A 144,179-nucleotide genomic window follows, 5' to 3' on the forward strand; every position below is an offset into this window, starting at 1 on the left:
TGAAGAAGTAGATGGGAAGAGGGTTGTTGATGATGGTGGTTCAGACAAGAATGAAGGAAGTAAGGGAAACAGAGATAGTATTTTAGAGGAGCAGATGCTTGAAAATAGAAAAACTTGGGACCTCGCGTTGGAATCAGGTGCAATTTCAGACAATGAAGAAGATGATATTATGTCTATTCTCCAAGAACAGAATGAAAAAATTGCTCAAAAAAGAAGATTGGCAAAACAGAAAGAGAAAGCAAGGTGCTGCAGCCCAAAAATAAAAATAAAAAAAGGTGTGTAATAATTTTTAAAATAATTTTGTTCTTGGATGTTAGGGGGTTGATGGGTGATGAAAATTTGAGCATGGTCAAAATCTCAAGAAACAAATTTAAATTGAATATGTTAGGCTTGTTTGAGACTAAGTTCAGGTAGTGACGAAGTTTGATGTAATAAGAATTTGGGGGAGTGATGCTGCAAAATGAGAATATGTTGAGTTGGAGGGGCCTCAAGTGGTTTACTATTAGTTTGAGAAGAAATAATGTTTAAAATGAGTCGCTGTCATAAAGGGGAGCTTTGGTTGTGTGTTGAAGGGATCTTATTAAAAATAATTTCAATTGTGCTTTTTTTGGTGTATAGGGCTCATATAAGAGAAGAGAAATTTGTTGTGTGAGAAGAACTGAGTTATATCGCAGGGTTATATCAGTCTCTATGAGAGACTTCAATGAGATTGTGCAGGTGGAGGGGATAAAAGATGCTGTCATAGAATTGGATACAAGAAGATGTGCAACTGGTGGACTTACGCTTAGCGGTCTTGCAATCGGAATGATAGAATTTTAGTAAGATTGGAATAGTTGGAGATGTTTCCACGAGTACACAATTAGGAGTATAAAATTAGAAGTACACTATAAGAAGAGAGAGCACAAAAATAGTTGATGAATTTTTTTTTTGCAATTTTTTTAACTTCTTTATTTACTTGTGGTTGTTCTTGCTCCACATATTGTCTTGAGCTCTCTTGTTAAAAAAAATAAATGACTATTACTCATATTCTCTCCATACACAAACATGAACAAATGAGTTTTATCCAAAGCAGTTTTAAAATTCGATTAATCATCGAAATGTCCCACCAAAATGTGATAGACCGAACTGAGAAAAGATAGTGTTCATACCTTGGCCCAACGCTAAGGCCCAAGTCCAAATGATAGGCCCAACTCACAAGGTTGAGCCTCACAGTATACCAACATTCCTTTAAGAAGTCGGTGCTCCCCACGACATGCCCCTATGAAGTCGGAAGTAGAGATTAGCTGGCAGATAATAAGTGCCCCTAAAATCTCTTAATCCACTTCCAGGAGCCATATCGTAACCTCCCTAAGATAAAGGGACGGTTATCCACCCTAAAAGTTGGAACTACTCCAACGGTGGTTATTAGTTCACTACTATAAATACACTAACACCCCTCAAGTATCTCTAAGTCCCAATACTCTCTAGACCTGCTCACACCCTTGCTGACTTAGGCATCGGAGTGTCTTTGCAGGTACCACCCCCTATTCTCTCACACTCACGAGTCGGACGGAGGCCACAAAGGTGTGAACCCGCTCGAAGGCTTCCTTCCTCAGACGATTGGGCCAACCTACCGAGTCCAGCCCATTAATCTCTGGTTAACCAACGTAACGTTGGCGCCGTTGCTGGGGACCCGAGAGATCAACTAGTAATGGCAGACAACTCACCGGAAGATGGTCATACGGCGTCTGATTCCGAACAAGAAAATCCAGATACCAGAAACAATGATGCGGACCTGACCCTTCACCCAAGGAACCAACGACCAGCACAGAGAAGGCACATCTGGGTTTAAGAACCCAAAGGTAAATTCCTCGGAAGGACAAGAGTCCGGAAAGGAAGGGACACCCCCATGGAATCGAGCTAATGGGGCTGGTCCAGGGCCACCAAGGTCGTTTGGAACAACTGGAACAAGAATTAGAACGACAACGAGAGGCAGAGCGAAATCTCAGGGAAGAGATAGAGCGACGAAAAGAGTTGGAAGAAAAACTCTTGAAGCTTGAATCTTCCCTTAGAAGTCGGAACTCTCGTGGCGACAGAGAAGAGTCGCCCCTGGAGGGAGAAGACCGGTTCAGTGAGGATATAATGAGGGTAAAAGTTCCAAGGAACTTTAAAAGCCCTGATATGAACCTCTTTGACGGAACCATAGATCCGAAGCATCAGTTAAGCAATTTCAAAAGTCGGATGTATCTGGCTGATGCTTCTGATGCGACTCGCTGCAAAGCTTTCCCGACCACCCTGTCGAAAGCAGCGATGAAATGGTTCTATAGCCTCCCCCAAGTTCGGTTACCAGCTTTGAGAACCTCTCGAGAATGTTCTTAATGAGGTTCTCCATCCAGAAGGATAAAGTAAAGCACGCACCGAGTCTCCTAGGAGTCAAACAGGAGGTCCGAGAACCTCTACGAGACTACATGGAAAGGTTCAACAAAGCATGCTTAGAGATTCAAGACCTGCCCACCGAGGCAGGTATCATGGGGCTAGTAAATGGACTTAGACAGGGACCCTTCTCTCAGTCCATATCAAAAGGCACCCCACCTCTTTGAGTGATGTACAAGAGAGAGCAGAAAAATACATCAATATGGAGGAAAATGCCAGATTACGGGAGCCAAGCTAGCGACAGGGCCCCCTCACTCAGCAAAAGAGAAAGAAAGGGAGCCCAAGAAAAAAGAGGAGGTCGGTCCCGACAGGCCGAGGAGATATCACTCCTATACTCCTCTAAAAGTCTCCCTAGTAGGCGTATACAGAGAAATCTATAATACCGAGAGATTGCCGCCCCCTAGACCCATCAAAAACAAAAAGGGAGGAAGCCGCGGTGACTACTGTGAGTACCATAAGATGTATGGCCACTCAACAAACGATTGCTACGACCTTAAAAATGTGATAGAAAGGTTGGCCATGGAAAGCCGACTTGATAGGTATCTCATGAAAAGATCGGACAATCATGGAAAAAGGAAGAGAGATGATGAGGACAGAAGAGACCCACCACCACAAATCCCCAAGAGACACATACATACGATCTCTGGATTCGCGGGAGGGGGCTCACTAATTCATCTCGCAAAAGACACCTAAAGCGAGTTCATCAAGTTGGAAACGAGTCTCCCGACCTCCCGACCATCTCGTTCACCAAAGAGGATGGACAGGGGATCATGCCCGGGCATGACGATTCGGTGGTGATAACAATGATCTTGGCGAATGCCAACCTCCACAGAACCTTGGTAGACCAAGGGAGTTCGGCGGACATCCTCTTTAAGCCCGCATTCGACAAATTAGGGTTGGATGTAAGGGAGCTAAAAGCTTACTCGGACACCCTATATGGGCTAGGAGACATGCCAATTAAGCCACTGGGATACATACCCCTCCACACAACCTTCGGAAAGGGGGAAATTCCAAAACTCTGAGCATCGACGTTATCGTCATCGATGTCGGGTCGGCGTATAATGCCTTAATCGGCAGGACTACGCTAAATCGGCTCGGAGCGGTGGTGTCAACCCCTCACCTTTGCATGAAATTCCCAACACCTAGGGGAATAGCGACGGTACGAGGAGACTAGAAATTGGCAAGAAAATGCTACAATGAAAGCTTAAACCTTCGAGGAAAGAGCAAGGAAGTTCACACCATAGAGCTCGAGGGAATAAAAGCTAAGGAATAGCTGCGGCCGCAACCGGGTGGAAGAACCGAAGAGGTTCAATCAGAAAAGAGGAAGGAAAAAATATCAACATAGGGGCCAGCCTAGACGGAGATTTGAAACAAAGGCTGATAAAGCTCCTGCGAGATAATTCCGACCTCTTTGCTTGGAAAGTTTCCGACATGCCAGGGATAGACCCTCAGCTCATGTCCCATAAGCTTTCAGTACACCCCAGATCACGACCCGTACAATAGCGCAGGCGCAAGCTCGGAACAGAACGAGCTCAGGTGGTGGAGGAGCAAGTGCAAGCCCTCTTGGAGGCCGACTTCATCCGAGAGGTCAAGTACCCGACATGGCTAGCAAATGTAGTGTTAGTCAAAAAGCAAAACGGCAAGTGGAGGATGTGCATCGACTACACCGACTTGAACAAAGCATGCCCCAAAGACCCATATCCACTTCCCAGTATTGACACCCTATTAGATGCAAGCTCAGGGTATCAGTACTTGTCGTTTATGGATGCTTACTCGGGATACAACCAAATCCCGATGTACAAGCCGGATGAGGAAAAAACTTCATTCATCACACCTAGAGCAAACTACTGCTATGTGGTTATGCCATTTGGATTAAAAAATGTCGGGGCCACATATCAAAGGTTGATGAATAAAGTGTTCGCTCCCCACCTTCGGAACTTAATGGAGGTCTACGTAGATGACATGCTGGTGAAAACTAAGGAGAAAACTGGTGCACGAAATTGTGATCTCTAATAATAGCATTCAACTTGGTATGCGCGCTTATAATTCAACACTTTCTTCACAACTCCGCACAACTAACCAGCAAGTGCACTGGGTCGTCCAAGTAATAAACCTTACGTGAGTAAGGATCGATCCCACGGAGATTGTTGGTACGAAGGAAGCTATGGTCATCTTGTAAATCCCAGTTAGGCGGATAATAAATGATTATGGAGTTTTCAAATAATAATAATAAATAAACAGAAAATAAAGATAGAAATACTTATGTAAATCATTGGTGGGAATTTGAGATAGGCGTATGAAGATGCTGTACTCCTTTTGAATCTCTGCTTTCCTACTGCCTTCATCCAATCCTTTTTACTCCTTTCCATGGCAAGCTGTATGTAGGGCATCACTGTTGTCAATGGCTACATCTCATCCTCTCAGTGAAAAAGGTCCAAATGCTCTGTCACAGCACGACTAATCATCTGTCGGTTTTCGATCATGTCGGAATAGAATCCATTGATTCTTTTGCGTTTGTCATCACGCCCAACAATCGCGAGTTTGAAGCTCGTCACAGTCATTCAATCCCTGAATCCTACTCGGAATACCACAGACAAGGTTTAGACTTTCCGGACTCTCATGAATGTCGCCATCAATTCTAGCTTATACCACAAAGATTCTGATTAAGGAATCCAAGAGATATGCGCCCGGTCTAAGGTAGAACAGAAGTGGTTGTCAGTCACGCATTTATAGGTGAGAATGATGATGAGTGTCAGGAATCATCACATTCGTCATGGCTAAGTGCAACGAATATCTTATAATAGGAATAAACTGAATTGAATAGAAAATAGTAGTAATTGCATTAAAACTCGAGGTACAGCAGAGCTCCACACCCTTAATCTATGGTATGCAGAAACTCCACCGTTGAAAATACATAAGTGATGAAGGTCCAGGCATGGCCAAATGGCCAGCCCCCAAAATGTGATATGAATTTCGAATATAGGGAAAAAACTGAATGGTCAAGAGACTATATTGTCAAAAGACGTCTAATACAATAGTAAAATGTCCTATTTATACTAGACTAGCTACTAGGGTTTACAAAAATAAGTAATTGATGCAGAAATCCACTTCCGGGGCCCACTTGGTGTGTGCTTGGGCTGAGCTTGAGCTTTACACGAGAAGAGGCTTCTTTTGGAGTTGAACGCCAAGTTGTAACGTGTTTCTGGCATTCAACTCTGGTTCGTGACGTGTTTCTGGCGTTTGACTCCAGAATGTAGCATGGAACTGGCGTTGAGCGCTAGTTTATGTCGTCTAATCTCGAATAAAGTATGAATTATTATATATTACTGGAAAGCTCTGGATGTCTACTTTCCAACTCTACTGAGAGCGCGCCATTTGGAGTTCTGTAGCTCCAGAAAATTCATTTCGAGTGCATAGAGGTCAGAATTCAACAGCATCAGCAGTCCTTTGTCAGCCTTTTATCAGAGTTTTACTCAGATCCCTCAATTTCAGCCAGAAAATACCTGAAATCACAAAAAAACACACAAACTCATAATAAAGTTCAGAAATGTGAATTTAGCATAAAACTAATGAAAACATCCCTAAAAGTAGCTAGATCCTACTAAAACTACCTAAAAACAATGCCAAAAAGCGTATAAATTATCCGCTCATCAGAAACCGACCTCTTGACAGATCTCTTGCAAGTTTTCAACACCGTAAGGTTACATGGGATGAGACTAAATCCCACAAAATGTACCTTCGTGGTAGAGGCGGAAAAGTTTCTAGGGTTCATGCTAACACAAAGGGGAATCAAAGCAAACCCTGATAAGTGCAAAGCTATCCTGGAAATGAAAAGTCCGACTTGTCTAAAGGAGGTCCAACAATAAAATGGAAGGCTTGCCACCCTTTCTAGATTCCTGGCGGGATCGGCACTAAGGTTCCTTCCACTATTCTCCCTACTAAGAAAAGGATGCCAGTTCGAATGGACTCCGGAATGCGAAGAAACTTTCCGGGAGTTAAAAAAGTTCTTGAGCCAGCCTCCAATCCTGACCCGACCCGTGGTCGGGAAAGAGCTTGTCCTATACATGTCAATAGAAGACAGAGCTATAGCATCAGCCCTAATACGGGAAGATGAGGTCGGGCAAAATCCTGTGTACTTCACCAGCAAAGTTCTACAAGGCCCAGAACTAAAGTATCAAAAACTTAAAAAGTTTGCATACTCCTTAGTAATAGCCTCACGCCGGTTACGGCCGTATTTCCAAGCACACACAATAAAAGTCTAAACGAACCAGCCCATGAAGCAGGTCCTCCAGAAGACAGACATTGCGGACAGAATGGTTCAGTGGGCAATAGAGCTCTCCGAGTTTGACTTGAAATAAGAAGCCCGAACGGCAATAAAAACTCAATGCCTCACCGACTTCCTAGCGGAATACGCGGGAGATCAAGAGGAGAAATCCACTACATGGGAGTTATATGTAGACGGGTCCTCCAATAAAGTTGGAAGCGGGGCAAGCATAATATTGGTCAGCGAAGGGGGAACGCAAATTGAAGTTTCCCTCAAGTTCGAGTTCCCAGCTTCCAACAATCAAGCAGAATATGAAGCCTTGATTGCAGGGTTAAAGCTGGTGGAAGAAGTCGGTGCAACCAAAGTAATGATATTCAGCGACTCTCAAGTGGTGACTTCCCAAATAAATGGAGAGTATCAGGCCAAAGATCCCAACATGAAAAAGTACTTGGATAAAACCTTGGAGCACCTTAGACGCTTTGAGGAGATCGAGGTAAAGCATATAACTCGGGACCTCAACAGCAGGGCAGATGCCCTCTCCAAGCTAGCAAGTACCAAACCAGGAGGGAACAACATAAGTCTGATCCAAGAAACTCTCCCTGAACCCTCTGTAGCCAAAACGGAGGCTGTTCAAAACATCTTTGAAGTCACCGGGTTAGACCTCGGATGGATGAAGCCCTTAATCGAATACCTGAAATTCAACATCCTCCCCAAAGAAGAAAAAGAGGCCAAGAAAATCCGGAGAGAAGCACAAAACTACACGCTGGTGAAAAATATCCTCTATAAAAGAGTGATATCAACACCACTACTAAAGTGCGTCCCGACCTCAAAGACAACTGAGGTGCTAGAGGAGGTGCACAATGGAATCTGCGGGAACCATCTTGGAGTAAGGTCGTTAGCTAGAAAGGTAATCCGAGATGGATTCTACTGGCCGACCTTATAAAAAGATTCCACGGAATTTGTGAAAAAGTGCCAACCATGCCAAATGCATGCAAACTTCCACGTAGCCCCTCCCGAGGAACTCATTAGTATAACTTCACCATGGCCTTTCGCAAAGTGGGGATTGGACTTGCTAGGACCATTCCCACAAACGCTGGGACAAGTAAAATATCTAATAGTGGAAGTGGATTACTTCACAAAGTGGATAGAAGCAGAACCATTGGCCACCATCACCGCTTAGAGAAGTCGGAGGTTTCTCTACAAGAACATTATCACCAGGTATGGGGTACCCCACTCCATCACCACTGATAATGGCACTCAGTTCACCGACTCAACTTTCAAAAACCTGGTAGCCAGCATGAAAATCAAACATCAGTTTACATCGGTGGAACATCCACAAGCAAATGGACAAGCCGAGGCAGCAAACAAGGTCATACTGGCAGGGTTGAAAAAAAGGTTACAGGATGCAAAAGGATCCTGAGCCGAGGAACTCCCACAAGTACTTTGGGCTTATCGGACCACACCTCAGTCTGCTACAGAAGAAACACCCTTCCGACTTGCTTATGGCATAGAAGCCATGATACCGGTTAAAATCAACGAGCAAAGCCCAAGGGTGAACTTCTACGACGAGGTTGAAAACATAAAGGGACACAAAGAAGAACTTGAACTACTCCCTGAATTCCGAGAACGAGCCCATATTAGAGAAGCAGCATTGAAACAAAGGATGACGAACAGATACAACCAAAAAGTCATTCGAAGGAGTTTTGCCCCAGACGACTTAGTTTTAATCAGGAACGACATAGGAGTCAACATGTCTGGAGAAGGAAAACTCGCTGCTAATTGGAAGGGACCCTACAAGATTAGTGAGGTCTTAGGAAAATGTTATTACAAGGTGACCGACTTAAACGGCACCGAGCTACCTAGGTCGTGGCATGCATGTAATATGAAAAGGTACTACAGTTAAAAGCAAACTCTACTCCCTGATGTACTCTTTTCCCAACTTCATGATTTTTTCCCAAAATAAAAGAGTTTTTTCTAAAGAAGGGTTTCTAACGAGGCATCACAGTAGAGACTAAGGGGGTCATAGATAGCCCAAAACCCTCAGTAGCGATAAAGTACCTTTGTAAATAAATAAAGATCTTTTACAAATAGCTCTTATAAATTCCTTCTCGCATTTCTTTCTTTCTATGAAACGCGCCGACTTAAGCTCGACAAAGCGTGAAAATCCCATGAACCGACCTAGATGGTCGTCAAGATAAAACGACGAGGTACAAGTCGGCGTAAAGAGGTTATAAAAGTCGATCGTGAATAAACTCAGAAATTAGCTGACTAACAAGTCAGAAATTCCGAGAAACAAAGAAACGCATCACAAAAATAACTTAAGTTATAAAAACTCAATATATCAAAAAATTGAGTATAAGGAATACTGAAAAGAGATTAGAAAACCTATAGAAAGCACTAAAGACTGTCCCAAGCCTTCAAGAAAAATTCGAGAAAAACCTAGAAGAAGGGACAGCCAGCCAAGAAAAGGTTTTACAAAACAAAAGATCAAAAAAGGGGAGTTTTTCGAAACCTAAAGCAGAAAAAGCATGCACACAACCAATAAAAATAACTTAAACCCTTGTCTAAAAAAGGGTATTTTTAAATATTTTGTTTACGGCCATAAAAGGCCAAGAAAGTGTCAGCAACATATCACCACAACATGAAAATAAATAGTTTAAAAAAGAGGGGACCCACAGGCCGGGCCCCCATATAGCCAAAGATAATTGATTCAAATTAGAAGGGCGTCACCACCAGAACCTGGAAGAGTAGTCAGAGCACCACCAGAGTCAAGGAGAGAAACATCCATAGGAGATGGAGGGGAAGTCTCAGGAGCCTTGGAAGAACTCGGAGCATCATCTGGTCGGGGAGGAGACTCTATGATTCTCTGGCCCCGAGTCTTCAACTCAGATTCAGACACAGGTTGGGGAGGAGATACAATGGTCCCATCAATTACAACCTTATCAGGATCCAAAGGGGAGAGATCCAGGTCAGGAGCAATAACCCCGACCTGCTCCCTAAAAACCCTCCACGCCTCCTTGGATCCCTCAGCAATGGAGTCCTCCAGCTCCGCATAAGCGTCCCGAGCTCTTACCAGATCTTTTTTGACCTCCACAAGGTCCTGGAACAAGTTTGAATAACTCTGCTCCGCCTTCTCCCGCAGACCCTCTGCCATAAAGCACCGGCCCATCAACTTCTCCCCCTCCTTCCGGAGATTATCCCTCTCCTCCCTCAGCTTGGCGACCTCCTCCTTCAGGCTCTTCTTAGCCTCCTGATACAAAAGAATCTTCTCCTCTAACTCTTCAACCCTTAGGGATAAACCCAAAGAGCTGAGAGGAGTCTTCTCAAAAATATCAAGAAACTTGGTGCACACTTCCGCCGCCCTGATACTCTCTTGAGCTAGAATAGTAAGGTGGTTTCAAAGAGAAGCATCATCCATACTTATACGAGTATAAAGATAGATATGCTCCCGGATAAATTGAGGCGCATCCACCTTGGCCTCACCTTCAAAAGGAGAGCCAGACTCTAAAGCCTTGCACTTCTTCTTTTCTGGCTCAGGAGAAGGTCGGAAAGAAGGGGGCGACAAAGAAGAGGCCGAGGAAGAAATAACAATAGGTCAAGCAGGGGTCCCCAAGTTGTGAGAAGAAGGGGGAGGGGAAGGACCAGCTACCCTGGCACTACCGACTCTGGCGCGGAATCTCGCTTTGGCCTCCTGAACCCTCTGGTAAGACTCCCTCGAATTCTTCTTCGCCATCTCTGCAAAAGCCATTAGGTAAAAAAGTCAATAAAACAAATCGGAAAAAACAACTCGGAAAGTCGAAAAACCCAACAAATCAATATGACACTACCTAATTGGGCCTGCACAAAGGTCGGAGACCCCTGGAGGAACTTCTTGGTATCCAGATAAGGGGCTCTCCCCCAAACTTCTCGGAGGAACCCAACGATGGCCGCCTCCACATCATCCAAATCATCCAAACTATATTTCTCACAAGGAGAGGCCTCTAACCAGTATAGAAAAAAGCGAGGAGAAGAATTTTGATCCAAGAAAAAGGGGTGGTGACCCTCTACAGCTTGCACTTTGAAAAAGAAGTTTTTAAAGTCATAAAAGGATTCATCAAAAAGGGTAAAAACTCTCCGACCTTGTATGGCCCGGAAAGAAACCCATTGCTGTTTGTTATTTTGCCCACTAAAGGGTTTGGTTATGTGAAAAAGAAAAAAAAATCCTCAAAGAAGTCAGAAAATCCAGGGCATGGCTGATAAATTGATAAATTTTCAAAAAACCCCAAGAGTTGGGGTGAAGCTGGGTAGGGGCTATCCGGCAATGAGATAAAACGGCTATCTCAAAAACAGAAAAAAGAAGAACGCCCAAACGGGTGAAAAAAGTCTCATACATAAAAATAAAATGAGGGTCTTCCTCAGAAGCTCTTCCAAAACAAACCCGGTCTTCCGGACCCGGGGCTATCAGTTCATATCTCGACTCATCCCCATTAGAAGCACAAATCCTATGGTGCATACGAAGATCGGTAACATAGTCAGTATCCACAAGGGTTTCTTCCCCAAAAACAGTAACATCTACCCATCGAGCGAGGGATTTTACAGAAGACATCTTTTTTCTAAAAAAGAAAAGGATCCCGAAACCTACAAAGGGAAAAAGAAAAAAGGATCAAAAATAGGGTCTCTAAGGGGCCTGGGTTTAGATCCTTGACAAAACAGAATCACTAAAGTCTACAACCAACACTCCTCTCAAATAAAAAAACATACAAATAAAAGCAGTCATAAAAGAGAAGAAGAAGAAAGAAAAACTGACCTTTACTTTCGAAGGGTCGAAGGTGCTACAGCAGTTGATCGAAGAAAAAGGAAGCTTTCTTTTCGGAACAGAGTGTGTAAGTGAGAAAGTTTTCAGAAACGAAACAAGGAAAGAGAGGGAAAAGTATTTATAAGTACGTTAGGGGTATAAAGGTAAAACGACGCAACCATTTAAGAAGTTGCACCATTACCAAGGTAACTGCCCCCGCGTATGAATACTCAAACCTCTAAGAGACATGACGTTTGATTAGACGCGACTGTTGAAAGCTTTCAAAAATACGTCGGTTCTGAAAAATCACGTCGGTTCCCCATCAGGTCGGCTACGGTCCCGAGTTATAATACTCGACCCCAACTCTTAAGAGAAATTGGGCTCGAGTAGGGGCACTGTTCATACCTTGGCCCAACGCTAAGGCCCAGGTCCAAACGACAGGCCCAACCCACAAGGTTGAGCCTCACAGTATACCGACCTTCCTCTAAGAAGTCGGTACTCCCCACGACTTGCCCCTACGAAGTCGGAAGCAGAGATTAGCTGGTAAATAATAACTGCCCCTAAAATCTCTCAATCCACTTCCAGGAGCCATATCGTAACCTTCCTAAGATAAAGGGACGGTTATCCACCCTAAAAGGTAGAACTACTCCAACGGTGGTTATTGGTTCACCACTATAAACACCCTTCAAGTATCTCTAAGTCCCAATACTCTCTAGACCTGCTCACATCCTTGCTGACTTAGGCATCGGAGTGTCTTTGCAGGTATCACCCCTCCATTCTCTCACACTCGCGAGTCGGACGGAGGCCACAAAGGTTCGAACCCGCTCGAAGGCTTCCTTCCTCAAACGATTGGGCCAACCTACCAAGTCCAGCCCATTAATCTCCGATTACCCAACGTAACAGATAGGTTGGTGCAACTTACCATCTTTAAATTAGATTTTGAGAATTATTTTGATTTCAATTTGTTTTGGGGATTGATTAATTTAATTATTTTATTTCAAGAAAAAAAAAAACCGAGATGTCAATACACTTGTAATCAATCTTCGCTGTCACCAATTAATAACGCTGTCACCAATTAATAACAAAAAGTCAGTCACATTCACATACCGATCTGCTGCTGCTCTCTCGTGCATTTCTTCTCTTTCCCAACTACCATGTCTATGAGCATTTTTTAGGGGGAGGTCCACCTAAGACCTTTCTTCTCTTAAAGCCCAATCTTTCCACCGTCTATATTAGCTGCGTAACATCTATTGCGTGGCGTCTATCTCGGCAAAAAGCCAAAAACCCCCAAATGTGTTAGTCGCACTTACTCCTATAGTCCTATCTTCTAAATCGAACTAATACACACCGTCACACCGCTACCTTATTCAAGATAAATTCCAATCCCAATCCAAAGAGTGACTAATGTATACCTCGGTGTATGAAACTGAATAAATATACAAACCATTTCTCATGCAACAACAAAAAACAATAACAGCAACAGCATCGAACCCCTGGAAGCTTGTCCCACTAGATAAAATTAGCTACATGGAAGTAAACCACGTCCAACTATTGCTCGTGACAAAGTGTGAATTATCAAAATGTACAAGTCCTAACCGTAAATACAGGAGGCGGGGGTTTTGGCAGGACAATGAACTAAAAAAGAAGAAACTAGCAATGCATTAAAGAACATTTTAAACAAATCTATAAATCTCGTTAGCAAGTTGTGGCCCTGAACAAGCAGATAGAAAATACAATGCGAGCAGTGCTAACAATCTCTGATTTGATTCCAGTTAACGAAGAGCATGCGAATAATGAATAATGTGGTTGTTGCAACGTTGCTATCCATGTTGTGTTCCCAGAGTAAGCATGTGCATAACCTTATTAGCATCTTCCTATAAATGAAAATCACCTACTAACAACCCTATTGCAATAGATCATAATTAACTCTGGTATTAATTAATGACATCTCAAAAATCTTGCTATCCCTTTACTATTACCAAATACTAACAAGCAGGGTTGTACGAGGCAAAGGCATTAAATCATCATTAAAACATTGGCATGACAATGATTTTAAGAGGTCCATTTAGCGACCAATCCCTTTCCCAACCTACGTATAAGTTTGTATCTCTAATCCCCCACTCTGTCCTTTTCGTCTCTAACTGTCACTTTCTAATACCTTTTTTTTTAAATCATCATCATATCAAGATTAAAGGAAATGACAAACAATGAAAAGCAAAGACAGATTAAAGGAAATGAATCAAGTACATCAACAAGAAAATTATATCAGGATCACTTGAACCTTTAAATCACGAACGATATAAGGATCAAGAAATTAATTAACTTGGTACGAAACTACAAACCCAGAATGATAAATAAAAGAAATCTTGGATAGCCATTCATCATGTTTGCCTCCAGATTACTGAAATGAAAAAACCTGGGTTCAACAGCATGGTTAATATCTTCAATGTACATTGACTTAAAGTGTCAAGAGCTAACCCCTATCATCCTATCTCTGTCAGTGAACAGAACTATCATGAACATGAAAGCTCAGTCTTTTTCAAGTGTTTGTTCAATAACTTTCGATGAAAGAGCCCAACAATTTTATGTTTTAGACGATGAAGTGAAATTTTTAGTACTAACAAAGAAGAATCAAATTCTCTTCTGAGATAAAACTAAGATTACAGTATCCAACTATTCATATCTATATGTATCTATATGGGGGTAAAGGAGATTTATCCAACAAAGTTTCGATGACTTAAGGGAATTAATTCATTTTCAATTGAAATTGTTACATGGGAATAAATTTGGAACACAATCATCTCTATTGGCTGGGGTTTTAAAGGAAAAACAACTCTGAAGATGAAAATTGTAAACAGGTTAAAGGGAGGACAAGAATGTTACAGAAAAAATATATGGTTTTCCTATCAGGTAATTACCACCATTGATGAACAAGAACTCCACTTTGTCTGAGAGAATTGAAGAGCTGCAAGCATTGATCATATGTTTTCTCATACTTCGCACTCCTCTGCCCAGGGCAACATCTCTGCCATCTATTATAATGACATTCTAGGAAAATCTCGTCTACCAAACATATAGCACCAGTTTCAAACAGCCTTGGAATCAAATCAAATTCAGTGCCCTCCACATCCATCTTCATCACCACAAAATCATTCTTTGAAACAGTATTTTTCAACCAAGCAGCAAAATCAAAACCTTTTATCTTCTCCACTTCGCCATCAAAGTCCTCTGAACTAGAACCTTGTAGAGGCTGAATCCTACCCATCCCCCTACCTTTAACCTCAACCTGCTCGCCAGGGTCACGATGAATCTCGAAAGTCAAGGTCTCATTCTTCACCCACGCAGCATAAGGAACTAAAGTAACCGCTTTCTTCAACGCATATTCCGGATGAAAAGTCCTATCAGCCTCAATCGCATACACATGAAAGGTCTTGTTCTGCTTCGGGTATTGTTTCCTAAACCAAGATCCTATACTAGAACCGTAGCTTCTGGCTCCAACATCAACATACACATACCTTCTCTTAAAGCTTATATCCACCATTGAAGAAAGGTACTTTATGTTCTTCAAATTCCTCTTCAAAGTTATCCACGGTTTCAGTGGCTCCATAGAAATCAGAGGCTCAGCATTTTTAACTAAATCATGCTTATACTCTGGAACAGAACACTTGTCACTTGAATCATCTTCACCACCCCCAAAATAATCAACTTTTACTAACTTATGAACAGCATCAACATCATCACACTCTTTCTTCAAAACAATTTCCCGTATTTGAGGCATTGAAGAATCAAACCCTTTGATATAACGCGATTTTACTAATACGAAGCAAGAATCAAACAAATCAAGGAACGAATTGAAGCTGTAAGTGTCATTAGGGTTTACCAAATGGAACACCGCGAACCCTTCTGGTTTTAGCGTGCGGCTGACCTCCGCCGCGAACTCCGCTGGAAACGGCGACCTCTCCAGCGAGCCCTCACCTGAGAAAATGAAGTCAAAGCTTCTGGTGGGGAATGGAATCCGGTGACCGCGGCCGGACTTCACCAGCGGTTTCACCGCCTTCCTAGAGATTCCGACGGTGCTCTTGACGCCAATCTCTCTCATCGTGAAAACGTCGCGTCCCGTTGGAGTTTCAACGCACAGTGACTTCGACGCCGGTGAGAGGTAGCCGCCGGCAATCAGATGCTTTAACACTGACGAGTAGAATCGAACGGCATTGGTCCATTCCTTGCTGGTGTAAATCTCCGGCCGTGCGGGGGAGGCGGCGCCGCCAGCTGTGGTGGACTCAACTGCGAGGGGTTTGACAGCAGCTCCGGCGCCAGCGATGACAAGGCTGAGAGTCTCGTGAAACGAGGAGAAGCAGAAATCGGCAACGGTGCAGGATTCTCCGGCGATAACGATGACGTAAGCAAATCGAACTCCGATGATGAAAACGCCTAAGAGAAGCAACCGTATCAAGAGGCTTCGGAAGGAGTTTGATTTGCCTGCGGTATGTTCCAGTGTAGCCATTGGGCACTTTTTTCTTCGTTTTTTTCCTCGGAAAAATAAAATATTAAACAAAAAATGTGAAAAAAAATGGGTTTTGTATTTATTTCATTTGAATTTTATTACCGTGAGCAGAATCGAGCTGAAGTGTGGTTGCCTCCGACTAAAGGTTTTGGTGTGATGGCATATATCAAGGAATAGAGACTGCGGAGAGGGGCAAAACGGGAAATCATGGTTCTGTAATGAGAAAAAAAGGGCTATTCTTCTTTTGTTATGTGTAACATATTGCGGGAGAGTAAGTTCATGACCCCGGGGAATGTGACTCAGTGATGAGTGGGTGGTGATGTAGGTTGCAGAGAAAGAACACATGAAAAATACAGGAAGATAGATAAGGAGATTATGAGAACAAGGGTCGAGACTAGAGAGTTGGTAGGTTTACCGGAATGGCCGGTTACAATGTGGAAAACACAGTGTAAAGTGCAAACTGAAAAGTGGAGTGAAGCCGCCGACTTAGGGGATTTAGAGTGCTCAGTTGTGGCAGCCAGTAGAGTGTTTATAATTGGTGGAAATTGGGGCCCAATAGAGACGGAGTTTTTCCAGATTTTTTATTTTAATAAATAAATTAATTATAATAATTATTAAAATAAATAATTTAAAAATATTTATTAAAAAAATATTTTTTATCTCATTTATATTATTAAAAAAATATTTTTTTATTTTATTTACAGTATAAATAAAATAAAAAATATTTATTTTAATAAATAAATTTTAAATTATTTATTTTAATAATTATTATAATTAATTTATTTATTAAAATAAAAAATCCGGATTTTTCCTCCATTACAATTACAATTACAAGGCGTCATCAATCAACCTTGCAAACTTTATAAATTGGAAAAGTATATAGAACCAAAAGCTTACCAGCCAAAAATTAAATAAAACCACATTAATTTATATTAATAATTAATTAATTTTAAATTTTTTAAATTCAAAATTTAGAAAATTTAAAATTGATTAGGTAAACCTAATTAAAACTTATAAAAATCTTCATCTCCTCTCTCACATTAACCTACTTACCTCCAACAATCACACAGACTCCCTCTCTCTCAACCCTCTCCGCCTTGCGTCATGGCTTCCACTGCTGAAGCTGCCAGAGAGTTCTTCAAAATCCACGAAACCTCCTTCTCCGACTCCCCCAACACACAAACCGTAGCCGCGGAGAGCCTATCCTATGGATTCAAGGACTTCGTGTTCGCCCTGTACGGATCCTATTAGAAGTTCAGGAAGAAGGTGTGCATGTTGGAGCTCCTGGGCGGCAAAATGCTCCACCAGCTCCTCCACGTGAGGCATTCCTGTGGTTCATGAAGGGTGTTGATATTCCTCAGATCTTCTTGATGATGAGTAGAGGGAATGCGCATTTCGTTCTTCTATAATTTGGTGGATATTTAGGTGCCGTTTTGATGATTAAAGAGACTGTAAACTACACACTTGATCTTAGCTAAAATTGAACAATTACAGAAATATAAAAAAACATTCATTTAGTATGAAAAAAAAAACATCCTAATACTTAACAAAAGAAACATCTAATTATATTTTAGCAAAAATAATTAAATATCTATAAAATTTAAAAAAAATATGAAATTCTTAAAGAAATAGAAACAATCACATTTGCAATACAAAAAAATTCGAAAAATATATAAAAGAACATCCATTTAGTATGAAAAAGAAACATTCTGATACTTAGCAGAAGAAACATCCATATATATTAATTCGTAGAAATTTTGGATTCACCCAAAGGTATTTGGCTTATTTTTTACTAATACCCTTTTGATTTCCTAGCATTGCTCTTATAAATTTCCCTGCGGTTCTTAAAATATTTTTAGGTGGATATTTCGTGTTTACTAAATTTTAATTATTTAAACAATTTTAAATTTTTATTTTATTACATAAATCAATTTTTACATGAGATTTTTGGAGTCTTTGGAGAAATTTATTTAAAAAATTTTAATTCTTATTATTCTATTCGTAATAGTCCTGCTGATCTATAACAACTTTTAGCGTCAAAAAGTTGTTTATATTGAAAAGGTTATATGTCAATTTGATTTAAATATTGTGGGTGAAATATCGACAAAAGATATTACAACACTTAAGTTAATAATAAATCTTATTTATAAAGATAAGATGAGCAAAGTAAATAAAGAGTGTATGCCTTAGTTCTACTGCAAATGATGAAATTGTTGTTTCTTATATAAAGTGAGAGTCTGTTGTGTCAGTTTTAAGTTTTGTCGAGATCTTTGGTTGGTCCGAATATTTTGCTACGTAAATTCTGAAATTATACTATTTTATTGATCCTGTTTTAACTTTCATCTCATGTGTTCGAATTTTTTGAGTTTGGTTGTCGAGATATTAGGTACTGTTGGTGGATCCCCAACTAAATAGGATCCACAAGTTAAAACCAAAAAAGTAATAATAAATAAATAAAGAAGTGGCTAAAGCCACCAGAGAGAAGTTTCTTTAAAGTTTTGAAAGAAAGCAAAGGAAGCATAGGCTTTGACAGAAGAAAAAGAAAATATGGAAAAAAGGGCATGCCGTTTTTATCCGATTAAAGCGGTGGTTTAATTTCTTATGAAATTTTCTTATGTTATTTCTGGTGTAAAGATGAATATTAGGATATAACTTGCTAGTTGTATTGCCTTTTTTTTGGATAATTTGAGATACCCACTTTTGTGAAGAGTTTATGTTGATTCCATCAATTTTGATGATATATTTTGTTGATTGTTGATATGCTCTAGTGCCACTAAGAAGACTGATTGTGTACCTATTATTATGATAGTGGAACATTTTATTGGACTAAGTCTCGTGGATTTTTTGTCCCTCTTTTGGAGATTTTCTCACGATAAAATTCTGGTGTTTGATTATTTAATTTTTGCCATTCTATTTATTACTTGGAGTATCTTTAGTATTGCCTATTTAATCACACAAGTTGTGGAAAAATTATTGTTTGGTGCTTCTACTGTTAGACAGGTTCTTATTGAACCTCAATTTTTCCAACAAAGTGGTATCTAGAGCGAGGTGTTGTTTATCTCTGTGCTGATTAAATGGAGGAAAATACTCATGGACCAAATATGGTGAAATTGAATTCCCAAAATTATTCGATTTAGAAGACCCTCATGGAAGATATATTGTATATCAAGGACTTGTATGATCCTGTGGAGAGGAATAAATCCAAAGGTACCAAATCCGATGCTGAATGGAAGAAACAGAATCAGAAAGCAGTTGCTTTGATTAAGTAATGGTTTGATCTTAATGTGTATCCACATGTTGACACCGAAACGAATGTCAAGAAGATGTGGAAGAAATTGAAAGAGTTATATGAGAGAAAGAATGTGCAAAACAAGGCATTCTTGATTAGGAAACTTGTCAATATGAAGTATATTGAAGGTAAATCAATGTCGGAGCACATGAGCATTTTTCAGGAGACGGTAAACCAACTGACAAATAATGAAATCACTTTAAATGATGAGTTGTAAGCCTTGTTGTTGAGCTTTTGCTTGATAGTTGGAAAGTTCTGGTTGTGACACTGACTAACTCAGCTCCAAATGAAAAGTTGACGTTAGCAATAGTTAGAGAGAGCATGTTGAATGAAGAAAGCAGAAAAAGAGAATGATGTTTGATTAATGTCTCCTCCCAATCAGAAGCACTTGTTTTAGAGTCACGGGGGAGAAGTCAAAATAAAAAATCTCACAATTCTGATAAGTCAGAAAGTCGAAGCAAGTCAAGAAAAAAGTACAAACCAAGAGAAGAGTTTATTTATCACCATTGTCACTACGCCAGATGCGGGGGTTTGCGGCGGTTAAATAGCAGCGGGTCAAAAAGACAGCTGCTAAATGGCAAGGTTGTGGCGGTTGCCCATCTGGATGGTGGTGTGTAGCGAAATTACACCTTTATCAATTGAAACCCACCTTTCTTAATAGAGATCTCTGAATTTAAAACCCTTTGGCGTAACTCTCTTCTCTGAATCCCTATTGCACTGCAAGCTCATCCGTTGCAACCTCATTGCGCCCTTCTTGATCCTCTATCACCCTTCATTCCTCCCACCCACTCACACCTCTGCCATCGTGCCCTAGTTCATCTCTGCCTCTCCATTTTCTTGCAGTCGGTGCCTCCTTCCCTCTGCCCTATTGTGCATTGTGAGCTCTTCAGCCCCCTGCACCTTCTGTCCTCCTTTCTTCTCTCTTGCCCTTTCTTGCAAACATTGATCCATTGTCGTCTTGTGTGCTGCAGATCTCACTTCACGTAGTTATGGTCTTCCGCGCAGTCACAGTCGCAATCGCCCTCCATACAGTTTGCAGCTGCCATCATCCTCCCGCAGTTCCCACCCACTCACGGTACCATCCTTGACTCTTTCCTATTCCCATAATCTTAGATATAGCATTAACTTATTATCTTGTGTATTTTGGTGTTTTTATGGAATATGCACACAAATTGTTTGCTAGTTTTCCTCAGTGAAAAGAGAAAGAGCTCAACCTTTTATTTTCATGGATTTAATAAGCAGTTTTGTGATTCTTTCTCTTTCAAAGTTTTAGTTTGATTGTTCTGTTTTATTTTGAAATTAGTATATGTTGAATGGTACCAAAAGATTGATTATGCTTGGTTCATCCACTATAATGCTTAATGCAATATTTTTTCCTAACTTTGTTAATGTTGAAGTGATGCATTCCAGTGTTACTAGTTACTGCTGTGTTTTTGTAATAATTTGAGAAAGAAGTCATTTTGGATTCATAAAGGTGAGAACTATTTGTGTACGCAATTAGTGCAATTAACATAATTATGTTTGGTTAGCTGTCCCTGATTCTATTTGGTTAGTAAATTCAATTCAATGGTTGATTGACAATTTCTTATCAATTGTTGTTTGCATTCTTTCTTTATCTTTAAAGCATGGCGATGAGATTGTCAGGTGGGAGTATAGATAACAAAATACTAAGTAGGACTATGCTCAAGCTTGCAATACTTGATGTTCAACTGTTCCCCTAGATAATTTACTTTATCTAATTTACATGCCCCAGGGAGGTTTTGAATCCCGGTCTCTTTAAGATACAAATATAGCTGGATCCCTAGAAGTTATGTGCAGTTACAAATAATTTTAAAAACACTTTTCTACTTCCCTCTGTTTTCTATTTCTCCTGTGAGTTATTGAAAGTTTTAAAACCCCTTTAATCTTCATTTATTTGTTTCTTATTTTTACTCACGTACTTTATATCTTAAAAGTATTAACAAAACAAAGTGTTTTAAAGTGCCATGCATGTGAATGTTTGTGTAGACATTTATGCTTGTAAAATTATTGGAACCATGACCACCTGAACCGCTAGTCATTTTTTGTGAATGAGTGTTAAGTTCTTAGGTATACCTTTCCTCTTCATGATCAAAGTGTTTTCTTATCTAAGTTTTTATACATGTGATGGTTTTTCTGCCCAATAAACAAAAGTGGGATATGGAGTTGAGACAAATAGTTTTGTTAAAGTTGTGCCCTTTTTTTCTCTTCATATTGAGACAGAATGGATGAAATGATGCGCAGACAGTGAGGGTAGAGAGAATTGGCAGTCTTGGGAGATAAAATAGAAAAGTTGTCTGGAATGCTAGAAGGGTTTATATGGTCTCCCAGGAGTGGTGAAATAAATGACCATTTTGATGATTGGCCTTTTGAGGAAGTAGTGGAATATGAACCCATTTTTCTTTCTTGTTCTGCCTCAGCTTGTTATTCTTACTTTGCTCTTTTCTTTATAAATAAAATAAAAGCTATGCTGCATGTATGTTGGAATCTTTTGATATGTGGAATATAAGCTTGGGAATTTAACTGAAGGTCCTTTTTCAATAAATGACTGCAAGTTACATATAAAAATTATTAGGTCTGATGTTGGGCATACAAACTTTGAATCCTTACTATATTAAATGTGTTTTTTTAAACTGAAGAAGTTATGCTACCGATGAGCGGATAATTTATACGCTTTTTGGCATTATTTTTAGTATGTTTTTAGTATGTTTTAGTTAGTTTTTATTATATTTTTATTATTTTTTAGTTAAAATTCACTTTTCTGGACTTTACTATGAGTTTGTGTATTTTTCTGTGATTTCAGGTATTTTCTGGCTGAAATTGAGGGACTTGAGCAAAAATCTGATTCAGAGACTGAAAAGGACTGCAGATGCTGTTGGATTCTGACCTCCCTTCACTCAACGTGGATTTTCTAGAGCTACAGAAGCCCAATTGGCGCGCTCTCAACTGCGTTGGAAAGTAGACATCCTAGACTTTCCAGCAATGTATAATAGTCCATACTTTACCCGAGATTTGATGGCCCAAACAGGCGTTCCAAGTCAGCTCAAGAATTCTGGCGTAAAACGCCGGAACTGGCACAAGAATGGGAGTTAAACGCCCAAACTGGCACAAGAGTTGGCGTTTAACTCCAAGAAGAGTCTCTACACGAAAATGCTTCAATTCTCAGTCCAAGCACACACCAAGTGGGCCCGGAATTGAATTTTTATGTCATTTACTCATTTTTGTAAACCCTAGCTACTAGTTCTCTATAAGTAGGACCTTTTGCTATTGTATTTATATCTTTGGATCACTTGAATCTTTTGATCAATTTAGATCTTAGGATCATCTTTGGACGTCTAGTTCTTAGATTATGGGAGGCTAGCCATTCGGCCATGCCTAGACCTTGTTCTTATGTATTTTCAACGGTGGAGTTTCTACACATCATAGATTAAGGTGTGGAGCTCTGCTGTACCTCGAGTATTAATGCAATTACTATTGTTCTTCTATTCAATTCAGCTTATTCTTGTTCTAAGATATTCATTCGCACCCAAGAACATGATGAATGTGATGATTATGTGACGCTCATCATCATTCTCACTTATGAACGCGTGCCTGACAACCACTCCCGTTCTACAAGCAAACAAGGCTTGAATGTTTATCTCTTGGATTCCTTAATCGGAATCTTCGTGGTATAAGCTAGAATTGATGGTGGCATTCAAGAAAATCCGGAAGGTCTAAACCTTGTCTGTGGTATTCTGAGTAGGATTCAAGGATTGAATGACTGTGACGAGTTTCAAACTCGCGATTGTGGGGCGTTTGTGACAGGCGCAAAAGAATCATTAGATTCTATTCCGACATGATCGAGAACCGACAGCTGAATAGCCGTGCTGTAACAGAGCGCGTTGAACATTTTCACTGAGAGGATGGGAGGTAGCCACTGACAACAGTGAAACCCTACATACAGCTTCCCATGGAAAGGAGTAAGAAGGATTGGATAAAGACAGTAGGAAAGCAGAGAGACGGAAGGGACAAAGCATCTCATTACGCTTATCTGAAATTCTCACCAATGAATTGCATAAGTATCTCTATCTTTATTTTATGCTTTATTCATAAATCATACATAACCATTTGAATCTGTCTGACTGAGATTTACAAGATGACCATAGCTTGCTTTATACCAACAATCTCCGTGGGATCGACCCTTACTCGCGTAAGGTTTATTACTTGGACGACCCAGTGCACTTGCTGGTTAGTTATGCGAAGTTGTGATAAAGAGTTGAAACTGCAATTGAGCGTACCATGTTGATGGCGCCATTGATGATCACAATTTCGTGCACCAAGTTTTTGGCGCCGTTGCCGGGGATTGTTTGAGTTTGGACAACTGACGGTTCATCTTGTTGCTTAGATTAGGTATTTTTCAGAATTTTTAAGAATGAATTCTAGTGTTTCAAGGTGATGTTCTTATCATCACCAAAGCTGATTGATCTTCATCAATTTAGCTCTTGAATGCAATGTCCTGCTGAAGCTTGGCTAGCCATGTCTAATTCCTTTAGACTAAAGCTTTAGACTAACATTGCATGATTCCTGGAATTCTTATTAAAAGTTTTGATCCTCTTTATCTTCTTTTTCCACATAATTTTTGAAAAAACCAAAAAAATTAAAAATCATAAAAACAAAAAATATTTCCTGTTTGAGTCTAGTGTCTCATTTTAAGTTTGGTGTCAATTGCATGTTTCTGTTCTTCTTGCATTCATGTGTCTTCAGTGATCTTCAAGTTGTTCTTGATGATTTACTTACTCTGATCTTGAAATTCTCTTGTTTTGTGTGTTTTGTTGTTTCTCATATGCATTCTTAACTTGTTAGTGTCAGTAGTATACAAACTTCTAAGTTTGGTGTCTTGCATGCATTGTTTACTTGATTTTAGTTGCATTTTGATTATTCCTCATTATTAACAATCCAAAAAAATTTTTAATTTGTGTCTTTTCAAGTCAATAATACAGAAAATTGAAGATTCAGAAGATACAGCAGAGGAATTACACAGAAAAAGCTGGGCGTTCAAAACGCCCAGTGAGAAAGGAAAACTGGCGTTTAAACGCCAGTCAAGACACCTGGCTGGGCGTTTAACGCCCAAAAGGGTAGCATTTTGGGCGTTAAATGCCAGAATGTATACCATTCTGGGCGTTTAACACCAGGATGGCACAAGAGGGAAGGTTTTATTTTTAATTCAAAAATTTTTTTCAAGTTTTCATAATTTTTCAAAATCAAATCTTTTTCAAATCATATCTTTTCAATCATATATTTTCAAAATCAATTTCTTTCCACTTTTCAAAAATACTTGCTAACAATTAATGATTTGATTCAACATTTCAAGTATGTTGCCTTTTCTGTTGAGAAAGGTTTAATGTTTGAATCATATCTTTTCTTGTTAGCCAAGTCATTGATTTTAAAAATCAAATCTTTTTAAATTGTTTTTCCAAATCATATCTTCTCAATCATATCTTTTTAAAACTATATCTTTTCAATCATATCTTCTTAATCACATCTTTTTCAAAAATAGCTTTCAATCATATCTTTTTGATTTCTAATTTCAAAATCTTTTTCAAAAATCACTTTACTTCTTTCCCACTCTTAGTTTTCGAAAATCATCAATCAATTTTCAAAATTCTTTTTCAAAATCTTTTAACTTATTTTCGAAAATTCTTCCCTTCTTCTCACATCCTAATTCTTCTACCTCATCCTTCTATTCCTCTGACACCTCAAGGAATCTCTATACTGTGACATAGAGGATTCCATATTTTCTTGTTCTCTTCTCTTTCATATGAGCAGGAGCAAAGACAAAAGCATCCTTGTTGAGGTTGACCCTGAACTTGAAAGGACCCTGAAGCGAAAGCTAAGAGAAGCTAAAGCACAACTCTCTATAGAGGACCTAATAGAAATCTTCAAAGAGGAAGACATGGCATCCGAAAACAACAACAATGCCAACAATGCAAGGAAGGTGCTGGGTGACTTTACTGCACCTACTCCCGACTTCTATGGGAGAAGCATCTCTATCCCTGCCATTGGAGCAAACAACTTTGAGCTTAAGCCTTAATTAGTTTCTCTAATGCAACAGAAATGCAAGTTCCATGGACTTCCATTGGAAGATCCTCATCAGTTTTTATCTGAGTTCTTGCAAATCTGTGACACTGTCAAGACTAATGGGGTTGACCCTGAGGTCTACAGACTTATGCTATTCCCTTTTGCTGTAAGAGACAGAGCTAAGATATAGTTGGACTCACAACCTAAAGAAAGCCTGAACTCTTGGAAAAAGCTAGTCAATGCCTTCTTGGCAAAGTTCTTTCCACCTTAAAAATTGAGTAAGCTTAGAGTGGAAGTCCAAACCTTCAAACAGAAGGAAGGTGAATCCCTCTATGAAGCTTGGGAAAGATACAAACAATTGATCAGAAAGTGTCCTTCTGACATGCTTTCTGAGTGGAGCATCATAGGTATCTTCTATGATGGTCTGTCTGAACTGTCCAAGATGTCATTGGATAGCTCTGCTGGAGGATCTCTTCATCTGAAGAAGATGCCTGCAGAAGCTCAAGAACTGATTGAAATGGTTGCAAATAACCAATTCATGTACACTTCTGAAAGGAATCCTGTGAACAATGGGACGAATCAGAAGAAAGGAGTTCTTGAGATTGATACTCTGAATGCCATATTGGCTCAGAACAAAATATTGACTCAGCAAGTCAATATGATTTCTCAAAGTCTGTCTGGAATGTAAGCTGCACCAGGCAGTACTAAGGAAGCTTCATCTGAAGAAGAAGCTTATAATCCTGAGAACCCTTCAATGGAAGAGGTGAATTACATGGGAGAACCCTATGAAAACACCTATAATCCTTCATGGAGAAATCATCCAAATCTCTCATGGAAGGATCAACAGAGACCTCAACAAGGTTTCAACAACAATAATGGTGGAAGAAACAGGTTTAGCAATGGCAAGCCTTTTCCATCATCTTCTCAGCAACAGACAGAAAATTCTAAGCAGAGCCACTCTGACTTAGCAACTATGGTCTCTGATCTAATCAAAACCACTCAAAGTTTCATGACTGAAACAAGGTCTTCCATTAGAAACTTGGAGGCACAAGTGGGTCAGTTGAGTAAGAAAGTTATTGAACTCCCTCCTAGTACTCTTCCAAGCAATACAGAAGAGAATCCAAAAGGAGAGTGCAAGGCCATCAACATGGCCGAATTTGGAGAGGAGACAGAGGCAGTGAACGCCACTGAGGAAGACCTCAGTGGACGTCCACTGGCCTCCAATGAGCTCCCTAATGAGGAACCATGGGAATCTGAGGCTCACACTGAGACCATAGAGATTCCATCGGATTTACTTCTGCCATTCATGAGCTCTGATGAGTATCCTTCCTCTGAAGAAGATGAAGATGTCACTGAAGAGCAAGTTGCTAAGTACCTTGGAGCAATCATGAAGCTAAATGACAAGTTATTTAGTAATGAGACTTAGGAGGATGAACCCCCTTTGCTCACTAAAGAGCTGGATGACTTGTCTAGGCAGAAATTACCTCAAAAGAGACAAGACCCTGGAAAGTTCTCAATACCTTGTACAATAGGCACCATGACCTTCAAGAAGGCTCTGTGTGACCTAGGGTCAAGCATAAACCTCATGCCTCTCTCTGTAATGGAGAAGCTAGGGATCTTTGAGGTACAAGCTGCAAGAATCTCACTAGAGATGGCAGACAATTCAAGAAAACAAGCTTATGGACTTGTAGAGGATGTTCTGGTAAAAGTTGAAGACCATTACATCCCTGCTGATTTCATTGTCCTAGAGACTGGGAAGTGCATGGATGAATCCATCATCCTTGGCAGACCCTTCCTAGCCACAGCAAAGGCTGTGATTGATGTTGACAGAGGAGAAATGATCATTCAAGTGAATGAAGAACCCATTGTGTTTAAAGCTCAAGGATATCCCTCTGTAACCATGGAGAGGAAGCATGAAGAGCTTCTCTCAAAACAGAGTCAAACAGAGCCCCCACAGTCAAACTATAAGTTTGGTGTTGGGAGGCCACAACCAAATTCTAAGTTTGGTGTTGAACCCCCACATTCAAACTCTAAGTTTGGTGTTGGGAGGTTCCAAAATTGCTCTGAGTATATGTGAGGCTCCATGAGAGCCCACTGTCAAGCTACTGACATTAAAGAAGCGCTTGTTGGGAGGCAACCCAATGTTATATTTATCTATTTTCCTTTTTTTATGTTTTCTACAGGTTGATGATCATGGGAAGTCACAAAATCAATTGAAAAAGCAAAAACAGAATGAAGAACAGAAAGAAAAATAGCACACCCTGGAGGATAACTTGCTGGCGTTTAAACGCCAGTAAGGGCAGCAAATGGGCGTTTAACGCCCAGTCTGGCACCATTCTGGGCGTTTAACGCCAGAAAGGGGCACCAGACTGGTGTTAAACGCCAGGAAAGGGCAAGGAGCTGGCGTTAAACGCCAGAAATGGGCACCAGCCCGGTGTTTAACGCCAGAATTAGCATAAAGAGCATTTTTGCTCGCCACTTGGTGTAGGGATGAATTTTTCTTGACACCTCAGGATCTGTGGACCCCACAGGATCCCCACCTACCCCACCACTCTCTCTCTTCTTCACCCATTCACCAATCACCTCAATACCTCTTCCCCAAAAACCCCTCACCTATCAAATCCCACTATTCTCTTCACCACTCACATCCATCCTTCATAAAATCCCACCTACCTCACCATTCAAATTCAAACCACTTTCCCTCCCAAACTCACCCATTATGGCCGAACCATACACCCCCTTTCCATTCCTATATAAACCCATCTTCACTCCTTCATTTTCACATAACCTAAACACTACTTCTCCCCTTTGGCCGAACCACAAAGCCTCCTCCATCTCCTTTATTTCTTCTTCTTCTACTCTCTTCTTTCTTCTTTTGCTTGAGGACGAGCAAACCTTCTAAGTTTGGTGTGGTAAAAGCATTGCTTTTTGTTTTTCCATAACCATTTATGGCATCTAAGGCCGGAGAAACCTCTAGAAAGAGGAAAGGGAAGGCAAAAGCTTCCTCCTCCGAGTCATGGGAGATGGAGAGATTCATCTCAAGGGTGCATCAAGACCACTTCTATAAAGTTGTGGCCATGAAGAAGGTGATCCCCGAGGTCCCTTTCAAACTCAAAAAGAGTGAATATCCGGAGATCCGACATGAGATCCGAAGAAGAGGTTGGGAAGTTCTTACCAACCTCATTCAACAAGTCAGAATCTTAATGGTTCAAGAGTTCTATGCCAATGCATGGATCACCAAGAACCATGATCAAAGTGTGAACCCGAACCCAAAGAATTGGCTTACAATGGTTCGGGGGAAATGCTTAGATTTTAGTCCGGAAAATGTAAGGTTGGCATTCAACTTGCCCATGATGCAAGGAGATGAACACCCTTACACTAGAAGGGTCAACTTTGATCAAAGGTTGGACCAAGTCCTCATAGACATTTGTGAAAAGGCCACTCAATGGAAGAGAGATTCAAGAGGAAAGTCGGTTCAACTGAGAAGGCATGACCTCAAGCCCGTGGCTAGAGGATGGTTGAAGTTTATCCAACGCTCAATCATTCCCACTAGCAACCGGTCCGAAGTTACTATAGACCGGGCTATCATGATTCATAGCATCATGATTGGAGAGGAAGTAAAAGTTCATGAGGTTATATCCCAAGAACTTTATAAAGTGGCAGACAAGTCCTCTACCTTGGCAAGACAAGCCCATCACTAAGAAGAGGATGGAGCAAACAAGAGATCCCACTCACCATGAAATCCCTGAGATACCTCAAGGGATGCACTTTCCTCCGTAAAACTATTGGGAGCAAATCAACACCTCCCTAGGAGAATTGAGTTCCAACATGGGACAACTAAGGGTGGAGCATCAAGAACATTCCATCCTCCTCCATGAAATTAGAGAAGATCAAAGAATCATGAGAGAAGAGCAACAAAGGCAAGGAAGAGACATTGAGGAGCTCAAGCACTCCATAAGATCTTCAAGAGGAAGAACAAGCCGCCATCACTAAGGTGGACCCGTTCTTTAACTTCCTTGTTCCTTATTTTCCTGTTTTTCGAAAATTATGCTTATGTTTATCTATGTTTGTGTCTTATGATCATTAGTGTCTTAGTGTCTATGCCTTAAAGTTATGAATGTCCTATGAATCCATCACCTTTCTTAAATGAAAAATGTTCTTAATTGAAAAAGAGAAGAATTGCATGAATTCTGAATTTTATAACAGATTAATTATTTTGATGTGGTGGCAATACTTTGACTTCTGAATGTATGCTTGAACAGTGCATATGTCTTTTGAATTTGTTGTTCATGAATGTTGGCTCTTGAAAGAATGATGAAAAAGGAGACATGTTACTGAGGATCTGAAAAATCATAAAAATGATTCTTGAAGCAAGAAAAAGCATTGAATTAAAAAAAACGAAAAAAGGGGAAAAGAAAAAGAAAAAAAATTAAGCTGTGATCCAAGGTAAAAAGAGTGTGGTTAAGAACCCTGGACACCTCTAATTGGGGACTCTAGCAAAGCTGAGTCACAATCTGAAAAGGTTCACCCAGTTATGTGTCTGTGGCATGTATGTATCCGGTGGTAATACTGGAAGACAGAGTGCTTTGGGCCACGGCCAAGACTCATAAAGAAGCTATGTTCAAGGATCATCATACTTAACTAGGAGAATCAATAACACTATCTGGATTCTGAGTTCCTAGAGAAGCCAATCATTCTGAATTTCAAAGGATAAAGTGAGATGCCAAAACTGTTCAGAGGCAAAAAGCTAAAGCCCCGCTCATCTAATTAATACTGATCTTCATAGATGTTTTTGGAGTTCATTACATATTCTCTTCTTTTTATCTTATTTGATTTTCAGTTTCTTGGGGACAAGCAACAATTTAAGTTTGGTGTTGTGATGAGCGGATAATTTATACGCTTTTTTGCATTGTTTTTAGTATGTTTTTAGTATGTTTTAGTTAGTTTTTATTATATTTTTATTAGTTTTTAGTTAAAATTCACTTTTCTGGACTTTACTATGAGTTTGTGTGTTTTTCTGTGATTTCAGGTATTTTCTGGCTGAAATTGAGGGACTTGAGCAAAAATCTGATTCAGAGACTGAAAAGGACTGCATATGCTGTTGGATTCTGACCTCCTTGCACTCAAAGTGGATTTTCTAGAGCTACAAAAGCTCAATTGGCGCGCTCTCAACTGCGTTGGAAAGTAGACATCCTGGGCTTTCCAACAATGTATAATAGTTCATACTTTACCCGAGATTTGATGGCCTAAACAGGCGTTCCAAGTCAGCTCAAGAATTCTAGCGTAAAATGCCGGAACTGGCACAAGAGCTGGCGTTTAACTCCAAGAAGAGTCTCTACACGAAAATGCTTCAATGCTCAGCCCAAGCACACACCAAGTGGGCCCGGAAGTGGATTTTTATGTCATTTACTCATTTCTGTAAACCCTAACTACTAGTTCTCTATAAGTAGGACCTTTTGCTATTGTATTTATATCTTTGGATCACTTGAATCTTTTGATCAATTTAGATCTTAGGATCATCTTTGGATGTCTAGTTCTTAGATTATGGGAGGCTGGCCATTCGGCCATGCCTAGACCTTGTTCTTATGTATTTTCAACGGTGGAGTTTCTACACACCATAGATTAAGGTGTGGAGCTCTGCTGTACCTCGAGTATTAATGCAATTACTATTGTTCTTCTATTCAATTCAGCTTATTCTTGTTCTAAGATATTCATTCTCACCCAAGAACATGATGAATGTGATGATTATGTGACGCTCATCATCATTCTCACTTATGAACGCGTGCCTGACAACCACTCCCGTTCTACAAGCAAACAAGGCTTGAATGTTTATCTCTTGGATTCATTAATCGGAATCTTCGTGGTATAAGCTAGAATTGATGGCGGCATTCAAGAAAATCCAGAAGGTCTAAACCTTGTCTGTAGTATTCTGAGTAGGATTCAAGGATTGAATGACTGTGACGAGCTTCAAACTCGCAATTGTGGGGCGTTAGTGACAGACGCAAAAGAATCACTGGATTCTATTCCGACATAATCGAGAACCGACAGCTGAATAGCCGTGCTGTGACAGAGCGCGTTGAACATTTTCACTGAGAGGATGGGAGGTAGCCACTGACAACTGTGAAACCCTACATACAGCTTGCCATGGAAAGGAGTAAGAATGATTGGATGAAGACAGTAGGAAAGCAGAGAGACGGAAGGGACAAAGCATCTCCATACGCTTATCTAAAATTCTCACCAATGAATTGCATAAGTATCTCTATCTTTATTTTATGCTTTATTCATAAATCATACATAACCATTTGAATCTGCCTGACTGAGATTTACAAGATGACCATAGCTTGCTTCATACCAACAATCTCCGTGGGATCGACCCTTACTCGCATAAGGTTTATTACTTGGACGACCCAGTGCACTTGCTGGTTAGTTGTGCGAAGTTGTGATAAAGAGTTGAGATTGCAATTGAGCGTACCATGTTGATGGCGCCATTGATGATCACAATTTCGTGCACCAGCTACAAATAGGGACCACATTCTGATTTCACTGGACCAAACTCTGGAAGTACAGCTTGTGTGGCTATCATTCGAGGAAACAAACTTGTTGTCGCCAATGCTGGTGATTTTAGATATGTATTATCAAGGAAGGGCTAGGTACTTCCACCTCATTTTGTGGTTTTTTAATTGTCTCGAATTTACTAGGCATATGCACTATAGGGTATTGGAATATGGTTGATGAGAGTTTTGGTGGTAAAGATTGCTAATTCAGAGTTCACCTTTTGTATTCTGATATAGATATTTTAGTATGGATAAGCTTGCACTTATATAATGTAGCATATTTTATTTTCTTTTGCTTTGAAGGGTTTGTGATTGAGGTTGAACCGGCATAGCTTGCTACTTAGCATGATCTATATTCTTGATTTTTTAATGAAGTAGTATTTTCCTGGCAGGTTGGGCTTCTCGAGCATATTTTTCTAGCAATGGATCCATTGCAATTGAAATTTCACTCAAGATGGCCTTCCTTAAATTTTCCGTTGATCATGTGGACTTGTTTATAATGACCTTGAGGACACCACTGATGAGAGATCTTCTACTGAGCTGATGATAGGTATCTTCTGTCTTTTAATTAATCTATTGTAGTTTTTGCATAATTATATTGAGTTGATGGTTCATTGCTCTCTGATGGTTGCTCTCTTATTATGTTCAATTTCTGGTTCTCTTTCTTCTTCCCTTTTCACTTCATTTATTTGTTTTTCATTCACATATTGTGAATGCTTTGCTATTTGATATAACAACGTTCAATGAGTTTTAGTTCTCTTAATTGAATTGTTTCAAATTCTCAAGCACTCTAGGTATTTGATGAAATGCTTATTTATTTTTCTTCTCACTAAATGCAATAATTGATGTTAATTTAAGAATAGATTATTAATTTGTGAGAGAGGACCAAACTATGGGTGAGGATGATGACAATGATTCCTCAAATACGGTGGTTCTACCTTTTTAGATTTTGAAATTAGCATATTTTTAGGGATTTTTATGAACTTGGGATTTTAACTTATGTAGCTTAGTAACTAAGTTTAATAACCATGTTGCTTCAAGGAACAAATATCTGATTGAATTAGCAGTTGTTGAATTTTCTATTCAGCACTTGAAGTTATTGATTAATAATGAATTTGTTAACAGGTGGTTTTTGTTGCAATTGAAGAAAGCATAAGTGTAAGTGTAGCAGTAGTCCTAGGACAATTTTGTCGGTACGGCAGAGATTTGGTCATATAAAGAAGTTGTAGAAGTTGCTGGTGTAAGAATCCCATTTTTCTTATCATCTTTAAGTATTCTTTTTAAGTTGTTTCTTTTTTAAAATACTTTTTCTCTTTTTATGATTTTGTAAAAAACAATGCTGTTTGAAGTGAACTTGAATATGAAGAACTTCATTTTTGATGTAGGATTTGATCCTTAATTAGCCACTTATGAATTCAGCATCATTGACGCCATTTACATTTGCTTTGTATGTGTTGGCAACTATATCTCAACATTTAATTGATTAAGTATTTTTATTTACAAAGGAAAAATGGCTCTTGAAAAGTTTTTGCAATTAGAATGTACACCCTTTTTAAATAATGCCACTTATAATTAGTCAGGCTTTTTTTAAAGCAGATGTATGAAATTGTGGCAGTTCAAACCTGTCGCATTTTTTTAAAAAAAACCTCATAGATTTGCGACGGTTTTAAAACTGCCGCAATTTTTTTAAAAAATCCACTGACCAAATAGCGGAGGTTTTGAGACCGCCACAAAATCAGTTATTTGATTTGCGGCAGTTGTGCCAGCGGTTCCTTAGAGCCGCCGCAAAATCAAATCTCCACCCCCTAACTTGCAACGCTTGTCAAACCGCTGCCGCAAATCCCTATAAAAACCGCCACTATTTGGCGTGTCTCATGTGGCAAGTCGGGACATATCAGGAGATATTGTAGGTTCTTGAAAAGAGAACAATCAAGGAGAAGAAACAAAGACAAAGGTAAACATAGTGATAAAAAAATTGCTGCTATTGTTTATGAAGATATTCTTATCACATATGATGAAAATTATGTGAATCTTGTTCGTCATGATTCCACTTAGATTATAGACTCTGGTGCTTCATGTCATGTCACTCCGAGGCATAAATTTTTCACTTTCTATACTGCTGAAAATTTTGGCAACATCAAATTGGGAGATAAAGGAGTGTGTGATATCATTGGTATGGTGATATGTGACTTGAAACCAATATGAGATACAAGTTATAGTTGAAGAATGTTAGGCATGCGCCAGATATGCAGTTCAATCTTATTTCAGTGAAGGCATTGAATCAAGAGGGGTATTGTACTTCCTTTGGTAGTGGAAAATACAAGATTACCAAAGGGGCTCTCATTATTACTAAAGAAGACAATAGTCTCACTACTCTTTATCGGTTGCAAGCAAAGTTGTGCAAAAAATAGGTGAATATAGCTGATGATCCCTCTTCTGATTTGTGGCATATACATCTTGGTCACTTGAGTGAGAAAGGACTAAGCGTCTTAGCTAAGAAGCACTCACTTTCTGTGAAGGTACAACTTTAAATACTTGTACTCATTGTTTTGTTGAAAAGCATGTTAGAGTATCATTTCATAGTTCTGGACCTAATAGGAGATCACATGTTCTAGATTTAGTTCACACTGATGTTTGCACTATGGATGCTAAGACACTAGGCGGTGCATCATATTTTGTTACTTTTATTGATGATTATTCTCAAAAAGTGTGGACTTTTATTTTGAAATCTAAAGACCAGGAGCTTGATATCTTCAAACACTTTCATACAAGTGTTGAAAGAGAAATAGAAAGGAAATTGAAATGTGTTCGAACAGATAATGGTGGTGAATATAGGGGTCTATTTGTAGAATATTATAAAGAACATGGGATCAAACTTGAGAAGATGTTTCCTAAGACTCCTCAACTTAATGTAGTTGTAGAGAGAATGAATCACACCATCAATGATAGAGTTAGGTGTATGCTCTCTCATGCAAAGTTGCCTAAATCTTTTTAGGGTGAAGCGATGAGGACTGTAGTAGATCTGATCAATGTTTCTCCTTCAGTTTCACTAAATAGTGATGTTCCAGAGAAAGTTTGGAGAGGGAAAGATGTCTCCTATAGTCACTTGCGAGTGTTCAACTGTAAGGTTGTTCACATTCCAAGAGATGAAAGGTTCAAACTTGATGAAAAGTCAAAGCAGTGTATCTTTATGGGTTATAGTCACGAAGACTTAGGTTATAGATTATGAGATCTGGTGAGCAAGAAAATAATTAAAAGTCGAGATGTGATTTTTCTTGAGACCAAGCTATTGAAGACCTTGAGAAGACAGATAAGCCAACAATAACTGTTAGATGTTTCATCCACTTGAGAAGATTTTTCTGCTGATGATGAACTTGGTCCTTTCACTAGACCTCCTATTAATGGGGGAGATGCGCAAGTTGATAATGCTGGTGATGATTTGGATGATGAACCTACACCTCAACTTGAGGTGCCAGATGTAGAAGTTAAAGTTCCACCTGAACCACCAATTGAGCCTGAATTGAGAAGATCTACTAGAGAGTGTCATCCCTCTCAGAAATACTCTCCTCATGAGTATGTGATAAACATTGAGACTCGGGAGCCAGAGAGCTACCAGAAAGCTATGTCTGATGAGTATAAGAAAGATTGGTTGAAGGCCATGCAAGAAGAAATGAAATCCTTGCATGAGAATCATACGTTTGAATTGGTGATGCTACCAAAGGGTAAGAGAGCATTCAAGAATAAATAGGTGTTTAAATTGAAAGCGGATGAAAATGTCTCACGGCCAAGGTACAAAGCTCGATTGGTTGTGAAAGGTTTTGAGCAAAAGAAAGGTATTGATTTTGAGGAGATTTTCTCTCCAGTTGTGAAGACGTCCTCTATTCGAGTTGTGCTTGGATTGGCAACTAGCTTGAATTTAGAGGTTGAACAGTTTGATGTAAAGACTGCATTCCTTCACGGTGATATAAATAAAGAAGTTTATATGGAGCAATTAGAGGGTTTCGAGGTTAAATGAAATGAGCATCTTGTATGCAAGTTGAAGAAGAGCTTATATGTGCTAAAACAAGCACCAAGGCAATAGTGCACGAAGCTTGATTCCTTCATAGAAGGTCATGGGTATAGTAAGACTTCTTCTAATAATTGTGTGTATGTTAAGAAATTCTCTGATAGTGATTTTATAATTCTCTTGCTTTATGTTGATGACATGTTGATTGTTGGTCATGACACTGAGAAGATTGAAAGTCTTAAGAAAGACTTGAATAGATACTTTGCTATGAAGGATTTGGATCTTGCAAAGAAAATTCTTGGCATGATTATCACTCATGATAGGAAGAATGGGAAACTGTGGTTGTCGCAGCAGAAGTATATTGAGAAGTTTTAGAGAGGTTTAGCATGAATAATTCCAAACCTGTTAGTACTCCACTTGTTAGTTATTTCAAGCTGAGCTCGCGGCAATGTCTTCAAGTAAGAAAGAGAAAGCAGAAATGAAGAATATTTCATATGCATCTGCAGTTAGAAATTTGATGTATGCTATAGTTTGTACCAGGTCAGATATTGCTCATGCCGTTGGAGTTGTTAGTCGGTTTCTCTCTAATCCTGGCAAGAAACATTGGCAAGAAGTGAAGCGGATTCTCATATACCTTAATGGTACTTCCAGATTTTGTTTATACTTTGGGAGTGGCCAACTTGTGTTGGATGGTTGCAAAGATGCGGATACGGTTGGGGATCTTGATTCAAGAAAGTCTACTTCTAGTTATATGATGGCTTTTGCAAGGGGAGTTGTGTCGTAGCAATCTCGACTTCAGAAATGTATCGTTTTGTCCACTACAGAAGTAGAATACATTGCTGTTATTGAAGCTTCTAAGAAACTTTTGTGGATGAAAAAATTTCTACAATAGTTAGGCATCAATCAAAAGAAGTTTGTGTTATTTTGTGACAGTCAGAGTGCTATTCATTTCAGCAAAAATCTGACATTTCATTCCAAATCGAAGCACATAGAGATGAGGTATCATTGGATAGGTCAAGCACTTGAGATGAAGTCATATGCACTTGAGAAGATCCATACTGATGATAATGATTCAGATATGATGACTAAGAGTTTACCTGTATTGAAGTTTGATTCCTGCAAAGAGAAGGCGGGCTTGATAGAGCAGCCTATCTCTACTTGAGTTGGTGAGGGAAAGATTTGTTGGTGGGTTTCCAACTAAGTGGAGTCCACAAGTTAAAATAATAATAATAATAAATACAGAAAGAAGTGGCTAAAGTAGAGAGAGAGAGAGAGAGAGAAAGAGAGAGAGAGAGAGAGAGAGAGAGAGAGAGAGAGAGAGGGGTTTCTTTCAAGTTTTGAAAGAAAGCAAAGAAAGCAAAGGGCTTCGACGGGAAAAGAAGAAAAATTGAAAAAAAAAAGGCATGTCATTTTTTATCCGATTAAACCGGTAAACTCGTTCCATTTTTTATGAAATTTTAGTATGTTATTCCTGGTGTAGAGATGAACATTAGAATATAACTTACTAGTTGTATTGCCTTCTCTTTTGGCTAATTTGATATACCTACTTTTGTGGAGGATTTATGTTGATTCTATCGATTTTGATTATGTATTTTGTTGATTGTTGAGATGCCCCAGTGCCACTAAAAAGACTGATTGTGTACCCATTATTTTGATAATGAAAAATTTTACTGGACTAGGTCATGTGGATTTTTTGTCCCTCTTTTGAGAGTTTTCCTATAATAAAATTCTGGTGTTTAATTATTTAATTTCTGCAATTATATTTGTTGTTTGAAGTATCTTTGGAACAGATTATAAAAAAATTATTTTTTGGTACTTCTACTATTAAACACGTTTTTATTGAATCTCAATTTTTTCAACAGGTACGCATCACTTACAAAATGTTATTTTTTTTATTAAATAACAACGAAAACTAATTTTACCTAATTGTTATCAAATTTTTTGACGTAAAAATTAATATGTTTAACAAAATAAAAAGTTAAAGACGGATTAATAATTAAAATTTATTAAAAATTAAATTATTTAACAAAATATTTTAGAGACTAATTTTAAATATTACTCTAATTTTATTTAGAAGAGTGGAGACAATTGAAAAAGTAAAAAATAGTAATATTATATAATTAAATTATTTTAATAATTAAATTGATCCAATAACTTAAGAATTAATAATAAAATAAATAAATAAATAAATCTTTCACTTTTTATCATAAAAACAAATTAACTCTTGACAAAAAAAACAAAAAAGCGTTTTTAAATACTTAATGCACGAATATTTGTATTTTTACATCTATTTTTTTAAAGTAGTTATTAAAATCGAATCGGACTGATCGGTTCGACCGAAAAATTGATAAATCAAAATCTATATCGATCCGGTTCAAAGTTAGGACTGTTCAAGGCAGAAAATCGGAACGAACCGGTTGAATCCAGAACAAACCAGTCGAAACCGGTCAAATCCGATGAAAACCAGATCGAACCGATCCGCTTGGTTCAAATTGAAGGCGGAGCTACAATACATCTGGGTTCTTACTCCAAGGTTGCAAGATAGACAATCATACCACCAAGCTACATTACTTCTTACTAACATACATCCAAATTATAATACATATAGCAATTTTTTATTTTACTTATATTTAATTAATTTTAATTTTAAAGTTACTCATTTTTAAATCAATTTATTTTATTTAACTATAAATTTTATTTTATATATATATATATATATATATTAGAAAGATAAACAAAAAATTATTAATCATAATTTATTTTTTCTTTTCATGATTATATGATATCTATTAATATTATTTTTTCAATAAATACTTGTAATATATAATAATAGAGAAAGACTCACATGCAGTTGTCTTCATATGAAGTTGATAGTTAAAAATCATTAGATGATATTTAGTTAAACTTGTCAAATTATTTAACTGTATTTAAATATCAACTTCACATGAAAATTAACTGTATGTAAATTTTTACTTATAATAATATAATAATACAATAAATATAAATTAATCAATAAAGTATTAAAATTTAAAAATGATAATTATTTCTATAAAAACAAAAAAAGTACTTATAATAAAGAAAAATAATTAAATTTTATATAATTATTTAATTATACCGGGTTAATCAGTTCGATCAGTGATCCACCGATTGAACCAATAATCCAGTGACCCAGTATTTTTATTGGTTCGAACATCGGTTCAATTCTGATAACTATAGCATAATGGGCTAACCTGACGTGGCCATTAGAATAGCTACATGTTTATAACAATAATGCATATGTGAAAAGAGACTAGAAGATCTGATCAACTAAATATTTTTAAATTTTTTTTATTCAAATTTTTATTATATTAATTTAAAAAATTGAAACAAACATTCAAATAAATTTAATATTTTTAAAATTTAAATACAAATCTAAAAAATAATTTAAATAAAACTAAAATTTAAAATTTTCAAATTAGTTTTAAACTTTCTAAATACTAATACATCTTAAATAAAATCTTACGTATTTTAAATTAGGTTTTAACTAGCAAAATCTGTAAAATTTAGAGCTGCACAACATACTTCTATTCCGTCACCATGCTCCTCCTCCATCGCGACGCTCCTCCTCCTTGTCTCTTCCTCCAGATTCTTGTCACTAAAGCAACAACATTTAACCAAATTACAGAGACTAACCTTATGGCGACGCTCTCTAGAACGAGGAAGACGGCGACGCGCTCTGAAACGAGGAAGACAAAGAACAAAGTAATTTTTTTAGTATTTTTTAGATTTGTTTAATTTTTTGGTATGAATGATTGATTAGGGTTTATGGAAAGATAAATAATTTTGTTAAATGTGTTTTTTTTTGTTTCTAGATTATTTAAATTTTAAAACAGTAAAATTAAACAATTTGATTAATTTAAAAGAGTAATTTTTGTCTAACATATAAAAAGAAGGATATTTAAGTCTTTTAAAAAATTAAATAAAAGAATATTTTTTTATTAAATTATAAAGATATTTTAGTAAAAATAGTGATATAATATATATATTTTCTAAAAAAATTAAATTCTGATGTGAAAAATAAATTTTACATTTCTTGTTGTTATTTGTCCATATTTTAAATGTATCAGTACGTATGAATTTATCATCATATCAAAATAAATACCTACTAATTATTGTTGTAATTTAACTATATGATATATACATTAGTATTGAAATGAATAAAATTAGAAGTTCAAATAAATAATGAAAAAGCGAAATGAATAAATGTTAGTGCTCAAATAAGTAATAAAAAAATATCGGCGAATAATAAAATGATATATGAGATTTTAATTTTTAATTTTATTTGTATAATTTTAGATGGTAATTTTTTGTGTGTCATTTTATAATTTTAGATGTGTTCAAATAAATCTTATTTTATTATATTATATTGAGCTGAAATATTTGGTGTGCGTAGTTATGGGCTCCAAGAGGAGATTATTGTTGAATGTAAAACACCTAATCCCATGAACAACGAAAAAAATTATATTATCAGTGCATTAAATGACAAGTAAATACATATACTAATTATTGTTGTTACAATTTAATTATACAATATATATTAGTATTGAATCTGTGGTAATGTAAAACTTTTTAGATTGAATATTCATTTTTTATTTATAATATAACATCAAAATGTTTAGATACCAGTTGTGCATTTTAGACTCTATAAAAGTGTGAAGAATGTGAATGACAACAAGATTGATCAAACAATGCCATTTTTTTCGTTTGAAATACTCTAAAATGATGCTGATGAGTGCAATAAATTTTTTTTTAAAAATCACATCTGACAATAATAAGACTGTTAACATATATACTGATATGATAATTATATATTGCCGTGACATATCAGTGTAATATTATTATCATATGTTGATTCACACAAGAATATAATTAAAATATATTAAAATTAGGAACAAAATAAAAATTAAATATCAAGGCTAAAGTGAAATAAAATGTTAACGTTGAGAATAAAAATATATCATTTTTATTAAGATTCGTTAATAAATTGCATAAAAATATTTTTTGAAGGATATAACTTTAATTATATAAGAATAACTTGAAGGCTTTTAAGAATATTTTTATACCATTTATTAATAAAAATATTAGTAATGATATATGACCAAATAATATTAATAACTAAATTTAACTAAGTTGATTTGATAGTTTAAAGATCGATAATAAAACATTTTAGTTGAGAAAGAAAGAAAAAAAATTAATTGAGCTTAATTATAAAAGTAACTTATTTATTTAGTATTTTTTTAAAATTATATGATATTTAGTTATTTACCTATTTGTATAAATTATATAAAAAAATTAAAGGCAACAAAATAAGTAAAAACAAAAAAAAGTTGAGTTCAATTTCAATATAGTAAGAGATAAAATATTTTATATAATTATTTAATTATATTTATTTTTTTATGAGGAATGTTAGAAGATTGGTAGAATATATTGTTTTTGGCAAGTCAAAAAAATATTGTTTTTGTAATTAGTCATCAATATTTAAAAGTGTGAGTTATTAATATGTTATTAAATTACTATATTAAAAGAATTGAATTGATATCTAAAAATAATAGTAAAAAATAATGAATTCTGCTAACCTTAAGCATTTCTCTCTTTTTATTACTATTCATGTAGTTAATAAAAAATATAATTGTTTTTAGTAATATAGTAATATGTAATTAGATGCATGAATAAAATTATAAAAAATTTTTAGGACAACAATTTTTAGTATTTTTAATCATTATCGACCAGTACAAGTAATAAATTATTTTTAATAAATAAATTTTATTAATTCATGTATGTAAATTTAAAAAAAATATAGATGTAAACTATATTAATTTATGTGTGTAAATTTTGATAAATATAAATTTAAACTATATATTTTTTATATAAATTTTTTATAAATATAAGTACAAATTATCACCAGTTAAATATTAATAAAAATGATAATGACATAATGTTTACTGCCATATAACAAGTAAAGAGTCAAATTAGTCATTCAAAAATTACGCAATCTCCAATTTTATCCTCGAAAGATTTTTTTAATCAAATTCATCCTCAAAAGATTTTAGTTTAGTCACGTTAGTCTTTCCGTCACTTTTTACGTTAACGGAAAGTGACATAGCACGTCACATTCTTGTACATCCTTGGTAGCCAACACAATATTTTTATGAAATTTGGTCAAATCAGTCCCTAAATGACAAACCCTAATCCCCAAATGTTGCATATATATCCCTTTCCTATTCAGTGTGTTGCAGCGGTTCAGATGGCAAAATTTGAGGTCGCCGGCATGATGGTTCGTGAAGATGGAGGTCATGGTGGTGGAATTAATCAACTTTTAGTTATTGAAAATGTTTAAGCTACTAGAACGAAACCTTAATCCTTAAAACGATTTTCAATTTTAGCCAAGAAACACCAACAAGAAATATAATTTAACAATGGCCATGGACGGATCCAGAAATATTATCATGGGGGCTAATAACATATATAATATTAAAAAATTATGCAAAAAATTATATAATGTAAAATGTATTACAAAAATATACCGATAGAGTATATATTTTAAAATACAAAAAATATGTATGTATTTTTTATTAACAAAGTGGTCGATTTTTCGTATCATAAAATTTATCGATAATGGAATCTGTGTCAAAATTTTCAGCAATTTTCTTTTTAATATAATTAAAAGACAATTAGTAAGAAATTCATCTTTCATTTTGTTTCTAAATTATTCTTCACAACATTCATAGTTGAAAAAGATCTCTCAGTTGTAGTAGTTGAAACATAGAGAACTAATAGCAAATGAATCAAGAAGAACGCTCACAAGAAGAAAAAAAATCCACTTTATGAGATTTGAAAAATTTTATTTAATTTAAAAATATTAGTAATAATATCTTTTCAAATTTTTTAATATTATTGCTTACTTTTTAGATATTAGAAATCATTAATATTTAAGTTAGATTAGACTTTTATTTATAATAAACTAAATACTAAATAAATTTTTTTAAAAATTAAATCATACTTAATAACTTATTACTATTAATCTTTTTTTTAAAAAGTTGGGGGCCGATGCCTCCACTCGCCCCCCGTATGTCCGTCCCTGACAATGGCATAATCTTAAAAAGAAGTTTAGTAACAGACAAAATAAATGAAAAAACATCTCTTCCACAAAATTGAATTCCGCAAAAAAAAAAAAAATGCGATCCCAAAACCAATCAACAAAACAAACACTAAACATAAATAATTATCAGTGAAATTGATAACTAGTGCTCTTTTAATATTCAGAAGAACAGAACTCTTAATCAATTTTCATGAATCAACAAAGAGCAAAACTCTAACCCCACAATTGATTTTTAATTTCAACAAAAAGCATTAACAAGAAATAAAATTTCTCAACAGCACAATCCTAAAAACAAGTTTAGTAACCAAAACAAAATAAAACCTTAAATAACAACAAAAATGACCGTCGATCACGTCTTCAATAACTGCAAAATCACTCCTCAATGGTGAACTTGCAAACACGCTGCGCCGGATACTTCAATCGACGACAATGATGAAAGCTTCTTCATCTTCTCCTCAAGGACGTCAAAAAGAAAGTGAAAAGGAGAATCTTGTGAGAAAAACAGGATGCTGCACCGGATGCTTCAATCGGCGACAAGAATGAAGACTTCTTCATCTTCTCAGCAACGCAGAAAAGGAAGAAAAGAGAGACTCTTCATCTTGTGTGTTATTGTGACTTGTGAGTGAATGGAAATGAGAGAGATCAAAGCGACGTAGTTTTTTAATTTCAATCTCTCACTCTTAAAAATGATAGCGTTTCAATATTTATATGTCTCTTAATGTGTCATGTTACTTTGTTAATGTAAAAAGTGACGGAAATACTATCGTGACTAAACTAAAATTTTTTAAGAATGAATTGGACTAAAATTTTTTTTTCAAAAACTAAATTAAAGATTATCTGATCACCAATTTAACTATTTACTCTCATGTATCATTACTCTCTATTTTAGAGTGCATCAAAATTAAAGTAAAAAAGGTAACGAATTCTATCATCCTCTTGGTGCTGTTCATCCACCAACAGCTACTCTTCTTCTGGATTGTTTAAACCACCAACACACACCCCATTCTTTATTCACCCGAATCCCTAATCTTCTCCCAAAGTCTTTCGCTCTGTCTTACACGCACTCACTCCCTCTCCCCATTCGAACCTCTCTCTCATCTCTTCTCTGCTGCTTCTGTGCTCTCTTCTCACCCAGTCTCGGTAGCTGTGATCTTCATTTCTGATTAATTGATTATTGAATATTCATGACTTGATCTATTAACAATATGGACTAGTTCGATTTTCTATATTTCTTTCTTCATCGTTCTATTTTATTAGATTTTTCAGATGAAAAGATTAAACTAATTAAATTCAATTGTACTTCTTTAATCTTTGTGCTCTGTTCCGCCCAAATAGAACTTTAATTTGCTTGTTGGTTAGTATAACGAAATAATAATTAACCTAATTCATAGGCTTGGTTAATTATATTAGATATATATGTCACTGCCTTAATATGTAGTATTTTCTCTTGGAGTTTCATGTGATGAATAATGCTGGTTGGCATCATTTTCTGGTGCAGGGATAAGCATAGTTGGGCTTTCAACTGCAGAGATGACTAGTTGTCTCACTGAGTATTTCACTAATCACTCCCCATAGGTAACAACAATACTATCTTTGGAAAACTTTTGCTTTGGTGTTACGGCTCTAGCAATATTTCTTAGGAATATTTAGTTACTTGATATTTGGAATTAGAAGACCTTAGCAATAATCTCTTATCAGCAAATGCTACTGCTCACTCTCTTCTCTTCTACCGAAAATGTTTCTCGTTTTTACAGATTATATATACTTTGATGCTTTAATAGGGTTAATTAATTAATTAGTATACTAGAGTAAATTTCAGTCATTAATTTGGTTACTATTTATTTTATGCTATTATTGTTTCATTTTTTTTCTTCCCCTTTCCTTTTACCCGTTGAGGTTGGAGCTTTGGCTAATTTAATTTAAAGTGAGAAGCCCTTAATTGGCATTACTGTTAGGCAATAGTAATATTCTTGTATGTTTGATCCGTTTGTAAGTACTAAGTACCAAGGACATGTGATGACATTTACGAATTTATGAAACCTCAAACCAATTCCACTCCACTCCCTCATTGCTCTTCACTCATTCAGTTTCTTTTTTACCCGTCCTGGTGCACACGCTGATATGCATTTTGCACTTTCTCTGCCTCACTTGAAGGTGAAAAATTAAAAAGGAAGAGAAAGTTTTGTAGCCAACAGGTTGTTCTGCTACAGAGATATAGGTTAAGGAAGAAAGAATCACAACTTTTCCACAATCTAAGAGTGCAGACAAAGACTGTATAGTTTTGGTTTTAGTATTGCTTCTTGCATTAGTTGTTTCTTTCTATAAACCTTTTTCTTTTTGTTGGTATTCTAGGATCTCCAAATCTAGCCAACACTTGTTCACATTCTCCTCTTAAGTACAGCATTTCTTGTATCAAAAATCACACTTGGATTGTTTCTTCACAAATACCATTATTATTATTATTCTCTTTAAGTTTGAGTACTTTTTTCTTTAACTCTCTCAGCTACTTATCCTTAGTTTTGTCCTTCTATATTATCCTTTACAGTTTAGAAAAAAGTGTCCAACAGAGATTTCATTTTCTATACTATTCTGTTAATTAAGTGCAAGTAGATTTGGCATGGATGAAAGAATTTCTGGCTCCTATGCTCAGAGTTCATCATCATCAATAATGTGGTGATGCTGGTTTTGTAGTATTGAATTTTGGTCAATTAGTCTTTGGTCATAAGACTCATAATAAAGTGTTATGTGTTGCTTAAGGTGGGAATGGGGATTTATGATCTCTATATTTCTCTCAAACAGGGCTTAAAGGGATAGGAAGAGAAGAATAGTTCTGATTTTTGTTCAGTTGGTGTATAATTTTGTGTTGAATTACATTTTGTATATCTTGCAATTTAGTGAAGAATAACACATGTCATTAAGATTGAAGACTAAGCAATTCCTTTTTTTTTTTAAAAAATTCTTTTACAAAACATGCAGCGTTGCTCTAGATTTCAGTTGAGTTGGTTATTTGTTCTTGTTTGTTAGTTAATGGGATTTGAGGTCTTTTAAGGGGAATAAGTATAATGCGAAGAAGGATTTGGAAGCATAATATGGTGGGGACAAGTAAGGTGAAATATGATGGTGACTGAGGGATCAAGATTCTGTATGAGAAAAGTTTTATGGTGTATGACATTTTAGTGATGGGGATGCCTGGAAACAAAGAAACAAACATAAGGTATACGTAAGAGAATAATAAAGAAAGAAAGAAAAAAAGAAAGAAGGAAAGAAAGAGAGACAGTAGTTTGGGATTTGTTTTTGTTCTGGCTACTTCCAATGAATTCGTGCTCATGATTTGTCAAAAATGTAATGGCCTGTTTGTTATTTTAATAATGTGGCTTCTACATTTTTTGTTAGTTGCTTTTACGTTATTTCTATGAATTTATTTTTTATGCTTTGTCAATGTAAGGCAGTTTTACACATGCATCCAATTACGTAATGTCATGTTAGCAAAAATAACTACCTTTTACATTGACCACATGAGTGGTCATCTAAAAGAACGGATGAGATTGGACGACTGTATAAAATATTTTACACTGTCAGTCCATCAAAATTAAACTCTATTTCTATAGTCAATAATAGATGTAATAAAACAAAGCTATATACATTTTAATTTCAGGGTTAAAGTGAATGGGAATTATTATTCGTTTTTGTGAGTCAAGTTACTTCTGTAAACATATTCTTCTTAAGGGAATTTCTATATGATATAATTGATACATCTATCTATATAATGTAACTAACCGAATTCAATGATGCATGCATGACAGAAAATGAATCAGCTTTTGATCTTCTATATTATAAAACATTCAAGCTTTGCAATTGTGTGAAAGAGTGTTCAACAAGTCAAGTTACTTTATTTTTATTTCCTTTTGCAAAAAGATGGCATAATTATTTGCAATAATTGTTTCAGTTGATGTTTTGTGGTAGTTCTTGTAATGTGATTTGTTTGTTCATTTAATTAAGATGCACTATTACTAATAGACAGGTTATGAATATGCGTCAGTGTCGCAGTTGGATGTACGATAGACTTAAACCAGGTCGAAAGGGTTTAACCAGTGAATTTACAAAAGGGGTGGAAGGATTTATTTCCTTGGCTGAGAGATCAGCAGACTTTTCAAATGGACATATTAGATGTCCTTGTTCTAGGTGTAAAAACAAGGTCTATATGCACCCTGAAGATGTAAGAGTCCATCTTTATAGAAAAGGATTTGGTCCTGATATTGGTATTGGACAAGTCACGGAGAAAATAACTCAACCTTATGTGAAACCCCTAGCATGGAAGTAAGGAGTAGTGCACACCTCAATAGGATGGAGGACCTAGTTTATGAAGCTTCTACTGGATTCAAGTCTGAAGGACATCGTGATTCCGAGGACGAGGAGTCTCCAAATGTTGATGCTAAAAGTTTCTATGACTTGTTGCGTGCATCAAAAAACCCTTTATGGCCGGGATGCGACAATCACATTGAACTTTCCTTAGCTGTTAGATTAATGAAAATTAAGTCTGAAGGAAATATTACTCAGCGATCTATTGTAATCCCAAAAAACTCCAAAACTGCACAAGGCAACTTAAATCAAGCATCTGATTGTGGCGGGTTTGGAGTGTCTCTTCACACTAGTGGCTCAGTTACCGTTCCAAAACACAAAGCTAAACTGGTAAAGTTATAGAAAAACTTACATCCTATTGCTTTTTATCTTTTATATTTATAATTTTATACATAACACTTGCTGGAATTGCTGCTACAAAATTTGAAATATAGTATCTTGTTCATAAAGCACTGAATTATTGAATTCTCTAATGTTATTTTCGCATCTTAATTAACCTTGTGATTCAAGTTCAATATTCTTTATGCCTAATATATAGTTTCTTTATTTTGCTTTATTATTTTTTGGTTTGGTAGTCAAAGTCGTTAAAAAGGCCTTCAACCCCGTTAGAGTTGTTTGAGTGCACCCACAAAATGTTATTGATGTGAGTCTATCTTTTTCATTGATTCACTTGTCTTTTTGTTGGCTGTTTGTGTTTTTTTTTTTTTTTTTTTTTTGGGGTTCAACTGCTAATCTTAATTGATTTAATTTTGATATTGACATGCTGAATTTAAGCACGGTATAGAAGACGCTATCCAAACGCCTTCTGAAGAAGGAAGTAATGCACCAAATGAGGTGGATGTGTGGTGTGATACAACTGGAATTAAAAAGAGAAGAATTTATGAATTTGGAATAGAGTCTACTGCAAGTGATAAAATACCTAGTTGTCATGGCTCTAGTTCTCAATCATCTAAATGGTTACGAAGGTCGGAACTTGAAGAAATATTTAAGAAATTCCAAGAGGAGAACAAAGTCTTGAGAACTAGGTTGGAAAAAATAGAAAAAGGACTTGAACTCAATAACCAGTTGCTGCAACATATGATAAAAATAACTGAATTTTGAAATTCCAAACCTTCAACTGAAGGGTGAAGAAACAAATGCAATACAGGATGATGGTGGTGAACAATCTCCCTAAGAGATGATGATTTTGTATTTCATAACTAGTAATTAGTTATGTAAACATTATTCTTGCTTATTCATTACGTAGATATTATGAATATTATTTGGTATTTATATGAAAAATGGACATATCTTTGATTAATTCAACATTCAAATGGTTGACTTGTTGAGTATGCTCATTAATGTTTTGAAGCCAAAACTTCCCATTTTTGCATGAATTCTCTCTTCGGAGGTCCTTTATGCGGGTGACTTCCAATTCCAAAATGATGGAATCATGACTTGTAAGTTTTGAGGTAAGCTTGGTTTTGGTAGCTTAAAATCACGTTCTGAGGTTACAAACTATATTGCTTATCCCATATCATAGAGATATCAAGTTTCCTTTTTATAGCTTGGATTAAAGTTATCTAGTTCTCACAAAATAATTAAAATTTTGAAATAAAATTTATTTGCTAATTATTAAAATTTAGTTTGAGATACATAGCAAGTGGGGAAGCCCTCTCTGCCCCGCCAGAAGCCCTCCCTTTGGCGGGATGGGCCGCCCCGCCTAAATGCGAGTGGCGGGCTAAGCCCGTCAAAGCTTCTTTTTTTTATTTACTATTAACTACTAAATAATATATATAATTTCACAACCATATTAATAAATTTATAATTTCTAAAGACATAAAAAAATTATATTTTTTATATTCATAAATATTAAAGTCTTTGTAATTATAAATATTGTCTCCAAAACAACATAAATATAATTCAAAACACTTAATTTTCGTCTTCATACTCTTGAAAGTTTGGTTGGAGGAAGTTGGATTTTGGCAAAAAAATTACAAAAATACTCTCTTGTAAAAAAAAAAAAACTAAGCCCGGCGGGAAAGTCTGCCCCGTCCTGCGAAAGCCCGCGATTTAAGCGGTGCGGGTAGGGGTGGCAAGCGGGGAAGCCCGCCCCGCCCCGCCATGTCTAACGGCGGGCTGGCGGGCCGGCGGGCCAAGCTCGCCAAATATCTTTTTTTTTTTTACTTTTAACTATTAAATAATATATATAAAGGCATAAAAAAATCCCTTCTGTTTTTTACTTTTAACTATTATAATTTCTAAAAGTATAAATAAATTATAATTTTTATATTCACAAATATTAAAGTCTTTGTAATTATAAATATCTAATAAACATAATTATAAACCAAGTTTTCATCCAAAACATAATTATAAATATTGTTCCCAAAGCAAAATAAACATAATCCAAAACATAATTATAAATATTGTCTCTAAAACAAAATAAACATAATCTAAAACACTCAATTTTCATCTTCGTTCTCTTGTAAGTTGGGTTGGGAGAAGTTGGATTTTGGTAAAAAAAAATTGTATAAATACCCCTTGCTAAAAAATACTAAACCCGGCGGGAAAGCCCGCCCCGCCCCGCCGAAGCCCGCCAAAGCCCGTGGTTTAAGCGATGCGGGTTAAGCGGTCCCAATTTTCCAGCCCAGCCCACCTTTTTTAGAGGGTTACGCGGGCCAGCTCGACAGGTTTAGACCCGTTTGCCACCCCTAGGTGCGGGTTAGGCAAACTTTTACTCTTTGGCGGTTTCAATTTTTCAACCCAGTCCGCCTTTTTTAGCGGATTACACGGGTCGGTTCGACGAATTTAAGCCTGTTTGCTATCCCAGTATAAACCTAACAAGTAACAACACATAATAGCACATTCCCAAGTTAAATCAAGGTAAAAGTTTCTAATTTAAGATAAGTTTAATTTTGATGCATTCAGCGTGTAAAGTGTTTTTTTTTTTTTTTTATAGTTGTGCAATCACATCAGTTTTTTTAGATTATCATTTACGTGATCTAATTATTTTTATTGATGTGATATTATGTAATTAGATGTACATATAAAATTATTTTATATTAAACAATGTATCAAAATTAAATTTATTTAATATATAAAAAGTTACAGAAAATTGTGTCAAGTATCTTTTCTAGTTTAAAAAAAAATATACTCTTTCTGTTTTAAAATAAGAATCGCTTTTTGTTTTTGTTTTTTTTTTTAATTTATCTTCGGACGTGTTAGCATAACAATGTTTTGGTCCTTACTCTGCATTAAGCAAAAGCAAACCAAAAAAAAAAAATAACAAAGAATAAGGAGCAAGGATTAAACCATTCATAAACAAAGGAACATTTAAAATTCAGCTATATGAATCATGACGAACAAGTGAACCATGCGAAAGTGCATATTTCAAAAATTAAATGACGGAGAGAACAATAAAAAGGCTTCAATTCCAATGATCCAAAATAAAACATAAGAGCCAACGAGTTATAACTCAAATGATACACTCTTTTCATATTCATTTAGAGATTGCGAATTCGAGTCTTATTCTTAATTTTCTGAATTTTTGATATAGATTCAAAGAGTAAAAAAATACAGAAAGAAGAGAAAAATAACATATTTGTATCTCTTTAATTTTTATTTTTTTAATGATATTACAAAAAGTTTATGTATCCTATATATCATATGAATATGTATGGCAGCATCTATCTTATTTAAAAGAAGGTCGTCATGTTTTGTCCAAAAATGTTATTTTATCCCCTTTTTTAAGCATTGAAGTATAATATATAGGCACACAATACTTTGGTTTAGTGGTTTGTGATTATTATATATGTCTTACAACAAGTGTATCTGGGGTTAGACTTGGTTAAGCCAAGCAGTAGATAAATTCATTAAGTATTGTGTGTGTAAATGTGATGCAGGTGAATTTATAATGTTTAAAATTATAGTGTCTAATTTATTTGACACAAAAAATATAGCATATATAATAAAAAATATAAAAATTTGTCTTTTAATATTGATATGTCCGTTATAAATTGGTTACACAAATATAAACTTAACATATATGTTATAAATCGACTACTAATATCGTAAACATATCAAAACGTTATGGTATATCTTTATACATTACTAGTATAAGTCGGTAACCGCAAAACAACTTCTAAACGCTTATCCCTGTTATAAAAGAGAGGATAAGCAAAAACAAAAGATAAGACATTGATCTAAGAATTACTTGAGTACAGAATTTATTATTCATTCACTGACTTGAGCGTCAAAGTACTTTTTTGCAGGTGTTCACCTCTTTGTTCTTTTGGTGCCGAGGTACAACTCATTCCGACGAAAAGCTTGGAGATAATTGCTGGAGAACGAGCTATACCACAGCCAAACCTCACAAGAATAATTGGCGCCCAGCGTGGGACCGTGAATTAGGAAAAAAAAACTTTTTTCTTTAGGCTTCAGAACTTTTAGATTTGTTTATAGCTGACCAACCTCCTCCAACACCATCCGAGCTTCTTCAGATGGTAATAGAATTACAACAAACTAATCAACTCATGGCATAAGAAAATCAAAGAATGATGAATCAAATAGTTAAGCTAACCAATGCTCGAATAACTCATAACGATGATCACAACAAACAATCGAATGATGAGGAAGCAAATTCCGATTCAACACATGTTTCTAAAACTCAACAACCAGAGGAGGATCAACCAGACAATGAAGACGACGAATTGGACAACGCAGTTGGACCATTCACAGTAGATGTCATGAATTTCCAATTGTCGAAAAACTTTGCATTACCAATGACACTAACTCCTTATGATTGCTTGAATGATTTGAAAAAATACGTAAAAAAATTTTGTTCCATAATGATAGTAAACGGTGCTTTTGACCCTATTTTATGTCACTGTTTTCCTACTTTTTTAGACGGTCATGCACTTGATTAATTTTTCTCTTTGCCTGAAGATTCTATTTCATGCTTTCAGGAACTAGCCAAGTTATTTGGAGATCAGTTCGCTGCATCTTCCATTTATTTGCATGACTCCGATGATTTAAACACAATCAAGTAGGGACAACATGAAAGCCTTAGAGAATATGTTACTCGATTCACTAAGGTAGTAATGAGCATTCCAAATCTCCACCCAAAGGTACACCTACATGCTATTAAAAGTGGACATCGCCCAGAAAAGTTTCAAGAATCCATAACCGTGGCCAAGCCAAGAACCTTAGCCGAGTTTCGAGAGAAAGCTAAAGGTCAAATGGAGATTGAAGAGCTCTACCAAGCTCGAAGGTCAAAGAAAAGTCACAACAATAAGAACGATGATAAAGCTCAAGACAACAAGACACCATTCTGATTAACCCATTATGATTCTTACACACGATTCAACACCAAGAGGGAGGAGATAATTAAAGAGATCCTGAATGCAAAACTCATTAAACCTCCTCGGAAGGCTGGGAATTATCAAGATTTGAAGAATGTGGATAAGTCGAAATATTGTGCTTTTCATAAAAGACACAGACACACTACTAATGAGTGTGTTGTAGCCAAAGACCTGTTAGAGCGATTAGCTCGACAGGGACATTTGGATAAATACATCGGCGGCTACATTCAAAAGTGCACAACACATTCTGCCGACCGCTCTTCTACCGAAAAATTTTCCCGTGACAAGGAGAAAACAACTCGTGGTCAACCTGATCAACCTCAAGGTGTCATTAATTGTATATCTGAGTGCTTTTCTAGTGGTAGAATTACAAGCTCTGCTCGTAACCGCACCTATCGAGCTATGCTACCGTGGAAGGTGCAATTAACAATCCTCAACCTCTTCCTAACTTTTCGGAAATGACGTTCAAATCATCCGACTTCAATACAAATAAAATCAATTTAGATGACCCAGTTGTTATTTCTATTCAATTGGGAGGGGGGATCTAATAGTCCGCAAGGTGTTGCTAGATCTCGGAATCAGCGCTGATGTCCTCTTCTACTCTACATTTTAGAAAATAAAGTTGAACAATCACATACTGCAACCATCCATTGAAGACATAGTGGAATTTTTAAGTAAATGTGTACCGCTTTTAGGACCTGTGTGATTAGAAACCACACTGGATGAGAATCCTTTAACCAAAACTTTAGATACTCAATACGTTGTGGTTGATTGTTTCAATCCTTATAACTTAATACTTAGTCATCCTTTTCTGAATAAGTTTGATGCTATAGTATCTACAATTCATCTGTGTATTAAGTTTCATGTGCAGGATAATTTTATTGCAACTATTCACAGTGATCACTGTGAAGGTCAGCATTGCTACAATATCAATTTGAAAACGCCTACTTCAAACCAAGCTATAGGTGCACAGATAAATGTTGTTCACAATTCGCTTGATCTTCCACTATTAGCCGAGTTAGATCCACTAGTGAGCTACAAGACCGACATACCCCAACGGAGGAATTACAAAATATCTCTTTAACTAACGATCCAAACAAGTTCGTCTATGTAGGTAAAACTTTGAAGGGACACAAAAAGGATACACTCCAACCATTTTTACAACAAAATGCATATTTATTTGCATGGACTCCTGCAGATATACCCAGCATCAACCTCTCTGTTATTTCTCACAAACTGACATTAAATTCATCCATCCGACCTATAGCACAGAAAAAGCGCAATCTTGGTATGGATAAAAGACAAGCATCCTTGGAAGAGGCTAAAAAGCTCATTGATGCTAGCTTCATATGTGAAATCAGGTTTACAACTTGGTTAGCTAACGTTGTCATGGTAAAAAAATATAATGGTAAATGACGAATGTGTGTCGACTTTACTTATTTAAACAAAGCATGCCCAAAAGATGCATATCCTTTACTATCTATTGATTCTTTAGTTGATAATGCCTCTGGTTTTGGAACTTTACGCTTTATGGATGCATATTCTAGTTATAACTAGATCTTGATGCATCCTTCACATCAAGATAAAAATGTTTTTATAATTGAATATGGTAATTTTTGCTATAAAGTTATGCCTTTTAGCTTTAAGAATGCAGAGACTACTTATCAAAGACTTATGGATAAGGTGTTTGTCAAGCAAATTGGTCAGAACATGGAGATCTATGTTGATAACATGGTGGCAAAAACCAAGATCGGCAAGCCTCACGTTGACGACCTTATTGAAATTTTTGTTCAAATAAAAAAGTACAACATGCGACTAAACCCTGAAAAACGTGCCTTGGTATTCAAGGAGGTAGATTTCTCGATTTTCTACTTACAAGCTGAGATATATAGGCCAACCCTGACAAATGTTGAGCTGTGTTAGAGATGAAGAGTCCTCAAATAATAAAGGAGGTCCAATGATTAAAAGGGAGACTTGTTGCTTTATCAAGATTTTTACCTTGCTTAACTTCTAAATCCTTTTATTTTTTCCAATCACTGAAAAAGAAAATAAATTTTAATTGAGATGATGAATGTGAAAATGCTTTTTCAAATCTTAAAACTATTTTTTTAAAACCTCCAATTTTACAAAAGCCTGAATATGGGGAAGAACTGGATCTTTATTTATCCATCACTGATTAGGCTGTTAGTTATGTTCTTGTCACAGAAAAGAATAAAATCCAAAAGCTTGTTTACTTTGTTAGCAAATCATTACAACATGCTGAACTTCGTTATCCGAAGATAGAAAAGTTTGCCCTAGCTTTGGTATTCTCAGCTAGGCGCCTTCGACCTTACTTTCAAAATCATATCATTAATGTTCGGACTGAGCAACCATTAGACAAGTACTGACTAAAACAGAGTTAGTCAGCCGACTTATGAAGTGGTCTGTCAAGCTCTCTAAGTTTGACATTTGATATTGAAGCCGATGATCCATTAAATCACAATACCTAGCAGACTTGGTCACCGAGTTTATAGCTCATAATTCCGAGGATCATTCTATTGGATTGACCCTTTATGTTGATGGTGCTTCTAACCCACAAGGATGTGGAGTTGGAATTCTCCTTGAAGATGGTAATGGAATTGTCTTGGAACACTCTCTACATTTTTCATTCAAGGCAAGCAACAATCAAGTTGAATATGAGGCACTCGTTACTGGCTTAAGGTTAGCAATAGACCCACATATTTCCGAATTAAAGGTACATTGTGATTCTTTATTAGTAATTTCAGGTAAATCAATTATTCCAAGTCAAAGGCCCTCTTTTAGTAAAATATATTCCCTTATTTCTCAATTTTACAAATTTAAAATTTGGAATAAAATTATAGAGTTGATATTTTATCTAATCTAGCAAGCACACAATCACATACTTCTACCTTATTACAATCTACTTTAGTTACACCAAGTATGTATCTCACCAATGTTTTAAGTGTTGCTCAGATTTATGATTGGTGATGACCTTATATCCAGTATTTAAAAACTAAAACTATACCACCAGGAGTTTGATGATTTGAAACGGTTTCAACGGCAATCTTCTTTTTTTACCATGTTAAATAACACCTTGTATAGACAAGGCTATACTCGCCCACTTTTAAAATGTTTGGATAGAAACCGATCTTACTTTAGCAGAAGCCCATAAAAACATCTGTGGTACATATGTAGGAGTCTGAAATTTATCTTTTAAAATACTTTGCGCAAAATTCTTCTAGCGGAGCTTGCAAAAAGATTATTTCGAAAAAGTGAAGACTTGCACAAACTGCCAATAGCATGCTCCAATAATATATGAATGAACTCATCCCGACGATATATCTTAAACGTATCAAAATAGTATAACTTAGTAACCGCAAAACGACTTCTAAATGCTTATCCCTGTTATAAAAGAGAGGTTAAACAGAAACAAAAGATAAGACATTGATTTAAGAATTACTTGAGTACAGAACTTATAATTCACTCATTGACTTGAGCGTTGGAGTATCTTTTTGTAAGTGACTATCTCTTTGTTCTCTTCGTGCCGAGGTATAACTCATTATGACGAAAAACTTGGAGATAATTACCGGAAAACGAGCTATACCAAAGCCAAACCTCAAAAAAACAAATACTAATTAAAAAAAGTAAATACAAATAATATTTGTTTGTATTCCCCTTCCTCAGCCAAATGGTTATCTATAAGCTGCATTTACCACTTTTATAAGTGTTCCGGCCAAAGCGTAAAAGAAGAAAACTAAAAAAAATAAATACTAAAAGAGTAGAATAATATTCTATTTGGTCAATCACAAGAGGTAAGTAGGGTAAGCAATTCATAATTTCATATGTGTATTTTCAGAGGACCCTTTCTCTCTGACGTAACTACCTGAAGGCGATACTAACTAAGCACTTCCCTTTGGCCTCAAAAAGTTTCGAAGGAGTTTTCTAGACCAGGTAGGCTTCTATATCGAACTATCGATTCTTGTTTATTTTTGGGTCCCTCTTGGAATTTTATGTTTGAATTTAATAAATTTTGGGGTAGATCTACGATTGCATATAGTGAAGGTTTCTAATTTCTATTGTATTTGCTTGTAAAGTTGTAAAATTACGATGAATTAATTCATGAAAGCTCTTGATACATAAAACAGTTCATGTTTATTCGGAGAGAATGGGTGGTAACTTACTAGCTTAGTATTAGAAAGGTACATGCAATTTTCAAAATATTTTAATTTATATTTGGTAAATCAAGAAATTATGTATTAGTATTTTTTTTTAATTTTTAAGAAGGTAAGAGTATTTTCGAAAGTATATATATGAAGATACTTTTAAAAAATAACTCATGTTTTTCAAAATTAAAAAATTTAATATAATTTTATATATTAATAAATATCTAAATTTATTTTTATTTCTTATTTTAATTTTCTCTATTAAAGTTAGTTTAAACTTTTATCACGTACAATTGTTATAACTTGTATCTACTGAAAACCAATTGTATTGTAATTTACTAAATATAGCTATTATAACTTTATTACAAAACTATCTTTAAAAAGACATCTTAATAAGCTATTCTTAAAAAACACAAGTTGTACCAAATTTACTCTCAAAGATAAAGCTTAAAACCATATAAACTAGTTTGATAAAACTTTCGCCCATCAAAAATAGCTTGTTAAAAAAAGTAACTTTTAAAGATGACTTTTTGAAAAGTATAACAGTCATATTTGGCAAATCAAAATACACAGAATAAATAAACTCATGATATGCTTAAGAACAAAACAAACATGACTTTTTTTTATAGAAAATAAATTGGTAAACGATATTGTAGAATTAACAATATAATCCATTTAGTAATTAAGCTATTGGTAGAGTGGGTTAATTTATAAAAATTTCTAATTAAGATTACCCAATATCCTAATTGTGTTACTAGTTTAACACATTTTATTTTAAAATAATTGAATTTTAAATTAAAATATATTTTCATATGTAGCTAAAGTTCTATAAAATTCATAAAACTAAATAATATACTAAATTTTGCACTAAATCATCAAAACTTTGGAATATAATTATATGATTTCTACCAAAAGCAAGTATGAATTTGTTAATAATTATTACTTATAAGAAAAGAATTCATATTTTCTAAATTATAAGTTTGAATACCAGACTAACTGTGCCAGATTTTATTTAATTCTGCATTCATATTTGTGCAACATAGCTTCAAATTGATAGTAGTTTTTCCACCCTCATGATGTAAACACAGGCACAAACACACTCAAAGATTTGGCATGAAAATGGAACCTCAATTGAATATAATTTTTCTTCCATATCCAACTCCTGGCCACATGATCCCAATGGTAGATTCAGCAAGACTATTTGCAAGGCATGGAGCAAGTTCCACCATCATCACTACACAAGCCAATGCTTCAACATTCCAAAAGGCCATAGACAGCGACTTCGAAGCCGGATACTCAATCAGAATCCATGTGATTCCATTCCCTGCATCTCAAGTTGGTCTCCCTGAAGGTGTTGAAAACATGAAAGATGGCAATTCACTAGAAATCATGGGCAAAATCGGCCGCGGAATACACATGCTCAGAGATCAAATTGAGCTCCTCTTTCATGATCTTAATGCTGATTGTTTAGTCACAGATATGTTATATCCTTGGACAGTGGATTCTGCTGAGAAATTAGGAATTCCAAGGCTTTACTTTTACAGCTCGAGCTACTTCTCGAATTGCGCTAGCTATTCTGTTAGGACTCATAGGCCTCATGATGGACTTGAATCTGATACAAGCAAGTTTTTGATTCCGGATTTGCCACATAAAACAGAGATGACTGCTCTGCAGCTTGCAGAGTGGATAAGGACTAAGAATAACAGCACCGCGCAATTTTTCGATGCAGTGTTTGAATCTGAGAAAAGAAGCTATGGTGCAGTGTACAATAGCTTTCATGATCTTGAAAATGAGTATGAGGAACATTACAAGAACATAATGGGGATCAAAGTTTGGAGTATAGGACCAGTTGCAGCATGGATCAATAGTACTAATAAGGGACAAAAACACGATCATGTAGAAGAATTAGAGCCCAAATGGTTAAAGTGGCTTAATTCCAAGAAAATTGGTTCAGTTTTGTATGTTTCTTTTGGTAGCCTAACTAGGCTTCCTAATGCTCAAGTTGCTGAAATTGCTCATGGACTTGAAAATTCTGGTCATGATTTCATTTGGGTAATTAGGAAAAGGGAAAATAATGATGATGACAATGATGGAGATAGTTTCTTGCATGATTTTGAGGTTAGGATGAGAGAAAGCAATCAGGGCTATATTATATGGAATTGGGCTCCACAGTTGCTAATATTGGAACACTCTTCTATTGGAGGAATTGTGACACATTGTGGATGGAATTCAATTCTTGAAAGCTTGAGTTTTGGGTTGCCAATGATCACTTGGCCAATGTTTGCTGAGCAATTCTACAATGAGAAGTTGTTGGTTGATATGTTGAAGATCAGCGTCGCGATCGGGGTGAAGGAGAACAAATTGTGGGTGAGTTTGGGTGAGGAAGATGTGGTGAAAAGGGATATGATCACAAATGCTGTGAAAGTTTTGATGGGAAGTGGTGAAGAGAGCATGGAAATGAGGAAGAGAGCAAAGAAGCTTGGGGATGTTGGCAAGAGGGCTATAGAGGAAGGGGGAACATCTTACAACAACTTGATTCGGTTGATACAAGAGCTAAAATCATTGAAGGTATCAAGGGAACTTAGCAAAAGAAAATTGGAAAATTAAAAGTTTCAAACGGTTGGTGGAGTGGATTTATACATTGATGTAATATCTTTACTATCAAAATGTCATGCTTCCGATTCTGATAATAAGAAGTATTACGACGACTTCATATATTTAATAATAAAATGCCTTTGACTCATAATTGTATCGCTAATTTCTTAAAAAAAAAATAGAAATACTTTTTATATGAAAACGGACAAGCATATACATATATATAACTTCTTACTCAGGCAACTTACGAATATTATATACATACATGTTATTACAGTTACGACTCATATCCCTCTTATAAAAATATAATAATAAAGGTGAGGAAAATCTATAATATATGTATACAAACAGAAGCAACATATCTAAAAACTTTAACAAAAATTCTATAAGCTTTCTCATCCGTTTTGAAAAGAGAAGTCTGTAGGAGGTGAGAACATCGTTCTCATTGATTTTCAGTAGAAAATTTTTAAGAAATCAACGATATGATTACGAGTCAAATGCTCTTATTTTATTATTAAATACACGAAGTCGTCGTAATATTTTTCACTATTAAAATAGTATAGTCAGAAGCGTAACATTCTGATAGTAAGGGTTATAATTGAAATGGAAGGATGATTGAAATCTTGTTGCTTTAATTTGATGGTGTAGCTTCTGATTTTCAAAACTTTTAAATAGTGAAAAATTTATTATCCAAATAATGTGTGCCAAAAGAATGATATGGCATAATTGATAATCTTTTGATAAGAAAATAGATTCTATCAGACTCAGTATATTTAACTAAATCATCACCATGTATTATTGTATTTTGTCAAGTCATGAGTTAATTTATTTTGATGAGTAAACTACCATTTCTACCCACGAAAGTTGAAAACGCTAATATATTTATCTATAGAAAATGAAAATTACCATTTGTACCCATAAAGATTGACTTTTGCAAGCAAAATTACCCAAATCCTAAATAATTACGTAAAATTCCCAAATTATCCCCTTCTTATCTCTCAAGTACCCACCCTCACTCATTATCTGCAGCACCTAAACCACAATTACTGTAGCATTATCTTCTTTCCTACTGTCTTTCTCTCTCTCTCTCTCTATCACTCACTTACTCACTTTTTCTCTCTCACCTCTTGAACATCAACATAATCTAATCACTGTCCTCTTCAAAATCACAAAAAAGAACAAACTCAAATCAAATTGAAGAATAGAACATGGACAGATTCAAAATAAAACCCTAATTTCTTAGAACCTTCCCAAAAAATTGACAATTTCTCAGATTTTAGATCACCATATTTTCGTTGCAAATAACACAGAACACGAATCTGATTTTGCCAAGAGAAGGAGAAGACGAAGTGTTCTTCCTCCTCTTCGGACTCCCTCAACAACGGCGACAATGATGCGATAGCGGCGGCAAGTCTCCACATTGCCAGTGCGGTCTCCCTCCCCCTCATCTTCTCTTCTTCTTCCTCGGGTGGGAGTGTGTGTAATGTCTCCGTGTGTGAATTTTGGAGAAAAAGGAGGTGGTGGCTGGGTGAAGAGGGTTAGGGTTAGAAAGGTGGTTAGGTGAAGGGGGTAGTGGTGAAATTTGAGATTAGAAAAGAAAAGGGAGTGGTGGCTGGGTGAAGAGGGTTAGAGTTAGAAAGATGATTGGGTGAAGAGGATTAGGGTTAGAAAGGTGGTTGGGTGAAGAGGGTGAAGGGGGTGGTGGTGGAATTTGAAATTAAAAAGGGAAAGGGGGTGGTGGTGGAATTTGAAATTAGAAAAGAAAAGGGGGGTGGTGGCTGGGTGAAGAGGGTGAAGGGGGTGGTGGTGGAATTTGATATTAGAAAGGGAAAGGGAGTGGTGGCTGGGTAAAGAGGGTGAAAGAGGTGGTGGTGGGATTGGAAATTAGAAAAGTAATGGTGAAGATAAGGGTAATTTAGGAATTTTAAGTAATTTTTTAGTGTTTGGATAATTTTGTTATGCGAAACCCATATTTCATGGGTACAAATTATAATTTTCTTTTTCTATGGATAGATATGTCAGCATTTTTAATTTTTATGGGTAAAAATGATAGTTTATTCTATTTTGATAATAAAGTTAAACAGAGACGGATAATTTTAAAAGAAAGATGATATTGAAAAGTTTTAAAAATGTTAGAAATAATTTTGAAAAATAAAAACGGTTAAAGACCATTTTGGTTTTCTATTCAAATGTTAGAAATCAAATTAATTTTTATCTTCAGCCAGCAAAGATCAACAGTATTTTAAAACATATATAGAGTTCACACTAGCTAGCCAATAAATAAAAATTAATATTGTAAAAAAAAATTATATATGATTTTGTTATTCCAGGTCATGTTAAAAGCATATAAAGATTATTTTGATAATCATTATACTAAAGCATAGGTTATTCGGTTTAGTTGCCTCACTGCACCCAGTCACCCATGATTCTGGGACAGCAAGAAAAAGAAGAGAACAAGCATATTGAACAATCTATTACAGGACAATTGTGAAAGCTATGAAACACGGACACTTTGTTTAATTGCCGTGTCGGCGTGTCGAACACATTTCGGACACGACGTATGGAGACACTCGTCCGATACGCGCGTCTCCCGTGTCCAAACGTGTCCTGTCCAAAAAAATAAAAAAACAAGCCGGACACGGCCCAGACACGGCCGGACACGGCCCAATGCCATTTTGGAACATCAATTTCACTTTCAGTCTTTCACCCTTCACTTTAACAAAAAGTTAAAAACCTAACCTTTCACCTCCACCCCCAAACCCGTCTCTGGCTCTGTGGCTCCAACCCACTCACCCTCTTCTCACCGCCAGTCTACCGTCACCTCCAGCTATCGCCGCCACCTCCGGTCGTCACCGCCGTGGATGTTCATCATCTCTCTCCACACCCACTCACTCTTAATCTCAGCATCTCCTCTTCACTGCCGTCACTTCTTCTGCGGTGCTTGTCATCGCCGTTCGCTGCCATTCACTCCCCGGTTCGCCACCTCTTCGTTGCCGTGTTCACCACCTCTCTGGTCGCCACTTCTACCGTGACCGTTGCCCTGCTCTCGTGCTCTTCTGCATCCTCCATTTCAAGTAAGGGAGAATATTTATTTTTCCATCAATCAATTTTCTGGTTCTGTATTTCTATTTTTCTCTGGCCTCTGTGCTTCTCTTTGGTTCTGATTTGTTTTGTCATTTTTGTACTTCCATTTGATTTTGGATTTCTATTTTGTTATGTGCATCTCCTTGGTTTGGTTTTGTTTTGTTTTGTTTTGTTTTGTGCTTCTTGAATTAGATATTGTTAGAGACTTCTTTCATAATTTTTTACTGCTGCTATGAGAAGATTAGAAACTAGAAAATAATAGAAAGATACAGAACTGATAGAAAAAAGACAAGAAAAAAAAACTGGATTGATCGTTAATTTGTTTTTTAGCATACATAATATGGCAGTATTCAACACTTGTGTATATGAAGTGGAATATGGCAGTGACTTGTAAGATTCCTAGAAATCAATTTATTTTGAGTTTTAGTGTAAATGTCTAGACTCTAGATAGCAATTTGTCTGTACTATAATTTGTTCTATATGCATTTATGTATATGCCGTTATTATATATATCATGGTTCTAATGCTAATCCTGATTCATAGCTTTGGGTTATGTTTCTCTTCTTAGTAATCATGTTCATATTGAAGGATTATTTGTTAAGGTTATATTGTGGTCCTTGGTAATTAGCACCTTTTATAATATTATAATATGTTTTTATCTGTTTCTTTTGTAGTAAACATTAAACAATAATAGTTGAGAATGAACTCAGCTTACTTACACAAATGTTTAGTATTATATAATAATTTTCTTTGGTTTTGTTTTCTCTTAATGCTTTTTTTGGTTCTGTTTTGCTCAAAAAATTGAATTATAAAAAAATAATTTTGTTTCTTAAATTATTGTAGGATTATGAGAGATGAGTTCAGAGAGTGTTCAAAATAATTTTGAAGAAAGTGTTGATAAGCCTTTATGGAAATTTGTAACAAAGAAAGATAAAATTGAAGGGGGCGGAAATCTTGAATTTCAATGTAAATTTTGCAAAGTTTTATTCAGTGGTTCTTATACTAGAGTAAGAGCACATTTATTGAAGATTTCAGGAAAAGGAATTAGATTTTGTGTAAAAGTTACATCAACAAAGCTTGAAGAACTTAAGAAACTTGATAGTGAAAGTACATTGTTGCATGAAAGTAAAAAGGCTAAGTCAATTCCTCTTCCACCCTTATCTAATGCAAGTGAAATTGATTCAAGAAAAAGAAGAGCTACTGGACCTTTAGAGAAAGCTTTTAATGTGAATGCAAGGGAGACTCTAGATTTACATATTGCTAGAATGTTTTTTTCATCTGGATTACCTTTTCATCTAGCAAAAAATCCGTATTTTGTCAAAGCTTTTTCTTATGCTGCCAATAATTATATTGATGGTTATATTCCTCCTGGATATAATAAATTGAGGACAACTTTGCTTGAGAAAGAGAAGCAACATGTGGAGAGAATGTTAGAACCTACTAAGAATTCACGGAGTGGAAAGGGAGTGAGCATTGTAAGTGATGGATGGAGTGATCCCCAAAGGAGGCCTCTTCTTAATTTTATGGCTGTAACTGAAAGTGGGCCTATGTTTTTGAAAGCTGTAGATTGTTCAGATGAGATCAAAGAGAAGGATTATGTTGCAAAGCAAATAAGAGATGTCATAAGAGAAGTCGGTCTCTCAAATGTAGTGCAGATTGTGACTGATAATGCGCCGGTTTGTAAAGCGGCTGGTTTATTGATTGAAGCTGAATTTCCATCTGTTTTTTGGACTCCTTGTGTTGTTCATACTCTCAACCTTGCTTTAAAAGACATTTGTGCAGCTAAGAATACAAAGAAGAATAATTTTGTCTATCAAGAATGCTCATGGATTACTCAAATTGCTGACGATGTTTCTTTTATAAAAATTTTTATTGTTAATCATCATATGAGGTTATCTATTTTCAATAAATTTAATACATTGAAGTTGCTTAATGTTGCTCCTACTCGATTTGCTTCTACTATTGTGATGCTCAAAAGATTTAGGTTGTTAAAGTAAGGCCTCAAAGAGATGGTTATAAGTGAGAAGTGGTCTTCATACAAGGAAGATAATATTGGCAGAGTTGAGGTTGTTACAGAAAAGATTTTGAGTGAAAATTGATGGCAAAAAATTGATTATATTCTTGCTTTCACAAATCCTATTTATGATGTTTTAAGAAGTACAGACACATATGCACCTACTCTTCATTTGGTCCATGATATGTGGGATTCAATAATCAAGAAAGTAAAAAGTGCTATATATCTCTATGAAAGAAAAGATGAACAAGAGTCATCGTCCTTCTACGATGTTGTGCACTCAATATTAGTTTAAAGATGGACAAAAAGTAGCACACCTCTTCATTGTTTAGCACATTCATTGAATCCAAGGTAACTTTTTACATTTATTGTTTATAAATTTTATTTATAAGTGAAGATAATTGAATCATTATTAATTTATGCTTAAACACTAATTATATAGGTATTATAGCCACCAATGGTTGAGAGAAGATCTTACACGAGTTTCTCCTCATCAAGATATTGAGAACACTAATGAGAGAGTTAAATGCTTGAAGAGGTATTTTACAAATGAAGAAGAGAGGAGAAAGGTAAACATTGAATTTGCAAGCTTTTCTGATGGTAGAGGTGTCTTTGATGATTATGACTCTTTGAATGATAGAGGCATAGTTGATGCAAAGTCTTGGTGGCTAATTCATGGTAGTAAAGCAAAATTTTTTCAACCAATTGCTCTTAGGCTACTAGGGCAACCATCTTCATCTTCTTGTTGTGAAAGGAATTGGAGCACATATTCTTTTATCCATTCCCTAAAAAGAAACAAGTTGAAGTCTAAACGTGCAGAAAATTTAGTATTTGTCCACACTAATCTTCGTCTTCTTTCAAGAAAAACTCCACAATATAATAAAGGAGAAACTATGATGTGGGATATTGCTGGAGATGCTTTTTCACCAATTGATGAAGAAAATTGTGTTTTTGAAGTTGCTCACCTTTCTCTTGATGAACCGGAGTTGGAAAGAGTAACTTTTTCTAATGATGAAGATATCAACCATATATGATGGAGAAAGAATGACTTTAGATAACTTTTTTTTTGTGTGCATGTGATGTACATAATTCTTACTATCTTTATTAAGACATAGGAATTTAGAATCTTTTGAATACCTATACACTTTAGAAAAAATGCATATCATATGGTTGTTTTTGAAAATATCTCTATTAAGACATATCTCTATTTAAATATATTATATTATTAATATATGCGTGTCTCCGTGTCCGACAACTTTTTAAAATTCGCGTGTCGCCGTGTCGCGTGTCGTGTCGTGTCCCGTGTCCGTGTCCGTGTCCGTGCTTCATAGTGTGAAAGAAAAAATATATTTTTGTTTATATTTGATGTGAAATATTGGTTAAAGAACATAAATCTAATTTTAAATTGGCTTTACATTCTATTTATTTTATATGTATATAATATAACCCAGCAACATTTTAACAAAGCCAATTAGTATTGTTTCTTTTAAAAAAATAAAAAATAAATTAATCTTCATTATAAATTATCTCATGATAAACTTAATTGTCCATACATTTAACATATGATTTTTTTATAGCTAATTTTTTGTGCATACGTAATATAATTATTTATTTTAAAATGAAGTACTGTATTTAAATTAAACTCCAAATAATTAACTTAGAAAATCATTTCAAATCTTATGGAAATGTAAAACTTTAGAAATACTTATATAATTTTAGAGTACATTTAAGACATACTTCAAAACATTTTCTAATTCAAATTTTAACTGTGTTAAATTGATTAAAGTTATGATTGTTTTATGTGTTAAAAGTGTGTATATAAAAACTTATTATACGATAATGTATGATAAAGAGTAATTTAACTTATTATACAATAGAATATTATTAATGCGTATTTTAAAATATTCATATACTTTCGTTAATTTTAATATAATTTCTAAATATTATAAACAAAAATCATTAATTATAAAAAAGTCAAGTAGTCAACTACTAAGTATCAAGTACAACGTTGAGAACAAGAACCGGCTTAATGAACAATGAGCAAATAAAAAACCATCAAAAGACAAACACAAAATGACACTTAATAATAAGCCAAAATGATCATTAAAAAAATAAATAAATAAATAAAAGATGAATGAAAGTGACCATATCTGAATTAACGTAAGCATACCTATTGTTTGTTCTTGGAAAGTCAATTTAAAAGAGTTAGCTTGTTCATAATCCAAATAACTTGCTAACCAAGTTTGAATAACACTGAAAAATCACCATAGTTATGGGAACAGAAAACCATCTTCAACTCAATGTAATTTTCCTTCCATATCTAACACCAGGTCACATGAACCCTATGGTGGACACAGCAAGATTATTTGCCAAACATGGTGCTAATGTTACCATAATCACAACACAAACCAATGCCTTAACAATCCAAAAAGCCATAGATAGTGACTTCAATTCTGGATACTCCATCAAAACCTATGTGATTCAATTCCCTTCATCACTTGGTCTACCTGATGGAGTTGAAAACATCAAAGATTGCACCACTCCTCAAATGCTAGAGAAGATTTTCCATGGAATAATGATGCTGCAGCCTCAAATTGAGTCTGTGTTTCAAGAACTTCAACCTGATTGTATTGTCTCTGATATGTTCTATCCTTGGACAGTCGAATCGGCCGCGAAACTAAGGATTCCGAGGCTGTACTACTACAGTGCCAGCTCTTTCTCAAGTTGTGTATATCATTTTATTCAGAAGCATAAGCCTCATAAAGGGTTAGAATCTGATTCACAAAAGGTTCAAATTCCAGGACTTCTGGATAAAATTGAGATTGCGCCGACCGAGATGGATGAATTTCAGAGGAAAGAAAATGACATGACAATTCTTATGAATGTAGTATATGCATCAGAGAGAAGAAGCTATGGAACATTGTGTAATAGCTTTTATGAACTTGAAGGTGGTTATGAGGAACTTTACAAGAACACAATTGGGATCAAATCTTGGAGTGTAGGACCGGTTTCGGCTTGGATTAACAAGACTGATGAAGAGAAGGCGAATCGCGGAAACAAAGTTGATCTTATAGAAGAGCCTTATTGGTTGAATTGGCTTAACTCAAAGCAGAGTGACTCTGTTTTGTATGTGAGTTTTGGAAGCTTAACTAGGCTTAGTTATGCTCAAATTGTTGAAATAGCTCATGGACTTGAAAATTCAGGCCATAATTTCATCTGGGTTGTTAGGAAAAAGGGCGAAGGCGACGGCGAAGGCGAAGAAGAATGTTTCTTGCAAGATTTTGAGGCTAGGATGAAGGAAAGTGACAAGGGGTGCATTATTTGGAACTGGGCGCCACAATTGCTTATATTAGACCACCCTGCAACTGGTGGAATTGTGACTCATTGTGGTTGGAACTCAATACTCGAAAGCGTGAGTTCCGGCTTGCCAATGATCACGTGGCCTTTGTTCGCCGAGCAATTCTACAATGAGAAATTTCTTGTTCAAGTGTTGAAGATCGGAGTTTCGGTTGGAGCTAAGGTGAATAAGTTCTGGTCAACTGTTGGTGAGGATGGAATTGTGGGAAGGGAAGAGTTAGTGAAGGCTGTGAAAACTTTGATGGGAAGTGAAGAGAGCAGGGAAATGAGGAAGAGAGCAAAGAAACTTGGTGATGCTGCAAAGAGGACTATAGAAGAAGGTGGAACCTCTTACAACAACCTAATGCAGTTGATGGACGAGCTCAAATCTCTTAAGATGTCACGAAATTAGGTAATTGAAATGGAGGAATAAATTAATAATCATGGTTTTGCTTCTTGAGGTGTTGCTCATGAAGGTTTTATATATCTATTTGTTTGAATTACTGTGGTGTTTTTCAGTTGATATTAGCTGAGATGTTACTTGTGCTTTGTTCTGAAACTTTATACAGAAATACATTTAGTTTTTGCCAAGCCTTTGCTTTTTTGAATAGTTTGAAGTTTCAGATTTTCAGTGTCATGATGCATGCCAATTGTTGGAATTCATCAAAATATGTAAAAAACCATAATAACTAACAAGAGTATTGAGTATCGAGTATTGACAATTGATGAAGATAAAAAAGCCAAAGTATTCATCTAATCCAAGATTACATTAGTAACATGAATCTGATACTTGAACCAAATGAGAATGGATCTAATTGGATTATACCCGATTATCCGACAAATACTCGAATCCTAAACCAATTAACTCGAGTTAGATCGATATTTAATCTAGTAATCTGGTTTTGTCGGCTTAACAATTTAGGAAGAGTTTTAAGTGTATTAAGAATACCGATATTTCAGTTATTTTAATTGCTGATTTGAATTATAAAATTTTTTATATATATTAATTAAAATCAATTCCAACAATTTAATCTCTTTTTTCACACAAACTATATGGCCGTGGACATGACCACAGGAGCTCGCATATTCCACACTCTTCCAATCAATCCTTTTATGCCACGTCATCCCATTGAACCTTGTTAGTTAACTTCCATAACGATTTCACCGAGGTGGGGCCCCTGAATATAAACCAAAATACACCATTCTTTTTTTCTTTTTAATAAACAAAGAAATAACCAAGAAACTGTTTTCTTCTTCTTGTTCATCTGTCACATCTATTTCTTTTTTTTTTTTCTTCTTTTTTACATATAATTAATTTCGTTGATATTCTGAGAATCCGAAGCCTTCGAATTCGAAGAGCAAGAGAACAGCACCACATACAGAAAAATGTCAAATTTTAAAGAAAACAATTCAGCACCGAAGATACATGTTGAGGCTCCGCCAATTACTGATCCAGCAAACAGCGGGAACCACCGGACTCCGCCACCGGCGGCCTCCTCAAACGACGGAGTGGTTGCCGGAATCCTGAGACGGTGGAAGAGGGAAGAATTGGTGAAGAAAGGGGCGTTGCCACTAAGAGTTGCCGCTCTGATTTTTTCTCTGATTTCGTTTCTTGTAATGGCGTTCAACAAGCATGGTGATTGGAGAGACTTTGATAAATATGATGAGTATAGGTAAGAATTTTGATTCCCTTTTTGATGAACAATATTGGGTTTCAATAAAGAAATGATTTTGTTTTCTCAATGTTTATTTGGGTTTGTGATGGTTGATGAGTTTAATAGCTTATTGTTAAGTTAAGGACAGTTTATAACTGAAAGTTCACTTAGGAAATTATCTAAAGAAAATGCTTTTATCATGTCTCTTAATTCTCAACATTGATTATTGGAACTCAACAATGGCTCAGATATTTGCTGGCTATTGCAATTTTGTCAAGTCTTTATAATGGAGGCATATTGTTTCTCAAAGTAAAAGGAAAACAATTGCTTCAGCCCAGAATGGCTGCTATCATTTACTTTGCAGGAGACCAGGTTTGTTTGCCATTAATTCTTTTTTCTTTGATCTTCATCATAACATTGATTACTTTGTGGGGTTTTTTTTTTTTAACACAAAATTTGAATCTGTGACTAGTGAGGGATGGGGAATCAAATTCAGGGCCATTAACTAGATTTGAATTGTCAAATGGTTTCATTTTCATTCTTAAAGACTAGTATTTTCTTTCTCTTTTTATTTCTTGGTATTTTTTTAAATTAATTAGCATTCCATTTAATTAATTTTCTGTCCCTTAATAGTTAAGAAAGACTTAAGTTTTTCCTGTGTTGTTGAGCTATAACTATAAGCAATGCTGAAGAGGTTTGGGTAGAAACTTTTGAAAACTTCCCTTAATGAGAGTTTACATTACTTCAAGCAGTCTATAATATTATAGTGTTTCTCTAAGGACTATAATCTGCAGGATAATCACATCAGCAAAAGTTTGTTATATTCTTTTCATCTAATTCTCAAATCAAATTAATGGCATATGAATATTTTCCTGAGGAGAGTGTAGACTTTGAACTTATAAGCTAAGGATTAGATGAAAGAGATGTAAAAATATTAATATAAGTTTTTCACTTTAATTAGTCAAGAGAAGTTAATGAGTCCTAGTCCTTCATATGAGTCCACAAGATTAATGAGTCTGATATTAAAGTAAGTCTTTCACTTGTGGAAGTTGGTAGAGTCTTCATTTTGAATTATTCAAATCTTTTACACAACTCTTCATTCAAAACCCTGTTTTTACCTTCCAATCATCATATTCATGTTTATGTATTTTGCCAACTGCCATTGAGGAACAATGAATAGTTAATTAGCAACTTGACCCATTGGCAAATGTTGTTACTGTTTTTGGTTGCAGATCATGGCATATCTGTTGTTATCATCAGCGTCTTCAGCAATTCCAATAACAAACAGAATGAGAGAAAACTCAGACAATATATTCACTGATTCTTCAAGTACAGCCATTTGCATGTCCATTTTTGCATTCATTTGTTTAGCAGTGTCAGCACTCATCTCTGGCTTCAAACTATCAACTCAACCTTATATATAAAACTTTCATTGATTTTTTTATTTTTTTGCCCGATAAAAATGTTTCATACTTTCATTTAATTGTGTATACCAATCACATATGTTACAGTGAGATATGGAAAGTTACTGATTTTTTACCTGTACACCAAAATAAATGAATTTTGCTCTATTCTTGAGACTATGTTATTGGTGTTAATTCTTACTAACCAATTTGGCAGAACAAAAACCAAAGGTAATGGCACAAGCAGTTCTAGATTTTCCATTTTATTTACAGAATATAATTATTAATTATACCCCAAATAGAAAATGAAATTATTGACTTTATATTTTTGGATCTTAGTGGTTTGAACATTCCAACTTTGACCAAGTGAGTTTTTGACTAGTCTCTTTCCAGCGTAATGTTGCCTAAGAGGACTATGAAATGAAATTTTATTGAAGTCCCAATGATGATGTCACTACAAATTATTAATCGAAGTTCCACTCTTCAATCTCAACTAATCTATATTGAAACTTGAAAGCTAAGATTAGAAATAGAATACTAAAAACTGCAAGCACTGCACAAATTTTACAAAGTAATCGACTATTAGAATCTTATAAAAGAAACCTTTTTTGCTTTCTTTCTGTGAAACAAATACAACAAAAGAATAAAAGTATTCATCAGCCAACAAAGCCGATTAAAGAACCTTCTTCTGGTCAAACTTTCCTATCACTATGTCTCTAATCTAATACATGTAAACATTCTTGCTTCTTTCTCTGTTTCTGTCTTTTGCTATGAGTAACTAAGATCCTATATGCTATACAAAAACATGTCCATGATAGCATCTGCAAAGTGGTGTATTCCAAACTTAGTTCTTTGAAAGAAATGACTCAAGGAATGAGTCATCCTTCCTTTCATCCTTGGCCTTGATGTATACACCATCCGAGAGTTGCGAATTGTTTCCATATGAACCCATTGATCTTCCAAGAGACGTGTAGCCGAAAAGTCCAGAGCCTTGCAGCATGTCTAGGGAAGATGATTCTTGAGTTCCGGTGGCCGGAAGCCTAGGATTGTAAAGTGAATTTGTGAAATTTGGCGCGCTAGAATAACCATTCACGGCCGCAGGCCTTATTGGTGCCGCCGGTGCATTGCTATTGTTTCTATTTAGAGAGTTTCTGTTCATGTTGTAACCTGCGCTGCCGCGTGCTGCAGGCACATCATGGTTGTGTTTCCCTTCATAAGTTGTGATCACTGATTTTATATCAGTCGCGGCTCGCTCAACATGTTTCCTCACTGAACAACCAGGGGCTGTGCATTTGTAATAACTCCTGCAAAAAGAAAAATAATTGAACAATATCAGTTACTAATGTTGTTAACAATTTAAAAGATTTGTGACACTTCTAAGAACTATTAACTAAGAGGGCTTTGTTTCAATCAGTTAATTACCTTGCATTTGGATTTCCTTTAACTACTTTCTGTCCATATTTCCTCCATCTGTAGCCATCATCAAGAATATCGATTTCGCTTGTAGTTTGAACTACAACTCTAGGTTCCCTAACAGTTCTACTTCCATAGGCTGAATGACCATCATGTTCATTCTCCCCCTTCCTGCAACAAGAACCAGAATTAGTTATAAACAAATTACTCTTCAAATCTTTGTAGATCATTTGTATAATAAGATTATGAAAAAACAGCATCACAAATATAGAAGAGTAAATTTTCTTCCATTTTTAAAGTATTAGATAAGAGTTGCTTCTAAAATAAAAAACAATAGCTAAACCTTATCCTAGTATTGAAAAATTAATATATGTAGATATTGAATTTTCAAATGCACCCTATGAAGTTTCATTCTAAGATTTCATGTTCTTACCATCTTTTGGCATCTGGTCCAAGTTCATCTGCATCTCCACCAGAGTAACTTGTTGGAGAAGTTTGTTCAAATTCTTCCTCTCCCATAGAAGCTGAAGAATCTTCTTGCATCGACACACGATCAAGTTGAGGATTGCCTAGTGTCACCACTGACTGATCCGAGATTCCTGAGTTAGTGCAGGATGAAGAAGGCTGCTGATGAATAATTTGTTGAGAGCTTGAACTTCTTCTAGTACTCTGTGGCTTAGGATGATTATGAGTTCCCTTATACACTATCTCAGTAATTTGTCCCTCCAAAGACCTCTCAACTTTCTTCTTCATTGCGCAATTCGGATGCGTGCACTTGTAATAGCTCCTTGGATTCTCACTCCCTTTCACTTGTTTCTGTCCATATTTCCTCCAATTGTAACCATCTTCTGATCTCCTTTGTTCTTTAATGGACTGAGACGTGTTAGCATAGTTGAAAGAACCGGACTCAGGCACCGAATTGCTTTGTAATTCGGGTTTTGTTGCTACCATTTCTGAGGAGAAGCTCTGTGTTGATGGATATTCAGATTTTGTTGCTTCCCTCTGAGATGAAAATTCAGCTTGGTTTATAGGTTCTGTGAATTTCCACATGTCTTGTGTCTTAAGTGGTTCCTATTATTACAAACAAGCATTAGAAGTTAGAACAAAATAAAATTATATAAATTTATTTTAAACCTTGTTTTACTTCAACTATGCACTATGTGATGATCATTATCACCAAGTTCTATTTTCTTTTCATTTTATTTTATTTTTTTTTTTGTCAAAATGGACACAAACATAGACATACTTTCAAGTTTGAAATTTTCAACTTAATTAGAATATGCTAGTTAATTTTTTTAAACCCCAAAAAAAAAAAAAAAAAAACAAAAAGACAACAAAGAAAAAGACAATTTAAAGTGCCAGTTAAAACTTACAGAAACGTCACCCCATAAAACCAAGTACAAGGTAATGGATGAAACAAAATATGACCATTTCAAGAAGAACAGAGAGAACAAAAAAATATCTCCAATTCAGCTGAATGATTGAACGCCCTAAAAGATGATATTTGTTCTTAAAGTCAAATGGTCAAACAAACAAAAATTACTTACTGCTTGAGAGGGAGAAGATGTCTTAGTCTGTGTTTGGAAAGAGAATTCAGAGAAGTTCTTCTCATCTTCCTTGTTGTTGAAGCTGTGGCCAGCAAAAGCCTCAATAGTAGGAGATGCAAAAATCTGAAAGAAACCATATTATAACAAAACAATACCATCAGTAATGACACTAAACATGAAATTAATTAGAAAAAGACTTGTTTTTTAAGTAAAAGAAGCATTTGGGGTGTTTGTAATTGTGAACTTACATTAGGAGAAGAAAGGAACAAAGATGAGTTCAAAAACTCAGTTGGGCTAAAAGTTGATGATGTAAAAGGAAAGTAAGAAGAAGTTTGTGAGTTCTCAAGTGGTAGTGAAGGTGGTGTAACAGACTTGAATTTTGGAACAGATTCTTGGTTTTGAATAACATTAGCATCACCAAAATCATCCATGTTCATGTTTATGTTACTATAGTTGTTTGAAAGGAGGTCAGTGAATGATGATGTCTTCATAAATTGTTGTTTGTTAAGTAGAAATGGTTGGATTGTGGTTTGAATTTATATTGGTTGAGAGAAGAATGAAAAGGAGGGAACTTGATTGATGCATGGTGTGTTGTGGCAAAAGCTTTAAGAAGTAGGAAGCCAAAAAGTCATGGAAGATGGTTCTGAGAAGGTACCATAGGCAGAGAGGGGGGTAAAGTTTGACCGTTGAAAATTATAAGCTTGGTCAAGAGTTGTGGGTTTGACTGGACTTGCATAAGTTGTATTATATTATAGCCTTCCAACTATTATCATGCCAACAAATCAAATCAAACATATCAATATCCATATCATCATATTATGACTTTAAAGCTACATGAAAATACTTTTAAAATTTTAGTATAGGTTGAAAATATTTTTCGTTCACAACCTTATTACAGACAAAATGGCCTTTAAAATTTAATTTAATTTTAAGTTTTTAGCGATAGAAAGAGAGTTGTGGATTTCTTCTTTTTTTTTTCTTGTTCTTTTTTTTTGTAGGAGCAAAAATATCTTTTTTTTTAATTTTATATTTTTTTTGTTATGGATAATTTTGTCCAAAATTATAAGATTTAAGTAAAAAATGACAATTTTAAAATTTAATTTTAAACTTTACGAATAATTTTGTATAAAAAGAGGTTTGAGACAAAAAAATTTTCGATCTATACTTTAAAAGACCAAAATCATACTTAACCATTTTAATTATATCAATTACGTTTTTAAAATTAATAAAGATATATTATATTAATCTCTCCGTTTTTTTCATTAAATAATTAAGTATACTGTTAAAATTAATGTAATACATTTTTATTAATTTTAAAAATATTATTTATATAATTAACATTTTAAAGACCGTTTTAAAAGTTAATTTTATTATTATTTAATTTTTAAAATATCATAAATATTTTTAGAAATAGAAGAGAATCAAATTGAATTTCCAAAAAATGTAAGAAAAATGATTGTATATGAAAAGTACTATTTGATATAAATTTTAAAACAAATTATAAAGATAATCACTTTTTTTGTAAAAATTAATATAAAAATAAATGAGTAAGAAAATTTTATCAGTAAAGTAATCAGAATATTTATTTACTAGCACAAAAAAGTGTTTAACATTTTTGGAAAGATAGATTCATGGATAATTTTAAGTTTAACTAAAAGATTTTAAGTTATTTATATATGGTGCATGATTATGTAAATTTCAAAATTGGAGTGCACATAAATTGAATGCCAATAAGTGTAATTGATTGCACTTACTAGAAGGAAGAGAAGGGCGGCTGCAAAAATAGATGTGTTGAGTGTCCGGTTATGTGGCATCATCATATAGAATCTAATGATTTTAAAAAGCATGTAATTTTCTTTCAACAAAATCAATGATTTATTCATTGCACCGTTTCGTGAGTTTGGATATCTATATATATATATATCAGGCCTCCTACTTATACAAATCTTTTTAGCTTATAAATTATATAAGTTGGTCCAAGTCCAAAAAAAATACACATATTACACTTTTTTACAATTGAGTATAAATGCACGCGCTTTAATCAACTGTTATGTTTTTTTAAAACACACTTAATATAACAGACTTTTCCTCTTCTTTCTCAATTAAAACACAAACAGTCAAGATTCAAACCACATTCGAAATAAACTACAATTTTAAAAAAAACATTCTACCTCCTCGCGAAGAGTGGAAGAAAAAATACAAATCTCCATAAAAAATCACCAGAAAAAACAAAGAAATATTATTTAAGGTACTGTTTTACTGTTCTTCTAGATTTTTCACATTTCTATTATATGAAATCGAAGCACTATATCGTCAGTATTTTTCTCTCTATTTCACTGTTCTTGGTTTAGATCTCATATTACTGTTCTGATGACACTGTTCTTCATTTACGCTATTTCACGTACTTCTAGTGAATGCTTTAACGTGTGTTTTGATCTATTTTGGTACATGTTTTGTGCATGTTTACATGTTTTTTAAGTAGGTTTGTGTATGCTTATATGAAAGACTCTTCCTCTTCTAAATGATTTTTGGGTGTATATGACAGATTTTTGAAGTGAGATATCGGACTTGGCATGAGACTGTTGCTTCTAGTGGTATTTTGAACTTAAATATCTTTCTGAACTCATATAATGTCATATAATCCAAAAAATGTAGAAATGTATGGGACTGATATATATTAGGTGGGATTGATATATATATTAGGAGTTTTGAAGTCTAACTGGTATTGTTCTAATTGTACTTGACCTTGTAGTGTCATTTTATACATGTTTGGTTGAATTGAATATGATTTTGAACTGATTTAATTTCGTTTAGTTGAAAAAACAAAATGTTTATGGGACTAATTTTGGGTGTATGTGGCTGATATTTAGGTGTATCTCACTGATATTTGGGTGTATGTCTCTGATTTTTTGGTGTATTTTTTATTTATTGATAACATCTCTTTTTCATTGTAGTAAAAAATGGCAAGCAAGAACTAAGGTGAAAAAAATACAATATAAGCACAAATATATGTTTTAGAACAAGTCAATTTTTCATAATACAAATATATCTTATTTTAATGACTCTAATTTTGTTTTTTTACAGCAAACCAAAGACTTGAAGTGTGCCACCAGATTGTTGAGTGAAAAATTTGAAAATATGAGCGAGACAAAGAAAGTGATTATTCGGGAATCAGGTTTTGGTGGACTGATACACATCTCGCCAATGAGGGTGCATCACAAACTATTAAAGGAGTTGGCTAACTTCTTTAATTTGGATAAAAACACACTCGAAACAAGCTATGGTTCCTTTAAAGTTAAACCTAGCACAATAGGGGCTGCTCTTGGCCTCAATGCATCAGGTAACTGATTACAAAAAATCTCTATACTTCTATTCTTCGTAATATCTTATTCTGCTATCATGTAATCAAGAAATAAATATAGGTGTATATGAGTGATATTTGGGGGTATATGAGTGATATTTGGGGGTATTTTAAGTGATTTGCAGTCTAAATATCACTCATATACCCCCAAATATCACTTATATACACCCAAATATCACTCATATACACCTATATTTGTTTCTTGATTACATGATAGCAGAACAAGATATTACGAAGAATAGAAGTACAAAAATTTTCTGTAATCAGTTACCTAATGCATTGAGGCTAATGGCAATCTCTATTATGTTGGGTTTAACTCTAAAGGAACCATAGCTTGTTTCGAGTGTGTTTTTGTCCAAATTAAAGGAGTTAGCCTCACTGGGGGATGTGTATCAGTCCACTAAAACCTAATTCCCGAATAATCACTTTTTTTGCCTCGCTCATATTTTCAAATTTTTCACTCAACAATCTGGTGGCACACTTCAAGTATTTGGTTTGCTTTAAAAGAAAAACAAAATTAGAGTCATTAAAATAAGATATATTTGTATTAGGAAAAATTGACTTATTCTAAGACATATATTTGTACTTATATTATATTTTTTTCACTTTGGTTCTTATTTGCCATTTTTTACTGCAATGAAAAAGAGATGTTGTCAATAGATAAAAAATACACCAAAAAATCAGAGACATACACCGAAATATCAGTTAGATACACCTAAATATCAGCCACATAAACCCAAAATCAGTCCTATAAACATTTTGTTTTTTCAATTAAACGAAATTAAATCAGTTCAAAATCATATTCAATTCAACCAAACATGCATAAAATGACACTACAAGTTCAAGCACAATTAGAACAGTACCAATTAGACTTCAAAAAGATATTTAAGTTCAAAATGCCACTAGAAGCAACAGTCGCATGCCAAGTCTGACATATACACCCCAAAAATCTGCCATATATACCCAAAAATCATTTAGAAGAGAAAGAGTTTCATGTAAGCATGCACAAACCTACTTAAAAAACATGTAAACATACACAAAATATGTACCAAAACAGATCAAAACACATGTTAAAGCATTCACTAGAAGTACATGAAATAGCGTAAACGAAGAACAGTGTCATCAGAACAGTAATATGAGATCTAAACCAAGAACAATGAAACGAAGAGAGAAATACTGACGATATAGTGCTTCGATTTCATATAATAGAAATGTGAAGAACCTAGAAGAATAGTAAAACAGTACCTTGAATAATGTTTCTTCGTTCTTTCTGGTGATTTTTTATGGAGATTTGTATCTTTTCTTTTACTCTTCGCGAGGAGTTGGAATGTTTTTTCAGAATTGTAGTTTGTTTTGAATGTGGTTTGAATCTTGACAGTTTGGGTTTTGATTGAGGAAGAAGAGGAAGAATATGTCATAATAAACGTGTTTTAGAAAAACGCAACAGTTGATTAAGGCGCGTGCGTTTACGCTCAATTATAAAAAAGTGTAGTGCGCATACTTTTTCTTAGATTTGAAACAACTTGTATAGTTTATAAGCCAAAAAACTTTGTATATGTAGCAGGTCTGAAAAAAAAAACAAGTTTGTTAATTTTCAAATGTGCAACTGCCATCATTAATTGTATTATTTAATTATGTCTTCTTTTTATTAACACAAAATTTTATTTTTTATTAGACAAAGGAAACTTTAAAATTCATTTTATATGTATATGCATGCATAAAATTCTTTTCTTAGTAGTTGCGAGTATATAAATATTTTATGCAATTTCTATGTAAAAATTGTTTTATTATCGGAAGTTAAAGTTAGGTCCTTAGCTTAGAGAGTGAAGATAACTACAATGCCTATCAATTAATATTTTAAAGAAACGTTTCATTATATGATATCTTAAGATGTAAGTTACATCTCTTGAATGACTACATAGAATGTAAGATAAATATATAAATACAATAGGATATGTCTTACACTCTTACGTGCACTTTGCTAAATTGCATTGAACACTTCAATTTAGCTCTACAGTGTCCTCAGAAATCACAATCCAATAATCAATTATTCAATCAACAATGACTTTACGAACATATTTGCAGATAACTATTGATTAAACATTCTTTGTTTACCCAAAATATAGGAACAGCAATATAAAAATATTTTGTTAGGGTAAGAGCAAAATGGTTCTATGGTGTAGTGGTTAGCACTCTGGACTTTGAATCCAGCGACCTGGGTTCGACTCCCAGTAGGACCTGTGTTTTCTGGTTGTATAAGGGTTGTATGTTTCTTTTATCAGAAAATATTTAAAAAAAGCTTTATTCTCATATAAATTAACTAGAATCAGAAGAATCTGGAAAAGTATAAAATAAGTGAAGTAAAAAAGAGAATATAATCAAATTATTTGTCAACTTTGTTATTCTATGATTAAAACGAAATAAAATTCCTTTCAACTCACTTTTAAATAAGATGAGCGGATATTTATATAGAACAAAATTTAAACTAATACATTATTTTCAAGAGTTCATACATAACTTTTTTTTGTCAAAATTTCTACATATTGAGCAAAAGAAAAGAAGGAAAAAATGTTCATCTCTGTAAACAATCTGGCAATCGTTTTATGCAATTACTGAGTATTGACTATATGGGCATGCAATCAAACATTTTGCTATAGTGATTTATTAAATTAAGCTTACTTGATGTTTCCTGTTGGTGATTGAATTATGTAAGGTAATAGCCGTTGAAATTGTTGTTCCAATGTGTTCGTACCTGAACTGAGGTTATGAACTTATGAGATTTGGAGATTTTATTTGGTGCAGCGTTGTCTTGTCTTCGAATCGGATGGATTATTTATAAAGACACTCCGATGATTAAGTTAACAGTATTTTTTTTTTGAGTATCGAAATGATCAGATCTCTACTTGCTAGGTTCTCTTCCCCTTTTATTCCGTTTTCGATATAACGCTTTTAGGCATTTATTGTCTTCAATATACGTTTTAAATGCCATGGTGTGGTGGTTTATTCCGTAACGTATTATTGTTGGATTAATATGAATTAAAATCTTGATTCTTGTCCAGAACACAATGATTATAATGCTAAGCTATTGGATTCCTAGTGATTAGAGTAATCAAAAGCGGATTATGTGCTCAAGTTGAAACAAAGATTGATAATTAGTGCTAATAAGTTTTATGACATTTTAGTTTATTAGGATTAAAAATCCAGAACCAAATCTAGCTAATTTGTTAGAGTTCTATGTGTTACAAATAAAATCTTGTATCATTTCTTAACATCGATGTCATTTGAAAATTTAACTGTAACAATTGATGCTGCAGCGTTCTGTGCTTTTCGCCTTCTTAGTACTTTGTTCTAGCGACTCCGACAAGTTATAGATTGCGTAATTCGGATCTCTTTTAGTACCTTATGATGACAATTTTAGTATAACACGTTGTATAAACTTTATGGAGGCTACGATATTAATAAGATGTACAATTACTAAAACCTTGATACTAGGTGACTAATTATTCTCGTACCTTAGTAAAAGTCTTGGAATATGTTTACATTGATAATCATGGAGAAATTAATGGAAATGTCTTTATGTACGAGGCTTAGCATTTTGGCCTTAAGGTTGATTGAAAGATTAAGGTATGCCACGAAGACTTAAAGAATGTCAAGCACGCTGAAGAAATAATTCTTGATATTTAAAAGGAATTGAATGTGGTTATACTTAAAGGAAGAGCTTTAACCTTTGCACTTTTTGGAAATAGGGTTATTAATTGGCTAATTCGGTCAATTTAGAGTTTAGACTCTGTCCGCCTAAACTAGCAAGTTAAACTAGTGAATCCTATCGTATGTCAAGTAGTTTCAGATTTTTAATTGTATGCCTTACCTATTGATTCGTTTGTTTATTTTTTTAAAAAAGAATTTGGCAAAAGGCCAATTTTATTTTTTTTTAAAAATACCCTTAAACAGACACGTTTGTTTTGAAACCTTTAACTAAAGGCCTGTTTTTTTTGTCAAGGTTAAATATGTGTATTAGTTGGATTGGATACTTGGGTTGGATCTTGGATTGAAATTGAGCTAATACAAAATTACCAAAACCAAATAGATGGACTTCTAGTTTAGATTTCGAATTGATCCATTTAACCATAGTTATCTAACCATTTTAATACAAAAAAAACCCCATAGCCGTAGTTATTTAAACTAACTGACAATCATCCCAGTCAAATTATTGGGTTATTTAATTAATGGTTTAGGTGAATTATTAGTTGAATCATTTAACTAGATAATAATTTAATAAAAATATAAAGTTATAATAATACAACAACAACAACAAACTTTGTCCTATTAGGTGAGATTGGCTACATGGATCAAACGATATCATTGAACTCTATCATGTATTATGTCTACAGAGAGACCTATCTTTAGCCAATAACATCTTTAATTCATGTCATAAAAATTCGACTAAAATTTTATGTTGGTTGTCGATGGCCTAACACAACTCTCTTTCTTTATCCGTAGGTGTAGAATAGATGGAGTTAAATATATAAAGTTATAATAAAATAAAAAATATGAATATTAAAAATAAAATATAACATTATTATTAAATGATAAAAATAATATTTTATATTATTTAAATTTGTTTTAGTTAAATAAATTATGATATAATCTATACTTTTATATAATACATATAATAATGAGCAAATATAATTATTCCGTCCCGACCCAGCTGGCACAATGCCCCGGCCTGGATGGCCGACCCGACAGACATGTTGAGCCCAAGCCAAAAGTCTGACCCGACCCGATCCTTTCGCCGCTCCAGCAAGGCACCTGATAGATGGGGGAAAGGAAACTTCCTGGAAGACGGGTCTACTCCTGTGAGACCCACCCTAGGTGCAGAGTATATAAGGGGAGGGCCCTACCCCTCTCCGAAGTACGTCACGATTCCCTCACCTCACTTTTATTACCATCTGTACGGATTCTAACTTGAGCGTCGGAATCCTTTTTGTAGGTGGCTCTCCCTCTCCAACATCACAACTCAGAAGGCCACGAGACCCCAACCGTCCATCCTTTGATGCGAGCTCGGGAAATCCATTCCTTCACCAGCGACCCAGGTCCAAATTCCCAGTCTTTCACACCCATCCCGTTCAACCGGCCCGTTCGATAACTGACAAACGAACAATAATAAAAAATTTTCTAGTTACACTCAATTCTTTAATATGTTACATATATAATTACAAGCAATACATATAACAGAGATTCACTTAGCACGGTGGCACAGGTGGCTCTTATCCACCCCCAAATTTAAGGATCGAGCTGTTTTTTGTTCTTCTTTTTTTTACTTTATTTTTGTAGGTTAATTAAGTTATTTTTGCAGGTTAATTAAGTTGAACTTATTTAATGTTTCTGTTTAAAAATATAAAAAATATTAGAGAACCAGTAGAATTTATTATTTTTGGCTAGGAATTAGTCATCAATATTTAAAAATAAGAAAAGTATAAGTAGACAATGAAAATATTAAACAATGTGAATAATGAATATATTGAATGTTCAATTTACTAGGTGTGCGAATGATTATTCTAATATTAAGATTTAGGTGAATAATTTTGGGATGTAATGTGTTTTATATTGTTTATATTGTTCAAAAAATTTATTGGTTACCTAACATAACCCTTAAAAATATGAACTAAAAATATGTTATTAGATTACTAACATAAACCATCAGATTTTCATAATATTCCTTAACTGTATTCGATTATTTCTTAATTGAGTCTGGCAAGTCATCATAGAAACTGAAAATGATGGTAAATGAAAATAGCATTGCAAGAAAAAAATATAGAATATAAAAAAATATGAGAGAATTAGAGAAGAATCAAGAAAGAGATAATTCTATACCAAAAAAAAATTTAAGAAAAAAATTATATCAATTTACTCCTATCTTGTTTGATTGATTATATTATTACCATTTCTATTTACATCATTTTTTGTTATATTAATTAAAATTTAATTTAGATATATAATTAATTAGTAATAAGTAAAAGTAGTTAGAATCGCGAGCCAACTCGTGAAATCGCACGAGTTTGTGATTTTACTCTCTCAATTCGTCTTGTTTATGTTTTTTGAGTAAGACTAGGAATGGCGTTCGTGCAGAAATACCGAGAAAACACTCAAAATCGCTGAAATCGCGTTTTTGATAAAAGTGCTCAGAATTTGTCTTGTTTCATTTTCATCGTCTCGATAGTCTCTGTTGTTGAAGTCGTTGTGTTGTCTTTAGTTCTCGGCTAAATCTCTCTTCTTTCTTCACCATCACCTCTGTCACTCGGCCTCTCCCCTCTTTTTTTTCTTTTAATATTGACCATTATCTTTGTTCTTCTGCTTCTCCCATTTTTTCTCCTCAACCCTTTTAACATTGGTGCTCTATTTTACTCTCTTTTTTTTTCTTTTTCATTCTGATCTATTAATTGATTTGGTATATAGATAAACTAGATTAATGAGGTAAAGATATTGTTAATTTATTGTTAAGAAAAAGACAATAAAGTTAAAATTAACGTTGAATTTGTTTTATTATATTTTAAATAGTAGTTTTTACTCCTCTCTATTCTTTCTGCAATTTTCTCTTTTTCTTTAGTTTATTTCCATTGCTACTCTACTCATTTGTCTTGAGTTTGGGAGACCTCTTTTTTTGTTTCTGCCAATAGTCCTATCTATAGACACTTGTAATTTTATTCACATCTAATAAAGTCATCTTTCTTTGGAACAAAAGGATTATATTGTACTAATTATTGATGTATATTAATATACTGTACAAATAATTAAAACAAAAAACTGATAATTGATAGATATATAAAAATTTGAATTTATTTTTATATTTTTAAACCTTTATATGTTTATATTTTTTTTAATTTATGAGTCACATATATATTTCGTTTTACAATTTTATAAATTACAATACTGCAACAGTCTTACGAAACTACGGGTTTATTATTTTAGTAATAACTATATTTTTATACGGTTATTAAGAGTATTTAGTATATGAATAATATTTTTTTTGTTTATTGTAAATCATACTAACTAATAAACTATCCTAATAATTTATTCATTATATATAGGGTTAAGTACGATTTTGGTCCCTATAATAGAAGTCGAAAATTTATTTCGTCCCCTACCTTTTTTTCATTACAAAATGGTTCTCAAGATTTCAGTTTGTTTTAAAATCATCCTTCGAACAAAAATACCTTTCTCCCCTTTTTTCCCAAAATCAACCAAATGCAGAAGCTAAACCAAGTTGAAGCAGAATAGAAGCAGATGCAGAACAGAAGCAACACCAATGACCAGAAGCAAAGAACAACAATGGAATCAAAAGAACAATAACAACAAAAGCAACTACAAATACAAGAACAATAATAACAAAAGAACAACAAGAACCGAGAACTCAGAAAATCATCATCATCATCAAAACTCAGAACCTCAGAACCCAAAACTCAAAAAAATAACCAGAACTCAGAACTCAGAAAAAACAATGGATAATGGAATAAAAAGAACAACAACAAAAGAACAGAAACCAGAAGAATTGATAATCAGAAGCAGAAGCAATAGAACCAGAAGAAACCATAAGAAACCAGAAAAAACCAAAAACCAGCGAAGAGCAGCGACAACCGACGACGAGTTAGGAGGAGGAGCAGAAACGGCGAGCGGCGCGCGACGTCCACTCTCACGGATTTGCTGTCGTCGACGTCGAGCCAGGAAGAGAAGCAGCGGCGAGATCTGGCAGTAAGATCCAGCGGAGACGACGAGGACCGAACGATGAGGATCAGCGGCGGCGGTGGCGAGAACCCTTCCCCTTCCCTTCCCCCTCTTCTTCCCGAACACCCCCACCCCCACCCTTCTCCCTATGCATTTTCCCTTCTCCCTTTTTCCTTTACACGTTTTTTTCTTTTTATATTTTTTTATTAAGGGTAATTTGGTAATAAAAATAAAAAATTTGGTAAAAAAAAACGATTTTAAAACAAATTAAAACTTTCGGAATCATTTTATTGATAAAAAAGACCAAAAACAAAATAAATTTTCGGCCTCTATATTAGAGAGCAAAATCGTACTTAATCTTTATAAATAGAGGTGACAATGAATAAGATTATAGAATTTAAGTTCTATTTTAATTTTATTTGGAGTGTAAAATCTCTCCAAAACTGCAAAATCTACCATATCTTACCTCTGGATTTAAAACCTTTCAACTGAAACTTTACCCGTACTTTAAATCTCTCCGATGAATCTTATCTATAATGAACAAATTTATTTCAATTACACATAAGGCCGGGTTTAGTCCTTTCACATTTTGTAACATATTAGTATTATAAAAAGGAAAAAGCTCTACATCCATGTAAAAATTACATGGATGGTATCCATGTAACTTTCATTCCATGTCCCACACCTCCGCTTGTTTTACACGCGCCTCTTATAACGTATATAACGAATCCTTATTTTGCGTTATCAATGTTTTTCAACGTAAACTTTTTCATACAACGTAAACGTCTTTTACCTTCTTCTTCTTCAACCTAATTAAATTCATCTCCTCTTTCGCGTTTTTCTTCTTTGCATTATGGATCTGGATTGATTCAACGCAATTATCTTCATCATTCATCTTCTTATTCATTTTCTTCTTTGATTTGTACTTTTGAATTGAAACAGTGAATGAATCAACTTCAAATCAGTTGAATGAGTGCAATTTTAATTATTCTTCTCAAACGTATCAATTTGATGAGGTTTGGATTATTGAATTCTGAATCGAATTTAATGGAATGAAATTTCTAATTTTATTTGAAGTGAATTGAATGCTGAGCTGATCTACATCTGAATTGAATTCAATTGAATTGATAATATGTAACTGTGAGTAATTGTAAGTGTCAGTAATTATGAGTAACTCTGAGTAAATGTGAGTAACTTTTCGGTTCGGTAAGTACTAAAGCGGTGGTTCATCACTTTCATGTTTTCGGTTCGGTCCGCAGAAATGAGTCTAACAAAAATTAGATCAATATGTTTTGTTTCTTCCCTAAGCACTATATAATCTTTTCACCATAATTAAGATTTCGGTTCACCATAACTAAGATTTCGGTTCACTATGAGTACTATATTCGGTTCATTCTACACTATTCAAAACTCTTCTTCCTCGCATTCTACTGCTTCTTCACCAAAGAGAGAAGGAGGAAAAGACAAAAAATACAGTAGCAACAACAACAAAAGAATGACGATAATGTTTCATGGTTTAGGGTTTTAGGGTTTAGGGTTTATGGGTTCAGGGTTCAGTGTACAGGGGTTCAGTGTGTTTCAAACTTTTGGTTCACCTCGTGTATTAATTTCGGTTCACCGTGTTCATGGTTGAGGGTTTAGGGTTTAGGAGTCTAGGGTTTAGGGTTCAAAGTTCAGGGTTTTAGGGGTTTAGGGTTTACGGTAGGGTTAAGGGTTTAGCATTTAGGGTTCAGAGTTCAGTGTTCAAGGTTTGTTCAGGGTTTAGCGTTCAGGGTTCAGAGTTTAGAGTTCAGGATTTGGGTTCAAGGTTTAGGGTTTAGGGTTTACGGTGTAGGATTTACGGTTTAGGTTTTAGGGTTTTAGGGATTTAGGGTTTATTGGTTCAGGGTTCAGTGTTCAAGATTTTGGTTTTAGTGTTTAGGATTTTGGGTTTGGGGTTCAGTGTTTAGGGGTAAACAGGAGAGCGATTTGGATTACTCTTCTGAAACGAATCAAACTAACAAAGTTTAGATTATTCAATTTTGAATCGAATTGAATGGAATGCAACTGCTAATTTGAATTGAATTAAATAGATGGAGGTGTACTGAATTGAATTGAATTGAATTCATAATATGTAAATTGTTGGCAGAGTTATTTGAATTTGATTTTATATAATGGATTATGTTTCGTTCACTCAGTACTATACAATTGTATTATTTTCGGTTCACCATGAGTATTGTGTTCGGTTCACCATGAGTACTGTGTTCGGTTCATTCTGCACTATTCAAAACTCTTCTTCCTCACCTTTTACTGCTTCTTCACTAGAGAGAAGGAGAAAAAGACAAAAAAATACAGCAACAATAACAACAAAAGAATGATGATAAGGAGAAAACACATGAAGAAGAAGGAAGGCGAAAAAGGAGGAGAAGGAGGAACGCAAAGAAGAAGGCGAAGAAAAAGTGTGGGGGAGAAGAAACGTTGAGCGATTTCGTGTGTATTAGGCGCGTGTATTTCACGTTTCATTTAATGGTATTGAATTTTTTTTGTGTTGAGCCAACTTAGTTACGTAGTTATATGGATGTGTAACATCTCCATTATAAAAATTATAAAATTAAGTCCATATTAAAATTAAAAACAGCACATCAAATTTAGATAGGAGTGAATTGGATATTTGCATATGCATGTATGTATAGTGCTGCCAAACCTAATTTCGAGACTAATTAGCACTAATATAATAAAAGAGTTTTGAGACTAATATGTTTTACTAAATTTTTTGCAAATTTGTCTATGATAATGATCGACTTTTCAAACGTTGTACGTTACGAAATCAATGAGTATTGAAATATAAAATTTAAAGAAAAGAAAGAAAAAGAACTAGTATTGAAATATAGATAAGTATATTAACTTTATAGAGTTCTGAAGTTAATTAAATGTTACAATAGAAGTAGAAAAAAGAAAATAGTAAATGAAAATAAAAGGAAGATGAAAGAAAAAATGGAAAGAACACTTGATTTTCCTCAATAACGAATCTGTTTGCGTCTGTGTAATATTAAGATGTTATAAGTACTTGACAAATGGTTCCCATCCTAAGACTCTTATTTACAGAGAAGACTAGACTAATTAAGAAATTACAATTAAATCCTAATAAAAGTTATTTTCTTCTAACAACAAAACAGAACTACCTAACTCCTTGTTGAAAATAACCATCCTTTGCCAATTATAACTTCTGCATGAGAATATGTAAGTTATAACTTCGCACGAGAGTACATAAGTTGTAACAATAGGTAGCTATTATTCAACGAGCCTTCATGATTTTTTCGACCATCATGTTTCGATTATCAAACTTATATCTGACACATACCAACTTGCTATCTATTGTCACAGCTAATTTTACATATATGTCAAAAAATATTTATTTTCAACCTAACAAAATAACAGATAAATTTAGAATAGAATTAATATTTTTTAAAAAGTATCTCAAATTTGTATAAAATTATTGTGTACTTTGAGGCAAAACACAAATAGATTTTAGTTTTTTTCTAAATCTGTTACTAATTTATTTGAAAATTTTGGTGCCCCCAGAAAAAAAAAATTAACACCAAATTTTGGGACAAAATTTAAAACAAAATATATTTTTTTCATAATCTTGCAAAAAAATAGTCAAAATCTATTTTAAATTTATCGGAAGTTAAAACTCATTCTAACATAATAAATTTTGTCCCACATTTTTGTTTGAAAAAGTCAATTTCTGGTAGAAATTTTTTTAATGGAGAATAATATTAGATTTAGAAGTCATTAAAATTTATTATTTTTTACTATCAATTAACTATTAATATTTAAAAATATGAAATAAAATAAAAAAATAATAAATTCTGATAACTTCTTAATATCTTTCTTTTTTAATTACTAAAATAATATTAATAATTTAGACAAATAAGATTAAAAAAAAAGTGACACTAGCTAGCTATCACTTACGTATTTTCTCGGATTAAACTGAAATGACGAAATTAGTAGGGGCCCATGCATTAGTTGAGAAGCTATCACTCCACTACATTATGCAAGTAACATTGTAGTTCACGCATCATATATATAGTTTAGGTATGTAGATGAATCTATATACATCCAGAGGACAGCAATAACTACTAATAATAAATATCCAGAAAATAGGTAAGAGAGAGAGATGGGATACTCAAAGAGAAGAATAAAAATAAAAAAAAGGCCCCGTTATATCCGCACCATGCACATTATTTGTTTAAAAGTTTCAGTGATACCCTATCACATGCAATTGAGGATTGAGGAGGACAATCTCTCTTTTGAATCATTGATATCCCTCCTAGGCATCTGTACCAGTACCACTTCATGATGGTTGATAATTACAATGATAATGTTGTAGTGGAGAGACGACATTGAAATGTAATCGCGGAAACATCACAAATAATATTCTATTTTAATTTTTCTTTAAATACAAATTTTGAGAATATTTAAAACAATGCAAAATAAAGTCAACAAATTAACAGTTCTAGTCTTCTTTTGACCAGCATATACAGCGCATATAGGAAAAGGAGCAGTAAAAGATGTTGGAGAATTATAAGCAAAGCGCTGAAAATTTGCCATATCTATAAATTAAGATTACAATTTCGGAAAGTGAAGTAAATAATTACAACTGGCTGTTTTCTTTTTTGTCCGTTAGTAATTATAAGTATCGTTTCAAATTGCAGATTGCAACATCGATTGCAGTTGCAGTTAGTGCTTCAATGACATCATATACTTCAAGTGTAATTTTATCCAATGTAACTGTATCAAATCTGTGGTATATAAGGCTACCTTATTAAGATTATAACAAATTCAAATTTAAGTTGCAGGAACTAATTCTTTTAAAGTTACATGATCACTTTAGAAAAAAAAGTACACTATTAATCATCTTTAGATTATGATAATGAAATTTACAAATAATAAATATTATAAATTTAAAAATAATTAAAGTATCATTTTATTACTTTACTAACATTATCATTTTAAAAGATCTTTTTTTTTTCTCTAACGTTTTTATTTTTTTTAAGATTATCCTAACATTTAATTTAATTAAATTCTATCCTTAACATTTAAAATAGTTTTAATTATACTTTTACGGTTAATTTTTTAAATAATCAACTGTTAATCAATTTTTCTTTTTCTAATTTTAATCTTAACTTAATTTTATCTTCCAATCACATTCTAAGTCTCCACCACTCCGTCATAACCACCCATCCATTCACAATGGCAGCAATCACACCTTAATTTTGGAGTTCATTCTTTTTTCCATCCTTGTGGCAGCAATCACTCTAGAAGAGATCAAGAGCGAGATCGTTGATTTGGTATATATGTATATTCACTACTTCTCCTGCAATTTCAATGTTATTTTCGCCGTTTTTACTGCAAAAAATTCGTTAAGTACTAGTAAATTTATTGACGGAATTACGAAAAAAATCTACTAATAAATTTGTTATCGTCGAATTCAATCATGGTAAATTTCTTGCTAGAAACTAGTTATTGTCGGATTTAGTAATTTGAGGGTAATTTATAGTGGAATTAGCAGCAGATTCTATATTAAATAATTGGCAAAATTATGGAGGTGGTTACTATTGGATAATTTTCGATGATAACTTTGGAGCCATGTATTCTTGTTTCGCGCCTTATTCCGATAAATTCGACAGTAATATATTATTTTATATTTATTAAATTAAATTTTATCAACAAATTAACCAATAGTAATCATCGTAATTTTTTTAAACTGTTAAAACTCGATATACCATTATGAATATGTCAACAACTAATAGTGAAATTCAAATTAGTAAAAATCAAGTAGTATTTTTAATAAAAAAGTCAACTATATATAATGTTAAATAACAAATGTATAAAATAAAAAGCCAAAGAAGTAAAATCATGTCAAACAAAGAAAAACAAAATCCTAATCACTATGGGTCCTGATAATCGTCGTTATCGTCATTCCCCTGGTTTTGTAATGTAATTATATAACAATCTAATTAAGGTTTAAACGTATAACAATCTAATTAAACTATACTAAAGTTACCTTTATTCGGATTCATCATTTTCAATTCTTTCTCCGGTTCATCCTCCTCTTCTAAGATAACTTCTTGATCATTGATGAACTCATCTTCTTCTTCTTCGTCTCCATCCCCCTCTTCCGAGGTTGTTACTATAGCATGTCATGTGATGGACAGAACTCATCAATGCATACAATCTTTTTAGCCTAGGGGCAAGTAGTATATCCTTTAGTTTGGAACTCTTTTTAACCTCCGTTTACCAATCTATTCTCTCTCTACTTGATACCTCGGTTCATCATAAAATTTACAAGCAATGAGGCCTACATCACCTTTGTAATATAGCATACAACTATTCAAGCAACAATCAATATTCTCCGAATTTAGACCTAATTTTAAAGCTATCTTTTTTCCTTATAATGGCTCTAGGGGATGCCAATAGTCCCATGTGATACTAATTCATTACAAAAAATAGTCCACTTATCAAAAGACTTTTGAGTATGATTTGACTGACACTTAATACTCATCATTCTAACACAAACAGATATTTCAAGTGAATTCACCCCTCAAACAACGGTTGTGCAGCATATTCTAACATATCATAAAATTTCTTTGCCTCTGGGTTAAGTTCTTCTTCAACATTTTCCATATCATTAACACTGATTGCATCAAATACATCTCGTTATGTCTCTCTTGGTTACCCTCTCAATTCACCTATTCTGTGTTCACTTCTCTAACCATCCGAACCCTCCTTGATCGACGCTTAGATCTATTGGAGTTTGGTGCAGACCGGTTGATTCTATACTCATCAACTTCTCTGTGTTCAATCTACACCTAATATCCATTCTTAAACCATTATGGTAAAGATGGAGGGTTATATCCGAAGGCCCTAACTACTTAGTCAGCCGACACTTATAGCACGGACACCTAGATACACCTTAAGACCTAAACAGTTTCATATTGAAGACATACGCAATAAACTAATCAATTTCTCCAAAGAACTCAGGTTTTAACCTCCTGGTTGATTGTTATCCCTATCGATCATACATCTACAAACACTAATTTGGAATTATTTTGCAACAAACAATCTAGAATTTAACCAATAAAACAATTTATTAAAGTTTTTAGAAATTTTGACAGAATTTTGTCTATAATTAAAATTTTCTACCAAATGTAATTTTTTTCACAAACCAAACATGTTTTTAAATTATTTTAACAAAAATTTGACAGAGTTTTCCCTTAATTTATAGAACACCATAAAATTTTTTATCAATTTTCATAGAGAAAACAGTTGCAGGCATAAATTAAAACGAACATAAATTCAATAAAATATCAAATCCTAGCCGTTCTAGTGCACATTCCCTTATTACTTCACAATTTTTCAGCAAAGAATTTCGAGAAGGTGCCACTAGGAAACTTTCTCCCACTTTCATTCTAAAACTCTATCCTAGAAAAAGTAAATCCAACATAAAACCTAAAATAATTTAACATATTTAGAGATAGAAAACTAACCTGAGTATTGCACGAACAACCCAAGTATATATCAATGTGAATAACCCACGATTAAAATTTTTTTAAACAAAAAAGGATGATAGAAGAGGAAAAGAGAGGAGGAAAACCTACATACCTAGAGGAGGGAGGAGAGAGACAGTTCTGGTGACACAAGAATTCACGTGATGTAAGAAGTTCCAGCTGAGTCCATGCAGTCGTTGGAGGGTATTGGTGGTGGCCAGTGCTGGCGGAGGTTAGCCAGAAGGGTTGTCGAAGTTAATGCACGGGAGAGGGAAAGAGAAAGGAGAAAGGAGAAAGGAATAGAGAAGGAAGCTGTTTCAAAAATTGAGGGGGTGCAAGTTTTGAATTTAGGGCAAGTTTACTGTCAGATTACTAGCAGATAAATCCGATGATAACATATTGCGCATTACCAAAACGCAGCATTCCACTAATTAGGCTTACCCCAGTAAATTTAACGTTACTTTTCATGCCTATTTTTTTGTTCCCTCCAATTATTACCAACAAATTTACCGTCGAAAACAAAAATTCCTCTACAAGAAAAATGTTGAGTACTATCGGATTTACCGTCAGATACTTCAAATATATCCGACGGTAATCAATTTACCGTCAGATTTACCATCGGACAATTAGACAGTATAAATCTCGCTGGCAAATTTTTACTGTCGCATTCATTTCATCTGACGGTAATTACCATCGAATTTTATGACGGATTACTAGCTCAGAAAACCAATTTGCTACTGGCGAATTTTTTTGACAGTAATGTCAACGCCAAAACATGTTGTTTCGTGCTATGTTACCGTTGGATTATTCCTATGGTAATTACGACGGTAATGTCAATTATTTTTTGAAATTTGAAATAGATGGTCAATTTTAATTTTAATTTTAAATTTTTTAGTGGTCAATTCATAAATAATGAAGAATTTTTATTTAAAATAAATAAATAAATAATATAATGTGCAAATTAAATAAAAATTAAGTACACCAAATAAATGTATGATATAATAAAACAAAAATCTAATATCTACAGATCTAGATAGTCGTCATCCTCATCATCAGTTCCGTAGTCCTGAGTCGGCGGTGCAAGAGACGATGATGATGTCCTTGTGCCACCAGCGCTACCGCTACCACCAGCAGCGGTGCTGTCACCAGTAGGGTCGATGCCAGCGGAGCACGTCTGGACCAGGTACACCTCCATCTAAGCCTCCATACATTGCATCTGCTCTAGCGACTCCCTAAATTCCAACCATAGCTCATCCATAGATATGTAGGTGAGGATCTCCTGATATCTTTTTCGATAATCGTTAAGCTCCTGAGACTACTGGTGAAGGCTGCGTTAGAGCTCCTGTACTTGGAGCATCAAATCTACGCCTTCCTCAGGCTGGACGGGTTGACTGGTGGTGGAGCCTGACGACAACCTCAATGTCGATGTGCGAAGGCTGCTGGCGAAGAGCGACCCCATCCTCTATACGCGGTTCTTGTACGGGGCTGAGGCAGTCTTGCGCCAAACCGCATGGGGTCGCCGACTGAGGCCGCAGATCCATTGGCGGCGTCCTCCCCACTTTGCTAAGGCTGCTGAGACTGTTGAGTCGCGACCTCTAGTTTCTGTATGTAGGACTTCTGTGCAATTAACATAAGTTACTATGATTAGTAAGACAGATATATAATTGATCTCTAATAATTTTGTAGTAGAAGATAACAAGATGTATGTTTACTCACATAATGGTCCTGAAACCGCTAATCAACAAATCTCACTTTGTTCTTCTTTAGTGTGTGGGTGTACTTGAACATCTCTGCCGATGTGGCCTCACAGTCCAATAACTTCGACTACACCAGTTGCATTAAAATACAAACTTATTAGAATGCCTAATAGTGATATGCAAGGCAGATAACATAACGAAGTTATTAAAAATATTAAAGGAACTACATACCAGCCTGGCCTTTGTCTTCATGAAGGTCGCCGAGCTGCCGGTGTACTTGGACAACCTAGTCAATGCCCTATTAGCTCGGTTGGTGAGACGCCGATGCCTGAATCCCACATCAGTCTCCTAGTGAGCTAACATGCCTTTCTTTACCTCTGGTCGGAGCCAGCGCATCTGCTGGTCCCACCCATGATGAACATCATCCAGCATCTGTTGGAGCCGCTGACCCATCCTGTAGTCAAATATCTTGCGAATGTCAGGTCGTGCTCAGCATCCCAAATAAAGTGCAACTGCAACAAAGAAGCTTAAAATTTAGGTAAAGAAGATAGAAGATATAAATTAGCTAAAAAGGTTTAAAATAGAAACAATGAAAGTAATTACCGCCCATTCTCAAACTAGCGTTGTCTAGTTTCAGCAGGGATCTTCGTGTAGCTAGGTAGGGATGGTCGTACATCAACTTGATGACATTCGTCATCTCTTGAATACAGGCGTTCGGGTTCGATAAAAGCCTAGCAACAACTCACAAACAAGAATCAACCCTAATCATTAAATCTAGAAAACAGGAATCAGGAATTATAATCATGAAAACTAGAAAATAATAACCAGCAATTCAAATAAACCTAAATCCACTAAATAGGAATCAGGTTTCAGGAACTTTCAGCAATAACAAGAATCATAATCATGAAAACTAGAAAATAATAACTAACAATCCAAATTATGAAAACTAGAAAATAATAACCAGCAATCCAAATCAACCGAAATTTACTAAACAGAAATCAGGTTTTAGGAACTTTAAGCAATAACAGGAATCATAATCATGAAAACTAGAAAATAATAACCAACAATTAATAGTTAAATCAACTAAATTAGAAACAACTCAGGCACTTTTAGCGATAACCATAAAAAGGAAATACATTATCATTGAACGTGTTACTTATTCCGTGCCGCCATCGGGACAAATGCGCAACCATGTGGTGGGAGGTAGTGGAGAGGCATCGGCTGCTGCCTCATTTCTGTGACTCCGGAACTGCGGCATCTGTCGTTCAAGTCGGCGTCGCCGTGGATGTGGGCTGATGAGCGGTCTAAGGCAACATTGCCACCGTGGACGGAGGCACGTAGTTAGGGTTAGGGACCATGATGAACAGCTGGTCCGCTAAACTCGCAACCTATGGCGTCACTGGCATAGTCAGAGTAGAGGGAGAGGATCCAGAAGTCCTGGGGGTACTGGAAGAAATCCTCCCTCTACCTCGACCAGTCCAGCAGCCTGATCTGCAACATCTCTGCCTATCAACATGTCTGCAAATAACAGTCATCCAGCAATTAACACAATTAGATAATTTCAAACACTTCAACAATTCAAGACCTAATGTATTGAATCTAATCTAACTTAATTAACCTAAATCCACTAAGATTAGAAAACTAACCTTGAACTAACTTTGAAACTAATTCAAAATTAAAAATAAAATTCGAATAAAATTTAAACTAAATCAAACTAAAATTAAACAATTAACAAACAATCTAAACAATAATTTCTCAGCAAAACAGTCATCAATGCAATAATTAACACAATTAGACAATTTCAAATACTTCAACAATTCAAGACCTAATGTATTGAATCTAATCTAACTTAATCAATCTAAATCCACTAATATAATAATAACATAACAAACACCAACAAATAATAACATAAGGAAAAACTCAAGAAATAACAAATAATTCTAAAAGTGTTTCAATTTAGTAAATAAAAAAATTTTACATAGTGTTTTAGTTTCAAAATAATTAAATTAGAATGAATAAGTGTTTTGCCTAGTAAATTTATTAAACAATAATTACTCTAAATTAATTCAACAACAAACCCTAAATCAATCCTAACTAAATCCAAGTTACTCTAAACTAATTTAAATCTAAAATTAACCTAATTTAACAAAATTAATATATTAACCTGTATGAAACCTTGCTAAAAGTATAAATACTCTATTCTAATTTAATTAACCTATATTAAACTAACATATTAACCTAATTTACTGTTGAATAAAAAATTAAAAAAGTTTTCTTATAAAACATAAACTCTGTTCATCACTAACATAATTTTATTTTTTTCAATTTCACTGAAAATCTTATAGAAATTTCGACAAAATCTCCTCTAACATTAGAATTTTTTCACCTTTCAAGAGTTCTATCGTATCAAATATCTATCAATCCTTCTCAATTAGTTAATTTTGTCAATCATTATTAAGATAACATACAAATAATTCATTATTAATACAGTGAAGCATTTTTTAACAATTTCAGCAGCAGGAATTAACAAATAGCTCAATAATCCAATATTTTTCAACAATCTCAAAGTCCAATCTAACATATTCTAACCTATCCTAACCACCCAAATCTACTAAAATAGAAAATTAAAGTAACCAAACTCTACTAACTAATTAATTAACTTGATATAACAGAATTTGAAATAAGCGAAGTTCAAACAAAATACCTTGAATGCAGAACAAGAAAAAAACAGAAAGGATCGGAGGGGTTGAGGTACAGTGGTAGCAGAAGCAGAAGTGGCAGGGGCGTTGCAACATCGGCAGCAAGAACCCCACTAGGCGACAGCAGAAGCGTAAGAGGCGACGACGACGTTTGCGACAGCGACAACGGAGGAGGTTGATGGAGAGGAGAGAGGAGAAGGTTAGAGAGAGTGTGGAAAGGTGTGAGGTTAGAGAGAGGGGGGAAGGTGAGAAGTTAGAGAGAGAGAGAGAGAGAGAGAGAGAGAGAGAGAGAGAGAGAGAGAGAGAGAGAGAGAGAGAGAGAGAGAGAGAGAGAGAGAGAGAGATGAAATGAAGGGGAAGGGGTTTCGGCGCCAATTTAGGGCACGGTCACCATCGGATTTACTAGTGGATATTTTTGATAGTAACACGATGCGGATTACCGAAACACAGTGTTCTATTAAACGTGTCTACCGTTAGATTTTTTCGACGGTAAATTTTGGCACCTATTTGTCGTGATTTTCCACTGAAAGTTATCGGCGGATTTACCGTCAGAAGCGACTATTCGCTGGTAATCATTTGACATGACGAATTCCTCATCAAACCCATCAGTAAATCTGATTGTAATCGTCGCCGATAAATACGACGGTAAATCCGATGGTACTCATCGTTTTTCTTGTAGTGTTCGTCAGTAATACTTTGACTTAACGAATTTATTGTCTCAATCGCCGGTAGATTCGACGCTAATGTGCGACGCTAAATCCGATGGTATTCAGTATTTTTCTTATAGTATTCTTATCCACTGCCAATACCAATTCACGTTGGCTCCATGCATCCCGCATGTCCCAACCTTTCTTCTCCCAACTCTTTTACCAACTTTTCCCCTCCTTCTGCTCTGCACATCCTCAAATTGCCTCCAATTGCACTCAGGGCGCCGCCATTTTTTATTGGCCCGTGGTGCTTCCTACAGCGTCATGGCACATCGCTTCAGGATCTACCGAGTCGAGTCCTGTCGCACTTTTTTGCGGTCTCCGTGACTAGTAAAGTAGGGCACTTTTTCGAGCTACACACCGATTCGAAGAGGGTTGTGGTGGGTTTCGGCATTCTGGAATTGGATAATTTTGTGATTGGAAATGAAAATTTGGGTAAAGATGGTTCAATATCGGTATATTTCGAAGGTAGGTTCTTGAATGTGTTAGGAGAATTTGTGTTGGTGGCTAGTGATGATGGTGGATGGGTAGGTGATGGTGATGGTGATAATAGTGAAAATAGTAGAGTTAGAAGATGAAATTAAGTTAAGATTAAAATTGAAAAAAAATTAACTGTCAAAAAATTAATAATAAAGATAAAATTAAAATTAGTTCAAACGTTAAGGATAAAACTAAATGATCATATTAAACGTTAAAAATAATTTTATAAATATTAAAGACAAAAAGAAAATTTTATCTTTAACTAACTTTAACTATCTAGAAAGTCTTGCTCTTGAAATTGGAAATGCTTAAACACCAATATAAAAACTGAATTTTATATCTAGAAGAAGTAGGAGTCTAGAAGCATACTTTTGTTGCTAGATACTCGGTAGAGACCGATCCAGACTTTTTGCCAGGGAAGATGGAGAAATAGTTCCTTTCAGAAAAGAAGGTTCCAACTTCCAAGTTCTGCTCTCTATGATTGTATATTCATGTGTGTCTGTATATACGGCAGGGTAAGAGGAGAAATTTAGTGGTACATATGATTATTGTGATTATAATAAGTATGAAATTTTGATAAATTAAAAAATATAATTAAAATTAAAATTATATTTTTTATTATTTGAGAATTTTTTTTTAATTTGATACATAAAACTAAAGATACATTTGTTTCACTATTTGAAAAATATTTCTAGTTTAACAAATAAAAAATAAAAAGTATTGCAAGTAGTAAAAAGTTATAACTTTAATTTTAGCTATATGTTTTAAGTTTTTTAAAATTTTATAATTAGTATAACAATTTAATTTTGATACATGATTATTAGTATAAAATATTTTATATTCATATTTAATTATATAATGTCACATTAATAAAATATTTTTGTATATTAGTTATATGAATAATCATTCAATTATACAGATATAATTAAATAATTATATAAAAAAATTATACTGTTAATTATATTAAAATTAGATTTTTATTATAATTATTATCGTAAATAGTTATTATTGAATTAACCATTGCACAAATTAAATAATATACGCATAACATTAAATAATAAACTTATTAATGATATAAAAGTTTCTTTCTATAATTTCTTTTAGAAATTTAATTATATAGATCAATTAATTAGAAAAGCCTCTTCGTGAATAAAATAAAATGAAAAAATAAGTTAAAAATTAATCCACTAAGATTCTGTGTAGCCCACAATTCAGTTAAGTTAATATAGCAGTCCACATTGACTATACGTGGGGCCATTTCTTTTATATGTACGTAGTTGGCTTGTCTGATTATATTACTTTTAGTTTCTCAATAAGAAAAAGAGGAGTGCTATGAAATCGAATGGTATTTATTATTATTTGGTGTTTAATTTTTATTTAATTTATGTTTTTTTATTGAAGATAAAAAAATTTAAATTCATCATTTCTTAAGTGAATATGACGACATCAACTATGCTATTTAAATTATAGTTTGTACTTTGTTGGTATTTAATTTATGTTTATAATAAATTTTTATAATAAAAATAGTATTTGAGAAATTTATAACTTAGTATATTATGAATAAAGTATTATATGTATAAAAATTAATTATTAAATTAATTATTATTTATTTATATATAAATATATATTATTTAATTTATTTTTAATATGTATTTAAAATTTTATTATATATTTTATAATTATTTGATTTAATAATTAAATTTTTATTTTCAGCTAACATTGTATCATGAAATATATATTGAAATGTGTATGTAACACGTCACACGTAACACCCTTTTTCACGGCTCACGCTTTCTCATATAATAAGAATAATTTGTAGTCTTAAAGTATGGATCATGTACTATATAAATGTATAGGTCTATTACTTTTATTTAATTAGGAAAATAGAGCGAATAAATTAAATATCAAATTTATATCTTAAAGATATAAAAATTATGATTAAAAGAATATTAGGTGATTAATTATTTTTTTGTAATTTTTTTATTTATATTAATACTATCTAACTCCTTATTTTTATACTAAAAATATTGATTCACTATTATTTTTCATTCTGCTAATATATTATATCATGAATAATATTTTGTAATAGTTTATGTTATGAAATAAAGATATATAAATAATTATTTATCTAACAATATTTGTAAACTTACAACATATTTTGTTTTTATTTTATCGCTTTTTAAGGATTTAAGGAAAAAACTTTAATTTCTTCTGGTACTTTGAAGGTCATTTGATAACTTATGAATATAAAAATAGTTTATAAATAATGAAAAAATAGTAAGATGAGTATTAAACTTCCTTTTATATTACCTTAAAAGTTTTACAAAAAAATATTATATAATTACACTTGAGTATAATTTTGTTTTATATTACCAAGATATATAAAATTAATGTCTAAAAATTTTAAAATGAAGAAATTTGGTGCTCCAAAGTGTAAATATGTTTATAAGAAAAAAAATTACTCCTCAAAATGCCATCATCATGTATAATAATTTGGAGAAAAAAAATTCAAAAACACAATTTTTACTAATTTTTTTAGATTAGAATTTCAATTTAAAATTTAACATTTTTATATTATAATTTTAAATTAGTTGATATATTTTAAAAAATTTTACTAAATAAACTAATTATACAATTTAAATGTTATTATAATTTTAATTATGTTTTACGTATGTAATTTACGTTTTTAATTTTACATAAAATCTCAAACTTTTCAACCTTTTTGAAAACATGGGAGAAGAACAAGCGGCGGGAGGGGTGGTTAGTTATCAGTCAGAAAAGAAAGTCTGACATGGTGGTTAATATTAAAATATAAAGTAATGTAATTTCTTTAGTTCTAATGTGCTTTCATAAAACATCCCCACTTCACTCACCTTAAACCGTCAAGTATACACACACAAGAGTTTTTGTATAACAAAATCATTCATTGTTGAATATCTTTTCTTATATATAATTTTCTAGATATTCTCAATTATACATTTAAAAAGGAAAATATATATAAAATTTCTAAAAGGTAAATTCTAGAATAACTATATTATAGAACTATATTTTAATATTTTAATTATATATTTTTAAATAATATTTTTAAAAAAATATTATTTAATAATAAAAGATATTACTTTAATTTTGATAATATGTTTTAAAATATTATAGCTACTGTAACCACGGTAGTAACTATATTAAAATAACTCTTTTTAAAATAATTAAAAATACCACATAGAAATTGCTTTTATATAACACAACATATTAACATAGTTGGAGAGTTGGGGTTTCCAAATTCCAATATATTAAGAGTAAAGGTACATCCAGTAGACAAAATAAAATTTTATTCAGTATACAAAGGTCAATATTATTCTCACAACAACATGTCTCATTATTTTCATATATATATATTTCATATGCCTGTATAGAACCCCATATATATACACACACAAACCCTCCTTCATCTTAACAAGTACCATAAAATACGAGAAACCCTAAAATAAGAGGGATATGAAAATTCATATAACATAACAGACACACACACATATATATATAAGATTGATCATTAAGATAATAATGATCACATATGGTTACCACCTCCTCTGTGAAATCCAGCATCCCCAGCACAAGGATCATTGTTCCAAGGAGATGGATAATAATAAGCACTAGGAGATTGAGAAAAAGTGGAAGAAGCTTCACCAATTCTTCTCCCATCATGCAAAGTTGTCATCTCATTACAGGTATAGCGGATCAAATCTGCATTTGTGGCATCAAGTTCCTTTTGGAGCCTAATCACCTGCCGCTGGAGCACTGAAATGGCCCCAACGCAGCCGTAGACCGGATCCTTGATTCGCGCCTCCGCCTCGTACGCCAGAGAGTTCACGGCGTCCTCCCTCTGATGGGGTTGCACCTCATTCAGAAGCTTGCTCACGTTGCTTGCCCCAAATATCTTGTGAACGTTCGCGAACTTTTGAGGCTCTTCCGGTGGGAAATACGGCGCGAAGATGCAATCCGGCATGCATTTCCTTCTCAAGAACTTGCAGGCAGCGCAGGGTGAATTCGAATAGCTTGAAGACGCCATGATTGATGATGATGATTTTCTCTGCAAACGCAATTTTCTTTTATTTCTCCTAAATTATCTATCCTACAAGTTTAAGGTTCAAACATACAAATGATTTTGTATCTAAACAAGTATACTATTCACAAAAACTAAACTATTTATTAAATCAAGTACATATATAGCATCGGTTATTAATGAATGTCATCAGTTAAATTCATAATAAAGTATAAAGGTTATCTAATTTCAATTTGGAAGTACAATATATAGTTTGGAACTAGGGTTAGTTTCTCAATTAAAAGCAAGGATAACAACACTTGGCTTATGCTATATACACCCAGCTGGTTTAATTTTCAAAAACATTATAGCTTTTATGGCTAAAACAGTAGTCTTTATTATATTGATTATTATGAGTGTCATTCATTCATTCATAGATTTTTGGACTTCAATTTCTACCCGGAATCTTTTTCCTTGCTTTCATTTTCCCTCTACCTCTGGGACTGAAAGACAAGGTAATAGATAACATTAAATAGATACCAAAATATTCTATATATATATATATATATATATATATATATACACACATGTCTTGATTTCATCCATTCTAACAGTATATTTTTTTCTTGAATCTCTCTCTCTCTCTCTCTTCTCCAGTACCCCTAGCTAGCTAGGTCTAGCTTTCGGTTGCTATAGCCTATAAGTAGTTGAAGGTACAATAAAGAAAAGGTACACCTATAAATATGTGTGTGTGTGGGTATGTGAAGTTCTTAATATTCAAGTCTTAGCTTTCTTCAGCTGGATATAGAACATACATACATGCGTAAATCATTATTTCAGGGTTTCACACCCCTTTTAAAATCTTTCTAAACAAATTCAACACCACCCACCACCACCAGAATCATAAATCTAATATACAACTAGAAGAGGAAAAGAAAAAGGAAAGTGAAGAAATTAAAAGCATATATAATCGGAATAAAAAAAAACTATACCTTGTAATAAAGCTAGGTTTAATTGAACAAATAGATCATTACCTTTTTTTTCGCCCTTGTTGTAGAAGCTCTTTCAAGATCTATATTCTTTTAATGATGAAAGTGAAAAAGAAGTCTGTGAAGAACACCCAGAGAATTCTTGGGGAATTTACTATTGGATGTGAGAGTTCAGAGGAGAAAAAGAAAAACCCTAGTTAGTTGCAGGACAAGATGAGAGAAACCCGCAAATACAATGACAAGAGACTAAGCAACAAGAGAGAATGGCGAGAAAAAGATTATTCTTTTCTATTATTTTTATTTTCTTCTTCCGGCGAGAGAAATTGAAAAGAAAGCAAAAGACAATGTGCAATAAATGGGGATACAAGGGTGAAAAAGAATGACTATGACGCAACCTTTGTAATAATATCGAACACTGTTTTCAGGAACTTACACACATTCATTTAAGTTTAACTGTAAGAATATGTCCCACTAATTATAATCGAGAATGGGCGAGAAACCAAATAGAATGGTCTTATAATTAAAACTGGTTTTATTTAGTATTTATTAATTATTATTATAATTAATATAATAATTAACAAATATTAATTAATTAAGATAATTTTAATTTTTTTTAATCTTTCTATAATATACCTCTATAAATTTAGACATGGCCACTAATGGTAGTTGAATGAAAATCAATAATAGGTTATTATTATTGAATAATACGTGTTATTTAATAAAGGGGTAAATATGGTTTTGGTCCCTAAAGTTGAGGCTGAGAATCGAAACCGTCTTTTATCTAATTTTCGATTTAGAATCGTCTTTAACGTTTTTTTTCGTATTAAAATCATCCTTTTAATTTATTTCGGACAAAAATATCCTCACCACTACCACCACCACCACCACCACTATCACCACCACCACCACCACCAACACAAACAGAAGCAGAAAGCATAAAAAATCAATAGAAGAACAAAACCAACAAAACCAAGAAGCAGAAGCAGAAATCAAAAACTCATAACAAGAACAAAACTAACAAAACCATATTAAGAAATTAGGGATTATGATGAACAAATCCATTATTCAAATCCAGATTCAGCAAATCAAAATCAGATTCAACAAATCAAATCCAAATTTAATAAATCAACATACAATAATGATGTAGAAGCAGAACCCAAAAGATGCAGAATCCAGAAGAAGCAGAAGCACTCAAACAGAGGCAGAAAGAAGAAGAGGAAGTAGAAGATGCAAAAGTATTCAAGCAAACCCAAAAGAAGTAGAAGACAAAGCAGAAGCGGCGAGGAGCAACGGGGAGGCAGCAAGGAGCAGCGGCGAGGCGGCGAGGAGCAGCGCGAGGCGGCGAGAACGCGGCGGTGTAGAAGCTGAGGCTCTCTCCCTGACTCACGACAGCGATAGCAGCTCCAAGTTTCGCCGGCGCCGTCCCCCTCCCCCCTTCCACTTCCCCCTTTCCCTCCCTTCCCCCTTCGTATACCCTTTTCCTCCCCGATGCGTTTTCTTCCCCCACAAACACATTTTCTTTTATTTTTGTTTTTAAATTTTATAATTTTTTTATTAAAATAAATAGGGGTAGTTTAGGAATAATATAAAAAAATTTATTAAAAAGGATGATTTTAATACGAAAAAAGTGTTAAGAACGATTCTAAATAAAAAATTAGATGAGAGACAGTTTCGATTCTCAGCCTCAACTTTAGGGACAAAAATTATACTTACCCCTTTAATAAATTAGAAGAACCTTATCATAACTCATTCTTTTAAATTTATGAAAAATTTTATTTAAAAAAAATAGAAAATCATGTTAAAATAGTACAAAGTTATTTTATTTTATATTTTTTAATTTTGTTTATACTAAACTAATTAAATATTATTAAATTGAATAAAATAATTACTAAAATTTATAAATTTATATATTCAGACTCATATTTATAATAAGGACAAAAAAATTGAAAATGATATATTATCACTATTAAAAAAAAATACTTTTAGCAGTTATTTATTTTGTTTTTAGCTATAATTAGATATTATTAGTTGTCTTATACTTTGTTGTTAAAATTTTTTTATCAATAATTATATAATAAATTTAATTTTAATGTACTATTAGAGTAAAGTAGTTTTACACGTGCATTCAATTATATAATATTACATCAGTAAAAATAACTTTATTTCACATTAACCGCGTGAATGGTCATAAAAAAGAACGAATATGATTGTACGCCTGTGTAAAACGCTTTACATTGTCAGTACATCAAAATTAAAACTCTTATACAATTGCTGGTAAAAAACTTGTGGTCGACATTGCTAATGAGTTATAGTTTAAATGACATAATCTTCTCGTATTCACCTAAGAGGTTGCAGTTCGAGTTTTTCTATTTTCGATAAAAATGTTAAAGACAATTGTACAATTATTTCTAATTTGATGCACTTACAGTGTAAAATAATTTATATAATTGTACAATTATATTTATATTCTTATACTAACAGTGCATCAAAATTAAATTCTTATAATATAATAACAACGATAAACATATAATTATCTCAAAAATATAAATAAATAAGATATATAATAATTATTAAATTATTATCACTAAAAATATTTTGTTGTGTAGGGATATTATATATACTTTTCCTGACCTTTGCATAAATTTTGTTTTTATTTTCCATTTTTTATAACGAGTTAGAGTATATAAATTGAAACATGATGCAAGTATAAGTAATAATCATAGAATTCTCAATAAATTATTAAATGGAGGTGCAAGGAAAGGGAGATAAACATAACTTAGAAAATGTCTTAGTTGAGAATATGTATATACAAACACATTATACACTGATAAAAGCTAGCCAGCTTATATATTGTCTCTCTTAAGATGGTAGGTTAGAATAAATAAAATAGGAAGGAAACATGTAAATTATGAGTAGGTTTACAATATGGATAAAAGCTTTGGTTACAGTACTTATTGTACGAAATGCCACATAGCGAGTAGCATATGAAAATTACGAGAGTATAAAATTAGGGGTTTTCGGGAAAAAAATGTTTGTATTTTTTTTTTTTTAGTTTTTCAGATTGTACACAATATTTTTTTATTTTATTTTTCGATAAAAAAAGGCTTTACCAAGATGCCAAACGCATTTTACAAAAAACTTTTTGCAGGAGCAAAAATAAGGACATCTATATAATCATACCATGCTAAATTATCTTTTCTTTCCATAAATATGTATTATTTCACCATTTCACTTCCATTTTATTATCTTTTCTTTCCATAATTTTTTGTTATTATATATTAATTTATTTAAAAATTTATCGTTATCATTTATTATACTAACTAATATTTTACACTCTTTCTCTTTTTTCTTATGTTCAGTGTATATTAGTTTTTTTTTTGTCTATCCAATTTTTTTTTATATAAATTAGATTAAAATTATAGAATACAAAATATGCATAAAAAGATTTGAGATAAACAAAAATACACATAATTATCAGAATCAAAATGATAATCAAATCAGTCAAATTATTGATTCACTAAATTATTAGTTTAAACTGTAGATAATAAGATAAATTAATTAATCCGGTCATAATTTAATAATTTATAAAATTTAATTTAATTTTTTTATTTTTATAATTAATATTTTTTATTTTTATTTTATATTAAATTAACTATTATTTTTAAATTTTAATAACTCATCAATTAGTTTGTATTTATTATACTCTTTAAATATTTATGAGTTTATATTTATTATACGCTTTAAGTATTTATAGGAAAGAAATCAAGACCGTAATCATAGAAATAGAAAATATATTTTAATTAATAAAAAATATTTTTTCTTTTAAATTTTAAACATTCGGTACTAGAAATGTATAAGGTTTATGCAAATACATAATATACTACATATTACATATTTTCATAAATATTACATTTTAAATAATCTGAAAAAATATTCTATTAATGTAATAATTAAATTTAATTATTAATTAATGTATGCTGTTATATTAGACATTTTAATTTTAATAAATAAAAAATAATTTTAAAATTTTTTTTAGATATTTTAAAAAAAATATTTTTAAAAAACCGCAAATACAGATATATAAATTTTTTAATTTGTCAAACACAAAATAAAGTACTTATATTTTTAAAAAATTCAAATATCTTTTTAAAATTTTTTTATCAAACCAGGCCAAAGTTAGTCCAAAATCATTCAACAAATACCATTCACATCATGTACACTTGAATCACGTGCACTTCCTGCAATTACTTCCTCATCCCATCCTCTCCTACCAATATTTTTCGGATTTGTCAATATTGTACTCACATTATTATTTAGGAATAAGTTTCTTATAATAGAGCAAGCAGAATTGAGACTCAATTTTCTCGATAATTGTAGAAGAAAAAGAGTATCACGTGGTAAAACATAAAGTACCTAAAGGAATAGAGGAATAAAAATGATTCTTACATTGTCTTAGCCTATCTCCTTAACTATTTTTTCCTTATATTTTATACTCATTCTCACATTTGGAGTGAGATGATTTTATGTAAGTGTATAGATTCTTAACATTTATGTAAAGGATACATTACCTAATAATCACGTATCTCTCACCAAATCATTTGTTGAATCGAATGTTTCTAACCAAATTCAAAATCAATCCAATAAAATTATTGACCCCAATTTACCATCATTTTCTTAGGGTCTTTTGAACAAAGCAATAAGTTACCTAATTTATAAAGTAATAAATGGATATACAACTCATACCTACAAGGGCAAAACGAAAAAAAAAATGATGACAATACCGGTGTATGTCAAAATGTCAAAGGTGGTGTAAGCTTTGGAAAACCTAGTTGCTTTGGAATGTTAGAAGATCTACTGATTTTGAATACACAAGTGGCTACTCCAATCGATTTTTTTTTTTTAAATATCGATGCTAAGTGTTAAAAATTCTTAAAAATTTTTAACTTTAAAATTATCTATGCTAAATGATTAAGAAAAAAACATTTAAGAGTATAAGAGTATACCTGAATTCATGAGTATGATTGAGAGAGTTTGCTTCTTTAATCTTACTTAACCAAAATTTTTTGTATTCCTAATAGGACTGAATCGTAACTTTTCTGATGAAAAAAGAATTAGAGAAGCGGTTTTGATGTATTGGAGACTAAAATCATGAAGTCACTATTTATATTTGAGTGCGATACTCATTAAAGCCCAAAACCCAAATAAAATAGTATCACTGATTTTATTTTTATTTAATTCTAAATCAAAAGTAATAATGACTTATTTAATTCAACTTTTACGAAAATATCACTATTATAATAGTTTAATTTGCGATTAAAATTAATGTGTATTACCTATAAATAGATCAAAAAATAATAATTTTTTAACAATCTCCTACCTAGGCTATACACATATATTTTCCAAAGATAATCAAAAAAAGTATAGGTAGACAATAAAAATACTAAACAATGTGGACAATGGATATATCGGATGTTCAATTCACTAGGTGTGCAGATGATTATCCTAATATTAAGATTTAGGTGGGTAATTTGGAGGTGTGGTGTATTTTTACTTTATTGGGCCAATTTTAGAGCCCATTGTTCACAATAGTTGTCTACCTAGCAAAGTTCTCACATCTCATAAACTTTATGCGTGCATGTGAATGCTATTTTCTTAATTACTTTAAAAATTTTGGTTTGTCACATATATCAGTTATGAACTTACCGTAGCTTTTGTCACATTAGTGTCACGACAGAATCACGATGATCACTATACTAATATACTCAATGACATAGATAAAATTCGGATGAGAAAATTAAAAAATTACATGCGAAAATGATCTCATGAATGCCTATTTTCAACTGGTCCAACTTTAATACCTTTATGAGATCATGAGTGATGAGAGTGAAAACAATACTAAATACTTTATTTCTGTAGAAATATCTATATTCGTAAATTTGTCTATATTATATGAACATCCAAATGCACACTTCCACTGAAATAATATATTATAAAATGATATGACAGCTATATGAATAGTATCTATGTAACACCCTAATTATCCTAAGCCTTATCTCATGTCGTAAAGTAAAGGTTAATCAAAGGTTACGACAGTTCTAAGCCTTATACGATATTATATTTATAATTAGAAGGGGTTAATAGTATGAGAAGCCTGATGAAAAACTAAGCTCAAATACAGAATTACAAACGCACAAAACGTTCACACGAAGCTACACAAATCGAGGCACAAGATATAGATACGAGATATTAAAAGAAAGCATTTTTTATTTGTAAGAATAAAAGGAATCAACAACTAACAATTACAAAGAATTAACAAAACAACAATCAACAACATCACAATCACATGAATTATCTCAAATTGCATTATTAAAAGAAAACAAAAGAACAAAAATATCTTAATTACAAAACCTAGAAACAAAATAAGAGAGATTACAACAAGAGAATAGGGATAGAGAGAAGAACCAAAGTGTAGCAATCACCAATTGAAGGTAGAAGTAGAAGGAGACTTGAATTAAACCTAGAACTATGAGATCCTAATCCAACCCTAATTCCTAATCCAAATTCTAGCTAGAGAGAAGAGAGAGCTTCTCTCTCTAACTCTAACTACTTCTAAAACTAAACTATGACTAATGATTAAAAGTATGTTGATTCCTCTTCAATCCTTGGCTTAAATAGCATCAGAAATGAGTTGGATTCGGCCCACAAGGCTTCTAAAATCGCTGGCCACGTGTTGCATTAAGTGGGTCATGTGCCACCATCGGCGCGTCTGCGTACCGTGCGCGTGCGTGCCCCTATGCGCGATGCAACTATGACAAATCTTATATCAATTCGAAGCCCCATATGTTAGCTTTCCAACCCAACTAAAACCGCATCATTTGGACCTCTGTAGCTCAAGTTATGGTCAATTAAGTGCGAAGAGGTCAGGCTTGACAGCTTTTTGGTTCCATCATTTCTTCATGAGTTCTCCAACTTTACATGCTTTTTCTTCATTCCCTTGATCCAATCTTTGCTTCCTAAATCTGAAATCACTTAACAAACATATCAAGGCATCTAATAGAATCAAGGTGAATTAAATTTAGCTATTTTAAGTCCTAAAAAGCATGTTTTCACTCTTAAGCATAATTAAAGGAGAATATACAAAACCATGCTATTTCATTGCATAAATGTGGGTAAAATGTGATAAAATCTCCAAAAATCACTACAAGATAAACCCTACAAATGGGGTTTATCAGATATCAAGACATATATAGATATATAAGTAGAATAGTCATAAAATACTAGCCGCAACCCGTGGAGCTTAAGCCGGCTAGTTATATACAGACAATACAGAGTTTTGAAAAGTAAAACAGCATATAAAATATTTCTCTCAAAGTAGGCCTCTAAGGCAAATATAAATACAAAAGAGAGAGAACTAATCAAAATAACCAAAATGACTCCAAAATGAGATAAAGATCCTCCGCTCTGTCGTCATCATGTAACTCACCAAGGTGGGTTGTGACTTACATCTGAAAAACAACAACAAAGTATGAAATGAGAACTGGAGGTTCTCAGTATAGTAACAGTGCTCAGTAATGTAAGATATAAGACTCTGGAATGCCAGAGGCAATCCTAAAACTTTATATCAATCATAAATATTCAAGCTTATAAAACAGATAAATAAATCCTTAAACAGGTCAACTAACTTAGGGGATCTCTAAACTATCATTTCATCACTGTCCCACAGCCTTCACTAGCTTAACCTCCATGCGATCCCATCGTCACCGCCTTCCTAACCTCTTCAATCCCAGTAGAAAACACAAATAGTTTCATACAAGTAATATACAAGAAATGATCAAGTATAGCAAGTAAATTAAGAAGCAATTAAGCATGTTATACAAATAGGCATAGTATGCAAGTAGACAAAGCAAACAACTACATAGAAAATGCACATGATGAATGCCTGCCCTATTGGTTGTGATATCACATTATCGATTCAACTGCCAATCCGACACATCTCCATGGAAATGTTGCCTTTCGGTCACGAATAAAATGGGTACCCCCAGGGATATCGTGCCCGGCACACGGTCCAGGGATATAGTGCCTGCACATACTCTTGTGATTCCAAAAGGATGCGAGCGGGATACTCTGCCACAGACCTCACATCTCAACATAAGCGGGACTAACCACTGCCCTTATACCGCCACCACAACCTCGACAAGCGGGATTAACCACCGTTCTTACCAGGCGCATAGCGTCTCAACAGTACAAATAATAAACAGTAATTCCATATTCCTCAATGATCACTTTCAACATTCATAAATTCATCATTATTCTTTCAGTCCCAGACTCGTCACAATATTATTGATTCACATTCCCACAATCCATCGCACAATCATCATTACAGTACTCTGCCATCTCACTCAACTAATTCCATCCTCAGTACCCCAGAAACCTAAATCTCCGTCTTCTGGATTCATACAAAATTCACTAAATTAAGTCACTAACGCATCCTTAGAAGTATTAGAGTCTAGATACTAGATAGTATTCCTAAACCGCACTTAACGAATGTTTGCAAGCCCCTGTCTCGCGTATGCATGCTGTTGAAAATGGGTGGTTGCGTACGCAACCATCTGCTCGCGTATGCGAGTGTCCCAACCCGAATGCGTTACTCGCGTCACGTGTTAAAGTCTGCGTATGCAAGGGCCAAAACTCTGATAGCTCGCGTAAGCATGCAGTGCCCGCGTACGCAAAATGCCCAACCCGAATGGAATGGTCGCGTCGCGTGCACTGTGTCGCGTACACAACACTCACCAGACTAAGAAAATTTTTAATTTGCAGAATTTTATTTTCAAACACCAAACTTTAAACATTCATAACTTTCCCTACAAAAATTCATTTTCATCAAACTTTATATCAATTTAAATATCTTTAAATAAACTTTAATTTAAAATAAATTTTAACCAATTTTGAAAATAGAAACTCAAGTTATAATCCATCAAAGTTCACCAAAAATTTATTTTCCACCAAAATCAGCTAGGTTCTCAAACTTCCAAAATTTACAATCAAACCAAATCAAAGCTTATTCAATTTCACCACAAAACACTACCAAATACTATACCTTATCTTTTCATCACAATCCAATCAATTCAACATCTAATTTAATCAAGTCATACACCACAAACTCAACAATTTCACAATTTCTACATTAAGACTACTCCAATATCGCAACTTTAACACAATCCCACTTCTCATAAGCATCACTTATCATACCTCAACATCAACAAACATCATAGTTTATTATCCTTCCACACAATCATCATTATTCAACATCATCATTCACCAACATCATCACAATCATTAAAATCATCATACATCACAATTATCAACAATCAATTTCAAACATATCCTAGAGTTCACTAGTCTAAGTATCCAGAAATATTACATATTACATAGAAGAAACCGATACCATACCTTGACTGATTCCCAATATGTGCTATACATCAAATTTGTATCCAAATCTAGCCTCGAACACCAACAATTAATCCAAAACTCCAATAATTCACGATTCAAGCTAGACATACATAATTTATCATAAATCAATACCTAGGGTTCATCAAATTCACAAATTTACAAGATAAAGAGTTTTCTTACCTTTTTCGATGGTGTTTCGGGCACAAACCACTAATAACCCAACCTTAGATACCACCTAATTAATCAAAACATAAAAATTCACTCAAAACCAACACCTACATTTTTGAATTTCTTAGGGTTGCATAAAAGAGAGAAAATTTCAAAATCTTACCAACACAAGTTAGATGAAATTAACAGACTCGGTAAGAGCTTTGCGTAGCCGCAAATGACACGCGAATCGGAGCACTATAACTCGAGTTATGGCCACCGAAAATTGGATGTGAATAGTATTTTCTCTCTTCTCCTTCTCCTCTCAATGCAGCTGTGTGTGTTTGTGTTTGTGGAGTAAATGGGCTGAATGGGTTCATTTTTAGTGTATTTATATGTTGGACTTGAGCTCAACTTGGGCCCGGTCTAATCCGTTAGTGTTTATGACTCGTTTGGCCCAATTTTAGGCAAAACCTTTAAAATTAGCGTTCGATTTTCAACTTCAGTTATTTTCCTAGGCTTTTCTATTGTTTTTATCATTCTCGCACAGTACCGGACATATTTAAGCTGGTACTGCCGGTTAATTTATCGGTACGCATGCAATTTTTTGCAAAAAATTATATTTTTAAACACAAAAAAATTTACTTAAATAATTATTTTATAATTATTTTAATATATACTGATATGAACTTTTAATTATACTTACAAAACTAGCATTGAAAGTTTTTTACTTGGCTATAATAATTGAATAATCAATTTATTAGAGTTAGATATTTATTCTTGTGAATCTCATATTTTTGAATTTGCACATGAGATTATATATTTTATGAGATTGTATATTTCTGAAATTATTTGTTGACACTTGTGCATTCTGAAATTGTGAAATATTTTCAAATTTTGTATGATTTAGAAAATATGGTTGGCAAGGATTTTTTTGAGAAAATATTATTATATTTTATTTTGTACTCTATATATTTAAAAGATCAAATAGTTTATTATATTTGAATTACGTGTTTTGAATTGGTTTGAGAGATCTAATAAGAAAAACATAGTTAACGGTGATGTTGACGTTAATTTATATACATTTGGGTCAGACATAAGTTAACTAGTAGGGACATTGTTAGCTTAACGTGTAAGCCACTATCTTATAAAGACACAATAGAGGAAAGGACGAATTTCAAAGGTGGAGCCTCCTAAGTGTATACTATTTGATTTGATTTTATTTCTAGGTTGGCTGCTTCCTAGCTTATTGATTCACTTCTTTATATAAATTAGTATTTTTTTAACAAAATATACTTTTGACAATATTTTTTATATGGTCTCATATGGGCTATAGATATATCGTCTATTTATTAAGTTGCAAAATCCACTCTATTATTTTTCTAAAATTTTTTCAAGCATAGATATCGAATATTAGGGGTGGCAAAGAGGGTCGGCCCACCCCACTATGTCAAACTGATATGAATTCAACTTGTTACCCATCCCCGCCAAAGGGCGGACTAGCCCGCCTTTTTTTTTTTGAAAATGCCTCAAAATAATATGATTCTAAACCTCAAAGGCATTTAAATCACAATGTTAAAAATACTAACTTAATAAGTCTCAAAAATACAACAATAACAAAAATGTAAATACATAATCCAATAATCCATAGATAAATCCAACTCAAATACAACAATAATATACTCCGGAAGTTAAAACATCATTTCGCCTAGCACTTTGAGAAATCACATCATTACATTCACCTTCACTACAATTAAATGAATGCCCAAATTTAGAAAAATCAGTAACAGTAATCAAACATTCAAACATAATCAATAATTTTTGTAAGAAAATCTTTAAACAAAATCAATAACGATAATCAAATATTCAAATAGAACCAGTAATCAATAATAAATATAATCAATAATCAATAGAATTATCAAATATCCCTCCCACAAACAAAAAAATAAAAGAGAAAAAAAACCAAATAGCTTACCAGTTACCAGAGGAGGAGCTTATTGCCGCAGAGAAGGCTAGAGACGCGATGTGAGAGAGGAGACACAAGCGCACCACCGGGAGTCCGAGGGAGACGAAGAACAACGAGAGGCAAAGCAGAGGAGAGAGGAGCGCGCTACCGAGAGTCCGAAGAAAGACAAAGCAGAACAAAGATGAGACATGAGACGCTGCCGAGAGTCTGACGGAGATAGGGACAACGGAAGGCAGAGGAGAGGAGAGGAGTGCACCGTCGAGAGTCTGAGGGAGACAGAGACGACGAATGAAAGGCAGAGCAGATGAACGAAGAGCGCGCCGCTGCGATTGTCTGAGGGAATCACCATTGCCACCATCGGTGCTCTGAAATTCCAAGAAAACTTGAAAGACGAGAGTGAAGATAGACTCCATCTGATGGAGGCAGGGAGCTCAGAGGCTGTGTGAGTGTGTTCAGAATTTTTCCTAACTTACTATTCATATCATTTGTAAAAAAATACTAAAATAACCTTAAAAAAAACTGACGACCCGCCGAGCCATTCCGCCTCGTGCTACCTTGGCCCGCAATTTTGGCGAATTTTTAAAGTTTAGTGATTTGACCTGATGGGTTCAGTCTATTTTACTACTGTTACCAAGTATATTGTGGGCCTTTATTATCTAAGAGGATAATGGTCTGCATTATTGAGTTCTTAGATATTTTATACTCTATATTTACAGGCAAGATCTAGTCATATTAATTTATTTCATGTCTTTGTTAAAACTAATTTGTAGATTATTCATCGTAGGATTTTATTTGTACGTACTTGTGAGTTTATTAAAAATATTTATGATTTTACCATTTAATTTAAATTTTAATTTGTTAAGCTCGCTAGGAGATTATTTTTCTGAGTGCTAGTCATGCCTTATTATTTTGGGCCATGACACAATCATATTTGACGATTCCTAATAATCCAACGTATACAAATACTCTTTTACTTAGTTGGTCTACTCTAGAATGTATTGGTCCTTATCAACCACCTCCTCTTTTCATTTGGGTTCCTCATCCATCTCCTAGTAACAATCCATCAAATGGACCACAAATCCCTGGAAAGACTACTCTATGTCCTCCACCATCAGTGTCTACTAGCACCAAAAAAGAAAAATTGTATCCAGATAAAAAAAATAAGGTAAAAATTGTTCGCATGAGTTAGAAATATAATTACTTCTTCTTAGTTTAGTAATTTGTTAATTCTTTGTAAAACTTTTAGTTGGTTAAATTACCTTTTTTTCCTAGTTAGCAGAAGATTATAGAAATTATTAGAAGTAGTATGATAAATCGTACAAAAAATTTAGGGACGTTCTTTGATTTGAGGATTGAAAGTGTTGATCGAAAATATTTTCAATTGAGAGTGAGTTGAGTCAGAATGAGTCAAGTATGGTTTCTCGAGAAGACACGCGCACAAGTATGAGGTCGAAAGGCGTCGATTTAGGTTTCAATTATTTTGTTGATCGAGCGAAGCTAAATCAAGTAGGAGATTTGATTCGGAAAATCGAGTAAAGCCTTCGAAGAGCTGGTCGAATAGTTGTGGAAGCGGGAAGGTTAGTGGCTTCTATCACACGAGAAAAATATGGGGAATATCTACAATCACGCAGTGGAAACGGTTACCAAGAGGGAATGCATTTCAAAATTATAATTTTATTTAATTGTAATTAATTGTAACTTAATTGTCTGTTACCTAAGTTAGCCTATAAATACTAGGAAGTGTTAGGGAATAATGGGTTGGAACTTTTACTCAGAAAAAATACTCTAGCACTCTGATGAGCGGATAATTTGTACGCTTTTTGGCATTGTTTTTAGTATGTTTTTAGTATGATCTAGTTAGTTTTTAGTATATTTTTATTAGTTTTTAGTTAAAATTCACTTTTCTGGACTTTACTATGAGTTTGTGTGTTTTTCTGTGATTTCAGGTATTTTCTGGCTGAAATTGAGGGACCTGAGCAAAAATCTGATTCAGAGACTAAAAAGGACTGCAGATGCTGTTGGATTCTGACCTCCCTGCACTCGAAGTGGATTTTCTGGAGCTACAGAAGCCCAATTGGCGCGCTCTCAACGGCGTTGGAAATTAGACATCCTGGGCTTTCCAGCAATATATGATAGTCCATACTTTGCTCAAGATTTGATGGCCCAAACCGGCGTACAAAGTCACCCTTAGAAATCCCAGCGTTAAACGCCGGAACTGGCACCAAAATGGGAGTTAAACGCCCAAACTGGCATAAAAGCTGGCGTTTAACTCCAAGAGGAGTCTCTACACGAAAATGCTTCATTGCTCAGCCCAAGCACACACCAAGTGGGCCCGGAAGTGGATTTTTATGTCATTTACTCATCTCTGTACACCCTAGGCTACTAGTTCTCTATAAGTAGAACCTTTTACTATTGTATTTTCATCTTTGGACATCTAGTTCTTAGATCACATCGGGGTAGTTATCTTTGTTCTGATGCTATCTTAGATCATTGGGAGGCTGGCCATTCGGCCATGCCTAGACCTTATTCTTATGTATTTTCAACGGTGGAGTTTCTACACACCATAGATTAAGGTGTGGAGCTCTGCTGTACCTCGAGTATTAATGCAATTACTATTGTTCTTCTATTCAATTCCGCTTGTTCTTGTTCTAAGATATCACTTGTTCTTCAACTTGATGAATGTGATGATCCGTGACACTCATCATCATTCTCACCTATGAACGTGTGACTGACAACCACCTCCGTTCTACCTTCGATTGGGTGAATATCTCTTGGATTCTTTAACCGGAATCTTCGTGGTATAGGCTAGAACTGATGGCGGCATTCAAGAGAATCCGGAAGGTCTAACCTTGTCTGTGGTATTCTGAGTAGGATTCAATGATTGAATGACTGTGACGTGCTTCAAACTCCTGAGGGCGGGGCGTTAGTGACAGACGCAAAAGAATCACTGGATTCTATTCCGGCCTGATCGAGAACCGACAGATGGATAGCCGTGCCGTGACAGGGTGCGTTGAACATTTCCACTGAGAGGATGGGAGGTAGCCACTGACGACGGTGAAACCCTTGCTTGAGCTTGCCATGGAAAGGAGTAAGAAGGATTGGATGAAGACAGTAGGAAAGCAGAGAGACGGAAGGGAAGGCATCTTCATACGCTTATCTGAAATTCCTACTAATGAATTACATAAGTATCTCTATCTTTACCTTTATGTTTTATGCGTTTATCACCATACCCATTTGAGTTTGCCTGACTGAGATTTACAAGGTGACCATAGCTTGCTTCATACCAACAATCTCTGTGGGATCGACCCTTACTCACGTAAGGTTTATTACTTGGACGACCCAGTACACTTGCTGGTTAGTTGTGCGAAGTTGTGTTTATGCCATGGTATTGAACACCAAGTTTTTGGATTCATTACCGAGGATTATTTGATTTGTGAAAAGTATTGATCACAATTTCGTGCACCAAGTTTTTGGCGCCGTTGCCGGGGATTGTTGAGTTTGGACAACTGACGGTTCATCTTGTTGCTTAGATTAGGTATTTTTTTTCGGAATTCTTGAAGATGAATTCTAGAGTTTCATGATGATTTGTTGAAGTCTGGCTGGCTGTGAAGCCATGTCTAATTTCATTGGACCGAGAGTTCAACTTATCATCACAAGAGCTTGTTGATTTTTATCAATCTTGCTGTTGGAGCAGTGATCTGCTAAGGCTTGGCTGGCCATTGGCCATGTCTAGTGTTTTGGACCGAAGCTTTCCTTGAAAGCTTGGCTGACTGTGAAGCCATGTATTGATCACAATTTCGTGCACCACACTCCCACGTCCCAGGGAATTCCTGAGTTTGCATTCGAGTTACATTTTTTGTAGGGTTCTTTCCACCTTCTTCTTTCTTTCAATTTATTTTTCTGTATATTTAACATTTTAATTAATCTTATTTACTAAGTGTTCTTCACTTTCTTTGTTTAATTTACCATTCTGCACTTTATCGTTTATGCTAGAGTCCTTTGATTTAATTAAAGGCATTTTTATTGTTTTCTTTTAATTTTGATGCAAACCTTTTCATTTACCATGTATTTAGTTTTCGAAAACTTTAATTTCTAAGTTTTATTTATTAATTTACAACTTTTCTTTATTTTTATTTTCAACATTTGTCTAATCGAAGACGTTTTGATGCACTTCTAGAAAACTAGTACTCGCACAGATGAGTAAGTTTCGCTCCCAGACCATTAGATATCAAATCACCATCGATTTGTTAAAAATTGACAAAATAAAAAGATTATCATATTTGTCCTCTATATTAATTAAATAATCATGTCAATCAAAATTCTATATCCAATATAGTTACATTTTCCTTTTCATGTGCAGCCATTATCCATAAAGATAATGAAAACTTTCTTTGAAAGGCTTTTAGGTAGAGGATAAGTCGACAAGTATGTGATTTAGTTAAATATTAGCAAATATTTATGATAGTATAGATAAAACCCTCGAATAGCTACTCCTTATCGACATAAAGGAGTTGGATATATAGGTAATGGGACAAAATTTAAAAAAAAAATAGCAACAGAAAGCAAGAAAGAATTGAACATCGATCTCGGGTGGGTTTTTTCATTGTGGACTTTAACGATGGATTATTCATCAATCAATAATGCTTTTTTGGGGCATATTATACGAAAAATCTATCAATACAATGGAAGTTCATTATTGAAGGAATGTTTGTCAGAAAATTTAATGATTTTGACCAACTCTATAAGCCAGTTACCAAGGAAAATTTCGTCAGTAAAAAGGATGTTCATTAACAAAAAAAATTCCGTTGGTAAGTTATCGAAGGAAAATTTATCAAAAAAGTTTATGCTTTTTGCAAAAAATGAATGAAGTTAATTACTAAAGAAAAATTAGTCGATAAATTACCAACAAAAAAAATCTATCAGTAAAATATTTTTGACAAAGTTTTTACTGACAGACACTATTTGTCCATAAAATAAAAATTTGTTAGTAATTTCTTTTTTTTTCGATCATTCTTACTAGTCTAGACCTAAAAAAGACAGTAAATTTTTTTTTTATTGATAGTTAATCCCATTCGGCCATTTGGTATTATCATCTAGGACCAACTACAAAGTACAAATTTTGTGAACAAATAACATACCACAAAATCTCAACCACCTAAATATACAACAAAGAACAATGCTAGGAAACTAAGAGAGTATTAGCCAAAAATTAGTCAAATACTTTTAGGTGAATTCAAAATTTCTACGAGTTAATATATATAGATGTTTTTTCTGCTAAGTATCAGAATGTTTCTTTCTCATACTAAATGGATTTTTTTTATATATTTTTCGAATTTTTCTATATTACAAATGTGAATGTCTCTATTTCTTTAAGAATTTCATATTTTTTTAAAATTTTATAGATATTTAATTATTTTTGCTAAAATATAACTGGATATTTCTTTTGTTAAGTATTAGGATTTTTTTTCATATTAAATAAATATTTTTTTATATTTCTATAATTGTGTAGTTTGCAGTCTCTTTAATTATCAAAATAGCACCTAATATTCCAAAACGCAGAGAGCAACATCGTGATGCTGCTGCTACCGAGCCATATTTCGGTGAACCATTGTCGTTTGATGGAGAATTTAAACCCTCATTCATCACCACCATCTTCTTTTCACTCAACCCTTTCACATATTCCTTCTTATTTGTATTCTTCACAGTTTTTCTTATTGGCTTTGAACTTGAAAGAAGAAGAAAAATAGGTATCACTCAACAATGAAATTACATACCACAAAACACATGTGCAAAGTGTCGCCACCGATCTACCAAACACCGTCAAGAACACCAAAATCAATATCATAACAGTCGAAACATTGAAAGATGGATACTTCATCCTGTCCAAAGAGAACAACAAGTTCCTGTTATCAGATTCCAACAACTTGGGTTGTTGTTGTTGCTGCTTTGATTCTTTTTCCTTAGTTATTGAGGTTTTTTGCATTGGCTCGAGAAAGATGTTATGTGTCTTACTCTTATACTTTGAGTTTTTCATCTTCTTGATCATCTCTCTTGCTGTTCTTCTTTTGATTTTGGTCTTTGTTCTTTACCTTGACGACGATGGGGACGAAATTATCATTGTCGGAATATGCGAACACAAAAGATATGTCGTGAGGGTTCATCTTGGAATAAACCTTCTTCCTTCTCTCATCGAGTTCAGCTAGAAGTTTGCAAAACTTGTCTAATCCACGCGTTGAGTATGGATTTTTGTCGACAGTGGCGAATCCGACGAACCAGATGTCGGTGATAGAAGATGAGTAGGTCGCGGTGGGGAGGCGGAGAGGGCCTGACGGAGAGAGAGAGGTCTGTGTGTGTGATTGTTGGAGGTAGGTAGGTTAATATGAGAGAGAAGAGGAAGGTTTTTATAGGTTTTAATTAGATTTACTTAATCAATTTTAAATTTTTTAAATTTTGAATTTAAAAAATTTAAAATTAATTATTAATAGAAATTAATGTGGTTTTATTTAGTTTTTGCCTGGTAACCTCTTGGTTCCATGTACTTTACCTACAACAAAAACCTACAACAGAGGCCAATCTCGATTCGCAGCAATAGAAAGCAAGAGATGAACAGACTTCATCTTGGCTATCGGAGCAAAGGCTTCCTTGTATTCTATTCCATATGTCTGAGTCAAGCCTTTATTAGCCTGACCCTTTTCTCCTTTCTACTACAAAGCTTCCCTTCACAACCACATACATATCATTCCTAGGATATTTATTAAAATACGCCACCATTTGCCGTTGCCCTCCTGTTTGCAAGCCATGCTTCATGATGCAATTCTAATCCACCTTCATTTTGTAAAGCCCTCTTGCTACTACTAGATCCATGCGCATCTCTCGTACACATGTATTGATGCCATCAGTATCTTCCACGTCATTCATACTTTCCACTGGGACCAACTGCTACCATTTGTCATTACCAATTATTTTGATCCAAGTTCTCCTTTCTTTAAACTGTCGTTCAACCCTTGATTCAATACTCACTTTTTGAAATATGACACTCAAGTTTTTTGCTCTATTTCATAAAAATCTTTGATCCTAATATCATGTTTCATGCATTCCTTCAATCCATTCCACTACACTTTTGGTATCAACAATAATTGTCATGTTTACTTCCTCCAACATGAATTGCATTGCTTTCTGAATTTCAGTTGTTATGTCCTCATCATTTGACATTTTTATTTTTAGACCACCGATAAAGCCTATACTTGGTCTTCATTGTTTATGATATAGTCTCTAATGGCAAATCTGTTTAGATCACTGATAAAGCCTATTATTTCTTGGACTTAATTCTGATGTTCACTTATTTTTCTTTTTATGCTTTGCTTCATTAGAGGGTCAAAGCTTTTACGTGACTCCATCTATAGTCATGAGGTGCATTTTTCTTTCAAAAATAACCATTTTCCTCCAAATAGTTCATATCACAGCTAAAAAGAAAACTTTTCAATTATGTATTTTGAATCTATGTACTTCCTGTGACATCCAGCTTTCTAACCATGACTTAACGTCTTCCGATCTCGCCCACGCAACCTTTCCCCAACTTAGGATCAATCTCCATAATATTTTATAATCTCACTTTCAAAGAACGTCCTTCTCCAATAAAAATCCCAAATCCATGAAAAACTTGTCCACACATTACAGTCACCAACTGTACTATTTTTTAATAAGAGTTTCTAAACAATCTAAAAAAATTTTCGTCTAGAGTTTTGTCTCCCACCCAGACATCCTTCTAAAACTTTATTCTTTTATCATCGCCTACACACATTGTTCACCCTTCTTTATTTATATTTTTTACCACCTCACATTCTTTCGACGTACAAATGATATCCTTCCATGGTCTATTCGACTTTTTATCGTCATAATTCTAAGCATGCGACCTCAAATCAATATCACACCAGGTGTCAACCATTTTTTTTTTGCAATAGCTCATTCTCATAGAAAATCTCCACTACTATTTTCTTGTAGTAATTCTAAAATTTATATATTATGATAAAATTGTAAAAGAATAAGAAAAGAAAAGCGAAGAATATTGTATTTTGTATTTCTTGATTGATTGAATTGTAAATTATAAAAGTAAAATTAAATATATATAGAGCATTGGCCTATTTAAGATAAAAATAAATAAATATAAGATAAGAACAAATAAAAATAAGATAAGATAAAATAATAAAAACTAAAATTATAACTGAATTTATGTATTTTGTTGGACTGAATTTGTTGACTACGAGACTTTTTTTTTATTGTTGTCATAAACTCTAAATGGTTTTTTGGAATCTCCCATCCATTGGTACTTTTAAGATTAACTGTGATGCTAGTTATTTTGGTTCGGGTGATAGTGTTGGTTTTGCTTGTGTTATTAGAGATTGTAATGAAAGTTGGCAAATAAGGTGTTTGGGAATGATTGAGAGTAATAGTATTCTTCAAGAAGAATTATTTGCTATTTGGAGAGGATATCTCTTAGCTTGGGATGTGGGTCAACGAGATGTTATTTGTGAGACTGATTGTGTGGAAGCATTTAATCATGTTACTCAAGATGGTTTTGGGTTTATTGATCAATTGGTACTCAAAATAAGAGATATCATGCATTGGAATTGGCGTGTTGACTTTCGTTTGATTATGAGAGATGCAAACACGGTGGCAGATATTATAGCAAAGATGGCGATGAAGTTACAACTTTCGCATGTGGAGCTTCTTTCACCTTGGGAGGAGTTTAAAAATAGCCTTAAACAGGACTGTCCCTCTATTTAAGCAGTTCCTTGTTTTGTTTGTTTTGTTTTTCTTTATTTAATTTATTTCAGTCACAAAAAAAAACTAAGATAAAAAAGCAGTTTAATATATTAAATGAATAGAATTTGAGTTTGAATAAGTTCAACTTATAGATTCCTGATTAATCTCTCTCAATTATGATTATTTATAGGGATAAGTATAATTTTGGTCCCTAACGTAGAGACTGAAAATTTATTTCGTCCCCGGCCTTTTTTTGCTACAAAATGGTCCCCAAGCTTTTAGTTTGTTTTAAAATCGTCCTTCGGACGAAAATACCCTCCCCTCCCATCTTCTTCCTCAACACCCCTCTTCTTTCTCAACATTAACGGAAGCAGAAGCAGATGCACAAACGCAGAAAAAAAAACAGCCAACAATGGATAACAACAATAATAATAACAAAATTGAAAATCAGAAGAACCCACCACCACCACCATTATCATCATGGTCATTATCATCATTATCAGAACCATCAACAAAATTGAAAATCAGAAGAACCATCAACCAAAAACAGAACATCAAACAGAAGCAGAAGAACAATAGAAGTAATTTTCAGCAATTCAATAACAGAAGCTCAACAACAACAACAACAATTCAGCAGCAATTTTCAGCAATTCAATACGCTAAAATCAACTAACAGAAAATTAAAATCCAGCTAAACTAATCCAGAATCAAATCAAGCATCTAACACTAACAAAAAACAGAAATTGAAAGCAAAATAATAACTAAATTATGAAAATAGAAAACAGAAAAGAGGGGACAAGGAAGGCAGTGGTGGAGCGCCGGTGGTCTGGGCATGACAGGAAGGGACTGGAGGGAGGGTAACGGGCGGCGGTGAGCTCTGATTCCTTCTGTGATAGGGATTGAGGGAGGGGAAGCAGGGAGGCTCACTAGCGGTGGTGAAGCAGGGGAGGCTCTATGTTGCTACGTGATGGTGAAGCAGGGGAGGCTCGCCGGCGGTGAGCTCTGGTTCAAGGAGTCTGAAAAGAAGATGGCGGGCGGTACGGCGACGGGAAGAAGAAGAAGAAGAAGCGGCGGGCGGCGGTGCGGCGGGTGACGGTGCGGCGGTGCGGCGGCATGGCATCCCTCTTCTCTCCCCCTCTCCACACTCCCCCCACCCCTTTCTCGGCCCCCCTCCCCTCCCCCCCTTTTCTTTCTTTCTCTCCCCACCCACCCTGCTTCTCTGTATCTCCCTTTCTTTCTTTTTTTATATTTTATATTTATTTTATTTTAAAAATTTTTAATGAGGGGTAATTTGGTAATAAAAAAATAAAATTGGTAAAAAGGACGATTTTAAAACAAACTGAAACCTTGGGGGACCATGTTGTAGCGAAAAAAAGGCTGGGACGAAATAAATTTTCGGCCTCTACGTTGGGGACCAAAATCATACTTATCCCTTATTTATATTAAGAAAAAGTTTAGGGCCAGCATATAACTAGCAAAAGAAAAATGAGTAATTTTACACCATTGGATGAAATTTCATACCATTAAAAACATTATTGATGGCTATAAATCACAAAAATTGCTAGACCCCTAGCACTCCTCTTATATTAATACATAAATTATATATTTTATACTTTTAATTGATAATAATAACTTACAATATAAAAATATCACATAAAATTTCTATTCTCTTGATAAGTAAGTGACATACACTTTTTTATCACTTATTCTTCTTATCACCTACCATTTTGCTGCATGCTGGGAGTCATTAATGTTCTTTCCAAAATCAATTTTAGTTTCTCCCAAATCAAATCCCTAACATCTCTCAATCACATTATTATCTATTAAAATATAATAATTCTTTGCAAAAATTATGGAAGTTACATTAAAATTTTTTAACAATTTCTACTATACAACTTATATTTTACATATAGACTATTAAAAAATAAAATATAAAATATAAACAAAAGTTAAAAAATAAATTTTTAAAAATAATTATTTACTCGTCATATTAAAATCAATAAATAAACATACATATGAATATTAAATAAAAATATTAAAATAATTAAAATTATGATCTATTAGTGTACATATGAGATAATTTAAAAAATACAATAAAATGTATAGTTTAAAATTTGATAATATTAATTATAAAAATTTATTAATTATAGACATCATATATATGAAATTATGAATATTATGAATACAAAATTATGGATGTTATTTATATGAAATTTTGGATGTTATGTGTATGAATTTATGAATGTTATGAGTAAATTTATCAATTGAATAAATTAATTGAAGAATTCGACATTTTTTAAATTCAATTATGATAAAATTTAAAACATTTGTATTAACTTTATAGTTACTTATGCAATAACTAAAAAATGATATGTATATGGATGTAATATCTAATAAACATGAATTTAATTTTTAGATGTTAGTCGTATGTAATTATGGATGTTATGTATATGAACGTATGAATGTTATGTGTATAAACTTAGTTAGTACAATATAATTATAATTATATATAAAAACACACAAAAAAATTAAATTAGTTTATTACCACACCTCATCAAAGCTAGTGTGGATTTTCATATTCTCGAAAATTGGTTGACTGACAACAACCTCGTCGGGTGAGTCCATCTGTTGTTCAAATTCTTCAGCACCTTCTACCATAGGTACCGTATTAAGGTCGAATTCAAATGCTATACTATTTGCAATGATAGAGATGACTTCTTGTAAAGGTTCTTGGCCTATTCTAATTATGTTTGCAATGGTATTATTAGAATTGAGAATTTTGAATGAAAATAATTGAATTAACGGAAACAAAATCATATTAGAGTAGCTTTCAAGTTTTATATCTCCATTGAATGATGACAAATGACTTAACAAAAATAAAAAATCAATTACAATTAATTTATTTAATACAAATTATCATTACTGTTCTTTATAATTATTATTAGTTTTTATTGTATTCTTAAATATAAAAATCAAATTATAAAAAAATATTAAGTATTAATTATAAGAATGCCTAATAGTAAGAAATATGATATTATAATTAACGTCATTAATAAATAGAACTAATAAAAATATGATAAGTGAATCAATAGAAGAATAAAATAAAAAATAAAACTCTTGTTAAATTATATAAAAAAATAAATTATAAAAAATTTTAACTAATTATGATTAAAAACTTTTTGTCACCAAATTTTTTACAATAACATATAACCTTACATACACACATAATTATAACATTTAAGTTTGTTAAATATACAAAGTATATTATTTTTTATTGTATATTTATAAATAACAAATTAAAACGTGATAAGTTTGAATTAATTAAACAATTCAATTAGGTATTTTTTAAAAGTTGTACAATAGACAACTTTTTATTATAATAATTTAAAAAAAATAAAACAAACACATTTAAAAATTATAAATAAATTTAGTGTCTTTTTAAAATTAAATATACATTTAAAATATAAACTAAATAAAACTGAAATTTAAAATTTAAATTTCAATTTTAAATTTCTATTTCAGATTTAATATATTTAATTATTAATATATTACAATTTAAATACACATCCAAAAATCAAATTATTTAAAATTCAAATTTTCGATTTTAAAAGAAGTAGAGCAGAGTCACCAAAAAAAAAAGGAAGCAGAGCAGTCACAGCACATCATAGACCCAGAGGCGCACGTTCCATCTCAGCGTCTTCCACCGTTCGTCCACACCACCATCCTCCTTTGTGCTCATCTTCGACACCGTTTGTCCAATTTAGCATCGCCGTTCGTCCGCGCCGAAAGCGTAACTAAGGTTTGGATGTGTTTTTATTCATAGAGTTTTTCTTTGCGCATTTTCTAATACCATTGCTTTATATATATATATATTTGTATGAGTTTTGGATGTGTTGATAAAATATTTAAAATACATTCTAATAATTTTAGATGTGTTTATGTTGTTTATTATGTTCTTATGTACATATATAAATTTTTTTACATGAGTTTTGGATGTATTGATAAAATATCTAGAGTGCATTTTTAAAATTTTGGATGTGTATTTGAGTTTAATTTTTTCTGTGTTCAATATGTAATTTAGAATTATAATGACAATAATTTAGATGTGTTAATACATGATTTTAAATATATTTATGTTATTTATTTAATTTTAGATGTGTTTTTGACATGAATTTTGAATATTTTAAATAAAAAAATAATTGAAGTGAGTTTAATTGATTTTGAAAACTTCGCCAATTTTTTAAAAATTATTACAGGAAAAGTTGTTACAAATTTTATGATTTAGTTCGTAAAAATCAATGTATTACAAGAGTTTTAGGAAGTGGACTACATTTAGGCTAATTGGATTGGCTAAGGTAGCGTGATGAATGTTATTTGGATATTTGGTTGTTGGTGATAATAGGAACGTAAAGAAAGAAACCGCTAATTAATTCTAAAGTAGGTAGGAAGTTAGAGAAATTTTAATATTTAAAATTTAAATTAATCTTATTATCAATGTATATCTAAAAAGTAAGAATATATTTTAATTAAAAATAATTAAATAATATTAATGACTGACCAAAGACTGATTTTTATTGTACAGCTAACATTTTCATTAATTAAATTATTTACAAAAGGAGAGAACAACTACACTTATATGGAAAAGTAAATGAAATCAAAAGTTTATCAGCCAAAAATTAAGTATTAATAATTAATTAATTTTAAATTTTTTAAATTCAAAATTTAAAAAATTTAAAATTAATTAGGTAAACCTAATTAAAACCTATAAAAACCTTCCTCTCCTCTCTCACATTAACCTACCTACCTCCAACAATCACACAGACTCCCTCTCTCTCTCTCTCAACCCTCTCCGCCTTGCGTCATGGCTTCCACCGCTGAAGCCGTCAGAAAATTCTTCAAAATCCACAAAATCTCTTTCTCCGACCCCCTCCAACACACAAACCGTAGCCGCGGAGAGCCTATCCTATGGATTTAAGGACTTCGTGATCGTTCCGTACGGATCCTATTGGAAGTTCATGAAGAAGGTGTGCATGTTGGAGCTCCTGGGCGGCAAAATGCTCCACCAGCTCCTCCACGTGAGACAGCAAGAGAGGAAGAGGTTCCTTAGCGATTTGGCGAAGAAAGGGTTGGTTGGTGAGGCCGTGGATATTGGGGCAGAACTCATGATGCTGACCAACAATGTGATATCGATGATGACGATGAGGCAGAAGAGTTGTTCTGAAAGGGGAGAAGAAGCGGAGGCGCTGAAAAAGGTGGAGGAGGACACGATGGAGCTATAGTTTGGTGGATATTTAGGTGTCGTTTTGATGATTAAAGAGACTGTAAACTACACACTTGATCTTAGCTAAAATTGAACAATTACAGAAATATAAAAAAACATCCTAGTACTTAACAAAAGAAACATCTAATTATATTTTAGCAAAAATAATTAAATATCTATAGAATTTTAAAAATATATATGAAATTCTTAAAGAAATAGAGACATTCACATTTGCAATACAAAAAAATTCGAAAAATATATAAAAGAATATCCATTTAGTATGAAAAAGAAACATTCCGATACTTAGCAGAAGAAACATTCATATATATTAACTCGTAAAAATTTTAAATTCATTAAAAGGTATTTGACTAATTTTTGACTAATACTCTTTTGGTTGCCTAGCATGCTTTAGTTATATTAGTTGTATTGGCGTAAACCTCGAGAAAATGCCACATACACCAAAACGAAGCCTGATCTCAAGTATATAGCCATGCATTCATGTGATGAATCACTACTTTGTAAGTTTGTAGTTTTGTACTCTTTTGCAATTGACTGAGGCCACTTCACCCTGAAACCTGTTAACCATGCAAAGCCCTTACTCAACAACTCGCACCTACGTGTCACCCACCTTGCAACCCAACTTTTCTATAAGAAACACATACTCTCACACTCTCCACGTCACATGCATACACAAACCAAATTAAATATCTTTCCTTCTCTTTACCTCTTCTCCCTCAAACCTGCTTCATTCAGAGTAAAACAAACATAAGGAAGAAAAGGGAGCTTCCTGCAACCATCAGCCATGACTGACCGTACCCAACCACACACTGTCCAAGTCCACACCACAGCTGGCCGTTTCGGCGACACCGCTGCTGGAACTAACCGCTATCCCGACAGAGGCCCGTCAACATCTAAGGTTATCGCCGTCATCACTGGACTCCCTATCGGCGGCACGTTGCTATTGTTCGCGGGGCTTGCCCTTGCCGGAACCCTGCTTGGGCTGGCGGTGACCACCCCGCTTTTCATCCTCTTCAGCCCTGTCATAGTTCCGGCCATCATTGTCGTTGGGCTCTCGGTGGCGGGGTTCTTGACGTCAGGTGCATGTGGGCTGACGGGGCTGTCTTCGTTCTCGTGGGTCATGAATTACATCCGGCAGACCCACGGATCGGTGCCGGAGCAGCTGGAAATGGCAAAGCACCGCATGGCTGACGTGGCCGGTTACGTTGGACAGAAGACGAAGGATGTAGGACAGAAGACCAAGGAAGTTGGGCAAGAGATACAGACCAAGGCTCAGGATTCAAAGAGAACTTGATAGAATAGTGGTTTAAGCTTAAGGATGAAAGGGGTCTATGGGTTTTGATGGTGATACGCAAATAAATTATGTTCTCCTTGTAGTTGAAGTTGTGAGCATTTTGTGTCTTTCTATGATCTTGTAGGTAGCGGTTTGGTTTGTTTATGTTCTTGTTGATTTGCTTTTTTAATGAGAGAAGTGATTTTTCTTTTTTTTTGGTCAGAGAAGTGGTTTGTTTGTCATCAAGAGGTGCTGCTACCAGCTTTGTTTGTGTGTCAGTATGCATGTAGGTTTGGTTCACTTCAATTGTTTAATTTCAATGCGAGTGTTTTCTGTCAAGTGCAATAATGAAGAAGTGTTCATGTTTCAGACTTTCAATACCGGAAAATCGTTATAAAATGGTAATTTAACACTGGTGCATTTTCCGTCTTCTTTATGATATTTGATAAGGATCATACTCAACACATACATAGCATACATAGGCACATAATATAAACGAATGAATAAGGGGAACTCCAAAATTTCATTCACTCTTTCTTAAATTGGAGCGAGTATTATTTGAAAAGTCTATCATAATAGATAAACAGTAGTCGATTTGATCAACAAAAGTGCAACGTCCACTTAACATACGTGGTGATGTTTAATTATTTTATTATATTTTTTATATACATCTAACATAATTTTATCAAAGCACATTTTTTCCATGATAGTTAAGATTTTATCAAAGCACTTTTTAACTTCTCCGGACAGTTCAGATTTTATCAGAGCACTACTTGGTTAAATAAAAACGCCCAATGATCAATAAGTTCATGGTGCAAAACTAACTCTCCCCTGAGGTGAGCAATGGGCCTTTTTTATTAAAATGACAAAACTAAATTTTAATTAAGATTTAGAATTTAAGCTGACAAAAATAAATTTATATATTAAATGTAATGTATTTGCATACCAAGCATGGGTAAATGACTACTGATGACCGTATAGTCGTTGTTCATTCAAATGCAGCAAAATTATCTTCTCTTCTCCATTATTCTTACTCATTATATTTCAAAAGTCATTATTTTCCTCTAAATTTGGCATTGTTTCGACATTCCCACCTCTTCATCGTCCAATACATTTCTCTTCTTCCCTTCCTTCAATCTCTCCTCCTCCACCACCAACACCACAAACAACCACCCCCCATCACCACAAGCCTCCACCACCATCAAATTACCAAACAAAATCAACCCAAAATTCAAGAAACTCTTCAAAGAAAATCAAAGAAAGAACACTAACATCATCGTCTTTGCTACAAATAGGGTTCAACCCGTAATGATGTTCCGACTTCACAAACCAATAGGGTTCTATTATAGTTGCGTTGATGGTAGTGGTGGTTGTGTCAGGTTGTTTATGATTGGTGGGAGATTGAAGGGTTGTGTGCGGAGTTGGGGTGGCGGTAGTGTTGGCAGCAAGAGAGATGGTTGTGGTGTAGAAGTAAGGTGGTGAAGGGATAGAGGTTGACATGGGGTAACAATGAAAATTTGTGGGAAAAAGACAAACTAACCATCATCTGTCAATTTTTAACAGAATGATTAAGCTGAATTCATTTGAAAACATTTGGTTGGAGTGATATTGAAACAAAATTACAAAATAACCTCAGGAGTATCAAGTGTGCTTTTTCCCTAAAAAGAACATTCTACCAAGGAATTTACAATTGAAAACATTCCCATAATTCTGTTACCGAACAAATCTGCGAAGTTGGCCAAGAAAATGCTTTGACTGATTTCTTCGTGCATCGAAACTGTAGCTTTTAGAGAAAACTCAGTTGTCAATGAACGAATGGTTGGGACTGAGGTCCAGGTTCAGCGTCAGTTCCACCATACTCAGCTCTCGGATTTGAACCATTACCATTATTATTAGGTATCCAAAAGGTAAGAACAGAAGAGGCTGCAGCAAACATAGCCCTGCGAGGGGCCCATTTCAAGCACGAAGGTACGCCAATGTGGCTGCTCCAACATGCAACCTGCATAAAGAACCACAGGCTAGTCTAGTCATATACCAGAAGGAAAAATTGTTACTCCAACCAATCATGGATCTTATTATTTAGTTATGACATATTCAACTATAGAATCACATTACTATTAAAAATTGAAGAGTAGTGCGAACCCAAAAGGGATGATTACCTCATTTCTGGTCTCAATATTCCAAGCATGCATGGTTCCACCTCCGGATCCTTAAGATTTGTAAAATTCAGCATATTTTATGTCCATCATTAGTGATTATATATTAATATGAATGAAGAAAACGATGAAAGATTCAAGCAGTCAAGCAGAAGAGTTAAAACACAAACACCACTACAAGAATGAATCATCAATGCCTACCTTCACAGGTGGTCTTATTAGATGTTGTAATATAAAATGAAAAAAGCAAAAAAGGCCTAAAGAAAAACAAAATTTGATTACTGTTGCTGTATTGCATACAGGACACCCGAAATTTGAAAGAATAAAAGTTACCAACTGGTTACCTTACAGTAGATCGTGATATTAAAATACAATCAAACTATCACATTAAATCCATGTCAACTTAGGATTAAACTCCAACTTATACAGATCATCAACTCCTATAATTTCATTCAAAGAACAATCAATACTCAATACTGTACTACAGATTTGGTTTTACTATAAGCATAACTTTTGAAACAGACAAGCATGATGGATAACAATAACATGACCTCATAAAAAACACTTGCATATGGTTTTGGGATTGTTAATAAGTATAACGTAGGGACCCAAATAAGGATACTGTGGAAGGCTTTGAAGATTAAAGGAGTTCCTATTGCCTATATTCTGGCAATCCAAGATATGTCTTTTACGGAGTTATAACAATTGTTTGAACGAAACATGAGGCTATTGAAGCCTTCCCTATAGGACTATATCAAGGATCCACTTGAGCCTCTATCTTTTGAACATGATCTAGAATGGTTACTGTATATATTCATGAACTAATGCAATAATGCAAGTCTTCCCTACATTTTTCCAAATGACATTAATCCTAGTTGGGGACTCAACAGAGAAAATATATCAGAAGTTCAAAGACAAGTTTTACAAGCATGCAATGTAAATTTAGCAAATGACATCCAAATTCTTAGTTATACAGCTGAGAGTAGGATATTATACCATCCCATTAGTTACACAAAGAAATACCTTATGTCCATCATCAAAAACAATGCAGAAATAGGCAGAGAAGTAAATCGAATGATGGATAGCCCGATAGGTAGAGCCAAAGAATTGGAAGGAGATCAAGAAAGACTATTGATGAAACCATCAAGAAGGCTTATAATTTCAATGGAATGCATGTAAAGTTGTAAACATTATTTGTGATAGGACGCAAAGGCATCACTTGCCATAGACTAAGGTTCTAGAAGAAAATGCCATAGCCATTTAGCTACTAATTACATAGTTAATCAGCTATTTAGCTACTAATTACGTAGTTAATCCCGACCATTCCTTTACTTCTTAGTTATATATTCTACCCATTTCACTAGACCATACAGTTTTTTTAAAAAAATTAATTTAATTTAATTTAATTAAAAAGACAGATACTTTTATCCTTTGGCACTTTGGTTGAACAAATAACCAGAATTGCATGAAATGTTCCTCATCTCTGATTCTGACTCAATCACCGACTTAATTTAGTGAAAATTATTATAACAAAATATCACTGACCAGCAACAAAAAGATACATTAGAGGGAAAGTGCGGCGGCTGGTTGAAGAAGATAGGTTCCGATATCTTGAATTGAGTATATTGAACAATACAGTTTGAAATTTTGGGAACTTGCAGCAGGATTAGTCATGGTACATGTCATACAGGACGGTTTATTCCAATACCAGGTCAAGATGATGGAAAGCAATTGTGAAATGGAATAAAGAACCAACACCAAGAGATCATGTGGGATATTTGTTAATATTCTATGTTACTATGTGAGATATGATATGGTATTTTAAGAAGTAAAAGAGATGAAAGGAGATATTTTCTTTATTTCTAACAAAGAAGACAATTACTCAGCACTAATACTTCATTAATATCTATAATTGAGTTGAATTCTGGTACTACTAGTAAAAGCCCAAAGCATATCAGTAGTTCACCACAATAATAAGGTTCCAATGGGTTTTGTGCATATCAGAAGCTAAAAATATAAGCTAGGAAATGATATACGGTAAGAATAAAAGGTAAAAAGCCAAATTTTACGCTAATGGTGTACCTGCCACAGCATACTTCCCATCTGGGGTAAATGTAGCCTCTACTGTGGTACCAGGAGATGGTTCCAAACTAAACCCACAGCGCTGTACAAGTTAAAAAGCAATCAGCTTCAGCATATTTCGAACAAAGGCATTGAATAAATAATTCAGAAGACTTCATTATCAGAGAAAGAAACCTTTTCTCCTCCATATGCATCAAGAACGTAGATATTATTATTAGTGGTAGTCAGAAGCATTGATTTGCCATCATTGCTGAATTTGATATCACAAACCTCAGCTGTATCACCGCCAACCAAAAAGGTGTCGAAGGGACCCTACCATACCAATGGAAATGTCAAACTTGTGAAATTAATTCACGGAAAGCAAATCTAAGTCTAGAGAAAGATTCACCTTATCATATGAACGTGAATCAAACAATTTGATAGCTCCCCCTTCCATTGCTACAGAAAAGACCAGGCCCTGTTGGTCATAGGCAACAGCAGGCCTACCGCGTAGATGTAAGATTCCCTGAGAACTATAACAGTGAGAATAAATCATTTTGTCACTCTTTCCATTGTTTTTCATTTTTTTTATTAACCCTTGATGAAATGTGTAAGCTCAAAGCACTCAAAGCTAATCTGTTACTAATTGATATAATATTAAGTATATTCTGAAAAGATAAAATACTGTTTTAGTCTTTGGGTTAAAAATCAAAATAGTCCCCAACCTATTTTCATTGTCAAAAATGTCTCCAACAATACATAAAATTTATTAAATTGGTCCTACCATTAAGTGACATTAATTTTAGGATGGATTTGTCCTTTGGCAGTTAACTGTGAGAAAAAAATAAATAAACAAAAGAAAGAAGAGGGAAAGAGAGAGAGAACAGCGGCTTGACAGCACAGCCAATCAGTAGCAGCCACAACTCAGCAGATCAGTGGGAGCAACAGAGGCCGGAGCAAGGTACGTCCACGTCAACAGTAGCAACAACAAAATCAACAGCAACCACCATCGTCAACGGCGCCAGACACGGGCAAAAGACAATGTCAATATGGAGCAGCAGAAAGTCAAGGCAGCCGTGGCAGCACAGGGGACGAGCAGAGCCAGCAAAATAGTGCATGGAGGAACAGAACATAACGACAACAGCAACACACAGCGGAGGCGAGGCAGTGGAGGTGGCTAGCCGAACAAAATCAGGACAAAAAACTAAGCAGCAGCAGTGTGGAGGTGGAGAACAGGAGACAAGGTGGTTCCTCTCTCCACTGTCACCTTCTTCCTCTTCCTCTCACGAGTTACAGCAATCTCTATCTCTCTTCCCATTTTACCTATCCTCTCTCACTGTTGCCCTCTGTCTTTCTTCTCAGTGGTCCCCTCTCTTCCTCTTCCCTTCTCCAGGCAGTCCTCTATCTTTCTTCATTCTCTGTCTCTCGTTCTCTCCTCTCTTTGTTTACTTTTCCGTCCCCCACCCCCCCCCCCTTTTTTTCTCTCACAGCTAACTACAACTAACGATATATCCATCCAAAAATTAACTACGCTTAACAGAAGGACCATTTTTTAAAAATTTCTGTGTAACATTAGGGATGTTTTGACAATACAAAAGGTTGGGGACCATTTTGATTTTCAGTCTAAACCTTAGGACCAAAACAATATTTACCCACTCTGAAAAGAAGAATATGTACAAAAATAAACTTAATGTGTGAAGAGTAACTAGTATTCTCATACTAGAACACACTGTATACCCTCTGCACCAATCTAACTAGGAATTGAGCAATTGCTTCAATAGAACTTTGAAAGACAATTATGTTATATCACACTCATCCCTGATCCCCAACAACAAAATAAACACTACCAACCTGGCAGGCATTTACACGGAGATCCCATATTCTAACACTGTGGTCCAGAGAACCAGACATGAAGCTATCATTGATTGGAGACATGCAGAGAGAAACAACTCTATAAAACAAGTCACAGAAGAAAAGGATCAGCAAACACTCATGTATAACAAAGAAACTAGTATTAAAAATAGAAAAGAAAAAGATAGGAAGAGACAGAGAGCACACATAACATCTACTAACATGTAGAATTTACAGAAAATGGGGAGGATGAGAAATCCTACTAATACAGAAACAGACAGAATAAACAAAACAGAAAAACTCAATATTCCAATCCCTCAACAAATCATTTACATACACCCCAAGAAACACTGTGAGCTTGATGCAAGTGTGCCAGTCTTATAGCAAATCAAATGATTTGTCACAAAGTTCCCCCTTAACAATATTAGAGATTTGCCCAACCAAATATATCATATTGCAGCATGGATTGCAATAATTGCTATAGAAGTTTAGCCTCTTTATTACTCCCAAAATGAATGAAGGAAGTGAATGCTAAAAAAACTCTCCAAGAGATAGAACACACCCAACATTCATCAAAAATACCAAACCAAGCGTACCACTCATCAAAAGCAAAAGAAGTATTATAGAACAAATGTGATGCAAATTTTGGGATTGCCTTGTTTGAACTATGGACAGGTAACACATCAATAGTTTTAATTTTAGCATTGTTCTAATTTTAATTCAGAAGATAAAAAAGCTTCACACCTCTGTTTATGCCCTTTGAAGTAGCGTAAGCATCGGTTGTCATACATTGATAAATACCGCAATGATTCTGGAGAAGGAAGGGTGCGTGTCATTACTCATTAGTTGTAGTCATTTTCATAATTCATTTTCATTATAAATAGCAAAAAAATCAATATCATTGTATGGAGAAGCTTACCTCCAGTACTCTCCAAATTGTATTTAGAAGAACATATAACAGAGTTTGGATGATGAGTAAAACAAATGCGATCAGCACCATGTTTCTTATGATAAGTGGTCTTCAACAACCTGTAATTCATAGCAAATGTTTTATACATGCCTAAATGCGAAGAACAATTATCCATTAATGAAGCAGCAAATGATACAAAATTAAAGACATTAATTGAGAAATTATTTAAGTAAAATAGAAGAAAAAGAACCCTTCATTAACAAGAGTCTTGCTAACAAATGCCCTAAGGACACTAGTTAAGGATACTACAAATAGTATGTTTTAATAGAAAACATAAGTTTATATACATTGATAGTGTATTGGAAAAGCTACTCAATTCTATCCTACTGAGGTTAACTTCCATGTTGTAGCAGTAAACTCACTTAGCATTGGCAATGTCATATAGTCGCACTGAGTCATCCTCACTTGCTGTGACAAGTAAATCATCTTTGCGATGGAAATCAAGAGAATTTATTTTCCCACCCTGAAAATTTCATGGCAATTACACTAAACATAAACACAGCTTAAGAATGAGGCCTTTAACCCCATACCAAGAACCAAAGATATCATCAGAAACTGATAACTTCTTCCACGGCTCTAGAAGAAATTGTGATTAAAAAGAAAATTGTGAGCGTGTAAACAACAAAAGATTCCATTTCACAAACTTCCAGAGTTTTCATACTTATCAAGGAAGAAAGCAAGGTAATGTATGTTTAAAAGGGAAAGAAGGCTTACGGTGCATTTGTTTCTAATTATTTAAAAAGCGCTTTTACAATTTGATTTTTTATTTAGTTGTAAAAAGCTAAACTGATTTTAATCAAGCTACTCAACGGATTTTTTCTGTTAAAAAAAGAAAAGCTGATTTTTTGTTTAAAACAAAAAAGAACAAAAGGCACCCTAAGATCAAAACGTTCATGGCACCCTAAGATCAAGAACCAATGTTATTTGAAGAAATCGTTGAATTGGCCCTAAAAACTTTTTTTACGGCAAGAACAAGAAGAACACTGCTATGCATCGCTGAGAGAACAATCCTAAGTTCCTAACAATCCTAGGGTAATGTTTTAAAAGCTAAATTTGAAGGGAAGGAACTGGGAGAGTAAATGCTTACGAAGTCGGAGAAAACCGCCGCTATGGACATGCTGCGCACCGTATCGTCATCTAGCTCTGTCAGCGGCGCCGTCATCCTCGCCGACCGGTGACAGTATAGCGAAGTAAACCTTTTTCAGGATGGCCGGAAATTTTTTCTGTGTAGAAACGGCAGTGACAATAGTAGTGTCAAGACTGAAGAACCCAGCTCCAGCCAGATTCTCACCGCAATCCCTTTCTGATTTATAATTTCTTTTTTGGTCGCACGCCCTATCTCCCAACCCAACAAATTAAAGATTAATTCATTGTGGGTACAAGTTCTTAAGAATTTATCGTTGATAATGAATCAAGGACTAATCCTATATGAATATGAGCTCTTGAGAATATGTAATTGGTGAATAAATTATTGTATCCACAAAATAAAATGCAAACATAAATACGAGTTAGTTTTTTTATGATCAAAGAGGTCTAAGGCCCAAAAATAGCACAAAGGGAGCTGGGCTCTAATCAAATCTCCTGAAATACCAAAAATATTCAAACCTCCTGAAACCTATGACCAAAAACAGAAATATCTCTTGAAAGACTATGAAGAATAAGACTTTGTTTAAATATAGAAAAAATAAAATAAAATAAAATAATAAAAAAATAGAGTTATTTGTATGTTATTTAAATAAAAAATAAAAAAAATTATTTGGATAAAAAAAATAATATAAAAAAATCATAATACATTATATAAAATTATATTAATATCTTTATAATAAAATAAAGTATAAATATTTTTATTTATTTATTTATATTTTATTGTATTTTATAAATATTAAAAAATATTATAATTTTATATATTTAATTTAAATTATTTAAAAGTAAATTTCTATTATAATAATATATTAAAACTAAATTTAGATTGATAATTATTAATAATAATATAATTATGAGTAACATTGTAAATACACAAAAGATAATACTTTTTTCTTTGTTTTTTTACTTGTAATGGATTGAAAAAAAATTTTTTGGGATCCACACAAACATTTTTTTATTTTTTCATTCATTTTTTTCCATCTTGTTTCTTTTTTTATTTTTTCTTAAAACAAATATAGTGTAAATGCTCAGACAACTGAAACTTTAATTGAAGTGGTAAATCATAATATTTTTTAATATAGGTGTACTTGGGTTTAAAATTTGGCAAGGTAAAATAATGGATGAAAACTTTTAAATATTGTAATGAGTGTATTTTAAGTAAATGTGTGATATTGTAATGTCTAGAACTAAATGATGTCAAATCTAATATCAATTAATATTTTTATTTTAAAATTTAGATGCTAAATTATAAATTTTTTATTTTATACCTTAAATACTAAATGTAAATCCTAGATTTTTTAAAAATAAAGTTTAAATAAAATAATTTTATAATTAAAAAATTAATTAATATTAACTACTTAAAAATTATTTTTCTATAACTTTTTGTTTTAATGTATCAAATTTTATTGCTCCTCATTGTTATTAATTATTATTGGCCTAACCAATACACTTTTTTAAATAAAAAATACCTTAATTTCTAATTTACGTAAAGATATATATATATATATATATATATATATATATATATATATATATATGTATAAAATCATTGAATCTAAGAAAATTTATTAATTTTTTATTGAAAGTATTTCTTTAGATAAAAACTCGTATGGAATGGTTTTTATGTGAAGGTGATATTAAAAATCATCAATTAATTTAATAAGTTTAACTAAATTATTATTTAATAATTTTTAATTATTAATTTCACATGAATACAATAGATATGAATGTTTGTCACTTTTGTTAAGGTATTAATTCACTAAGCACTAATCTTATAATCACTTTCCCTTTTCACATAATTTCTTCCTTTCTCAAAAATCCCATAGCATAAAAAAAGTGACTTGAGATTTTCACTTTGTACTACTTAAGATTGATGGCTTGGTGGGTTAATAGATATTCGATAACCTTTTTATTCTTGCGTAGCAAGTCTCAGAAAATGTATAGCTTGTATGATCTAAAATTAAATTTACTTTTTTCTGTGCTAAATGAGGTATACGTCGGCTTTCTAAGAATAGCAGCGGTAAGCACCTATAAAAGCATTCTAACGCTCAAGTTAAAAAGAAAGTGAGATAAGTATATTGCAATTCATAATGAATAGCATACCTTCTTTAGGTTAAGATTTTTTTTATAGACTTTTCGAGTTCGAACGTACCATTGTACCGATATTTGGTTAACCTATTTTCTAAATGATTCTATAGAGATTTCGTCTGAAGACGCATTATCTTTAGTAATTTAATTATGGACGTGATTTTGGATTTCTCCTTTGTTTTCTGCTATCATGCTTATATATAGGTTTTGCGGGCGAGTTATATATGTAGAACAGATCACAGCCCCAAACTTGACCTGTGGACTGCTTTATAAAAATAGGTTAAGCTTTTTCGCAAAGTTCGAACTTTAAATTGACATATTTATAATAGAAAGTTTAATCCCCAAACTCGATCTATTTTGATTGGAATAAGGGTGAGAAGATATTACAGAAAATTTGTAATAAAATTAGATTTTTAATTTTTTATTAGACATTTGTAATAAAAGCTCATTATGACACCTTTTACAGTTACCAAGGACACGGTGATTGGTTATTTTTTGTTATAAGAGTAGAATTACTATTTTATTTTTATTTTGTTTTGAACGGTTCAGATTATTTTGCAACTAAAGGGTCTAGAATCCCGATCGTGTATTTATGCACGTATGTTAAAGGTTGATGAAAACGTGGTTTAGTGGTAAAGGTTTGTGTTAAAATTAAGTGTTTCATTTTTTGGAACTAAATTCGAAGATAAGTAAGAAAGGTTAGGGGTTTTTTTTTTAGTGTAAAGATTTTGTGTGTGAGTTTAGGCTTGATATAGTTTGAAAAAATGGTGAAGGCAAAAAGGAAAGTAAAAAAGAAGAGAAATACGAAATAGGAAAAGGACAAAATTATTGTTGAAGAGGAGTTCATTTAGGAACCAAATGATTCATTTTCATAGGTTGCTGATGTTGGAAATAAGTAGTATGATCTCAATCCAATCAATCACGTGTTAAATAATTTGTTAATATTATTATATTAAAATGTTAATATAATAACGTCCTTGATTAAATTTAGAGATCTATCATTGTGATAGTGATCATAATATTGAGAGATAAATCTTTTATAATTTAATCTAAATTGTTCTTAGTCATAAGATTATTGAAAAGGACATTAATAATCCGGAAAGATCAATATATATATATATATATATATATATATATATATATATAATGGTCTTCATTGGATGAAGATTAATAGATCTCATTTATTAAATTATATATATAGATGGTGCATATAGGGATATGACCATTGAACTGACTCACTCTGAGAATTCCTAATGGTTACAATTACCGCATATTTGTCAATAGGATATTCTCAAAATGAACATAGTAATAGAGTTTCTTTTGACCTGCGACTGTCATAGTAATTAACAATGTATTTAATATACTTTGATTCCGGACACATAATACCCTAAGGTGCTAGTTGAATGGCTATTGGATATGATTTAAATACTTGTAGAATTAATGATTTGTCAATAAGAAATCTGTCAACTCTCAGTAAAGAGTTTGAGCTCTATGATTATAATGAGTGAGATGAATGAAACCTTGATCAAGGGGATTGAATGAATGAAGAAATGAGTTTCTTAAGTCATTCACAGTTCATTATAATAATGGTAACAAGTTAGAGTTTGACAATTAAATCATACTCTAAGGGTTAACTAAGAGTTGGAAAGATGGAAGGAATTATACTTTGATCTTTTAAGGTTCTTAGTAAAAATATATTACTTCATACTATCGGGTCGTTGAGGAGTGTTGCTAGACGCCAACCTTGATTAGTAAATTTAGTATGACTAATTTACTACCCGCTTAGTATTGAACCTATGGAGTCACACACTAACGAGTGTTCTAATTTTTGCTGTAGAATTATTTAATTATTATTTTGATTTGATCAAATAAATAATTATATTAATTCTGATGAAATATTACTATATTTTTTGCTAGCACCAAGAATATAATAATAGTATGATAATTAAGAATATTAAGTGAGATTTGAGAATAATTAGTTATTCTATTTCTTAATTTGAATTCTAAATTTGGATGAGATCCTAACTGATTCTATGTCAAATTGAGTTATGATTTGATTCATAAATTTGTAGGATTCAGATTTAGAATTTTAAGATATGATTTAAATTTAAATTGAGATTCAAATTTAAAATCAGTAACAAAACTCATACTATATATATGTATGCCAAGAGTAGAAGAATATGAGAAAGAAGATAGAATAACAAGAGTTTTATTCCTTTACCTCTATACACATAAATGTATGTGAGCCTAATTCTTGGAAAAGAATTTTATGGTGTGCAAAGAGTTGTAAAGAGGTTCTCAATTTAGATCATATACCCATTGGTCAAAGAGTTGATAGCAAAGGTTGGTTTTGGTGTAGATACACATAGCGCCCTCGTACCATCGAAGGAGAAAAGGATTTTTACTAGCGTACTCAGGTATTTAGATCTGATCTACTATATATTGTTATTATTGGAATAAAGTTTAAGTACAAAATAGATCTTTAAGGATTACTTTCTTTTTTTCTGCTGCGTGTTATGAACACATGGTAATCCTTCAGTGGTATCAGAGCTTTGACTTTTTTGTGTTTAAATTTTTATTCCTATTTCCTTAAAGTTTGTGAATTAATAGGATTAATTCAAATTATTTTTTAAGCATGTGATGTATTTATTTTCATTGAGATGGTTTTTTAATAAATTAATAGTTTATTTATTTTAATTATTTAATTATGATTAAATTATCATTTTTTAATATAAAAGTTATATTTATAATAAAATATTTTGTATGATTTTATTTATTTATTAAATTTTATTGTAATTTTGATCACAATAAAAGGAATAAGATGCAAAATATCTTTTGTTTGTTTATATATATATATATATATATATATATATAAGTGTATATATAAAGGTCAAATTTGATTTGATCATTTTTAATGCTAAACGTTAGAACATGAAAAATCAAATTTTGATTTGATTGATGTGTTTTGAATACTATAATTTTAGAAATTAGTTTTTCTAATGTTCTTGATTATAAAGAGCGGACAACCAGAAATTTTATTTTCAAGATAATAATCAGTATATATATTTGATGTATTAGGGATTTAATTTTATATTTTTTCTAGACAACCTGGGAGTATAAAATTTAATTTATGAGTACTAATAAAAAAAAATTTCTAACAATGGAGATGAATCCTAAAAGTTAGGAGTTTATCAAAAATTAAATTTATCTCTTGTTTACAAGGAACAACCTCACAACTAGGAGACTTGTACTCAAAGATAGAATTTATTTATGCATATGATGATGTATAAGGAGAATTAATTTTATACTTGAACCTAACTACATAGGGGTATAAAATATAATTCAGTTAAATAATTGTCTGACAACTAGATAATTATTTAAGATTATAATTGTATGGGATACAATTTAATCATATTTATTTGGAATAGGTATGAGTAACAACTTGACAACCAAGATACTCATTCGTGATTCTAAATAATTTTGCCAAAAATATAGATTTCTTATTTACCTTCATGTTTTAAATTTTTAAATATGTCTATTTTTAGTATGGCATACTTGAAAAAGTAATAAATTGGCTATACATTAGGAATTGTTCTTATGTATGAAAGGGTTATCATGGACATGATAATCCTATTAAAATAATATTGTCCAATAAAATTGGTGATGGAATAGTCAGTACTTATGAAGTATCTAAAATATTATTTTACTATAATATAGGTTGTTTTGACAACCATGAGTTCTAATTTCAAAAGCATATACCCATTATTTATTACTGAACATCTTGAGAAGATGTATGGTGCCCAAAGTAAGATAGTATGACTATCAAATATTTTATTTAAACTAGTGGGAGTATTGGACTATATATTTTGAATTAAACAACTTTAGT

At 33.7% G+C, this 144,179-nt stretch overlaps 10 protein-coding genes and 2 non-coding genes across 15 annotated transcripts; 8 read left to right on the forward strand and 4 right to left on the reverse strand.

Annotated features, from left to right (window-relative positions):
* Nucleotides 1-14,183: 14,183 nt before the first annotated feature.
* Nucleotides 14,184-16,412, reverse strand: LOC112697294 (uncharacterized). Its single transcript, XM_025750409.3, has one exon. It carries the CDS (start codon nucleotides 15,952-15,954, stop codon nucleotides 14,365-14,367), a length of 1,590 nt encoding a protein of 529 aa, XP_025606194.1. The 5' UTR covers nucleotides 15,955-16,412; the 3' UTR covers nucleotides 14,184-14,364.
* A 9,186-nt stretch (nucleotides 16,413-25,598) lies between these two features.
* LOC112699925 (small nucleolar RNA R71) lies at nucleotides 25,599-25,706 on the reverse strand. The gene has a single exon (XR_003152856.1). It is a non-coding gene; the product is annotated as a small nucleolar RNA R71 (small nucleolar RNA).
* Nucleotides 25,707-36,326: 10,620 nt separating this feature from the next.
* LOC140173739 (secreted RxLR effector protein 161-like) lies at nucleotides 36,327-36,662 on the forward strand. Its single transcript, XM_072198302.1, has one exon. It carries the CDS (start codon nucleotides 36,327-36,329, stop codon nucleotides 36,660-36,662), a length of 336 nt encoding a protein of 111 aa, XP_072054403.1.
* A 7,237-nt stretch (nucleotides 36,663-43,899) lies between these two features.
* Nucleotides 43,900-48,675, forward strand: LOC112697295 (uncharacterized). 4 transcript variants are annotated; one of them, XM_025750414.3, is made up of 5 exons: nucleotides 43,900-44,156; nucleotides 44,515-44,591; nucleotides 47,034-47,705; nucleotides 47,951-48,018; nucleotides 48,150-48,675. In XM_025750414.3, the coding sequence occupies exons 3-5, from the start codon at nucleotides 47,328-47,330 to the stop codon at nucleotides 48,157-48,159; spliced, it is 456 nt and encodes a 151-aa protein (XP_025606199.1). In that variant the 5' UTR covers nucleotides 43,900-44,156; nucleotides 44,515-44,591; nucleotides 47,034-47,327; the 3' UTR covers nucleotides 48,160-48,675. The 4 variants fall into 4 exon arrangements, 3 of the variants coding, with proteins under 3 accessions (XP_025606199.1, XP_072053604.1, XP_072053605.1); XM_072197503.1 differs by having other exon boundaries at nucleotides 47,038-47,705; XM_072197504.1 differs by having other exon boundaries at nucleotides 47,056-47,705.
* Nucleotides 48,676-56,440: 7,765 nt separating this feature from the next.
* LOC112697296 (soyasapogenol B glucuronide galactosyltransferase) lies at nucleotides 56,441-59,623 on the forward strand. The gene is made up of 2 exons (XM_025750415.3): nucleotides 56,441-56,665; nucleotides 57,966-59,623. The coding sequence occupies exon 2, from the start codon at nucleotides 57,991-57,993 to the stop codon at nucleotides 59,482-59,484; it is 1,494 nt and encodes a 497-aa protein (XP_025606200.1). The 5' UTR covers nucleotides 56,441-56,665; nucleotides 57,966-57,990; the 3' UTR covers nucleotides 59,485-59,623.
* Nucleotides 59,624-62,184: 2,561 nt separating this feature from the next.
* LOC114924192 (uncharacterized) lies at nucleotides 62,185-65,511 on the forward strand. The gene is made up of 2 exons (XM_029287778.2): nucleotides 62,185-64,921; nucleotides 65,013-65,511. Exon 1 carries the CDS (start codon nucleotides 63,411-63,413, stop codon nucleotides 64,551-64,553), a length of 1,143 nt encoding a protein of 380 aa, XP_029143611.1. The 5' UTR covers nucleotides 62,185-63,410; the 3' UTR covers nucleotides 64,554-64,921; nucleotides 65,013-65,511.
* A 1,306-nt stretch (nucleotides 65,512-66,817) lies between these two features.
* LOC112698274 (soyasapogenol B glucuronide galactosyltransferase-like) lies at nucleotides 66,818-68,387 on the forward strand. Its single transcript, XM_025751590.2, has one exon. The coding sequence runs from the start codon at nucleotides 66,843-66,845 to the stop codon at nucleotides 68,316-68,318; it is 1,476 nt and encodes a 491-aa protein (XP_025607375.1). The 5' UTR covers nucleotides 66,818-66,842; the 3' UTR covers nucleotides 68,319-68,387.
* Nucleotides 68,388-69,108: 721 nt separating this feature from the next.
* LOC112697298 (CASP-like protein 4B1) lies at nucleotides 69,109-71,144 on the forward strand. The gene is made up of 3 exons (XM_025750417.3): nucleotides 69,109-69,579; nucleotides 69,810-69,933; nucleotides 70,794-71,144. The coding sequence occupies exons 1-3, from the start codon at nucleotides 69,293-69,295 to the stop codon at nucleotides 70,983-70,985; spliced, it is 603 nt and encodes a 200-aa protein (XP_025606202.1). The 5' UTR covers nucleotides 69,109-69,292; the 3' UTR covers nucleotides 70,986-71,144.
* A 191-nt stretch (nucleotides 71,145-71,335) lies between these two features.
* Nucleotides 71,336-74,641, reverse strand: LOC112697297 (probable WRKY transcription factor 26). Its single transcript, XM_025750416.3, has 5 exons — nucleotides 74,173-74,641; nucleotides 73,925-74,047; nucleotides 72,811-73,448; nucleotides 72,387-72,548; nucleotides 71,336-72,268 (listed from the first exon to the last, which is right to left on the reverse strand). The coding sequence occupies exons 1-5, from the start codon at nucleotides 74,413-74,415 to the stop codon at nucleotides 71,809-71,811; spliced, it is 1,626 nt and encodes a 541-aa protein (XP_025606201.1). The 5' UTR covers nucleotides 74,416-74,641; the 3' UTR covers nucleotides 71,336-71,808.
* A 4,812-nt stretch (nucleotides 74,642-79,453) lies between these two features.
* TRNAQ-UUG (transfer RNA glutamine (anticodon UUG)) lies at nucleotides 79,454-79,525 on the forward strand. Its single transcript has one exon. It is a non-coding gene; the product is annotated as a tRNA-Gln (tRNA).
* Nucleotides 79,526-129,408: 49,883 nt separating this feature from the next.
* Nucleotides 129,409-130,360, forward strand: LOC112697300 (P24 oleosin). Its single transcript, NM_001405349.1, has one exon. It carries the CDS (start codon nucleotides 129,536-129,538, stop codon nucleotides 130,043-130,045), a length of 510 nt encoding a protein of 169 aa, NP_001392278.1. The 5' UTR covers nucleotides 129,409-129,535; the 3' UTR covers nucleotides 130,046-130,360.
* Nucleotides 130,361-131,577: 1,217 nt separating this feature from the next.
* Nucleotides 131,578-138,535, reverse strand: LOC112697299 (protein ANTHESIS POMOTING FACTOR 1). The gene is made up of 10 exons (XM_025750418.2): nucleotides 138,150-138,535; nucleotides 137,425-137,525; nucleotides 137,012-137,121; nucleotides 136,837-136,903; nucleotides 136,093-136,192; nucleotides 134,651-134,767; nucleotides 134,437-134,574; nucleotides 134,263-134,344; nucleotides 132,184-132,233; nucleotides 131,578-132,023 (listed from the first exon to the last, which is right to left on the reverse strand). Exons 1-10 carry the CDS (start codon nucleotides 138,222-138,224, stop codon nucleotides 131,829-131,831), a joined length of 1,035 nt encoding a protein of 344 aa, XP_025606203.1. The 5' UTR covers nucleotides 138,225-138,535; the 3' UTR covers nucleotides 131,578-131,828.
* Nucleotides 138,536-144,179: the final 5,644 nt, after the last annotated feature.

This window comes from Arachis hypogaea, chromosome 6 (genome assembly GCF_003086295.3).
Source record: "Arachis hypogaea cultivar Tifrunner chromosome 6, arahy.Tifrunner.gnm2.J5K5, whole genome shotgun sequence".
NCBI lineage: Eukaryota > Viridiplantae > Streptophyta > Magnoliopsida > Fabales > Fabaceae > Arachis > Arachis hypogaea.

Bases quoted from the DNA above. Each gene is read 5' to 3' on its own strand.
- LOC112697294 (XM_025750409.3), bottom strand. From the start codon at position 15,954: ATGGCTACACTGGAACATACCGCAGGCAAATCAAACTCCTTCCGAAGC.
- LOC140173739 (XM_072198302.1), top strand. From the start codon at position 36,327: ATGTCTTCAAGTAAGAAAGAGAAAGCAGAAATGAAGAATATTTCATAT.
- LOC112697295 (XM_025750414.3), top strand. From the start codon at position 47,328: ATGGAAGTAAGGAGTAGTGCACACCTCAATAGGATGGAGGACCTAGTT. The intron at 47,706-47,950 runs GTAAAGTTATAG...TTGGTTTGGTAG, and splicing joins CAAAACACAAAGCTAAACTG to TCAAAGTCGTTAAAAAGGCC.
- LOC112697296 (XM_025750415.3), top strand. From the start codon at position 57,991: ATGAAAATGGAACCTCAATTGAATATAATTTTTCTTCCATATCCAACT.
- LOC114924192 (XM_029287778.2), top strand. From the start codon at position 63,411: ATGAGTTCAGAGAGTGTTCAAAATAATTTTGAAGAAAGTGTTGATAAG.
- LOC112698274 (XM_025751590.2), top strand. From the start codon at position 66,843: ATGGGAACAGAAAACCATCTTCAACTCAATGTAATTTTCCTTCCATAT.
- LOC112697298 (XM_025750417.3), top strand. From the start codon at position 69,293: ATGTCAAATTTTAAAGAAAACAATTCAGCACCGAAGATACATGTTGAG. The intron at 69,580-69,809 runs GTAAGAATTTTG...ACAATGGCTCAG, and splicing joins GATAAATATGATGAGTATAG to ATATTTGCTGGCTATTGCAA. The intron at 69,934-70,793 runs GTTTGTTTGCCA...TTTTGGTTGCAG, and splicing joins TTTACTTTGCAGGAGACCAG to ATCATGGCATATCTGTTGTT.
- LOC112697297 (XM_025750416.3), bottom strand. From the start codon at position 74,415: ATGAAGACATCATCATTCACTGACCTCCTTTCAAACAACTATAGTAAC. The intron at 73,449-73,924 runs GTAAGTAATTTT...TTGTAATAATAG, and splicing joins CATCTTCTCCCTCTCAAGCA to GAACCACTTAAGACACAAGA. The intron at 72,549-72,810 runs GTAAGAACATGA...TTCTTGTTGCAG, and splicing joins GGACCAGATGCCAAAAGATG to GAAGGGGGAGAATGAACATG.
- LOC112697300 (NM_001405349.1), top strand. From the start codon at position 129,536: ATGACTGACCGTACCCAACCACACACTGTCCAAGTCCACACCACAGCT.
- LOC112697299 (XM_025750418.2), bottom strand. From the start codon at position 138,224: ATGACGGCGCCGCTGACAGAGCTAGATGACGATACGGTGCGCAGCATG. The intron at 137,526-138,149 runs GTAAGCATTTAC...TGAAATTTTCAG, and splicing joins CGGCGGTTTTCTCCGACTTC to GGTGGGAAAATAAATTCTCT. The intron at 132,024-132,183 runs GTAATCATCCCT...TTCTTTATGCAG, and splicing joins ATATTGAGACCAGAAATGAG to GTTGCATGTTGGAGCAGCCA.